The sequence below is a fragment of the Amblyomma mixtum genome, chromosome 8, assembly GCF_055824585.1.
Source record: "Amblyomma mixtum isolate Tamu chromosome 8, ASM5582458v1, whole genome shotgun sequence".
NCBI classification, from domain to species: domain Eukaryota; kingdom Metazoa; phylum Arthropoda; class Arachnida; order Ixodida; family Ixodidae; genus Amblyomma; species Amblyomma mixtum.
Genome location: NC_143019.1, coordinates 28,129,383 through 28,273,561, shown reverse-complemented (window position 1 = coordinate 28,273,561; position 144,179 = coordinate 28,129,383). Strand labels below are relative to the sequence as shown.

General features: G+C 48.2%; 1 protein-coding gene across 1 annotated transcript; it reads left to right on the top strand.

Annotated features, from left to right (window-relative positions):
- Positions 1–22,842: 22,842 nt before the first annotated feature.
- On the top strand, positions 22,843–92,920 carry LOC149331824 (uncharacterized). The gene is made up of 3 exons (XM_089557415.1): positions 22,843–22,930; positions 23,735–23,847; positions 92,739–92,920. Exons 1-3 carry the CDS (start codon positions 22,843–22,845, stop codon positions 92,877–92,879), a joined length of 342 nt encoding a protein of 113 aa, XP_089413541.1. The 3' UTR covers positions 92,880–92,920.
- The last annotated feature ends 51,259 nt before the right edge of the window (positions 92,921–144,179 follow it).

Here is a 144,179-nt window from a genome sequence, read left to right as displayed (position 1 = left end):
AGCAGCCTGAAAAAAGTCAGTCGAGCGCGGTAGGGCGAGAGCCTAAAACTTAGGTGAAACAATGCGATCGCCGCCTAAAAAAAAAAGAAACAAAGGTTTTTGCTGTAGCCTCAGATGGAACACGTGCGAGGTAAGGCAAAAGATAAGGTCACACCCGCTTGTTCTCGGCACGGCGGGCGAGAATTCGCGAGATTAGGCCTAAGTCTACCGGGCAGTAGCGATGCGGCGGCAGCATGGCCGCGCCCTTTCAGTGGTGCTCGGGTGTAATTATCTTAATTATTGGTGACGTTGTTGGAAACTGACCTTGACTGAGTGAACTAATGAAACCCTTCCTGCCTCGCTCGTCGAACTGTGATGTCTCCTGAAGCCCTGCATTAATTGGGGCCTTGAAACTATTGTCAAGTTAGAGTCGGACCAGAATTGAAGAACCCAGCTATTACCGCGGCGCCTGACAACGTCGTGTTTGTGCCACCTGTTCGCCTCTCCATCGCTAAACACGGCGGATAACCTCTTCAATCACGAAACAACGAACTTGCAAAGGTGCCACTGCTGCCAGCCAGTCAACGAAGTGCGGTGTTTTCGGCGTCGCCCCTTCAAAGGGGAACTCGGCTTGCATGGAAGATGCCTTCCCAAAGCTTCATCCGCGGCAGCAAGAACGGTAAGTGCGATTACAATCGGTCCGTTCTGCTACTCGCACTGCTGGATTCGCGAGTTTTGCAATACTCGAGCTTCTGTTAGCGTAGAAAATGCGCTGAACGCACTTACGAAGATAGTGTAACAACTTTTATCCGGAGTGATTTCTGGCGCCAGTCGCAGAAGCACAGCTAGCTGTATGCAGGGATAGGCAACATGCGATCATGTGTAGCTGAGGGGTGATCGCGTGTCTGTTGTTGGTCTAGAAGTTAGGGCACAGCTGCAAGCAACGATAGGCAGCACGCAGTGATGTGTAGCTGAGAGGTGATCGCTGATCTAGAAGTCAAAGGCACGCCCTGAGACGAGCGTCTCTTCTAGAAAGCAGGGAGGGAAGTAAGCACCGAAGTTGTCGCTCAGCGATTACTGCAGATTAAGGAATTAGAAGCACTGTTTTTCCCGGTACCACAGGGATGGAACTTTCGTACCAGTGGGTTTAAGCATTATCCTTTAGGAGAGAAAAGGAAATGTGGGGAGGTTAGCTGGAAGAGGACACCGGATGGATACCCTGCACTGGGGGAAATGGATGAGAGGATGTCAAGGTGCACGAGAAACGGTAAAGCGCTGTTCTCTAAAGAATGAAAGAGCCGTTCCACTTCGTAACACCTTAGAAGCCTTCATTTTTTAGGTGATAGAAAGGCACGAGATTGGCTAGCATCGGCCCGAATGCTCCGTCTTTTGCATCGATTGCACTGGCACGCATATATTGACGAGGGGTCCCGAAGTTTCGCCGAGACTTCAGCCCGCACAAGTTGCGCTACTATGAACTATGTCGAGGGCATTTTGTTGGCACTGTGTGGAGGGGGGTGGGCATTTTGCTGAACTGCGTGGAGGGCATTGTGCTGCCGGCTGCCTGCCTCAGCTTGATGTGCCGCCCTGCGTTCGCACAACAGAGTACGCGGCCCTGTAATTAGCCACAATGTGTACGCAGAAGCAGAAAACTTTCGCAACGTTGTCGCAAAAAAGCCCTTGGCGTGAAATTCCCAACTATTCGGCTCCGGCATACATGATCGTATCGCACAGATCTTCATTAACTCGTCGCGTTCTTTTATTTTTGATACCTTTTGATCGGCCACAACAAGAAGTAGGACCAGATTCATGCCAAGCTGTCGCAGACACGATGCGCTGACAAGTTCCAATGCTATCGGGATTTGTTCGCCTATCTACGTAGCGGTTTGTTGCGATTATCTTTACAGTCACCATTCAGGTTCATCACCGCCGACGCGCGGCCTTAGCAATCGTCTTTCGCCAGGACTCGCGTATGCGCGCCAGACGTGATTAGAAGGCTGGCGAAATATCGCAGTTTTGAAGCGAAAAGCTTCACTACCCGCACTACAGCCGCGCTTAGCGTGAGCCGTCGGAGCCAAGATTTGCCGCAGCTGCGCATGCGCGAAACCGAGCGACGTCACGCGCGGCGCAGGTGGCCGCAGCCGCCGCCGCGCCGACTCCGCCGCCTGACCGTTCGGCGCAGCCGCGCGCTACTGCGCATGTGCGCCGCCTCCTCACCGCCGCTACTACTGCGCGCTCGCCTCCTCGACACCGTTTGACCTTTCGCTGCAGCCGCGTGTTTACCACAGTTACTACGTATGCGCAAGGAGGGCTATATAACGCGCTTGCCTACACCGTTATCGTGGTGCTCCCAGTGCATTGTGCGCGAACTGCGACAGCCATGACGTCAAGCAAAGCATAACTGCAGCTTTTCGCTTGTATATCCAGGCTTAACCAGAGCTTAGCCACTGCCATTTTTTTTTACTTATGATTTCGCAATGTTAGAAACTGTTCGCAGAGAAGAATGTATACGGGCTTTGCCAAAAACACCATATATGTTTCACCTAAGATGTTCAGCAATTTTTTAATATGGGCTTTTTCAGTTAGAAGAGTGCTTTATCTGCATAGCATTGTCAGCGCTATAGCTCATCAGAGTACTGCTAAAACATGCTAACTTGTAGGCTGGTTAACTAAACTTTGCAGTTGTTGCTCAGTTTTATTTAGTGAGATGCGTGAAATCCTTCGTGAGTAATATCCATGCCAGTTTTTAGAATTTCGAAAACGCATTTACTTTCGCCCCGCCACGGTGGCTCAGTGGTTACGGCGCTCTGCTGCTGACCCGAAAGACGCGGGTTCGATCCCGGCCGCGGAGGCCGAATTTCAATGAAGGCGAAATTCTAGAGGTCCGTGTGCTGTGCGATGTCAGTGCACGTTAAAGAACCCCAGGTGGTCGAAATTTCCGGAGCCCTTGACTAAGGCGTCCCTCATAGCCTAAGTTTCTTCGGGACGTTAAACCCCAATAAACCAAACCAAAAGCATTTACTTTCGGTGCTGTGAGCCAACAATTTTGCCTACGTCGCGTCAAAATACACGCGCTCTCGAAAAGCTTGCAGGCGAAGCAACCCCTGCAGTGCGCGTCCAAATAGCCAAAATATGTTGGGCCATAGCGCGGAGAGCAGCTGCGTTTCAATTCTAAAAACTGATATTCATATTATTTGCGCTGGGCCACATGCCTATCAGTAAATAAGGAGACTAACAGTAATAATTAAAAGTTCACTGTTTTATATCAGTTACCATCCTACTAGTTAGTAGTTCTTCACTGTATTCTGATGCGCTACACTGCGGACAATGCTGTGCTGAAAAAGCGCTCGTGTAGCTCAAAAAGCCCATTTTCAAAACTCGCAGGTCTTCTTAAGTGAAAAACTCGGTATGTAGTACAGCCTACCTAGTTCGAATCCGGGCCATGAACTGTGGCTCGCTTTGGCGGTCCAAATCTGTCGGCTGTGAGGCGAACTGTTGCTCACCTGTCCGGGACTTCCCAGAGTGCTATAGACAGCCCCAGTACACGACATATCAACAAACTTTTTTTGGCTGTTTTCCTACAGCGGTTGCATAGTCCAGCGCAACATGAAGGTTCACTGTCGCTTAGGCTGAAAGGCACCAACAACTTTTTACTGGTGTCAGGTTCGTTTACTCGCCAGGCAATAATAAAAATGGCGGTACAGTGTTGAGAAACCTAATGACTAGCTGTGCTGATGTGTGCTGTACTCAGCCTTCTTGAGGTATTGCACAGCGTTAGGGTACTTTATTTTAGGTGAATTAGGCCCGAAGTGATCGCCTGCAAATCGCCAGACTACGTATTATCGTGCTCAGCATGCAGTTCAGCGCCTGCATTCGACGTCGACCATGCAGCGGTATGCGCTACGCGGTCGCAAGGTTGGTTGGTGGAGCGTTGTCTAAGAAAAAGTAAATATAGCTGTAATTTAAACGTACACTGAATAGTAATCTGAACTCGTCTTTTTACCGCGGGAACTCGATCTACACGTTCTAGGAATTCTTAGAAATTTCGAATTATAGTCCTGTGCGACCGATTTCCTCAATTTAAATCGAATTAAACTTCCGTCTCCCGCCTTTTTTTTGAACTCGCCGCAGACGGTAGGAGGAGTCAACCGATATTTCAACCAGTTCCGTGGCGGCTTGCCGCTCTGCCATCGGCGGAATGATACGTACCGGTCGGCGAAAGCAAAGAGTCCGCGCGTATTTTTATTTCTGTGGGCCTAATTTGCGGCTATGTAGCCTCTGGCTGGAGTAATGTATTCACGGCAACCTAAAAAACAAAATACAAGCGAAAGCGAAGCCGCCACACGACCGCCTGAAAGGCACTTCACGCGTTAGTTGACTCCTCCTACCGTCTGCGGCGAGTTCAAAAAAAGGTGGGAGCCGGGATGTTTAATCCGATTTAAATTACGGAAATCGGTCGCACAGGACAATAATTCGAAGTTTCTATGAATGCTCGGAACGTGTAGATCGAGTTCCCGCGCTAAAAAGACTAGCTTCGATTACTCTTCGGTGCACCTTTAACACACACCACACAGAAAGACTGACGGGACGGGACGGGCTCCCAACGACAGCGCCCGTCCTGTCCGCCTTTCTGTGTGCTGTGTGTTAAATTAGCCCTGTTTTTACCTTTCGTTAGATAGACACCGCTTGAATGTGTCGTGATGGACACTGCAGAAGACCATGCACTTTCTAGTACCAGCTGCGTGTATAACTTTCCGACACCGCCGGGCGATCGCTGCTTTGTGATTGGAGCTCCGCCTATAACTTGAGTATTTCAAGACATAGTGAGCGCCATGGTGTCCGTTCATGGCGTCTGTGGCAACAGTGTTCAGAGTTTCGCTTGAACAGCGTGGGATCCCCACGACTGTATGGTACACGAGTCATTGTCGCTGCTATGTCGACTTTCTTTCGATTATCCCAGGCAAAAGTTAATTCACCCAAGAAATGGTTTGCTTTGGAAGTCACATTTACAGACCTGCCTGCATTTTGTAACCGTTACGTAACTCTATGCTGAGCCACGTTGCAAACTTTACTACGTTTTCTGGCGTGCAGGGGCTGGTCAGTTCTGGTGAATGACCGTGACGTTTTCTCCTTACCGCAAAGTCAGTTTTTTTTAGTGCTTCGGCAGTAGACGGATCAGTACCGAGGCACTTGATCGTCATTACCTATGGCGTCTTAAAAATCACCCTCAGTTCCCTCTGCCTGCCAGGTAGCACCGAAGCATTAGACCAATGTGACATTGTTCTTTTGGTCAAACGTTAATTAAGCTGTCTTAATGACCTTTTTTAATAATTTCTTTACGTTACAGATGAACATCCTAGTAAACTTTTTCTAACATTAATTAAACATTATAACAACGTAAATGTAATATTGTCGAAAATAATGAAGCAACCCTGCACTAGTATGCAGGCCCACCATTGTGACAATTTAATCAACGCTTTGCAAGGACCAGCAACGAAGGCGACACTTCGTCTCCACAGTAGAGCACAACATGCGACTAGAATGTACTTACCTCCGAAAGCATGCAGTTGAGTCAAGCTTACACGCCCATTACTGAGAGGTGTCCCATGAGTGGTAGTAGCGAAAGGATAATAAGCAGTTTAACAAAATAATCTGCTTGAGCATGTTACCTATGGCGGGCACAATCTAAGAGATTTAGTTGCGCGAAGCACTGCTAGTTGAAAAACATGTTTACTGTAAAATTAGTGGAGAGTGTTCTGGGACTCGGTGCTAGAAATATATCTGCAGTGTTTTATAGTTATGATTCAAATATAATAATGTTTAATAAACAATAAGGAGACATTGCTGACTTGGAACGTTAAATATATGTTTATGCTGCAGCGTTTACCATCATTTGTTCATTTTTAACATTATAACAAGAGTTGAAAGCCAGGATTGGAATAATATTTATGTTCAGTGTTAAACTAATTTTTATGTGTAACATATAAACTTAAATATTAATTTCTAACAGTTAATGCAACGTTTCAATGTAACAATGTTACTGAACTTGCATAAATTTTTCATAAGATTGTTCTAATTTTCCGTGCTACCTGGGCGTGGCCAGCATATCGCCTTTGACACGTGTGGGGATGTGGGAGGGACAGCTTTATTTTAACAAAAAGGATCCTTTGTTCTTGACCAAGAGTCCAGGCGTCTGTGCTTCACTGAGAACTCTGTACACTTACCATGATTGGCTAGCTGGTTGAGCAACTAGCAGAATGTCATTCCATGAGGAGGCCGACCGGTTGGGTATGGGGGACCTGTCATCGGTTGGGGGCATTCCCACACCGTGTACTGTGCGATGTCAGTGCGCGTTAAAGAACCCCAGGTGGTCGAAATTTCCGGAGCCCTTCACTACGGCGTCCCTCATAGCCTGAGGCGCTTTGGGACGTTAAACCCCCATAAAACGTCCCACAGGTTGTGTATGAGGGTGCCTTGGCCGCCCCACATGTTGAGCAGAGGAGGAAGGTCAAGGTGGGGTGTTGGCGATGAAGGAGGTGCGATGAATGTCTGCAGTTGCCACCAGACTGCACTGTATTTTGAATTTCGTGTACGGTGAGGTGGTAGGAGGGTAAGCGCCTGTTTTTGTAATAAGTGGTTTTTTGATGGTATGTGAGAAGAGCCCGAGAGGATTCCTGCGTGGGTTTGGGTGTCCCATCTTCTTGGGGCCTGAAGGATAGTTCTCGAGTCAGCGTATGAACACGCTGGTTACCGGGGATCGAGACTTACCCAGGAACCCACGTGAGGGTTATCTCTTGGGTAAGCGTATGTCCTGATGCGAGAATGCGTCGGGCGATTGACGTGATAACGCTTTGCTGAGTGACGGTACACAGCTTTGGAGACGGTGGAGATATCCGTGATGTTGGGATCTTGTGCATAGTGTATAAGCACCAAGCCCATGGCCGCGCCTTCAGCCTCCGTGGGGAAGGTGGCTGCGGCCCCGATGGTGCCATCCGCGATAGTAGGCGGGGACAGCGACATAATAGCCCGGTAGGGTGCGTTGTGCCGCGTTTACATACATGTCGGGTCTGCCTCTGTAGTGCTTGTTGTAATACTAGGCTCGTGCCTGGCGTCTGGCCCCATGTAGCTCGGGGCTCATATTTCTGGGTAGAGGTTTGATGCACATTGGACCCTGGATGTCAGGTGCAATGATTTGATAGTTGGGGGCAGGTGAGCAGGTAGATTGGAGCCTGGCGAAGATGCCGTAAGAGATGTTGGCCGGTTTCTGTGCGGGTTAGTTGAAGTATCTGGTTGTCTCGTTTGGCTTCGAGGAGTTCCGAGATAGTTTTGTAGGTGCCCGTTGAGAGTAGTGATTTGTGCTAAGCGACTGTGGTAGGCGGAGCGTTGAGATTATTGCCTTTCTAATAAAAGCATCAGCTTTGTCTTGTGAGAAAGCGATAAGGAACGTGAAAAATCGTGTCTGGTGATGAGGGCGTCTGTCATATTAAAGGTTTCCCTCTCCGACAGTCCATGGTTGCATGTGGCTACACTGCGGACAAGACCCTCGATTTGTTTGGTTCGCTTCTCTAGGAGTTGTACAGTGAAGGTTGCATCCAAAGCGTCCTGTATGTGCAGTCCAAGGACCTATGGAGTCAAGGACGTTGGAGTCCAAGGAGTCTATTGACCAACTCCAGGGGACCAGCGGTACGTGGTCGTCGTACATTCGGAGGTGCATGCGTGGATCCCGGGGAAGTGGTCTGATCATCAGCAGTTCCGATTTGAGCGGGGAGCACATAAGGCCCATATTGGTCAGGTTCGAGGGGATGATATCAACTGCCAATTGTAAGGTGTCTTGCGCCTCTCCTGTGGAGCCTTCAGTCGTTGATGTCGGCGTATATTGCCGAGTGGAGGTCAGGTATGTTGGTCAGTTGTTTGGCCAGCGGGGCTAGAGTTACATTAAATAAGAGGGGTGAGAGAAGAGCTCCTTGTGGAGTGCCCCGGTTGGGGAGGGAGAACGGAGGTGACGGTATAGTGCCGAGTTGGATCTGGGCCGTTGATTGTGTCTTATTAAGAAGGCTTGGATGTAGCGCCACATTTGCGAAGGTTATGTTCGTGGCTAGTATTGTTTCTGGCTACTTTAACTATGTTATCCATATTTTTATTTATTTTATTTACATGATACTGGAGACCTTTTTGGTCCAAGCAGGGAGGCAAAAGCAAATTGTACAAGAAATTGTTACAGAGCATTGAACAAATGCAGCTTACGTACATACATATGTTTAAAATTCATGCATGCAGCTATAAAAGCACTCCGAGATACATCTTCGTCAGATCTAAAATAGTCACAAATGCAAGTTTCAGAAGGGCATTTTGAGTGGTTAAAAGATATATATTGCTAATGACATTTCCCTCTTTGTCTCTGAGCGCATACACCTAGTATCTACCTATGAGTAGTTTTTTCTTCACTGCTTTTAGGCTACCTCCGTTCCACTCCTACCTCTATCCCTTCCTTTGCGGCGCTTTTCGGGTTGTCCACCGAGATGTGTGATGCAGTTACTGCATCATTTCCTTTCCTTAGAACCAATTCTCAAACTAATTTTGTTTTCTTCAGGGCTCGGCTTAAAACCTCGAAGTCTGTCTGAAATACAGGAAGCATCCAGTAGCAGCCGGCCTCAACACGATTGATTCCTTGTTGCGTGCTGCCCCTTTCCATGTTGATCGTATTATTAACTCTTCCTCAAAACACATTAAAAAAAGTATTCAAATCAGTTCCAAAATACGATGCACAGAGCGATCTCCACAAAAGCGATTGGCTCTCCGAAGCGCGCGTCCCGCCCTACAACTTTGATAGGGCACACTACACTCTCTCTTAAAATTAAAAAGAAAACAAACTAAACTGACCCCGGAGTTGAGTTCTACACGCGTCTATCCGGCGCCTTCCTAGAACACATTCAATTATGACCTCCCGAGCGTTTCCCACGCTTAAGACGTTGCCGTAAACCGGAAGGGTCACTGTCGTGCGATCTCCCCTTCGGAGTGGGGGGGGGGGGGGGGGCGATTTGTAGTTGGCCGTTTGCGATCTGCTGTCGCTTGCCGTTCTGATCTTCTTTCTTAGCACTGTCCTATCTCCTACTCTCTTCTTGGTTTTTCCTTTTTTCCTGGCGGCGAGGGCTAACATTGTGTGGCTGACGACCCTGTTTCGCGCCATATTAGGTTACAGTGGTGGTGCGCAGTTGGCGTGCGTAGGGCTTTTTAAGGGCTCCTGTCCAGTCCCCATGTTGGGCTCCGCGGTGGGCGGCTGGCGCCTTTGTTGAACACCAAAACTTTTTTATGGCTTCTCATTTTTTAACGCCGATCTCCGCTGCAAAAGAGGGCGCACCGAGACAGCAAATTTCTTCCCAAATAACCAAAACAGCTTAGAACGGTTCCACGAAGTGCACTCTGAACACGCAGAGAAGAACGGCATTACACCATTTCTTGTCACCAGAACTTTCACAGATAGCATAGGCCAGGGCTATAAGATAAAAAAACCAGCAAACGGTGACCTCCTACTAGTAATCCTGTACAACATTCAGCACGAAAAGTAAGCAGAAGTCACCTCTTTTGGAGACACACCTGTGACACTCAACCCACCCCGATCCTTGAACACAGTGCGAGGAGTTAACGCAGACGACGGCCTTAGGCATGTAACAGAAGTACTTCTTGAAGGACTAGAGGAACAAAACGTGACTAACGTGTAGAGAATAAAAATGAGGAGCGGCGACCAAGAAATAGCCACGAAACACATCATCCTGACTTTCGCATCAAGCATATACTCCCAGAATCCGTAGAAATCGGCTGTATGAAACTTCACTTCGGGCAGTACATACCAAACCCACGACGTTGCTTTCAGTGCCAACGGTATGGCGACAGCTCTCAGAGCTGCCGAAGCCAACTGACTTGCGCAAAGCATGCTTCACACGAACATGATTCTGATAACTGTACACTTGAACCACATCTTTGCGTAAATCGTGAGGGCAGCCATCCGGCGTACTCATGTGCATGCCTAATAGCGATATGCGAAATACGCAGCGCCAACTCTCGCCGCTCCGAGAACCATGTCCTCCGTGTTGGTTCCGTACAGAAAACGAAACCGCGGCCCAGCGTTTCGTTAAAACGGCTGCGCTTCGTTTGAAAAGTGAAATGCCGATGGGCTTTTACGCTACGGTGTCCACTATACAAAGAAACTACGATGCGTGCCAGAACCTGGTGCGTTCTAGCTTGTCGCTTTTCTATTTCTTTTACTCTGTCCCAACGTTCTCCAAATGCCATGCGATCGAGGTACAAACTTAGGCTCTAAGCACGAAAACATTCTAAAAAAAACTATAATATATTCCGCCGCAACCGAGAGCAGGTTAGCAGACGTTCGGATGGCGTTCCCATCATCGTTAAAAATGGAGTTGCATTTCGCGAACACAAGCTTAAAACTAGATTAGGAACTGTGGCAGCCATCCTACAAACATTTAAAACATTTACGGTATGCTGCGTGTACCTGGAGCGACATGTTAATCTAAGCAATCATGAATTAAAAGACCTTTTGGAGCAGTACCCAGAGCCATATCTAATATCTGCAGATTTTAACGCGCACTCCAGCTTTCAGGGTACTGACAAAACTGACACTAGAGGACAACTCATTGAGGATGTTATACTGTGTAATGACCTCTATCTATTAAACACTGGAAAACCAACCTGTTGTTCTCCTAGCTCAGGACAAATGAGCTGTATAGATTTATCTTTTAGTTCGCCATCTATTTTTAGATACAAAATGGGATGACCTAGATAACCCACATGGAAGTGATCATCTGCCTATACTAATCAACATCTTCACTAGAAGTCACTCCATCAAAATCATGGCGTTGGAAGCTGCATCTCGTCTACAGGGCACTGTTCCGAGAAAAGGCCAGCCTAGAAAAAAATAGTTACCGACAACCTCAGTTTTAGACAACCTTAACGAACTTTTCACGACGTGTACTATTACCGCTGCGCGCCTAGTCATCCCTCAGTCCTCTGGAGTAGTAAAACAGAGTAAAAAAGTATTGCATACAAGAACGTAGGGAAGCTAAAAAGATAGAAAAAAATTCTTGGGGATTTTCCCGTAGGTATGCAACGCAGGATAATTGAACAAACTTTGGTTTGGTTTGGTTTATGGGGTTTAACGTCCCAAAGCGACTGAGGCTATGAAAGACGCCGTAGTGGAGGACTCCGGAAATTGGGACCACCTGGGGTTCTTTAACGTGCACTGACATCGCACAGTACACGGGTCTGTTAAGAAGGCGAGAGCGAAAGACCGATGTATCCGTCACAGTGCCGCAAAAACTTCTCGGCAAAATTATGTGTCGTCATAAACAGCTCAACAACATTAAAACACATATGGGAGAAAGCTCTAAAGATAAATGGCAGCTATTCCCCATTCACAGTTCGCCTTCTGACAGCCCCTGCTGTACAGACAGATATAGAACAGGGAAGCATTTCGGGTGAATACTTTTCTGCAGTTTCCAGTTCGTCACAGTACACAGAAACAGTCCTAAAATACAAAAACACAGCTGAAAAACACACTGACAACAAGTGGCAGCACAAATGAACCTTGCAATAGTTCAATCACGCTTCAAGAAATCCATGAACTAATTTCCACTGATAAAAAGGCTGCACCCGACCCATATGAAGTACCGTCTTTGTCAAAAGTAACCAGGCTGGATGGTTTGCTTCTAGCTCGTGCAGTGGAGCCCTTACGGCTTCCTTGAAGCTGTAATGGTCGTTAAAGGTAAGGACTGGGTGTCTTCTTACCTTCCAACATCTTTTGATCTTTAGGAAAGCCCCATGGGCTCCACTATACAAGCTAGAAGCAAACCATGCAGCCTGGTTACTTTTGACAAAGACGGTACATTATCAAATGCTAGCCTATCTCTCCAGATATGTCGTAGATACACTTTGAAGACTTTTTTGTAACAAATTTTGGGCATTGGGGAAAGTACCCGAAGCCTGGAGAAAAACTATTATTGTGCAGTTTCTTAAACCAGGAAAGCCACCAACCTCTCCTAACAATTATAGACCCATAGCCCTTACCGGTTGCCTGTCAAAATACTTTGAAAGTGTCCTGAATATGAGATAAACTTTTGTCCTTCTATCCTCCGAACTTCTTGACATCCGTCAGTGTGGTTTTAAAAAGGGATGCTCCACTCCAGATCACCTAGTTCGTCTTGAAATGCTGTCCGGGAAGCTCTTGTACACAAACAACACTGCAGTCTCTTTTGATTTAGAGAAGGCATACGACACAACCTAGAGGTTCGGAATTATTCAAGACCTTGTCAAGCTTGGCTGCCGAGGCATAATGTTGACCTGCCTAAAAGACTTCTTATCTAACCGTTCATTCCATGTACGCCTAGGCTCAACCCTTTCGAGGAATTTCATTAAGTAAAATGGATTACCACAGGGGCGTATTTTAAGCGTAACACTTTTTGTTGTAAAGGAGAACTCTGTTATTAAAATAATTGCAAGGTGCGTTATGTATTCACTCTATGTAGGCGTTCTTCAGATGGGCTGCACATCGTCCAATGTGCCAACAAGTAAAATAAACTGAGAACATGGACAGACAGAAATGGTTTCCGCTTTTCTTTAAAGAAAACAGTGCCCATTTTTTTTTCTCTCTGAAACGAGGCTTAAAGGCAGATTCCACCCTACACCTGAACGAAACTGAGCTACCCGTAAAAGATCAACATAAATTTCTAGGCATAACGTATGACATAAAGCTCCCTTGCCAGCCTCTCATAAACGCGCTGAATAAGAAAGCCTTCCGATCCTTGAGCATACACAAAGTACCTTCACGAAAACACTGGGGGGCAGATAGGACATGTCTTTTAGCAATATACCACTCTGTGGAACGCTCTGTCCTGATTTATGGATGTATATTGCATGGTCAGCGAGACCATCGTATCATAAACGAGTGGATCCATTACATAACTTTCCACTGGTGCCTACAGGTAGTTGCCCATGAATAGTCTTGATGTAGGAAGTAACCAACCATCATTTACAGACAGAAGAACCATGCTTACGTGTTCATATATTCTAGAAATTCGTTCACAACCTAAACACGTCTGTCACCAAATAGTTACAATGTGCCCTTCTAGAATACTTTTTAACAATAAACCGCAAACTACCAGGCCACATGCTTTTGCATTTTGAAGAGATGTGCCAAAACACCTTCGTAGAAGACACATTACCTGGCATTGATCGAAGACGAGATCCACTGCGGCCCTTGGTACAATTTTCCTGCAATCTGTGATTTCACTCTTGCAGAGTTCTGTAAAAAAACAAACCACAAAGCAACATGTAATAGAAGAACTTCTTGCGCTCGGGGAAAAGTACAGTACTTTCAGAGCTTTTTGTACAGATGGTTCAGAAACAGATGTTTACGTTGGAAGCACAGTGGCACAAGGGAATTTGAATGAAATAGTAAGGCTTCCGCAATGTGCTTCCATCTTCACTGCCGAATGTTACGCCATCTGTGCAGCCACTGAAAGAATACTAAACAAGAACCTCACAAATAGCATTATTTACACAGACTACATTAGCAGGGGGACGTAATTACGGCAGCTTTTAACACATACAGCCGTTCATTTAACAAAAAAAAAAGAACGAAAAAGCAAGAGAATCGCAGGTTTTCAGGTATAATCGGAGTGCTTCCCTTCGAGTCGTGAACAATATTTCCGTGTATTCTCGTTCCATACATATAAATAGTAAATATAAATATAATGAACTCTTATCTCCACCCGCATAACCTAGTAGTAGTAGTAGTAGTACAAGACCTTTATTCGGCCATAATTTACAGGCCGAGCATGTCGACCGCCTGGGCGACCAGGAGTCGCTGTTCTGCCTCCCCTTCAGCGCCAAGCCAGTCGAGCCAGGTGGTGATGGATAAAGAAGGTGGGGGGGTAGGAACCCGACTGCTGAGCAGCCGGGCAATAGAAGGGCAATGAGCCAGGTCCACATAGATACAGGGGCAGTTGGGACAGGAAGGGTCTGATCGATAGCGATAGAGAAAGAGGCGAGACGGGGTGATAGCTGCATTCATTTGGATGTGCCGAAGAAGGCCAGCCTCCGGCACCGTGAGCGATGGATGAGGGGCCTCTCCCTTGTTCTGGCTTGTAATTCCGGGAAGCTATCTCATGAGACTAAAGATCTGATTAAGAAACGGCAAAGCATGAGGACGTCTAACTCCATAGATAGAATAGAACTAATAGAGCTGTCGAAGTTAATAAATAAGCGCAAGGTAGCCGACATCAGGAAGTTTAACATGGAGAAAATCGAGCATGCTCTGAAGAGCGGAGGTAGCCTAAAAGCAGTGAAGAGAAATTCTAGGCATAGGTAAAAACCAGATTTATGCGATAAGAGACAAAGAGGGCAATGTCATTAGCAATATGGATAAGATAGTTAAAGTAGCCAAACAGTTCTTCACAAATCTATACAGTAGCGATTGCAATCAGAATGTTACTGAGAGAGGCAGTAGAGCACACCAATGGGACATCCCATCAGTAACAAAGGAGGACGTAGAAAGCCTTAGGAGCAATGCCAAGAGGAAAAGCAGCTGGTGAGGATCCGATAACAGCAGATTTGTTGAAGGATGGAGGAGAGATTGTGCTCGAAAAACTAGCCACCCAGTATACGCAATGCCTTGTGACTTCGAGCGTACCTAGAGCTTGGAAAAACGCTAACATTATCTTAATTAATAAGAAAGGAGACGTCAGGGACTTAAAGAATTACAGACCGATCTGCTTATTGTCGGTTGCCTGCAAGGTATTTACTAAGGTAATCGCTAATAGGGTCAGGACAACCTTAGTCTTCAATCAACCAAATGATCAGGCAGGCTTTCGTAAAGGATACTCGACAATAGACCATATTCACGCAATCAGTCAGGTGATAGATAAATGCGCAGAATATAATCAACCCTATATATAGCCTTCATTGATTAGGAGAAAGTATTCGACTCAGTAGAAACCTCAGTAATCATGCAGGCATTGCAGAATCAGGGTGTAGAAAAGTGTTGTGTGAAAATATTGGAAGATATTTATAACGATTGCACACCTACCATAGTTCTCCATAAGGTCAGCAATGAAATTCTATTAAGGAAAGGTGTCAGGCAGGGAGATACGATCTCGCCAATGCTCTTCACTGCCTGCTTACAGGAGGTATTCCGGGGACTGGAATGAGAACAGTTGGGGAGAAGAGTTAATGGAGAATACCTGAGTAATCTGCGATTCACTGATGACATTGCCTTGCTAAGTCTCTCAAGAGATGAGCTGCAAAGCAGAACGGTAGGTCTTAAAATTAACATGCAGAAAACCAAAGTAATGTTCAACAGTCTGGCAAGGGAACAGCAGTTCGCAATCGGTAGGGAGGTGCTGGAAGTGGTAAGAGAATGGCTCTACTTAGGGCAGGTAGTGGCCGCTGATCCAGATCATGAGAGGGAAATAACTAGAAGAATAAGAATGGGGTGGAGCGCATATGGCACGTTCTCTCAGATCATGAATGGCAGTTTGCCGTTATCCCTCAAGAGAAATGTATATAACAGGTGTATCTTACCGGTACTCACCTATGGGGCAGAAACGTGGAGGCTAACAAAGAGAGTTCAGCTTAAGTTAAGGACAACGCAGCGAGCTAGGGAAAGAGAAATGATAGGTGTGACGTTAAGAGATTGGAAGCGGGCGGAGTGGGTGAGAGAAAAAACGGACGTTAATGATATCCTAGTTGCAATGAAGAGGAAGAAGTGGGCTTGGGAGGGCATGTAATGCGAAGGCAAGATAACCGCTGGTCCTTAAGGGTAACGGAGTGTATTCCAGGAGAAGACAAACGTAGCAGGGGGCGGCATAAAGTTAGGTGGGCGGGCATACGATGGCTGCAGCGGGCAAAGTACAGGGTTAATTGGAGAGACATGGGAGAGGCCTTTTCCCTGCAGTGGGCGCAGTCAGGCTGATGCTGATAGTGATGATAATGTCCCCGTGAATGTGTCCATAAAGTTGATTGTTCATAGAAACGAATATCCGGGAAAAACAAGCCGATTTATTACGAAAAGAAGTTGGTGACGAGAGTTTGCCTCTGTGCATACCGAGGAGAGCATTATTATTCAATGCAGACAAAGCTGAGCTACGTGAAGGGCGTTCTCTCGGTCACCATTGTCCCAAAGATACTGAAGCGTTTTCTGTGGAGACCCAAGCCATGGCAGCACTCTTCGATGGCTAGATTTAATCCAAGTGTTTTTTGTTTTCTTCATAAGCGCACTAAATTCGCACGTGTACTCGCCACTCTTGCTCTTCATAGAAGCATTCAGTTCCATTCTTGATGAAGACGATGAATTCTTATGGCGCAAGGCCATAAGAGGTCAAAGAGCGACACGGCACAAGGTTTTTTCGTTGCACAAGGTGGGGTCAAAGAGCCATTTCCCAAGTATTTCACCTTAAAGAAGCCGAGCACCAGGCCAGGGGAATCTTGTGCCCATTGTATCGCCGGTGGGCATCCGGCGGCACTGGGGACATTCAGTTCCATTCTTCCAAACTTCATGCTGGCCATTGTAAGGCTTTCGACTGGGTTCGCATCGCCTTCACTAGACAGCTTCCAAAGAATTTTCTACATATTCATGAACAGCTTGCTTGGTTGAGATGTAGGATGTTCTGGCTGTTCAGAAAGAGTGGTAGCTAGTGTACTGACACCGTCGATGTGCATCAGTGGGTCGAAGTGCAACATCGCAAGGTAAGCTTACAATATTGTAAATAAACAAAAAAAAACGAAGTTGTGCAGCTTGGTCTAGGCGAGTGGTTGCGTTCCTTTTTCCTCCGAGGAATGCCGCAGGTTGTTTTTAGCGTTGGTGGCGTCAGAGTTCAACTCCCTGGACGAGTGTTCGCGCCCTGCTCGTTTCCGGTGTCCCCGTATACCTCCCTATACTAGATGTGACCGTGGCCGGGGCACAAACAGGTGCTGAGTTTACGTAGCCACGAGCTCAGTGCCACGAGATCATCGCTGCGCGCATTCGTACCGCCTTGTTGACTTCAAAAGTGTGCCATCGGCATTCTCAGTTGACCCAAGTAACGAGCCCATCAGCCTGTATTCTGAGGTTTGTTCACCATTGCTGTAAATTTTCTGCGTGGACACGTCGACCTACGGAATGCGCTGTACGCCGCTTTAGCAGGCCACGAGACGACGTAACAGCTTGCTGCCTTTGAATACCCGCGCCTTGTGCATTCTTGCCTGCCCTCCGCTTGTTAGGGCGGTGACTGGAGAACAGAACAGTGGAGGGGCAACCCACAAGTAGGCGCTGAAGTTATCAGCAGATCAGCTCAGGTCTCCTTGACGAGCCGTTAAAGGTTTCAGAGCCGCGGCCGGGCTGCAGCGGGGTGCTTTGAGGGCTCCGGATCCGTGGACCGTGCGAGTAACCCGAGAGACGCTTAGACAGCCATGCTGCTCTGTTGATACTTATGACTTGGAGGCAAGTGCTGTCTCGCTTTTCGAAGAAATTACTGAGCGCTCCTCCCGAGTTCTGCATGTAGTAGAGGGCAAAGGCGCGGTCGTAGTTTCCTGCCTAGCCGAAGGCAAGGAAGCTGTAGGCGTTCATTCTCTCCCTTTTGCTTTTGGAAGAACCGCCGCACGGGAGACAGCAGCGAACGGATTGCTCATTTGGTCCAACCACGTGAGAGCTATTGTTTTTTTTTTCGAATATTTTATATTGGTTGTACGCAAACTTAAGTTCTTGGTCTCCAATACCGTTCTGCCTCTATCTAGCAAGCTCCCTCCCTGGTGAGGAAATTCATCGGCCACAAATCACGTCAGCCTCCGGAAAATTAAGAGTAGGGGATCGAGAGAAAAAAAAATTTACTCGTGCGCTGCGACAAAGACGAGGTTACTGCTTTGCATTCGTCGAAATGCTTACTGAAACGCAGGAGAGAGAGAGAGAGAGAGAGAGAAACAACTTTATTGCCATAGCTTGAGTGGATGCTTGTAGCGCGACAAAAACAGACAAGGGACAGAAGACGAACGGGACAAGCGCTCCCGTTCTTGTCCCGTTAGCGCTTGTCCCGTTCGTCTTCTGTCCCTTGTCTGTTTTTGTCACGCTACAAGCATCCACTCAAGCAAAATGAACCAACTCGCCCAGCAAAAAGTGTTATTGAACTTTATTGCCATAGAGTGGCGGGATTTAGGGCAGGTGGGCTTGGTGTGGCCCCCAGGTGGGGGCGACTTCCTGGGCCCACGAAATGAGTGCCAGTTGGATGCTCTTGTCTGGCCTTCTGAGGAGTTGGTTCCATCCTTCCTCGGAGGGAGCTGGCAGTAATGTTCTAGGGGGCGGATTTCGAGCGCAACCCCAGAGGACGTGCGCCTGGGTGGCGATTTCTCCTTGGTAACAATTTTGGCAGACGGGGTCGTATTCCCCGTCTGTGATGAGTGAAAGCCTAGAATGGCTAAGGATGGAGTGTGTCTGCAACCTGCGGAGCAAGGTGGCTTGCGCTCGATTCAAGTCGGGGTGTGGAGGCGGGAACTGGCGTCTCATCTCTCTGTGGAGGTTGGTAATTTCGGCAAAGGTCTGGGGAGCCTCGGCAAGAGCGTCTGGGTCCGTGGGGCCGGCCGCCCGGTTGGTTAGTCCTCGGGCTAGTCGGTCGACCCCTTCGTTTCCAGAGTTTCCCGCGTGGGCGGGTGCCCAGACCAGGTTGGTCTTATGGTCGGGAGTGCAGCCGCGAAGGATGCGTGCAGCGGGGTGGCAGATAACACCTGCCGAGTAATTTTGTATTGCTCTTTTGGAGTCGCTGAGGACTGTGCGGGTACGTGGGTCAGCGATGGCCAGCGCGATGGCGGTTTCTTCTGCCGCTGTCGGAGAGTGAGCTACTACTGTGGCGGCGGTGACGAGAGAAGACTGCGGCGTGGTTGCACATGCCACGTATGTGTTTGCACTTTGCCGTGCAGCCTCTACGTATATTGCGTGTTCGTCGGCAAGGTATGTGGCATCTAGTGCTTGGGCTTTCAGCTGACGGCGCGTATCATGGCGGCCAGGTAGCATGTTTTTGGGGATTGGCTTTATAACTAGGCGGCTATAGACCCCTATCGGAATGGGCGTCGTGGGGTGGACGTCGCCTATGGGGTTGATGTTGAGACGGTCAAGTATGAGCCGCCCGTGTTTAGTGCGGGAGAGGCGGTGGATTTGGGCGGTCTTGTGTGCCTCTATGAGTTCTGTGAGCGTGTTGTAGATGCCGAGTTGGAGGAGGTGCTGTGTGCTGGCGTACTGAGGTAGCCCCAGTGCCGCTTTGTACGCTGAACGTATAATGCTGTTCACAGCTTCCTCGTCCTTCAGGCGGAGGTGATAGTAGGGGTAGGAGTAGACTATCCTGCTAATGAGGAAAGCTTGCGTGAGCCGACAGAGGTCATCCTCCTTCATACCTCTGCGGCGGGTGCTGATGCGGCGGATAAGTACAGCGTTATGAACGCCGCTGTGAGCTTTGTTATTCCATTGCCCAAAGTTTGTTTTCATGCAAAGAAGACGTAAACACACTGAGAAAGTTAGGTCCTTGCGAAAATTCTCCACGTATACATAACGAAGTCCGTACTAGCGAGGTACGACTATATATAATTCCGAACCACGATGAGGGTGAAACGCCGTGCCATGTTTGATGAATACATAGTATAGCGTTGTGCTAAAATAGGCTAGTGGGAAAACAACTGAAATGAATAAAGAAGGAATGAAGGGACGGTCTAGCCAATACCATGCGACTGACATACACGTCGAATGCATAAGCTTTGACTGATTCGGTTGCTTCGTAAGCAGCGTCACTTTTTCCAGGACCATTTGCGTTGGGAACTATTATTTAGACGCTGAACAAATATATTCCAGATGCTACATCACGAATAGTTTACCTACCACGTGTTTTTTTCGCCACATTTTGCATTGGGCTGATCATGGTGAAAAATTCGTGGTCGGTGTCGCACAAATCTATTCACTAAATTTATTCTTTTCATTCACAGTTAGTGAATCGAATTGATTACAAAGAGGCGTTATGGAGTGCATAGGCGCGCAGTTGTCCTCTCCTTTTTAATTTCTCCGGCACCAGTCCTGTTTTTAGTTTGCGATTCTCGTGGGCATGGCTTCGTCATCATTCTTTTCTTTCCCTTTCCTTCTATCATAGGACATAAGTTAGGTTGGCGAGCTGTTTTCGTAAGGATCGGCAGCACACTACACTTTTCTTCAGGCGTTTTGCAGGGGCTTCAGATGCCTTGCAGAGAAGCGAGAGGTTTCGCTCAGGTGAACTTTGACGGGCGAGCCGATGTAAAAAACACGCATTCCAACCTATGCGCCGTTGTGGCCTACCTGTTTTCACGAGTGTAATTTAAAGAAAGTGGACATTTGTGATAAATAATAAAAAATAACAGCCAAATATACAACGAAGCCGCTTACAAATACATATAAATGAATACAACTTGGTTCTGTCGTGCATCAATGAGCGTTATTCCTGTCGCGTGTGTCCTGCAAAATTTGTATGTTTGCTCATGATTGTGTTTTTTATCAAACCGGTAATATAACACGTATCATCAAATATCCCTCAAAAGCGACCTTAAAAAGCGGTATTAGTTGCTGTCGACATAGAAGCCATACATAAACGCTCCGAGCTCTCATGCCAGAATACCGGCTTTTCTTCTTGCGTATACTTTGAATAGTGTATGCAATGTCGGGTGCAAAAAGTGGTACGCAACATTAGAGGTTGTATGGCTTGCTGCTTTGGCGGCCATTTTCGGCATTTAGGCCAAGCTGGAGCGCCACTCATCGAAACGAGCAAAATGACTTGCCTCTGGATCAAAACGGTCTCCTTCGATCACAGTACACCACATATCTAAGGTGCCGTAACTAGTTGTTACCAAGCTTCTCACATGATTCTCGGTCGATAGATTTTTATTTGCCTACTCAAATTTGTTCTATTTATTTTTGATTTTTTTGAAGCCGGTATCCGACCTTGAGGTCGCTAATGGAAACCTCAACCTCAGATGCTTACAAACACTTCTAGAAAAGCTACCAGAGCCATATCTGTTAGTCGGACAACTCCTCTTTCTGGGGAAGTGGAGAAACTAATCCCAGAGGTCGCATTTTAGAAGATTTTATTCTGTGCAGTAATGTGTGCCTACTGAATTCAGGAAAGCCCATGTACTGCTCCCTAAAAACTGCAAAAATTAGCAGTTTAGATTTATCGTTTAGTTCACCATCACCTTTTAATGATGTTAAATGAGATCTTCTGGACAACCCACGCGGAATGGATCATTTTCCACCCATTATTATACCTGAAGAGATAACTGTACAGCAGCTGTATCCCACCAGTAGTCACATACGAGGCAGAAACGAGGAGGCTAACGAAAAGGGTTCTGCTTATGTTAAGGACGACACAGCGAGCACTCAGGACCAATGCCACTCCGCTAGCCCCGATTACACTGTGGAGGTCGACAGGACCAACACACCGAGGTATAGCCCGCAGGAAAATCGTTTATTTGGGGTGATTCCAAAATACGATAACCGCCCTCGGTAGCGCAGGCAGCAGGAAACGGGCACGGGGAAAGCTCGATGTCACCTGGAAAAGCCGCGTTTGTCTCATGGCTCCGTCCATCCCGTCACGCGTTGTCTCATGGCTCCTTCAACTCTCTCCCCGTGGTGGGCTGCCCGTGCGGCCACCGAATACACGAGGGGGAAAGGAGGGTCAACCACGTGACGATGTGGATGCTGCTTTCCAGCTTTCTTCTCTGCCAACCCCGAGAGAGCCGGGAGGGTAAGGGTCGCTGTAGGCCACTTGAGAGAGTTCGGCAGGATATGCGCCGCCTAGGACGGTCGAAGGGTAGACTGGATGCTCGCAACTGTTATCCCCAACCGTTCCCTATCTAGGTCTCCGAATACCTCCAGCAACTAGGCGGTGAATAGCATTGGAAATATAGTGCCTCTCTGTCTGACATCCTTCCGTACTGCAATTTTATTGCGGTGGTTATGGAGGACACCTGCGATCCTCTAGTCAAGTGCACCCTCGGAGGGCGAAGCCCTCCTCTAAAATAAGCAAATCACGGAACATGTGCTACTCTCGCTTGCACACATTTCCTTCTCTCGACCTCATCCCCTCCGTTACTCGCATCCCCATCCCCCGAAAAATTAATTTGGGCCCACTGCTCTCTGGAGTCCCGTTGTAGTTTTTTCGGGCGCGTTCCGACTCGTCCTATAGAAACTGCCCCCTTCCATACGCCGACCTAGGACAATGCCACTTCCATTGTCTTATCGCCCTCCCAATACCTATACTTCTCTCAAAATCCACCTAGCGTGCCTGGCTGGGATCGGCACAGCTGGCCGACTAAGTAGCCCTGGGCGCACTCCCAAGGTCGTGCTGCTCTACCCTCCACCATGCTTTTCCATCCGCCACCATGATTTTCATTACAATAATTCAGCAATATGATGGCTTCCAATATTCCCTTCATAAGCTGTTATAGTGTGAAGACAGTGGCATTCTTCGGCATTGAACCCCAGTCCTCCGGCTCAGTAGCCGAACACCCTTACCACAGGGCTAAGGCAAAATGCAACAGCAGCCATGGGCTGTGCACTGTCCGGGCGCGTTAAAACGTCGGGTGGTCCAGATTATTGTGAAGATCTTCACTGCGGTGTCATTCATAGCTCATGAGCAGTTTGGGGACGTTAAACTGAACACAGCATGTAGCACTGTCACCTTATAAAAGCTGAAGCTGATCCAGGGGTTGCCTGGATCTTTTCTTATCTTGCCCTTAATTCCCTTACTCCCCCCCCCCCCCCCCTGGTAACAAATTTGTGCAGGTCCGTGCTGTACCCGAGCGCGTTGCTGGATGACCGGAGGAACAGGAGAAGTTGTCCACGCCGCTGCGCCTGAAGCCTTGGGCGGCAGAGCTCACCGTCTCCGAGAACCTGCACACGGTGAGCACATCGCGCAATTCAGCCAAAGCTAAAATGCTGCGGAACCACCTAAATGCATAGTCCGCAGGAGCAGGACTAAGGAAAGCGAACTTTTTTTGGATGTCTAGAGTATATGAACTCCCCTTACTGTCACAGTTGTATTGTGGCCATGATGTTCATGAATTATAAAAGATCAGTTGCGTTTGGTATATTTGAAGGACCGGTCATGCTTGCAGTCTTGCTTTACATGTTGTTTGGCACCTGTGCACTGCTGCAAGCGCGCTATAGTAGAAGATATACGCGCAGTGCAAAAGCAAGGAGGTGACACATCAGGGAAAAAAAAGGCGAGGATCCGTGTGCGAAACTACATATACATGAACTACGCGGACGACTGGGTGCTGTGTGAGTATTTGGAACCCCGGGGCCTGCTGAACTAGTTGCAAGTGAAATTAGTGATGACACATTGGAATGATGCGTGAGTCACGGATACGCTGCGAAAATGCTGAGAATGATTGAGTAATTGGGTGCGATGTCAGGCGTCACTGCAATTCAGCAGTGACGCCGTATGGCTGCTATTTAGTAATTACTTCCTTATTATAAATCTACTTCACCGTGGGGGATTTCCCTAAACATCGCACTACTCCTCACTTCTAAGGTCCCTATAGTGGCATGCTAATTGATCGCATGTATAAAAAGAGAAAAAAATTCCAGAAACAGAAAAGAACAAAGAAAATACCTGAAGAGAACCGTAGCAGGCACCGGGCTAACCGTGACGAAAGTTGACAATGGGCTACAGTTTCAAACCCCCATAACGAATTTGCGCAGGTCACGACTGTAGGCAGACACGAGGTTGGATGACAGGAGGTGCAGGACACGTTTTCTACGTACACGAGAATCTTTGGACGGCAGAGCTCACCGTCTCCGAGGACCGGCACACGGTGAGCACGTCACTTACTGCATTCCGTGCGACAATGCCGCAGCGTCAACGAGATGGTCTGTAGAAGCAGCAGGATTGTGGAAATTGCAAACTTGACTTGGCTGCACAAAGTACCTGCGCTCCCCACACTCCCACAGTTGTGTTGTAGCCAGGGTGTTTATAATATATCTCAAGGCAATGATGTTCGGTATATGAACGGACCAATCATGCTCGTCAGTGGGAATTTCAAACTGCATTTTCTATGACTGCTCAACTGTGAGCATTATGGAGTAGTAGTATGAACTTCATTCCGCAAAATGGGACGGGGTTTAGGGGTTGGGGTCTTGAGCAGCAGGTGGTGTTCCTAGGTACAGGGTCCCATTGGTTCTTGCTGCCTCCTCGGCCCGCTCAACCAGCGCAAGCTGATCTTGCGGGTCGGAGCTGGACAGAAGCTCCTCCCGCTGCTCGACTGACGGGTTTGTAATTTTGGGCTCTATCTGGCTCGCCCGACAGCCCCATGTGGAATGGTAGAGGGTGGCTATCTCTCCGCACCACACGCATTCTGGAGTGTATTGCGAAACACAAGGCGCCATGATGTGAGGAGAAAGAGGCCTAGCTTCTCTTTCGAGGGTGACAGCGCCCGAGCAGTTACTTTTGTGAGACAGGATGAACATCATAATCAGAGAGGGGGGGGGGTGGAAAGGAACGCGGATTTCGCGCTGACTGTTGACGACGCGCAGAGACATTGAAGAATCGTTTGGAGATAGCGACGGCCCCACGGAAACGTTTTCCCTTACAATCAGGCTCATCCTTGCATTGATTCCGCGGAACAAGAATTCCTTGCTGCTGGAGGCTAAAAAAAAATAATGTGGCTTGTAACCGCTTATGAAGTGAATGAACGTAATGGCCTCATTATACGCGGAAAGCTTACAAGAAGGTTAGGCCCTAGCGTCCAATGGTGGCCATCAGGGTGGTTCCTGGTATCGTGTTCTGCCCGCCTTTTTGGTCGGGTTTTGCACGTTGTTCGGCGGCTGCCGGCATGGTTCACTGGAACAAATTATTCGCTTTGTCGCTTTGGGGACCATAGACGAAGACACGTACAAACTGCGAAAACGAAGTGCCCACAGTAATGGTTAACTGGCTAGCGAAGCAGCACTTACCACCAATTCGTTCTGCACTGTTTAGTTCACACGCTTCTACTGCAAAATTACAAGACATCAACATGACGAAAGCCGGCGCTGTGGCCGCTGGGCCCAAAAAACGCTGGTTCGATCCCGCGGCGATCACGTTTCCACGGAGGCGACATGCTAGAGGCCCATGTGCTGTGCGATGTCAGTGCATGTTAAAGAACGTCAGGCGATTAAAACCTTCGGAGACATTAACTAAGGCATAGCCCATATCGTGAACATGAAGACAGGAGGTACTCCGACTTATAACTTTGTTTAATGAAGGTACAGTCGGGGACAAAAGTCTCCGGACCACGTGTTCCTCTAACGAAGCCGATAGCTTTGCTAATAGTCGGTGGCTGGGGACCACCCTTGTGGAGGCAAAAGTTAAATTTTTGTTCTTTCATCTCCACAAGTGCGGTCTCGAGCTGCTGTCTGATAGTAGAGCTATAAGCTTTGTTTGAGGAACACGTGATCCGGAGACTTTTGTCCCCGACTGTACCTTTATATTTGTATATCGATCGGCACACTGCTGTAGGTACCGAGGAAGGCCACAGCAAGGACACGTGGACAAGACATCCGAAAGATACCACGCACGCTTTCTTTTTTACTGGACGTTTTGGTTCATAAACGTTCATGAAACAAAACGTCCAGTATAAAAAAAAAGTCTGTGTGGTTGCTGCGGGCTTCTGCGGTACCTGCAGCAGCGTGCACCCTCCTCTTGCGCTTCGCTTTTTTTGTTACCCAAACAACTTATATGGTTCCAAAATTTCCTTGGCCCACCTTTAGCTGCGCGATCAGGGGATTACTTTATTTTACTCTGGACGAGGACCTATACAAGCAGTTTCTATCATCGATAAGATTCCCATTTTCGGTCTATTCCTTCCTCTCTGTTTCCCTGAAGCCACCCGTAGTTGTTCAATGACCTCCTTAAATTCCTTATTGCGTCAGCCTCGTGGTTTCCTCTTTCCTTCCCAGCGGTTTGTAACTTTGCTTGTTCCATTTCCATACTGCTGAGTAGTTCTAATTACAATCCCACTTTTCCATGGGGCGTTAATCTTATGCTTTCTCAACGCCTGCTGCTATTAGCGCTATTTGTTGGACGTTGAATTTTGCTTTCGTTTTTTTGTTTTATACAATTCTCTTTTGATCAGGGCACGCATATGCAGAATAATACATCTATAGGATCACATCCTAGGCCATACTCTCCCTCCTCGTCTATTTACATTTTGGCAAGCTTGCTGTACAGGGTGTTTCACGTAACTTGAACCAGTGATTAAAAAAAGTGGTGAATCGGATCTGGGTGCAACCAAAGACATATTGTTTCCCGTCGTGTGGCGCTCCTCAGTGTATCTTTAAAATTCTGTTTAATTAGTTAAGCATCAAATTAAGCAAGTTTCCTAATACTCACTTTAGAGGCACGTGCGTTCTGTTAAGTGTGTAGAGGGGGTTTAGAACGAATCGATTCAGTTTTTTGTAGCAACGTACTTCCTCCTGATCATCATCAGCCTGACTACGCCAACTGCTGGGCAAAGACCTCTCCCGTGTCTCTCTATCTAATAACCCTTTCTTTTTGCCAGCTGCGGCACCCGTATCCCCGCAATCTTCTTAATCTCATCCTCTCACCCAACTTTATGCCCCCCCCTCCCCCCCTGCTGTGTTTGGTTTCCTTTGGAATCCGCTCCGTTACCATGAAAGATCAGTGGTTATCTTGCCTTCGCATTACATTCCCTGAAAATGAAAATTGGTTTTGAGGAAAGGAAATGAATGCAGTAATTGTCGCACATATCTCGGTGGACACCCTAACCGCGCCGTAGGGAAAGGGATAAAGGAGGGAGTGAAAAAAGAAAGGGGGTGGTGGTCGTGAAAAGCATTTATTCGGCTATATTGTAAGCAATTTATTCGCCTTCGTCGTCGTCGCCTCTCTGGCTGCGACTTCATTCTCTTTCACCTGAAGATTCCCATCGTCATCGCTTGAGGCTGTTCGCTTGGAAGACGTCTCTGGCGAAAGGGCTAGAATAAACGTCTTACGTGAAGTCTTCCCTTACAATATTTACAGAGAGGTGCTTGCCCCTGAGAGGCTCCTAGTGGGTCTCGCCCCTTGCAATACTTGGCGGACTCCCTCATTCCGGGATCTCGTTGGTCATGACCACTGCGCACGTCCTCCGAACCAGGCCCTGTTGGGCGGACGGATAGTTCCTGGCAGCCGGGCAGGGCCGCCCCCCAGTCCTCGCGGGTAGGGGAAGGGGTGATGGGGGGGAGAGAAGGATTTTTCATGCATGCCCAAACCATGTGGAAGGTGTCGGCCACCTCCTCACAAAATGAGCAGCGGCCTTCCAAAAAGGATTAAAGTGCTTGAGAACCGCCGGACACAGCAGGGTGTTTTTAATGTTTGTAAAGAGCCTGAGGAGAGTTCGTTCGCCAGCTTTACCCAGTCCCTTCATAGGAACCGGGTAGCGCCGGCGTGCGGCACGTTAGTGCTCAGCAAAGTCTTGAGAAGAAATAAGAGGGCTGTGATCTGGGTTAAGGTCCTCCCAAGGAATGCCTGGTGCCCGGTGAGTGAGTGCGCGGGCTACCTCATGGGCGGCTTCGTTACATGGCATGCCTTGGTGGCCGGGGACCCATATGATTGAGCGATGAGTTGGATCGCCGTCGCGAGTACTATGGTGAAGAATTTGGTAGAAGAAAGGAAGAGGGGCCGTCGTGGCGGTGGCGAAAAACATTAATCAACAATTAAACAATTACAGAGATGTGATTGGGGTAGGGCCCTATTGGCACCTTCCCCTCACAATACTAGGTGAAGCCCCTATTCCGTAATCGCATTGGCAAGCAACGCCATCCTCGTCCGTTGAACCGAGACCTTTTTTGGGTCTTGAGGTCTTGACAGCCGAACAGGACCGCCTCCCAGTCCTCTCTGGTGGGGTTGAGGCGGGGGGGGGGGGGGGATAGATGGGCACTCCCAAACCATGCGGGAGGTGTCAACCACCTCCCCACAGAGCTGGCACGCGCCGTCAAAGGATGTGTTGAAATACTTAAGCCCCGCCGGGCACAGTACAGTGTTTGATGAGTTTTGATGAGGAGGCGCTCGTCAGCGCGTCCAGTCTCTTATAAGGGGTCGGGTAGTGCCGGTGCTCCTCCTTGTAGTAATTGGTGATTTGTTTGAATGTAAGGGCCAGATTGTCTGATTCGGAGTAGGACAGGGAGATAGCCCGAGGAGAGAGTGCGCGAGCGGCCTGATCGGCCTGTTCGTTTCCCTGGAGTCCCTGGTGACCGTATGCCCAAATCAGGTTGCGTGAAGCTGGATCTTCGCACCGGCAGCTAAATTGCAGTATGCGCCAGGCAAGGGAGGGCCACTGAGCCACCGCGGCTCCGCTTAGGCCCCATTTATTCCTCTTGATTTCATCTACGATGTCCTTTGCCAGTTGCGGCCACCGTATCCCCGCAAGCTTCTTAATCTCATCCGCCCACCTAACTTTCTGCCGCCCCCTGCTACGTTTGCCTTCTCTTGGAATCCACTCCGTTACCCTTAAAGGGCAGCCCGCAAGGGCACCTTGTGTAACGAGGTGTTGGTGCTTGGCGCCACCACGGACCCTTAGTGCCCATACCGAAGCTGTCATCCGTACCGTGGCGATAGGTTGAAAGGTGGAGGGAAGAAACCTCGAACGGTGGCGGTCGAGGAAGTGGTCAATCCTCGGCCGATGGGCTCCTCGTCTGTCTACCAGGCGGGGAGTCCCGGGACCTTCCTCTGTGTATAAGGGTGAATCAGAGGCGACAAAGTATCAGGAACCCTTAGTTTATACATGCCGTATGGAAAAAGCTGCAAAAAAAATCTGATCGACCCCCGAAAAGGGGTCGCACCGATGTGAAGAAACTGAGTCCACAGAAGCCAGAAACGTTTGCGAAGTTTTTTATGCTTCACTCAAACACTAATGTACCGGTAGCCAACCTATCTGCATTTGTCATCGCCAACACCCTAAAAAGTTGTGTAGGCAAAGACTACAAAGCAAAAAAGCAACGAACCGGAGACCTCCTTGTAGAAATAAACACAAAAGAACAGAGCACCAAACTGATGTCATTACAGAATCTTGGAGAAATGAGCATACAGGTAACCCCGCACCGCACCCTGAACCACTCAAAGGGCGTCATATCTGAATATGAACTCCTACAGAGTACCGATGCGGAAATGGAAGAAGAACTAGCCGAACAGGGAGTAATAGCAGCCCGACGAATAACCATCCAGAGAAACAATGCTGAAATCAAGACCAAACATATTGTACTAACTTTCAATAGCACAACTCTGCCTGACTCCATCCATGCCGCATAGAGAGAGAGAGAGAGAGAAAAGGACGGAAAGGCAGGGAGGTTAACCAGGCGATGCCCAGTTGGCTACCCTACACTTGGGGAGGGGAACAAAGGGGAAAAAAGGAAAAAGAGCGGCAAAGAAATGAGTCTGTCAAGTGTCCATCGACCACTATGTCACAGGGACAGAGGGCGCGCACTGAAAACATAAAGATTATAGGCGGGAATGCAACCCCGAGTCCCTTAGGAAATTCAGGAGCGCTTTCACCGCTTTCCGTTGTCTGGAAGGTTGTGTCCAAGGCCCCAGAACGTTAGACTCTGTTAAAGGACGCGAGTCCAAGCGGAGCAGAGAAGCAACTAGGCAACCGCGCTCTCGCTCAAAACGAGGGCAGTCACAGAGGAGGTGGCTGATCGTCTCGTCACAACCACACTGGCCACACGCAGGAGAGTCAGCCATTGAGATGAGATGGGAATAGGCGTTTGTGAACGCCGAGCCGATCGAGCAGCATCGTCAGCTAAGGCGTTACCAACAATGCCGCTATGGCCTGGTACCCACTGGAAGATGATTTCATGGTCTTGTTCGATTGCCTGGTGATGCAGATATCGTATCTCCGCTATAAGTTGCTCATGGTCGCTATGTCTCAAGGCAGATTGAAGACATTGTAGGGCAGCTTTTGAATCACAGAAAACAGCCCATTTTTGAGGTGATTGTTGTGAGATATACTGTACCGCCGCAAGAAGCGCGGCCAACTCTGCTCCAGTAGAGGTAGTCCGATGCGAAATTTGTTGGTGAATTTGAGTCTGTCGCGCAGGAACGACCACAGCGCAAGCAGAACTAGTAGAGGTTACTGATCCATCCGTATAGACGTGAGTACGGTCAAAATATTCGAAGTGGAGCATGGACAGTGTCAGTTGCTTAATGGCTGGCGTCGATAAATTTGACTTCTTCGCTATCCCCGGAATAGCAAGGCGCACACATGGGAGCCGCGTACACCACAGAGGAGAGGGAGGTAGTGCTGCCGGGGTGAACTGTGGGATCGACGACTGTTGCGTCGTTATCACCTTCGCAAATGCAGAATGTGGTCTCTGCAGTGGCAAAGGCGCAAGGTGATGCTGTGGAATCCTTGAGATATGACGTATGTGCATTCGCAAGCAGTCTAGGACAATATAAGTAGAGATCGGGTGGTCTTTGGCGAGTGCAATGCTACCCAGTGTTGATGCGCTCCGAGGGAGACCTAGGCTTGTGTGAAGGGCCTGACCCTGCACTGACTGGAGGGCACGCATGTTAGTTTTGCACGTGTTTGAGAGTACAGGTGTACTGTACCGCAAGCATCCCACAAATAGAGCTCTGTACAACTCCAGCATTGACTGGACCGACGAGCCCCATGATTTTCCTCCCAGAAATCGAAGTAAATGAGCGATAGATGTTAGCTTTTTTTTTAGTAGAGTGCAATGCGGGCTCCATGATAAATTGCGGTCGATCAGGATCCCTAGGAAACGATGAGATTTGCTGTAAGAAATGACTTGACCGTCGATGCGTACCGGATATGGAGTCATACATTTACGTGTAAATGCCACTAGCGCGCACTTTTCCGGTGAAACGCTGAGACCTTTCTTCTGGAGATAGGAAGAAGTGATCGATGCTGCCCGCTGAAGTCTTGCCCGCACCTGGGGACGCGTCACAGAGGAGGCCCAAATGCAGATATCATCGGCGTACATGCACACCTGGACGGTGTTGGGGAGGTTCTCAGGGAGGGCGATGAGAGTCAGATTAAACAATGTAGGGCTAAGGACACCGCCCTGGGGCACGCCACGGTAGGTGTAATGCGCAGGCGTCGGGCCATCATCACATTGGATAAAAAATGATCTTTTGGACAGATAGCTCTCTATCCACGCAAACATCCGACCACCGATGCCCACAGTTTCCAGCGCATCAAGGAGGGCCTCATGGGTCACGTTGTCGTAGGCACCTTTTACATCCAGAAAGAGTGCCACTGACAAACGTTTCAAGTGCTTCTGTTGTTGAACCGTGGATACGAGGTCAACGACGTTGTCAATAGAGGAGCAACCCCGCCTGAAGCCGGCTATAGCGTCGGGGTATATTTTGTAGTGTTCGAGGTACCACTCAAGGCGCGACAAAATCATTTTCTCCATGACCTTTCCTACGCAACTGGCCAAAGCTATTGGCCTATACGATGAGAGCTCGAGTGGAGATTTCCCTGGTTTTAGTAGGGGTATCAATCGACTCGATCTCCATTCTTGAGGAACAGCACCGTCGAGCCAAGAGTCGTTGTAACGTTTGAGGAGCTCTTCTCGCGCGTCGTGGCCAAGGTGGGACAGCGCAGCATATGTGATTCCATCTGGCCCTGGTGAAGACGAACGCCGACATCCTGCAAGAGCAGCGTCGAGTTCCTCGCGAGAAAAAAGGACATCCATGGCTGAGACCCGTGAGGCAGGAGGAACACGCCAGGAACTCGAAGCAGTTGGTACACCAGCAATTTTTCTGCAGTAGTCCGTTGCTACTTCAGACTGCTGTCGATCTTGATAGACAGCCAACGCATAGAATGGTTGTCTTTGTTGCGGAAGCGTACGGAGGCCCCGCACAGTACGCCATATGAGGGACATGGGCTTGCGGGGATCCAAGTGCTGACAAAAGGACCTCCAGCGCTGGTTCGCCAGCTGATCCAATCTTCGTTTGATTTTTTTCTGCGTACGTCTCGCCTCCCGTAGATCATTTAAGCACTTGGTTCGTCTGTGTCGCTTTTCTGCTCTCCGCCGAAGAGCACGCAGGCGTTCTAGTTCAATATCGAAATCACTGCGTATTCTTGAGGACGTGATGTGACATCTCGCAACGTTCATAGCATTAGCTATAGTGTGCTCCAGCCTGCCAGTGAGGGCTTCTTTGCTCGTCTCCTCCATATGTTTTCGAAATACTGCCCAGTCGATTCGCGCGAGTTGGGCTGGGGTGGACGCAACAAGGCCGTTTATTTTGAGGTAGGTAGGAATGTGGTCACTTCCATGGGTCTCGACATCACAAAACCAGCGAACACTCCGGTGCAACGACCTTGAAACTAATGTCAGGTCCAGGCAGCTGCTGTAGTGACAGCCGCGCAGGTATGTCGGACTGCCGTCATTCATAACATACAGATCATTGTCGGAAGCAAATAACGCCAGACGCCTTCCTTTGGCGTTAATTCTGGTGCTTCCCCGTAGCAAATGGTGGGCGTTAAAATCGCCAGTAATGATCCAAGGAGCACGGGTTTCTTCCATGATGGCCTTCAGCCTTTCGCAGTCTAATTGAGAGGAGGGTGACACATATGCTGCAATCAGTGTGAATTCTAGCGTTTTCGTCTTGATTAAGAAACACGCGTATTGATTGTCATTGTGAGGTGGAACTGGGCAGCAAACATACGTCATGTCAGTGCGGAGGTATACCAAGACTTGGCTGCGCTCCCCGCATGTAGGGGCGAAGAAAGATTCGTACCCGGAGAGCCTGATTGCTCCTGATAATTTGGGCTCGCAGATTACCAATATCGGGAAGTAGTTAGTGAATACGTAAGGACGAAAACTTGACATTCGCGACCTCAGACCTCTTGCGTTCCATTGGAAGATCGTGGCGCCTCTGACTTCCTCACGAAAGGTGGGAAGGTGGCCAGCCATTATGGATTAAAGTCCTTGAAGTGCTGAACCCAGGGAGTCCAGCACTAGTAAAACGCTTCGAGCAGTTGGAGATTGCAGAGCCTGTAGGAGAGGCCGAATTGCGTTGACCACGGTCTTTAAAATCACAAGGGTTTGGCGGTCTTGCTCCGGGAGCCCGTCTGCAGCGGCCGACGTGCTCAGCGATGGGAGCTTACGTGGAGGGGCCTCAGGAGGACATAATGGCGGAAGCGCTGGCCAAGGATCGGAACCTGATGACATCTGGCCACCCTTGTCCACAGAGGGCGGACGGAGCACACTGGGGCGAGGAGGAACAGGAGGTGGAGGAGGGTGAGCAGGAGGCGCCAACAGCGCGTCGTTGCGGCTGTCATTGGCAGCAGCCTGTCTGGATTTCCTCTTGCGTCGGGCACGTCTCTTGCGAACGATCGCGGCGGCTTCGCGGTGCGTCGAGTTGTCTCGGACCAGTTGTCTTAGGACAGCACGCTCTGCTTTTAGCCGCGGTCAGTCTCTAGATGAGGCGTCATGGGGACCGTTGCAGTTTGAACACCTCAGAATTTGTGCTGTGCATGTCTCAGAATCATGAGGCTCGGCACACCGGGAACACACACTCGCGTTGCCGCAGAGTCCGCTAACATGGCCCAGTTTCATACAATTGGTGCATTGTAGGGGCTTTGGTATGAATGGCCGTACTGCGTGACGAAAAAGGCCTACCTTCACATGTGACGGAAGGCTGTCGCCTTTGAAGACAATCTTGACACAGCGAGCTTTCCCAAGACGTGAAACTCGGAGAATCACGGTGCCTTCGTTTCCTGGCTTCACAAGTATGGGCAGATCTTCTTGCGTGATCGTCTCATCGACGTCATAGATGACGCCAGAAGAAACGTCCTCGCCGAGCGGGATAACTGTACGGACCGACGTGCCTCCGAGTTCAGTGATGACCCGCAGTGATTCGAGTGCTGGCGCATGATGGACGTCAACAGCAACAACGTTTTTGCGCGAGTTAACGCGAACGTCTTTAATACCTCCATTGTAAAGTCCGCCCATACATACCGAATCCGAGACGATGTTTCAAGTGCCAGCGCTTTGGACACAGCATGTTGGCCTGCCGAAGAAAACCCACTTGTGTCACATGCGCAGAAGACGCACATACAGAAGAAAGATGCGAACGCACACCAAAGTGCATCAACTGCAATGGCGCACATGGCGCGTACTCCAGGTCATGCCCAGTCTGGTAAACAGAAAAACAAATCATAACTTTGAAGACCACAGAAAACCTGTCCTACCTTGAAGCAAAAAAACGCGTCTCTTTCCAACAGAAAGGGACATACTCTGAAGCGGTGACGCGGGGACCGCCGCCGCCTTCAGTTTCTGTCGGCACACAGGTCGATCCGAAGGACCTGGGGTCGACAACCAAGTCCCCACCACAGAAGTCGGTGACACAGTCCACAGGGCTGAAAATGTCGCGGGAAGACCACGCGATCCTCGCCGGAGGCCCTCAGGCCCCACTTTCAGCAGCGGCATCCTCGGCGACAGACACCCAGAACACCTCTGCTGAACTGGACCTGTTGCCCCACCCCTCTAAGAAGGCAACTGCTGACCCAAGAGACTCTGCCCCTGGAGCAGAGCATGGTTCACTGGTGCCAACAAAAAAGACGAATGCGAAGGCCACGGGCCATCGCAAACAAGAAACATCCTCCACGTCCACCGTGGAGGAGACGGATGTCAGCGAAAGCCCGTTGACATCTAAAACACAAGTATCCGCGGATTCTCCGCGGAAATCCGGCGCCACGAAAGTGGCGATGGATACAACTCTTGGTTCGCCACCGCTGCAGCGGCGGCGAGACTCCCTAGAGAAAAACGGGAAACCACGAATCACTGCCCCTGAGAATAAGTAACTTTCCCCAATCCCCAACTTATCACAATGGCGTATCTAATACAATTGAACTGTAGAGGTCTACACAGAAACTACACAGACATAACCGATGTGCTCAAAACAATGGCACCTACAGCTGTGTGCCTGCAAGAAACGAACCTTGGGCCACAGCACACAAACATCTTAAAAAAATATAATATTTTCCGGAAAGACCGAGTACAAGCTAGCCGACCCTCAGGAGGCGTCGCTATCATAACGCAAAGCGATGTCCCTGCAAGAGACGTATCATTAAAGACGAACTTAGAAGCGGTCGCAGTAAACATCATTAGCCATAAAACAATAACAATATGCTCTGTGTACATACCACCACACAACACAATAGCCATGCATGACCTAGAAGAACTTCTGGAACAGTTGCCAGAGCCATATGTAATAATACGGTATTTTAACGCACACTCCTCATTCTGGGGAAGTGAGCATACTGATTGCAGGGGTCAGCTCATCGAGGATTTTATTCTTTCGAATAACATATGTTTAATGAATACGGGAAAAGTCACGTACTGCTGCCCCAGCTCTGGAAAAATGACCTGCCTCGATTTAGCATTTACATCACCATCTGTTTTTAATGATTTTATTTGGGATGTTTTAGATGTCCCCTGGGGAAGTGATCACTTACCTACGGTTTTAAAACTAACATCAGCTACATTCATCCTCCCTACGAAGCCACGGCGATGGAAAATTCACCTCGCCGATTGGGCACTTTTCAGAACGAAGGCCACACTAGAAAAAGAATATGCCGAAACCCTTACTATAGAAGAACTAAATGAAAAATTTGTCACATGCTTAATATCTGAAGCAATAGAAGCCATCCCACAAACGTCTGAAATTTCACGAAAAACACAAAGTTTGGTGGTCAAATGAATGCTCAATGGCTAAAACGCAGCAAAACAAGGCTTGGGGCAACCTTCGCAGATATCCCACTGCAGGAAACTTGCTCATCTTCAAAAGGGCTAGAGCCAAAGCACGATACATTAGACGCAGCGCAGAAAGGGCATCATGGCAAGAGTACATATCCTCCATAAACAGCTCAATATCATCAAAGAAAATGTGGGAGCAGGTGCGGAAATTCACAGGAAATTTCACTCCATTCACATTTCCAATGCTAACAACACCCGGTACTCAAACAACATTAGAAGAGCAGGCCAACATATTGGGTGAGCATTTTTCCACAGTTTCAAGCGCATCCAACTACACACACAGACATTTCAAAAGCACAAAGCAATAGTAGAAAAACAAAGCCTGCCCTTTGGAACATGCATACATGAAGACTACAATCAGCTTATTACCATGCAGGAACTAAACACAGTACTAACATCCGGTAAAATGACAGCACCAGGCCCAGACAATATACATTATGCCATGCTTGCTCACCTCCCTGAGGCTGCCATAGAGGCTCTCCTAAAATTTTTCAATAAAATATGGATAAGTGGAGAAATCCCCCAAGCATGGAAAGAAGCAATCATAGTACCCTTTCTAAAACCTGGCAAACCACAAACTAGTCCCACCAGTTACAGGCCAATAGCACTAACTAGCTGTATAGCAAAATCATTCGAAAGCATTCTAAACATCAGACTAACCTTCATACTTCAGTCCCAGCAACTTTTAGATATACACCAGTGCGGTTTTGAAAAGACATGTTCCACAACCGATCACCTTGTACGCTTTGAGAACACAGTCCGGGAAGCGTTCATCCACAGCCAACACTGTATCGGAGTCTTCTTTGATCTGGAGAAGGCTTACGATACCACGTGGAGGTTCGGTATTCTCCGTGGCCTAGCGGACCTAGGTATCCGCGGCAGGATGCTGAGCTGTTTGAGCGACTTCCTGACCAATCGAACGTTCAGAGTCCGCCTAGGCGCAACCTTCTCCAAGACTTTTATCCAAGAAACTGGAGTGCCCCAAGGGTGCATCCTCAGCACGACCTTATTTGTCATCAAAATGAACTCCATAGGAAAAGTAATCCCAAAATCGATAATGTACTCAGTTTACGTAGACGACCTCCAAATAGTATGCACGTCTTCCAGCATACCTACCTGTGAGCGGCAAATACAAATAACAATAAATAAACTGGCTACCTGGGCAGATAGAAACGGATTTAGATTTTCCCTTCAGAAAACAGTAGCGGTTCTGTTCTCTTTGAGACGAGGCCTACAGGCCGACCCCACACTATATTTAAACCAAACCCCACTACCTGTCAAACAAGAGCATAAATTCCTAGGGATAACTTTCGATAAAAAGCTCACTTTCTTGCCACATATAAACAGCTTATAGGAAAGGCCGATCCCTAAACATCTTAACAGACTCGAAAGACACGTGTAAAAACTATACGAAGGGCAGAATTAGCGGCATGGCCCTCAGGATAATCAGTGGGGCAGCAGCCTCTGCTGAGAAGACACCCATACAACACATAATCTGGGTCCCAGGCCACGCAGGCGTAGCGGGGAACGAAACAGCAGACAGCCTAGCTCGAGGGCTTACATACCGAGCAGGCATGTCAGATGTTCTGGAGCTTCAGCTACTAGCATGCGAGGGGGGATACACAGAGACATTACAACTATACAGAGGGACTAGATTCAAGTACCCACCACCACACAAAGCCCTCACGAGGGAGGAAGCAGTCGGCTGGCGTAGGCTACAAACAAACTCCTTCCCCAACTTGTACATCTATAACAAGATGTCACCAACACAATACAGAGCAAACTGCCCCTGGTGCGGCGACACACCCACACTATACCACATCACATGGGAGTGCGAACGAAATAAAGCATTCCACCAACACGAATTCCCGAGTGCGGAGCAATGGGAGAGCCGGCTCACCAGCAGCGAGCTCGCGGCCCAAAGGGCCTTAGTGCGGCACGCTACTGATGCAGCGCGACTCAGTGGAGCCCTGGACTAGGGGCCCAACCTTGCTGAAGAGAAGCCTCAAGTCGCCGGCGCCACGAAAGACGACGGAGGCTTCGAATCCGCGAATCTCTCAAAAGATCTAAATAAAAGTTTTCTACTACTACTACTACTGGGGGTCTGATAGAGCTTCCCTGTTACATATATATCGTTCTCTGGTTCGCTCTAAGTTAGACTATGGGTCCATAGTATATGGCTCAGCAAGACCGTCCTACATAAAACGATTGGATCCTGTCCACAATCTTGGTTTAAGGTTGTCTTCCGGTGCTTACAGAACTTCACCAATAGCAAGTCTGTATGTGGAAACTAATGAACCTTCCTTAGAAGATCGAAGAACAGCACTAACTTGTACATACATCCTCAAAATCCTTTCTCAGCCCAAACATCTCTGTTACCCAATTGTCACGAAATGCCCATCCCGAATACTCAACAACAAGCCCCATGCGATTAAGCCGTTGCTCTTGCGCTTCGAAGAAAAATGTCAAACTCTGAACATACTAAACGAAATCAAAAATATTGCCCCAAGACACGAAGCGCTACCACCGTGGTACACTCTCCCCACAGTGTGTGACGTCACACTAACACGCCTCAGGAAAACCTGTACACCACACGACCATATAATACAAGAATATCTAGCACTACAAGAAAAATACAGAAATTACTCGTCATTTTGTACTGACGGGTCAAAAACTCATGCTCATGTAGGAAGCGCAGTAATACAAGCAGAAAATAAAAATGCAGTACGACTGCCGTCTTGTGCTACAGTTTTCACCGCTGAGTGTTATGCCATTTGTGTTGCGGTACAGAAAATAACAAATGAAAACATCAAAAACAGCATCATTTATACAGATTCACTGAGCGTTCTTACAGCATTAAAATCCAAAAATGCCACGGAGCCACTGATAGGAAGCATCATACACAACATAGTAAAGATCACAACACAAAAACATGTTATAAAATTCTGCTGGGTTCCCAGTCAGGTTGGCATTAGGGATAATGAGAGAGCCGACATGTGTGCTGCACAAGCCGGAACCATGGAAATAAAACATGTGAATTTGCCTCCTAGGGATTACATGAAGTTAGTACGTAGCCAACTAAGAGCCAAATGGCAAGCCTCTTGGGAAAATGAAGGAAACAACAAGCTGCATACTGTAAAGCCCATTTTAAAAGAATGGAAATCATGCCGCCATAAAGAGCGTTTTATCGAAGTAATTTTATGTCGTTTACGCATAGGTCACACACACATCACCCATAACTTCTTATTAACAAAAAAAGAAAGACCTCTGTGTGAAATGTGTGGTGAGGAGCTCACAGTAAATCACATCTTAATTGCTTGTTCGCATCTCGAAGTACTTAGAAAAAAGTTTTTTACGGCATTTTACAATGAACACATTCCATTTCATCCCACATTGCTTTTAGGCGAGCAAACCCTTGTCGAGTTTTCACTTGTTTGTAAGTTTCTAAAGAAAGCCAATGTTTTAAATCTATTATAATGTAACCTCTGTACACTTGACTTAACATCATCTAACCTTGTGTTTGGCGCATGATAGCCATAGTTGCTTATGCGCCATAAAACCCCATATAACGTAACGTAAGTTTAAAGGGCAGCTGCACCACTTTTTGAGAATTTCGCGATGTTCAAGGATTCAAATCTATATAGGCTGTAGGTAAAGCATGCCAAGTTTTTTTGCACTAGCATTTAAAATGATCACGTAATCGACGATTGAATTTTGCGCTTCTCCTCAAAGCACCAAAGGAGTGCGGGGAAGTTTAGCGTGACGTCACAGAAGGTATGATTTCAAGTTACCGCTGCCGTCAGCCACACACTAGCGTTCCTTGTTGAATGCTGCCTAACAACGTTCGGAGGGCATTGCCTTTGGCGACGTTGGTTTTTTCCTTCAAATTGGGCGTGTATGCATTGAAAATGTACCGATACCTTCGATGACGTCATCATGCCCCCCCCCCCCCCCCCCCTTGGCGTTGTGCTCTGCGGAGAAGCCCGAAGGCCGTCGCGATTTGAATCGGCGATTACTTCACCATTTCAAATGCTAGCCCAAAAGGACTACGCATGCTTTACCTGCAAGTTTCACACATCCGACCCATTTAAGCTCATCGATTTCTGAAACCAATGCAGTTGCCCTTTAACGACAACCGGTTATTTTGCTTTCGTATTACATACCGTGCCGAAGGCCATTTTCTCCTCTTGATTTCGACTGGGATGTCCTTAACCAGCGTTTGTTCTTTCACTCACTCCGCCCGCTTCCGATCTCTTAACGTTACACCTATGATTTTTCTTTCCATAGCTCGATTCGTCGTCCTTAGCTTAAGCTGAACCCTTTTCGTTAGCCTCCATGTTTCTGCCTCATAGGTGAGTACCTGTAATATACATCCGTTGTATACTTTTCCCTTGAGGGATATTGGTAAACTACCATTCATGATATCTGAGAGAGCCTGTCATATGCGGTCCACCCCATTCTTATTCTTTCAGTTAATTCATTTCATTGTTTTCTTAAACGCCTGAAGGCATTACATAAGGGGGGACGTATTGTTGAAACGGCGTAAGGCGATGTGAACATGCATAACAAACAGGAAATCAAACGTGCACACTCACATGGCAAGGGCTCCAACCATGACAGGATTCGACAACAGGTGATACACCACTCTTGAAAGACAGATTAAACAATATTTGCTGCAAAGTGCGCTTATGCGACCAGGATCTGTATGAGATGAATTTTTATTTTCTCCCGGAATGTTTTGTGATCAGTGCATGAAACGATGTCGTTAGACTGTGAATTCGAGTGTTCTCGCGTTGGCAAAGAATGGGTTGTTGTAAGCATTCGTGCGGGCACCCTATGCGTGCTATCGGGTTTCCGTGACTGAGCCGTAAGGACGTTCGTAGTGGCGTGGTTAATAGAGTGTGTCGTGTTCTCGTGCTATGACAAATGTATTGAGTAATCATAGGCGGGAAACGACAGGGCGTGACTCGGAGGGACTGCTTGAGGGCGGTGATGCCGGTTTCTCTTGAGTAACATGAAGTAATGAACCGAGCTGCACGATTTTGGATCGATTCCAAATCGACGGTGAGATATGATTGCCATGGGTGCCAGATGGATGATGCACACTATAATTTTGGCCGTACAAATGTTTCGTACGCCAGCTGTTTTATGTTAGGGGATGCAGATTTCAGATTACTTCTCTGGCAGCCAAGTGTGAGTGAAGTATCGGAGCAAATAGTTGTAATGTGGGTGAACCATGAAAATGATGGTGCGAGATGTACACCTAGGTGATTATAAGATATTGCAGCGGTGATCGGCACTGATGAGATACTGTTAGTGTGCACATGCGATATGGTGGGTTTGTGAGTGAAGGAAAATGATGTGCATTCAGATAGATGTAATGGCGCTCGCCATTTTTCGCACCATGATGCAATAACGTCAAGGTCCTGTTGCAAAACAAGGTTATCAGTCGGGATATTTATTGCATTATAAATGGCGAATCATGCGCGAAGACTCGTAATTTGCATTGAATGTTAGAGGGTAGGTCGTTAATGTATATTAAGAAAAGTAATGGTGATAGGCCGGCCCCTTGAGGGACACGTGATGTTACATCTCGTAAGGGTGACTACGTAGATGTCATTTGCGGATTTGAACTTCGAGCGCTCTTTTAAAAAAATGTTCAAGCCAGCATAATTAGATTGGTAGGAATCCCGAGGCACGAAAGTTTCGCAAACAGACGATGATGAGATACGCATTCGAATGTCTTTGAAAAAGTCTAAAAAGATTGCATCTGTCTGGAGGTTATGGTCCATGTCCTTAAGTATGTGTTGGGTGAACACGGCCAGCTGTGTTTCACGTGAAAGCGATTTCCTGAAGCTATACTGATGCGGATAAAAGAGGTTAATTGAATCTAGGTGGGACATTGAGTTTGATGCTATAATGTTCCCTAGAAGTTTAGAATTTATGCTAGTAGGGGATATTATATGATAGCTGGGCATGCGCAATCACCTGTTTTGAAGATGGGAACAATTTGGGCTATCGTACGATCATCAGGAATACTTCCCGTGTGCAATGATGGGGTAGATATTAAACGTCTAATCTAATCTAATAAATCTAATCGAGCCGATTAGATTTATGTCTATAGGGTAGAGGATACACCAGAATTTGATGGGATTTGTTCTGAGAATAGATATAACAAGCCAGGAGATAAAAATTTGTCTTCCCTTTCATCCGCTAATGCCAATCAGCTTTCGCAGATTAATGCGCTAAGCCGGCAAGCTTAACGCGAGGAACCTTTCAATCGAAAGCCTTACTAGCTCAATTACGATAAAAACGGGCGGCGTATATTTTTTTATTCAGTTCCGATACTCCCATGGCCCACAGGGCATTATTGATTTGAGCGATACATAGAAACAAAAAATTCATTGGTTACAGGAGGGCATAACGCATACAGCAAAAAAAAAACCACTACTGTGACACAATGAAAGATAATCAAGAGGAAGAAATGGGCTTGGGCAGGGCATGTAATGCGAAGGCAAGATAACCGCTGGTTCTTAAGGGTAACGGAGTGGATTCCAACAGAAAGCAAACGTAGCAGGGGACGGCAGAAAGTTAGGTGGGCGGATGAGATTAAGAAGTTTGCGGGGATACAGTGGCGCCAACTGACAAACGACAGGGTTAATTGGAGAGACATGGCAGAGGCCTTTGTCCTGCAGTGGGTGTAGTCAGGCTGATGATGAACTGGCGGAAATATGTCAGTCGATAAACCGAAGCACGAGAATGAATACACATGCCAAGAGGAAAAAATTCACACAAGGAGGCAAATTGATATGAGAAATATAATAACGCCATTTGTGCAAATGTTGAACACTCAGATGGGCACGTTATAGAAGGCTATAATGTAACAGAATGCATGGGTACAACCAAATGAAACGCAGAATAGAAAAATTCAAAAATGACTATGGTAAGCAATCATATACTGACATCTTCCTCTTGAACTCTTCAATCTCATTTCCGAGTACAACTTGTGGTGGAAGGTGGTTCCACGCCGACGATGCATTTGGAATGAAAGAATTAATGCATATTGTTGTACAGCACCGGGGAACGCCAACTTTGCATGATCGATCAATGTGGGATGAACCATATGTGCGTCGTCAGTGCATCTCGAAGAATTCAATTCATCCTGTAAATTTTGAAGAAACAGACACATGAGTGATACTGCCCTGCTAAGGAAAAGAGGGGTTAGGGACAATTATTTTTTTTTTATTTCATTGACCCTCGACAGCCCGTCATAGTTACGGGTGATAAGACGGGCAGCTCGGCTCTGTACTGCTTCCAGGTCATCAATAACATCATCAGCCTGACTATGACCACTGCAAGGAAAAGGCCTCTCCCATGTCTCTCCAATTAATTCAAATAATCATAAATTACTTAGGTATTCTCCATTAACTCTTATCCCCAACTGCTCCCACTTCAGGCCCCAGAATACCTCCTGTAAACAGGCAGTGAATAGCATAGGCGAGATCATGTCTCCCTGACGGACACCCTTCCGTATTGGAATTTTATTGCTGACTTTATGGAGGACTATGGTAGATGTGCAATCGTTATAATTATCTTCCAATGTTTTCACATAAAACTCTTCTACACCCTTAATCCGCAATGCCTGAATGACAGCTGAGTTTTCTACCGAGTCGAATGCTTTCTCGTAATCGATGAACGCTATATATAGGGGCTGGTTATATTCTGCGCATTTCTCTATCACCTGATTGGGAGCGTGAATATGGTCTACCGTCCAGTATCCTTTACGGAAGCCTGCCTGATCATTTGGTTCATTGGCCCCGCCGCGGTGGCTCAGTGGTTACGGCGCTCGACTGCTGACCCGAAAGACGCGGGTTCGAATTTCGATGAAGGAGAAATTCTAGAGGCGCGTGTACCGTGCGATGTCACAGCACATTAAAGAACCCCAGGTGATCGAGATCTCCGGAGCCCTTCACTACGGCGTCGCTCATAGCCTGAGTCACTTTGGGACGTCAAACCCCAATAAACCAAACCAACAATTTGGTTGATGTAAGTCTATGGTTGTCCTGGCCCTATTAGCATAACAGAGTTAGCATATTCGAATTTAGCATGGACACGTGACTTGTACACAAGAAGCTTGACAGGTGCCGGTGCTAAATAAAAATTAAATTTCAGATGTCCAAGCATGCGGTTAGAATGACGCCGAGATGTTTGTAAGATGTTAGGGGTGTCATTATAGAAAAATAAATAAAATAGGAAACGTAGCATGAATTGCTGCGACGCAAATGTGCATTACATTACACATAGCCGCGTTAAGCGTCATTTGCCATTGCGAACACCAATTAGAGATAGGTATTAGCTTTGCCTGGAGTGATGGAACGTCATTAGTATTGTTTAATTCACTGTAGACCACACAGTCGTCTGCAAAGAGTCCTATTGAAGATGTTACATTTTTAGGGAAGTCGGTAATGTATAGAAATGCATTAGTGTGTGTGCAGTGGCACATGGTACGAAAACTCCCAACAATGGCAAGAAGAATAGGGTAGCGTCAAAACAGAAGCTTGAAAGAACGCGAACATTAATTCATAGAAAAGGAGACGTCAAGGACTTGAAAAATTACAGGCTGGTCAGTTTACTGTCCGTTGCCTATAAGGTATTTACTGAAGTAATCGCTAATAGTAGGTATAACCTTAGATTTCAGTCAACTGAATGATCAAGCAGGCTTTTGAAAAGAACACTTCACACAGACCATATTCATACTATTGATCAGGTGATAGAGAAATGAGCAGAATATAACCAAACCCTATATATACCGGGTGTCCCAGCTAAATGTAACCAAACTTTTAAAAAAGGCGAAGTGTCATAGCCTAGTGAAACCAACTGAGAGTTGTTCATAAGTCGCGTGGCCTAGTCATGAGTATTTCTTCGCCCTTCAAAGTTAATTAATTAGATAAGTTTAATTAGCTAACTTTTTAATTATTGACTTCATGAAGAAAGTGTCAATACAAAAGTTTTAGATCACCTCGAAAAACCGCTAGTAGTGCTGTTTCTGTCAAGTTACGATTTACGTAGATTCATTTATTGGCATTAAAAGAAAGTTGTCACGTGACCAGCTGCTCGCTCACTTCTCTGCCCCAATGTGCACCCAAAGTCTCATCGAGGAGAGGACTTCAGAAAAAATGGATTTTATTCTTTAAGGCGCGTCTTGGGACGTTGAAGTGGCACAGTTGTCATGTGGAAGCTTTTCCTTATTGTGCGGGTTATGGTTGAAGGCTGGTAAAAAAACTGCTTTACGTAAATATTACTTTGCTGCAAATGTCTCAGTAAGCTGTTTCTCAAAGCGATCTACAACTTCTCCATTGACACCATGTTCCTCAAGTCAATAATTAAAAAGTTAGTTAATTAAGCTTAACTAATTCGTCAACCTTGAAGAACGAAAAAATACTGCAGACTAGGTCACGTGACTATAAACAGCCCTCATTTGGTTTCAGACGGCTAGGCCACCGTGTGTTTTTTAAAAGCTTGGTTACATTTAGCTGGGACATCTGGTATATCGCGTTAATTGATTACGAGAAAGCGTTTGACTGAGTGGAAATCTCAGCTGTCGTGCAGCAATTGTGGATTAAGGGTGTAGAAGAGTGTTATGTGAAAATATTGGAAGATATCTATAACAACTGCACAGCTACCGCATTCCTCTATAAGGTCAGCAATAAAATTCCAATAAGGAAGTGTGTGAGGCAGGGAGACACGATTCCGCAAATGCTATTCACCGCCTGTTTGCACGAGGTATTCCGATGCCTGATTTGGGAACAGTTGGGGATAAGACAGGGTTAATTTGAGGGACATGGCAGAGGCCTTTGCCTTGCAGTAGGCGTAGTCAGGTTGATGATGAGGATGTATGAGACCAAAAATGGTTCAGAATACGGTTCTGTGAGCAGGACGTTAAAATTCGAGAATCGTAAGTGATTAGCATACATAAATCAGGTGGTCATTCTAGGCGAACTCAGTGTCAAGTAAGGCATCCGAACATTTAACAGATGAGCCATACGGAACCAGCGAGCGAGTGCAACAGTAGTGGAAGAGTTAAACTTTCTTCAAATGATTGTGGAAAGAGATAAGCTGTTTTAGAGACGTTTACACTAACTGCATTTTGCATTTGGGAGCTTGCGTCTGAGAAGCGGTAACCTCGAGACAAGACAATCGTATCGTCTGCGTAAAACCAAAGTAGTGTTGAACAGTCTAGCAAGCGAACAGCAGTTCACAATTTGTAGCGGTGTGCTGTAAGTGGTAATTGAGTACGTGCACTTAGGGCAGGTAGTAGCTGCTGATGAAAGGGAAAGGAAAATAACTCGAAGAATAAGAATGGGGTGGAGCGCATATGGCAGGTCCTCTGAGATCATCAACGGCAATTCACCATTTGATACCGCAACAAAAAACCGTTCAGCTTAAGTTAAGGACAACGCGGCGAGCCATGGAAAGAAAAATGATAGGTGTGAAGTTAAGACCCTTGAAGCAGGAAGAGTGGGTGAGGGAACAAATGCGGGTTAATAACATCCTAGTTGGAATCACAAGGAACAAATGGGCTTGAGGAGAGCATGTAATTCGAAGGCAGGATAACCGCTGGTCCTTAAGGGTAATGGAATGGATTTCAAGAGGAGGCAAGCGTAGCAGTGGGCGGTGGTCGCAAATGGCAAAGGACAGGGTTAATTGGAGCGACATGAGAAATGCATTTGCCCTGCAGGGGGCGCAGTCAGACTGGTGATGATGATCAAGCGCCCTTACGACGCACACAGCAAGCCAAGCACCGCGCCTTGATACAATAATATATGTGTCGTAAAGACTGCAAGACGTCTATAGCAGCTGCACAGCTACCATAGTCCTCCATAAAGTCAGCAATAAAATTCTAATAAAGAAGGGCGTCAGGTAGGCAGACATGATTTCGCCAATGCTATTCACGGCCTGTTTACGGGAGGTATTCCCAGACCTGGTTTGGGAACAGTTGGGGATAACTGTAAATGGAGTGTATGCAAGTAGTATCCGATCCACAGATGTCACTGCCTTCCTAAGTCACCCAGGAGATGAAGTGAAAAGCATGATCAATGAGTTAGACAGTCAGTGTAGAACGGGTCATGAGTGGATAATAACTAGAAGAATAAGAATGGGGTGGAGCGCTTATGGCAGGTTTTCTCAGATTATGAATGGCGGTTTACGAATATCCCAATTGGTACAAGGCGCAAGGGTGGACAGGACGAACGAAGAACGAACACGGACAAGGGGGGGGGGGGGGGATAAATGAAAAAAGAAAAAAAACTTTATTATACGAGAAATTCGGGGCACGCCCCAGGGTCCCCTCACGACACCACTGCACTCAAGTGTTATGATCCTAAGGTCGATAACACTGGCAGCCCAGCCGGGTCTCCCAGTCCTCCCATGTCTTGAGGTTCTCTAGGTCCCACGGGGGAGGGTCCGCCGGGCAGAGGCGAAGGGAGAGAGTGTGTAGTCTGTACCAGAGTGTTGCTTGTTTGTTATCTAGGGAGGGGTGGGGAGGGGGCAGAACTGGCGTGAGGCCCTGTAGGCCTACGTCAGCACGCTGAACGAGTGCATGCGCTTCTCCGTGAATCCCCGATCCGAGACCACCTGAACCCGGTCTAAAGAACCTCGGGCTAAATGGTTGGCGGCCTCGTATCCGGGATTCCCGGAGTACGCAGGCACCCATATCAGCTCCATTTAGCGGGGTGGGGGTGCATCGGGCGAGTCCAGTATGCCAAAAGCAGGGACTTAGACTCGGTATCGAGCAAAATTTAGAATCGCAGTTTTAGAGTCACTTAAAATGTACCGGGCTTCCGTGCGGGTGATATCAAGCGCAGTGGCTGCTTCCTCTGCAGCCTCTGGGGAAGTGTCTGGAGGGAGAGGTAGTGTGAGGAGGCCACCACACCCGCTGTCGCTTCATCATCCGTGCAGGCAGCGTCCACCCATACGGCGTCTGGCTCGGAGCCGTACGCTCGATGGAGTGCCATCGCACGTGTTCTGCGGCGCTGGTCATAGTGGGACGAGTGCATATTCCTCGGAGCTTCTTTCGCTGTTACTTGAGACAATGGGACGGTCGGGACGGTTTGGTTTGTGAATTTTCGAGAGGAGGTAGAACCGTGCGGGGACTGGTCTGGCCGGTGTCATTGCTGTAAACATATCCTGGGATATATTTTGTTTTTGAAGGAGAGATGTTATCTGATTGTTAACTTCGACTTCGAAGTTTCCTATGGGGTCGCCAGTGAGTTCAGTGTAAAAGTGTTTATTTTGGAATTGTCAGAAACCTTCCTTTAAGTAATCGGTCTTGTCCTTAACAACGATAGCGTCGCCTTGGTCCACAGGCTTGAAGACTTGAGGGGTTGTTGTGGGCTGCTTTTGGTTTAGATTTTGAATATGATGATAGGAAATGCTATTGAATACCAGTGATGTATACATATGTAAATGTTTACCTCTGTGTTTGGCTGGAATCCATGATTTGCCGGGTGTCCCTGGTGCGTTCATTTCACGGTCTGTTTCGCGGTTTTGGAAACACTCACGCAGGCGTAAGTTCCATGCGAACTTATCTGGATCCTGGTATAATTGGAACTGACTAAATTTCTCCCGTCATGGGGTAGAAGGTTAGACACGTAGAGAGGAACTCATTCCAATGATTTGAGTGCCAGGCTGGATACGTTCACCATGTTATCAGATCTAATGGAAGACTCGCTATTAATAGTCGCGCAGTTCTTCTCAGGGCTGACGTGTTTCTAGTAGGAGGCAGGGAACGGGGAACTGTTGTGACACCAGCCTGCCTGGGTTTCCTAAGTACTTTCGGTCTTCGAATTTCTTTTCCTTAATTATTTCTGTCGCCGTGAGATCCGGTTAGCGACGGGTATGCTCCAATTCGATTGTTTTTCGTTGACTGTGCCGTATAAGTAGGTCAGCAATGCATACTGAACGGTTGCGTAGAATACCTCTCCACTCAGGCTTCTCGTCGGCATTAAGAGCGGGGTTAGTTGCAACCGCAAACCGTTTGGTACGTTTCCCTCTCATCATCATCATCGCTCATTCTTGTCTTCGGAGGCGTGGCCGCCATTCTTGCAGAGTGTGGATAAGGGTATTTCACCTAAGACTCTGCATAGTTTTTAAGAATATGCTCTAAGCTAGAGGAGGGCTTCTACCCGACAGCACCTCGTGCCGGCAATAATTGGGGGTTGCATAAAAAAAAAAGAAATCGTGTCATGCCAGCCGTTTGCCGCGGAATGTTCAGGGTGGTGTCATAGGATTCAGCGCGTCGTGCAGCATAAACTCACTATTATTACTATTAGTATTGATCGATTAAGTAGTTGAAACAATTTTTAAAAAATGCAAAATCTGTTCAAAGGTGCCAAACTGACCAGAATGGAAAGCCTAACCAACTATACCGGGTGTTTTTTTTTTAGAAGGCCCAAAATTTAAAAAAAAGGTAAATTGCTTTAGATTTATTTTAGCGCTGGGGCTATACTGGAGGCTACGGCGGGCGCCAGGCAAGAGGAAAACTGCTTTAATTAGTTCGCTGATTAACTAAATATGTTAACATTTCTAATTTTTGTTTTAGGGGCTATGTTGTATTCGCAGAATTGGAGATCGTCCTCTAAACAGTCAACCGAGAAAAAACAATTTCAATTAAAAATTTTACACGCACGTTAAGAGGCGCGAAAAATTCAGCCTGGTAGGCATCTTCACACCGTAACGCAGCGGCGGGAGCGCCTCTGACGTAGTTCACTGCGCCCTGCGCTATCGCTGCTTATCTCGCTTCGCTCCGCGGCCTCTCGGAATGCCGCGCTGGAACAAAAACATTGGGCGCATTTGTTTTTCAGTCCCGGACTGTCCGGGACTACTTGCGGACTCGAGTCCGGTATTTGTTTTTCTCGGGCAGCCCGAAAGCTCCACCCACCTGCTTGCATCGCCATAGCAACGCGTTCGTTTTTAGCCTATGGCAGTCCGCGGGCTGCTTGGGGCTGCTGAGAAGGCAGCAGACGATAGCTGCGCGCCGCGCTGGCAGCCATATTAAGTTAGACTCCGTGTGCATTTTGAGTGCTTTTCGTGTTCCTGGAGGTCGATATCATGCGTTAAACCTTCACATGAGCTCCGTAGCTCCTCTCTGAGCCATCGCAATACTTTTTGTTCTTGCATCTTCGTTTATTTTCTTGAAATCCACCGCACACGGACGCGCGTTCGGAGCTGCGAGCGCGTATTGTTAGCTCGTGTCGTCAAGAGGTTCTTGTTCGCTTGTTTTGCCACATGCTGTCTGTACGCTTACCTGAAAGCATCGCAGGTGAACCACTCGTATACTGGAGCAGCTATAGAGCTTGTTGTCAACATTTTTGCGGAGGCTTTCGTCTATCCGCCTTTCCGCAACGAGTTGGGCTACTTTGTGCGAACTTCGGCGCAAGCAGTAGCGGCGAGCATACCTCCGAAGCTGAGTTCTGTAATGCACCTACGCTAAGCTGACAGTACAGTCTTTAAATCGACTCAGTATCATGATCGAGCGCACGGCGTTGCTTCGGCGTCGTAGTGGCCGTGGCTTGCATCGTCTGCTAGCAGATGACAGCGTCCTTGTACGGTAACCGAGGGGGAGCCCGGCTCTGGCGCCGTGTTCGAAAGCAGCCTATGGCAAGTAGGTCATGTGACCATGACGCTTTTCCTGTCCGAGCGGAAGCCCAGACCTGCCAGCAAGTAGTCCGGGACTGGAAAAACAAATGCGGCCATTGACACAAAGTGCAGGGCGGAGCGAGCTACGTCACAGGCGCTCACAGACGCTGTGTTACAGTGTGAAGCTGCCTACCAGGGTGACTTTTTCTCGCTTCGTTACGCGCGCAAAAAATTTTTGCATGAAAATCTTTTTAGAGCGCAGCTCTTTGGCGTCCGTTCCTGGGTTCGCGTCGTCGTCGTCGTCGGCGTCGGCCTCGTAACCAGCTCCGCCCCCCTTTCATCCGCAGCTGGGGTTGACTCACTATCGGCGTCAGCGGCATCAGTCAGTCGCTGCTATCTCTTCCCTCCTCCCTTTATCGTGTTGTCCGCTTGCTGCGCGCGCTTCTGCCCCCATCGTTTGTCGCTGGGTGTACACGCCGCCCCCCTCCCCCCTCTTCCTGCGAGTCTCCGGTTGTCAAAGCGCCGGCTCGAACTTAATTCCTTTCTTCGCTCCTCCTCCAATGCAACCCCAGCGCGGTGGCAATCAGAGAGCCAGATCGGTGGCGGCGGATCTGTATATGTGCACCGCCCGAGCCGAAATTGCCGCTGCCGTTCGCCCTGTGCGGTGGCAATCAGAGAGCCAGATCGGTGGCGGCGGATCTGTATATGTGCACCGCCCGAGCCGAAATTGCCGCTGCCGTTCGCCACTGCGAAATTATCTGCCAGTTCTTTCTGAGCCATGAGCGAGACGACCGATGGAAGTCCTCCGTCTGCTAAAAAAAAATTCTGTGATAGCGCATACATGTGTTGCTCGATTTCTTTGCCTCAATCTATCGAAAAGGTGAAACAGCTTATTTGCTGCGCTCAAATTTCGCATCAGGAAGTAACGTAATCGTCGGTAATATTTTTTTGGCTGGACTGTTTGGAAGACGATCTCCAATTCTGCTAATACAACATATCCCCTAAAATAAAAGTTAATTAGCGTATTCAGTTAATCAGCGAACTTATTAAAGTAGCTTGCCTCTTACCTGCTGTCCGCCGTAGCCCTCGGTATAGCCCCAGGGTTAAAATAAATCTAAAAAAATTTTGAACCTCAAAAAAAAAAACACCCGGTATGCTATCGCGCCACCTTCAAGGTGGAGCTCAAGTGTCCTCTGCAATATTTTATTCGGCATCGGAGTGTTAGCTTTCAGTATCAACCAGCATGCTGCTGCAGGTACCGTAGAAGTCCGCAATAGCAACCAAACACTGACAAGAAATCCGAAAGGCACCACGAACACTTTTTTTTTATTGGACGTTTTGTTTATCATGAACGTTCATGGAACGAAACGTCCAGTAAAAAAAAAAGAGCGTGTGTACGTGGTGTCCCTCGGACATCTCATCAGTGTGTGGTTGCTGTGGACTTCTGCGGTGCCTGCAGCAGCGTGCGCACTCCTCCCGCGAATGCGGAATGATGAGAGGAAAAAAAAAAAAAAAGAACCGTCCTCCCACGGGAACACCTCCGCTGGAGCAACGGGCATCCGCCCTCTGGATACCCGGGGGACAGCGAGAAGAAGAGCTGTGCTTTTAAGCACAGATCCTCCCCTTGTCCTCCACACACGGCGGCCGAGCTGTGACGCTGGTGGGACCACCAGGCACCGTTTTTTTTCTACAGCGATCCGCTGTGCCGGCGCTGGGAATCGAACCAACGTCGGTGGGGATAGTCGCCCAAGCATTGCCAACTGGCGCGCTAACCACTCGGCTACCGTGCGGCTCTGGCTTTTGACGGCGTCGGCGAGTGCTGATTGAAGGGAAGCGAAGCAGGCCGAAACTGAGCATGCGCGGGGGACGCGGTTATCTCGAGATCGGGCGTGCCAGCAGAAACATGCTACGCGTCGAACGTGGAGCGGCCGCACTAGTGTGGAAGTGCGATACCGCGTGGGGCACCAGCCCCGTCATGGTATTTCGTCCGTGCAGATGAAAGAGAGTTGGGAATGCGAAAGCCGCAACCTGAAACTCGATTGGTGCCATGTAAGCGTTGATGGGACCAACATGGCACGGAGTACATCGCTGTACACATTCAGCCAAAGCGTTGAAGCACTGTGTACTGTTTATTAAATATAGTACAGATTTCTGGCCCTTGCAGCCGGACCGAAGCGGAAAAAATATCGCGAGAAGTGAACGCTCACACGTAATCGTGTTGCACTAACCCAAAGAGGCAACAAAACAGGAGAAGGGCAAATTGGTCGAAAGAGACCAGTTACACTGTCCAGTGTCTGAAATGGAAAGTGAACAGTGTGTACTGAATATATGGGACACATCACATCGTCTAGTAACTGAAATGAAAAATGAACAACGTATACTGATTGAAAGAGACCAGTTACACTGTCCAGTGTCTGAAATGGAAAGTGAACAGTGTGTACTGAATATATGGGACACATCACATCGTCTAGTATCTGAAATGAAAAATGAACAACGTATACTGATTGAAAGAGACCAGTTACACTGTCTAGTGTCTAAAATGGAAAATGAACAGTGTATACTGAACGAAAGAGACCAGTCACACTGTCTAGTGTCTGAAATGGAAAATGAACAGTGTATACTGAACGAAAGAGACCAGTCACACTGTCTAGTGTCTGAAATGGAAAATGAACAGTGTATACTGAACGAAAGAGACCAGTCACACTGTCTAGTGTCTGAAATGGAAAATGAACAGTGTATACTGAACGAAAGAGACCAGTCACACTGTCTAGTGTCTGAAATGGAAAATGAACAGTGTATACTGAACGAAAGAGACCAGTCACACTGTCTAGTGTCTGAAATGGAAAATGAACAGTGTATACTGAACGAAAGAGACCAGTCACACTGTCTAGTGTCTGAAATGGAAAATGAACAGTGTATACTGAACGAAAGAGACCAGTCACACTGTCTAGTGTCTGAAATGGAAAATGAACAGTGTATACTGAACGAAAGAGACCAGTCACACTGTCTAGTGTCTGAAATGGAAAATGAACAGTGTATACTGAACGAAAGAGACCAGTCACACTGTCTAGTGTCTGAAACGGAAAATGAACAGTGTATACTGAACGAAAGAGACCAGTCACACAGTCTAGTGTCTGAAACGGAAAATGAACAGTGTATACTGAACGAAAGAGACCAGTCACACAGTCTAGTGTCTGAAACGGAAAATGAACAGTGTATACTGAACGAAAGAGACCAGTCACACAGTCTAGTGTCTGAAACGGAAAATGAACAGTGTATACTGAACGAAAGAGACCAGTCACACAGTCTAGTGTCTGAAACGGAAAATGAACAGTGTATACTGAACGAAAGAGACCAGTCACACAGTCTAGTGTCTGAAATGGAAAATGAACCGTGTATACTGAACGAAAGAGACCAGTTACACAGTCTAGTGTCTGAAATGGAAAATGAACAGTGTATACTGAACGAAAGAGACCAGTTACACAGTCTAGTGTCTGAAATGGAAAATGAACAGTGTATACTGAACGAAAGAGACCAGTTACACAGTCTAGTGTCTGAAATGGAAAATGAACAGTGTATACTGAACGAAAGAGACCAGTTACACAGTCTAGTGTCTGAAATGGAAAATGAACAGTGTATACTGAACGAAAGAGACCAGTTACACAGTCTAGTGTCTGAAATGGAAAATGAACAGTGTATACTGAACGAAAGAGACCAGTTACACAGTCTAGTGTCTGAAATGGAAAATGAACAGTGTATACTGAACGAAAGAGACCAGTTACACAGTCTAGTGTCTGAAATGGAAAATGAACAGTGTATACTGAACGAAAGAGACCAGTTACACAGTCTAGTGTCTGAAATGGAAAATGAACAGTGTATACTGAACGAAAGAGACCAGTTACACAGTCTAGTGTCTGAAATGGAAAATGAACAGTGTATACTGAACGAAAGAGACCAGTTACACAGTCTAGTGTCTGAAATGGAAAATGAACAGTGTATACTGAACGAAAGAGACCAGTTACACAGTCTAGTGTCTGAAATGGAAAATGAACAGTGTATACTGAACGAAAGAGACCAGTTACACAGTCTAGTGTCTGAAATGGAAAATGAACAGTGTATACTGAACGAAAGAGACCAGTTACACAGTCTAGTGTCTGAAATGGAAAATTAAGAGGGTATACCGAATACATGATATCCATTACACTGTCTAGTACCTGAAATGGAAAATGAAGAGGGTATACCGAATACATGATATCCATTACACTGTCTAGTACCTGAAATGGAAACTGAAGAGTGTATACCGAATACATGATATCCATTACACTGTCTAGTACCTGAAATGGAAAATGAAGAGTGTATACTGAATAAATGAAGCCCATCACACTCTGTCTAGCACCTGATAATCCTACGAACTCCTGCGAATTTGAAGCGGTCTCTCGCGATGGCACTGCCGTTGCAACCTTGTGTTTCTTGAAGTAACTTATATCCTGCTGTCCCTTCGTGCAGGTGTGAAAGAGCACTCCACGCTGGGTAGTGGCCCCACCACGACCAATGTCCACGCACCTCCTTGTCCTCGGCCTGGGACTGAAATCTCCGCTCCTCCCATCCGTGCCACTGCCTGCGAGGGTGGAGATTACATATGGTCGTTACAACTCCGATGACACATTCCTCATTCAATGCACGTGACACTGCCATTATTAGTACGGCAGCATCTCTGTGCGGTAGGCCACGCATATGCCAGAAAATCTCTGCCATTCGCGAATCATTAATTGCCAGGAGGTTACATACGTTTCGCTCACAGAAACAACGCTCCTTTGCGCGCGCCATTACCGACAGGTCCCTTCCCGACCTGTCAATCTCACCGATACGGGGCACCAGGAATCCCAAATGTAACAACCCTCCAACGCTTTTGCGTGCTACTGTATACGTACGCTAAAGCATCCCACAAGTTTTTGGCTTGCGCTTCTACACCTACAACAAAGCCATTCCCGTTCAAAAGGTTCCCGGCCATTTTGCCTCGCCGCGCTGCCACCTTTTTCACCGCCGAACAATCGCACCGATCGTGTTTCAAGTTGCGGCTTTGGCATTCCGACCTTTCTTTTATCTGCACGGACGAACCACCATGACGGGGCTGGTGCCCCACGCGCTATCGCACTTCCGCCCTAGTGCGGCCGCTCCACGCCCGATGGCGAGATAACCGCATCCCCCGCGCATGCTCGCTTTCAGTCTTCTTCGCTTCCCTTCTATCAGCACTCGCGGACGCCGACAAGAACCAGAGCCGCACGGTAGCCGAGTGGTCAGCGCGCCAGTTGGCAATGCTTGGGCGAATATCCCCACCGACCTTGGTTCGATTCCCAGCGCAGGCACAGCGGATCGCTGTCGAAAAAACTGCGCCTGGTGATCCCACCAACGTCACAACTCGGCCGCCGTGCGTGGAGGACAAGGGGAGGATCTGTGCTTTTTCGCACAGCTCTTCTTCTCGCTGTCCCCCGGGTATCCAGAGGGCGGATGCCCGTTGCTCCTGCGGAGGTTTCCTCGGGGGAGGACGTTTCTTTTCTTACCCATCGTTCCGCATTCGAGGGAGGAGTGCGCACGCTGCTGCAGGCACCGCAGAAGTCCGCAGCAACCACACACTGACGAGACGTCCGAGAAACACCACGTACACACGCTTTTTTTTTTTTTTTACTGGACGTTTTGTTCCATGAACGTTCATGAAAAACAAAACGTCCTGCAAACAAAAAAAAGAAGGGTACATGATGCCTTTCGGATGTCTGGCCGGTGTTTGGTTGCTATTGCGGACTTCTACGGTACCTGCAGCAGCGTGCCCTTTCGTATCATAATATCTAGCACATTCATGAAAGTACGCACAATACAGCGGCTGCACTCCTCATTGTCTCTCTCTGCACTGTCAACATCTTCGTGTCTTGTATTGTTGCTGTATTAGCGCGCGCACTGCACAACGTAAAATTCACTAGCTCTAGTTATTGCTTTGCCAGCTGGTCCATATCGCCTTGCTACAACTGAGCAACGTAAGGTGCAGGCTGCAGACAATCATTGGAATTTACTCTCCTTGTGCGAATGGCTCACCACTTCCGATTATCACAGTCCGTTGCAACTGCCGAATTGATGGCCACTTGCCACAAAAGTCTGCGAGAATCCGGTAAGTGGAAGCGTTAACACTTAGCGAGTCTTCTCTAATTACTGGCCTCCGTCTTGAATGCGCTACGTAGTTCTACATTGTGCAGTTCACGCGGTGCTACAGCAATATTGCATGTCACAAACATGGGGAAAGTGCAGAGAGAGTCGATGAGGGCCGCAGCCACTGTAAACAATTTCCTTTTATGATGATCATTTTATATCGTTATACTAATAGGCATGCCGCTGCAAATACCATAATAGACCGCAGCGAGCACACACCAGGAAGACACTAGGCAGAACTTTTTTTGTTTTTACGGGACATCAGGATATGAGAGGATGCTAAAACAATTATCCAGGAACAAAAAACCCGACGCGTACGTCGCGTTTCCGGATGTCCGGTCGATGTACGCTCGCAGCTGTCCTCCACGGCACCTCCAGCACCGTGCCAATCAACGTCCTGCGGTCGCAATCAGTAGTTCCCCGCTGAATTTACTCATGCAGCGCAGTCGTCTCGCGTACACCGTATCTTTGGTTTGGCCCGTGGAAACCCGTTTTTCTCGCGCCGACATTCCGCCGCTTCGATTTTGCAGTTTCTGCATGTTTTAACCTCCATAGCAACCACTTCGCTCTAGAGAAGCCTGCAGGCAGTGGTGCGCAGCTGCCAGGAAACTAGCAAAACGCGACCGCGAAGGATGTATATAGTGAGTGTTCAACTTCAGACTTTACACATCTTTTTTTCTTCTAAAATAGGCTTTCTGTGTTCGAAAAGCACTTTTTTCGCACTGTCGGTGGTGTAGTACATCAGAATGCAGCTACTACGTGCTATCTAGCAAGACGATAAACCAATATTCAATAGCTATCTTCTAAACTGTTACTGTTACCTTGATTATTAAAGGTGCAGTGAAGAAAAATCTGAACACGTTCCGAGCATTGTTAGAAACTGCGACTTATTGTCTTGTGTGGCCGATTTCTCTAATTCAATCGAATTAACGTCCGGCTCCCGCCATTTTTTTTTGACTTCTCCCCCGTACGGTGGGCGTAGTCGACCAATGCGTGGAGTGCCTTCAGCCAGTCCCGTGGAAGCTTTGCTTTCGCTTTATTTTGTCTTTTTGGTTTCCGCGAATAAATAGTTTCATTCGCAGATAATATAGTCGCAAAATAGGCCCGCAGAAATAAAAATACGCGCGGACTATTTGCTACTATACTCCGTCTCACTACATGTTTGCAGCACTACGAAAGGTGGAGCTCTCTCGTCCAATCAGGATGGCGCGCACTACATTAGTGTGTTCCTACGCGCCTGTTGCTCGATCCACCTGGCTGGACATCAGGTGGCTCGTTCCATATAAAAGAAGGCGTACTGCTAATTAGCTTCTTTGTACATCTAGCAAGGGGCGCTTGATGTCTGTTTATTTTTGTACAGGCAGACGCCCCACTTTTTCTTTTTTTTCTGTCGCCACCTGTTTGTATCATTTCCTCTGTTGTCACGTCACAGTTATTTTCAATGTTCCTGCTATGTGTAAATGAATTTATTTATTCCAGCATGGCCACTACACTATTAAGCAAATGCAAGGGTCAAATGCAGGCCGGGGCAGCCGAATGTCGATGTTGGCGAAATGCAAAACCCCATGCGCTGCGTTAAAGTCAACGCACCAGCGGTCAAAATTAATCCGGAGCCGTCTGCTACGGTGTCTGCAATATCTCATGAGAGACGCTGCGAGGGTACTCCGACTTTCGCGCGTACGTTAGCACATTAATGGGGCTCATCACAACTCCACTCAACTCTGCTGGTTTGTGTCGTCGTCCAGGTTGACAACAACAGATGGTCCTTGGTCAACAGCATCGTCAATGAAATGGTCCAGTTTCCTCATCCCATCTTACTCACTAATAGCATGCTGCACGTAATTCTTCCATTTCTCAGTAGTCACTTGCATGATGCCTTGCCAAACCAGAGGCTCCACGTCTTAGAGCTTAAGCGTCTTGTTTTGACTGGCGACGAAGCCCTTGACATCGCTCCAAACAAACTCTATCGGGTTCGATTGTCAGTGGTAGGGTGGCAAGCGCACATCGAGACGGCCAGAAGCTTCGGCGCTGCAGTCCACACGGTATCGGTCCCCACCTGCGTTCACGTTGTTGCCAAGCTTCATGAGCTCGGCCTTCACCATGTCGCTACTCCACGCGACCCATTTTCCAGGCAGCCCAGTCTATGTCTTTTTTTGAGGCTAGTCATCCGCCGCACTTTATCCTGCTTCACAGAATGATATGGCGCGTTGTCCATCGCTGTAACGCAGCCGGCTTCTTCAAGGACAACATTCGGCCCGCCTTCAACGTCTGCGTTGTCCACTGGTAAAGCGTTCGCTCGCTCACCTGAGTGAGTTTTGCCCTCCTCTTGGTGAGCGCATTCGTACTTTAACTGCCCCCGTTCTCGACACGAAGCACTTCAAGAAGCCAACTGCGATGGTCTGCTTAGAAAAACAGCGCACTGTCGGTGTAGGGCACACTGACGACACAACCGACTCGGCCGGCGCCATGTTGGAAAATGGCGATGCATCACTACCTCGCAGCAAGCCTCCGCAGAGCTGTGTTCGTACGAGCTTTGTCTGTTAATTTCACCAGTGATTGAAGCACTCTATACCACCTAAATCTACCAGTCCACATTATGGTTTGGTTTGGTTTATGGGGTTTAACGTCCCAAAGCGACTAAGGCTATGAGAGACGCCGTAGTGGAGGTTTCCGGAAATTTCGACCACCTGGGGTTCTTTAACGTGCACTGACATCGCACAGTACACGGGCCTCGAATTTCTCCTCCAAAGAAATTCAGCCGCCGCGGCCGGGATCGAACCCACGTCTTTCGGGCCAGCAGCCGAGCACCATAGCCACTGAGCCACCGCGGCGGCTTAGTCCACATTATGCTTTCAATTGCTGTGCTCATTGTTTGATTAATAGTCCTACACTGCTCAAATATTCGAGGGACTATTTTTTGTGTTCCTGCAGCCCTGATTGGATGAGAGTGCTCTGCCTTCCGTAGTGCTGCAAACATCTTGTGAGACGAAGCATACGTATTACTCCGCCGATGGCACAGCGGCAAGCCGCCACGGCACTGGGTGGCGCGTTGGTCGACTCCGCCCACCGTACGGGGAGAATTCAAAAAAAAAAAAGGTGGGAGCCGGACGTTAATTTGATTTAATTAGGGAAATCGACCACACAGGGCAATAAATCGCAGTTTCTAAGAATGCGAGAAACGTGTAGATTGAGTTCCCGCGGCAAAAAGATGAGTTCAGATTTCGCTTCACTGCACCTTTAAGAGGCCTGCAGCCCACAGTAGCATCCAAAGTTTTTACAATAATAACGGCTACCCTCAGCGCTGTGGCACAACAAACGTTGTCTGTTTCGACGTCTTACATGCACTAGAGAGTTTGCTGTGTCTCCAAGCTTCTTGAAAGAGCGTGCATTTTGCCTCGATGTAGCCACGTAACTCGTCGAAATAGCCAAGATTTGTTGGCCCACACCGTCGAGGGTAAGCGTATTTTCAAAATTATAAAAACTGATGTAGAAATTACGATAGGCTACAGGGGTCTCAATAACTAAGCAGCCTACTAGTAATAGTTAAAAAGACAGCTAATGAGTATTTGTTAATCAGCCTGCTATTTAGAATGTGTTAGCTGTATTCTGATGTAATACTCGGCTGACAATTCTAAGCCGAAAAAAAGTGTTCCAACTCATTACTTTTATTTTTAAGAAATCGTGTACTGTCTTCGGGGACACACCCTAATGGCCTAGCCTTCTAAAACATTTTCTGCGTACGGTCGTCCACACACCTGCTGAGAGCACTTGCATCATTTAGCTCGGGCCTAGGACCGGAACCAGACCGGGGGAGGTTTCGCAATACATTCCGGCCTGTATGTCTCCGCAGCAGTCAATGCAAAAACTGTGCTCATTTCTTTTTCTTTTTTTATTACAATTATAACGTTCATCCTGCCTTCAACTTCGAATTACTCACGCAAGGCAACCCTCTGAATATAACATCAGTCTCTCGTACTTTTCATAACACTCACTCTTCACCGAAAGCACACTTGTGCAGTTTTCGAGAATTCAGTTCGGAGCTGACACTTACACTCACCCGATTATTCGGGCCAGTTGCTATAGCATTTTCGAAATGTAAACGTTACCTTTGACAGAACGAGCACTCGGTTTCCATTACTTATTCTTCAGGCGGGAAAATCATTTGTAGCATGGTGTTAGTAACAACTTTACTTTCAAGCAAAAAATGAAGTGAATTCAGCTCTTTCCCGGTTGTTGGTTGGGTGGACGATTAGGTTTTCCGTGATTTGCTGAGGGTGTTGTCCAGAGGGGGGGGGGGGGGGGGGCTTGGGATGTATCTGCCTGTGTTTGTGGAGGATAGCCAGCAGTACAACGGGCTTCAGACAGTTCTTGTAGAGTGTTACGGACCCACATGCGGAGGAGCCTGTTGGTTGAAGTCCCTTGAGGCGGATTTAGGACCGATTTGTCATCAGCATCAGCCTGACTACGCCCACTGCAGGACAAAGGCCGCTCCCATGTCTCTCCAATTTACCCTGTCCTTTCCCAGCTGCGGCCACTGTATTACTACACATTTCTTGATCTCATCCTCCCACTTAACTTTCTGCAACCCCCTGCTGAGCTTGCCTTCTCTTATAATCCGCTCCGTTACCCATCAGGGCCAGCGGTTATCTTGCCTTCGCATTACATGCCCACTTCTGCCGCTTGATTTCGACTAGAATGTCATTAACCCGCGTTTGTTCCCTCGCCCGCTTCCGATTTGTTAACGTGACGCCTATTATTTTTCTTTGCATAGCTCGCTGCGTTGTCTTTAAGCTGAACCCTCTTTGTTAGCCGCCGCGGTGGCTCAGTGGCTATGGTGCTCAGCTGCTAGCCCGAAAGACGCGGGTTCGATCCCGGCCGCGGTGGTTGAATTTCTTTGGAGGAGAAATTTGAGGCCCGTGTACTGTGCGATGTCAGTGCACGTTAAAGAACCCCAGGTGGTCGAAATTTCCGGAGCCCTCCACTACGGCGTCTCTCATAGCCTTAGTCGCTTTGGGACGTTAAACACCATAAACAAAACCAAACCTCTTTGTTACCCTCCACGCTTCTGCCCCATAGGTGAGTACCGGTAAGATACATTGGTTGTAGACTTCTCTCTTGAGGGGTATTGGTAAACTGCCATATGCGCTTCACCTCATTCTTATTCTTCTAGTTAGTTCCCTCTCATGATCATGATCGGCTGTCACTACCTGCCCTAAACAGCCATATTTTCTTCCTAGACGGTTGAGTATAACTCATTGATCATACTTTGCAGTTCATACCCTGATCGACTTAGCAAGGCAATATCATCAGCGAATCGCAGATTACTAAGGTATTCTCCGCTAAATCTTATCCCCATCTGTTCACATTCCGGGCCCCGGAATACCTCCTGTAAACATGCGGTTAATAGCATAGGCGAGATCGTCTCTCCCTGTCTTATTAGCACGTTTACTCTTTCCTCTTCTATCTTTGTGAGGTGGAATATAGGGCAGTGAGTATACCATTCTGCTAATCACGAATGCTTGTTTGGCATTTTTTTTATTAGCCTGATGCTTTGATGTGTCATGACCGTGTGTTTGGACAAACGTTCCCAGATGCGGAGTTTCTGTACCTCCGATACTGGGAGGCCGTCGACCGTCACTTGTATAGAGGGTTTTCCCTTTTTGTGACGGCCCGCAGTCGGGTGGAGCAGCAGGATTCGGTCAGCGAGTGTGCAAGGCCTATACAGGCCACGCAGTCCGTACCGCTTCCGCTTGGAGGCTTTCCTCCATTTCGCCGGCATTTTGCCGTGGTCGTCTGCGTAGGAGTGGGATCCGCTCTAATTTTCGGCCCATGGGTATGGGAGTGGTGTCGAAGAGTAGTGGAGATAAAACTCAGCCTTGAGATGTGCCCCTGCTTTCTAGAGCTAACGAGGGGGATTGTGTGGACCCAAACTATATCTGCGCCGTCCTGTTACTCATAAAGACGGTTAAATACGCGTGTGTTCTAGCCCCAACACCTCAGTAAGATAGTGCGTTTAGTTTGGTTTCGTGCGTCTGCCGTGTCTCAGGTGTAGAATTTCTTCTGAGTAGGGGTGTGCGAATATTCGAAATTTTCGAATATAATTCAAATATTATTTTTTATTAATCGTGTTCGATTCGAAATCCACATATTCATGTTGTTTCGATTATTCGACACGACGTGAATATTCGTGTCTAGCCGAATATTCTACTGCGAGCACCGGCGTTCATTTCGGTCCGCAAGTCCTATCGACAGAGACATAACAACATGGCGGCGCCCAGAGCAATGCGTAACGTTGGGTTCTAGGCACTACAGTTGGGCCATGCAGTAGCTGACTGCACTGGTGAACTTTTTTGTGGCTATACCTGCGAAGCTGGTATAGTCAGAGCAGTGCACGAAATACCTCGCATTACGAGCCAGTTCAGTGCCAATTGAGAGGGCATTTTCTGTAGCTGGAGAAGTTGTTTCAGCTAGAAGGGAACTACTTCTGCCTGACCAAGTAGAGCAGCCGACAACCTTTTATGTTCATCCCAGCAACGCGCTTTTGTGCTTATGGCAAGCTAGCCTTGATCAATGCTGTGTCCTAGCCACCTTCTCTGATATTTTCACTCTTCTAAGAACAGTGCTCGAGACTGATACTTTTTGTGCAGCCACACGCACCTTTCGTGCTCATTTCATCACTGATAGTTGAACTGTGATGTTCTTGGGTGCTCAAATAAATGTTTTGTAGTGGTTAAATGTGTCTGTCCTTGATTATTCGTATTCGATTCGTATTCGAAAAATTTGATATTCGCACACCCCTACTTCTGAGATTTGAAGCGTCGTGTACAGTTTGCTTCTAAATCCCAGCCTCGCATGGGGGAAGAGGCTGTATTTTTGCATGTGGGTTTGGAAACGGCCGAGGATAGCGTGTTCGTACAGTTTTCCTAGGCACGAGGTTACCGACATGGAACGGAGGCTTGCCAATTGAACTGGTTTACCTGGTTTTAGAATAAAGGTGACCTTAGCGTAGGTCCATTCCGGGAGGGGTTGCCCCTCTCCAGTGTTCATCGAAAAGCTTGGTTACGGCTTGAACCAAATTTTCGTCCAGGTTCAGTAATGTTTTGTTGGTGATTTTATCCGCGCCCTGCGCCGACATGGTGCGCGGCTTGTGCATACCTACTCTCACTTCCCTTGTCGATATGTCTTCGTCAAACACGGGGTTCAGAGGGCTTGAGTATTTGAGGGGTAGGCTTCTAGCTGTGGTTGTGAGATACCCGTCTTTTAAGTTTTGGATCAAAGCGCTGTCTTCCACATTTAATTTCTTGGCGCTGCGATTTACGTTACGTTGTTGGGAGTCTTTAGTGTTTTATGCTTCTAAGAGGCAACGTAGAAGCTTCCACGTGTTTTTCAGTCCCAGATTTGCAACCGCATGGAAGCAAATCCAGATTTGCTTCCATGCAGTTGCAAATCTGGTCCCACTGTTGACGGGTTAGGTGTAACGCGTGTGCTTCAATCTTTTTCCTAAGGCTGCTATCCTTAGTTTAAGAGGCCGTGTTTGTTTTTCAGCCATCTTTTCTGCGTACTGGAGTGTGTTTCCCACATGTGGACAAGTCTGCTGTCCACGATTTTCGTTTCCCGATTACTCGGGATGTGGCACTTCCGACGTCCTATGTGAGTGCATTCACCCAGTTTGCAAGGTTCTCTATCTCAGTAGTGGATTTCTTCCGCAGATTGCTGAATTTATCCCAGTCTCTGATTTTTAGTGTCTCTTTTACAGAGAGAGAGATTGACTTCAGTGCGGAAGTTGTTTGAATGTTGTAGTCGTCGCTGCCTATGGAGGTCTGCGTGTTGGTTCACAAACACTGTGCGATGTTTTTGGTGATCGTGGGATTGGGTTGGTGTTTAGCTGCGCGCTGTTGTGTATCGTTAACGGGTTAGGGCCTCATTTTGCATTAATGTCCAGTGTTGCGATTCTCTTCTGCACTTTTGCTTGTAACCCCAGCTTACGTTTCTTGCGTTAAAATCTCCTCGGGTTCTTCGCGCGGTTGTTTAGCACTTTTGTAATAACCGCAAGCGGAGGGGGCGAAGGGGGGGGGGGGGGGCTCCGCTGCTTTTTGGCGCGCTGTACGTGTTGAGGATGAACAAGCTGGGGCTTCTTCTGCTTTGGGACGGAGGGGGAGATGCAACAGTTTGTCTGATGTTGCCATCAGACCTCGGGATGCATCGGGCGGTTGGTGTGTGTGTAGTGTTTTATGGCGCACAGGCAACTAAGGCCATCATGCGCCAAGCATACGGTGTTACGAAAATTTTTCCGCTGAATTTTATAGAAAAGTGAAGAATCATCGGTGGTGTAGGGGGCCTAAAACGTTAGTGCGACCTAGTGATCACATAGGAAAGAATTTCTAGAAATGGCTAATAGTAAAACCTTTAAAGGGGGTTGGAAACCTCAGCAGCTATCCTTGTTGTCTTGTTTTGTTAGCAGGAATTGGTCCGTAAGGTGTGTGTGGCCTATTCGGAGATGACAGAGAACCACTTGCTTGAAACGTTCCTGCTGCACACATGACTTCCATTCACCCTAAAGCTATCTTTACCAAGCGCAGTTTGCTATTTACTTCGTTTTTCCAAGGCGAATGCCCTTTTTTTTGTTAATTTACGTTGTACTAAATTCGTGCAATCCTTAAATGGTATACATTGTTTATTTTGTCTTCCCACAAGCTTCAGCAGCGCACAAATCTGCTCTGTCGTTGCCTTTCATTCTGACATGACTGGGGACCCAGCATAATTTTGTCTTTTGCCATGTTGTGAATGGTGTCACCCAGTGACGGAGTGATTGCACTTCTAGAGTGAAGAGATGTCAGTACCATTAGGGGGCCTGTGTAAATAATACTGTTCGTGAGATTCTCGTTTACTATTTTTCCTGCAGCTGCACAAATGTCAGGACAGCGCCTGTCCTGTGTTTTTCGTGTTCCTTCTGTCCTCGTTCCGTAGCGCTGTTGTGAATCTATTTGTCAGGTAATGTGTCCTGTATATTGAGATTCTGGCATATCTCTTCGAATCGCAATACCAGTGGCCAGGTAGCTTGCGGTTTGTGGGTAAATAATATTCAACAACGACATTTCGCCACAACTGGATAGTATATATGTTTTGGTAGCGATTCTTCTGTATTCAAGGGAGGTTTCATTTATTTCTGCACAGAGGTTGACTATGGGAGTTGTTCTGTATGCGCCACATGAGAGCGCTAGGCCTCAGTTTTGTACTCGATCCAATTTTTACGGCATGACAGACCTGCCCAACCGTACAGTGAACCCATCATCTAATAAGGAACGTACCAAACTGACAGTTGCAGGCGGAGTGCTCAGGCGGTCGCATTTATGATAAGGACATCAGCTTTATCTTGTTGTGTTTTGATGAGCAAGTGGTAGGAAAGGTGATAACACAATCGGCTGGTGATTCGGGCGTCTGTCATGTTAAGGGTTCCCCTCTTCGACAGGCCGTGATTGCATATAGCAAATCTGCGAATTAAGCCTGCCGTTAATTTCGGTTTCCTTGTCTAGGAGTTCTATATGAGGGTGGCACCCAAAGTGTCTTGTATATATAGAGGCCAAGGATTCCGAGTCTGTTGGCCAGGGGTGTGTCGCAGTGTATGCGTAGAACCCGAGGAAGTTGTCTGATCACGTGGAGTGATCATTTGAATGGAAAACATTTAAGGCCCATAAAGGTCACTTTCGAAGTGATAATATCAATTGTATATTGTAAAGTATTTTATGCCTCTCCTATGGAGCCTTTTGTCGTCCATGAAGTGGTGTCGTAGGTGTATAGTGCCGCGCGGAGGTCAGGTATGATAGTGGGCTAACGCTATTTTCAGTAGGAGGGAGCAGAGAACTGCACCTTGTGGAGTGTCACCTTTATTAACCCTCCCAATCCAGAACACTCCACAAGGTGCAGTTCCTGGCTAAACAACTCACCAACATACCTGAGCTGGATGGGGACGGATGGTATAGTGCTGGCTGGAAAACATGTTCAAACAGTTTTTTCACGCAACTGATGAGGAAGACAGGGCAAAGGTTTCGGAGGATGACTGCCTTGCTGGGTTTGGGAATAAAAGTGATGTGTGCATGTTTCCAGGTGGAGGGCAGCGCTCCATCAGTTCCTAAGTGAGGTGTCGTCAATGTTGCGGAGGACCCTGTGTGTCATGTGGTCTGGTCCGGGGGTTGTTGGGCGGCGTATGGTAATCAGTGATCGTTCGACTTCATCAAGGGTGTTGTCCTTGTCGAGGTTCGGATTAGGCCGAGGGGGCCCAGGACAAGTGATTCCGTCCCAATCGATAGAATTGTTTTCGCAGTGCATATGTCTTGTAGAGTTCGGTTGATGTCAGTGCCCTTTTTGTAGATCAAGGTAGCGAGACGGTTCTCGCAATCACAAAGAGAACAAGGAAGAGGAAAGCCTCAGGGTGCTTGCCAGCGTTTCAGCAAGAAGACTTCGTATGGCCCAGGTGAACAGAAGCCCCCTTCCCCTTCCTTGTTCACTTTGTGTCTTTTGTAGATCAAATTGAATAATCTTCTTGACTCGTTTGCTGGGGGTGTGTAAAGCTTGCTCAATCCTACTCGCCCAGGGAGCTGGTTCTGGCGCAAGATGAGAGCCAAGTTTGTCTCGCTCTCAGGGGAGTTGAGTGCTTTGGGTTATTTATTTATTTATTTATTTAGTAAGGAACCCACAGCGCCGTGGCATTACAGTGGGGGGGGGGGGGGGGAATGTACAACAAAGAAGCACACATGACACCTCCGCTCGCAGGCAGAGTTACAAGCACAAAACTTTCACCATGTACATCTCACTTCAAAAGAACACATCACAATCGCATCACATCATTAAAGAACGAAAGAACGCATCATTTGATGTCACACTCACAACATCGCTCGGTAGTCTGTTCCATTCTCTAATGGTTTTCGGAAAGAAAGACATTTTAAACAATTCAGTTTTTGCCGCAAATTCGCGGACTTTAAAAACATGGTCAACACGGTTGGATCTATAAAAAGGCTCCTGCACATACCTTTCGCGTTCAACCCGAACAGTTGAATAATAAACAGCATGAAACAGCTTCAGACGCAACTTCTTTCGGCGCGTGTCAAGCAATTCCCAGTTGAGTGCATCCTTCGTACGCGATGCACTGTAACGAGCCCCGCGTGTGCCAGACACGAAACGAGAGGCAATGTTCTGCACCCTCTCCAACTTATCTTTATCTCTAGCAGTAGGCGGGTCCCAGACAGTGCACGCGTAGTCCAGAACCGACCTGACATAAGTCTTGAATAAAATGTCACGACATGACAGTGGAAAAGTGCTTGCATTTCGGCGAAGAAATCCCAAGTTTCTGCATGCTTTAGCAGAGATATAATCGACGTGACGGCGCCAGCTCAAATCAGGAGTAAAATAAACGCCTAGGTATTTAAATTCGAATACCTGTTCTAACATTGTGTTCCTAATAACATATGAATACACATCAGGGTTTTTCTTTCTTGTAAACTTCATATGGACAGTCTTGGACAAATTCAAATTCATATTCCATTTAACGCACCACTCTGAGATTCTGTTCAAATCTTCTTGGAACATTTCCGCATCTCGATCACTAGTGACAACACTATAAAGAACGCAGTCATCCGCAAATAACCGCATTTGAGATACTATTCCGTCACCAATGTAATTCACGTAGAGCAGGAACAATAGTGGTCCTAACACGGAGCCCTGGGGAACACCAGACACAACCTGCACTCTTTGAGACTCGGCGCCATTCATAACCACAAACTGCTGCCGTAAACATAGGTAATCTTTTACCCATGATACCACTTGAGGGCTAATATTGTAAAAAGACATTTTTTGAATTAGTAAAGAGTGCGTCACGGTATCAAAGGCCTTTTTAAAGTCCAAAAACACGCAGTCCACGCTAAGTCGCCTGTCCAGTGCCTCAGCCAAATCGTGCGCAAATTCAGTCAGCTGCGTAGTACACGACAGGCCCCTTCGAAAACCATGCTGACGAGGATTAAACAATGAATGTGCGTCCATATGTGCTGCTATACTGGTGAACAAAATATGTTCGAGTGTCTTGCACGCAACTGAAGTTAGAGATACCGGTCTATAATTTGATACAGTGTTGCGAGGGCCAGATTTGTAGATTGGCACAACACTTGCAATTTTCCAGTCATCTGGAAGGCAGGATTCTTCAAGCTTAACGGATTCTTCAAGTTTAACGGATTCTTCAAGTTTAACGTGCCAAAGCGACTCAGGCTATGAGGGACGCCGTAGTGAAGGGCTCCGGAAATTTCGACCACCTGGGGTTCTTTAATGTGCACTGACATATCACGGAAGAGAAGAGTGGGGAAGAAATAGTTTGGTTTTGAATGTATGGGTAGTGATAAAGATGGGGAGGTTGCTGCCGAGATAATCTGCTAAGACACCCTGTGGCTTAATCAAGACGTGCGGGCTTGCATATGTAAGCAAGGTCACCGAGGGCCCGCATGTAACACGTGCCGATTCTTGCGGGTGTGTTTAGGTTTGTGTCGGTGTACTGTTGATAACTGGTAAGGTTTAAGGAGTGAGGATGGCTGTGTGATGTGTGGGTGCTGTCACCGAATAACATTTAAATGGGTTATGACTGCGTTTTTCAGACTCATTTTGTTCGCTATGACTCTCGGAACAACTGGGCATGAGGTCATTTGGTGCAACGAGTAATTTGTAATTGAATTTTTAAAACTTGTGCTGTACCGTGTGGTAGTCAGGTAAGACTAACGCGCTCGCGATTCATGACGCCGTGAACCAACGCTCACGTGCTTTCTCTCAACTGAACGAGTGAACTGCGCACTCCTCGTAACGAGCGTAGGGGAGTGGGTGGCTCGCTGTTCGGGATAGGAGTGCTGAGGGTAAAGGGGGGGGGGGGGGGGGGGGAGTGACGGCAGGGGGACAAAGGCAAAAGAGGTCCGTGTCCTTCCCTTTTCTGTCTACTGCCGATCTCGGCGGCTTAACTGTAATGTGTCAAGGTGATTTTGCATCGGTTTTTCACCAGACGGCGGCGCTGTCGGGGGAGGGGCTTAGAGTCAACTTCAAATTGCAATTTTTAGCTAAAATGCTCACGTAGAGCCCTGCTTCTTTTTTTAAGTATGCATAACAACGGTCGTGGCTAGAACGCCACGATTTGTTGGGAGATCATAAATGACCCCTTTAATGTACAGGTTGCTTGTTCCTGCGTAACTGCGTTTGGTGTGGAATTCTTCTGTCTGAATGTATTGTTCGACTCCTTGGTGAGTGGTATATGGTGTAAGTGACGGTGGAGATGAGCCTGTTGGTTGTGAATGGCCTCTTAGGGGGGGGGGGGGGGTACACTTTCTGGACGACGTATACCTTCGTGCGTGTCCTACTGACATGCACTGACGGATGACTATGTGAGCAGCCTATCCGTCAAGCTCACCAAGACGGCACAGGCATAGCTGTGTGTGCCCACCCTCCGCCATTCCTAGAAAAGCTTTTCCCGCCAAAAAAATAAAACGGTTGAAAGTAATCGCTCGTTCTGTTTGTCGTCTCTCTGCTTCAGGCCTTCCTGTCAAGGTTATCGCTTCACTTCAAGAATCACACACAAGCATGATTGCTCTCTCAGTATACCAAAAACAGGTTTCCTTGTGATACTTCATATATATCACGGTTGCAACACCGCTGTCGCTGTATGCATGAGGAGCACATACTATAGACATATTAAAAAACTGCGCTTTCCGCAGTCCTGTTGCTACTCGCCCCACTGTCAGAGTTTGTGCTTCGTCTACAGACCATTCAGTAAACTGTGCTGCATTCTTGCGCGGCCTGAAATGAATGATGGGCTCACCGTGTGCTTGTCTTCGGTGAGCTCTGCCATCCGAAGCTGCACTTCGAGCTACGTGGAGAACACGTCCAGCACCTCCAGGCATCCAACGCCGCGCTCGTAAACAGTCGTGTCCTGCGCAAATTCGTTACGGGGTCTTCAAACAGCAGCCCTGATGTCACACTTTTCCAGAGCACATGGTTAGCGCGGTGCGAGCAACGGCGAGCCCCTACTGCAGCTGCGTCGGTGCGTCTTTCCAGTAATGCAAGTTTGGATAGCTTCGTGGCTTGTATACTATAAGTAGCACTTGAGAGAAAACGCTCGTTCTGTCGTCGTCTCTCTGCCCCAGGTAGTTTTGTGAAAATTAGTCATTCCATTGCAAAAATCACACTGAAGAGCATGATTGGTCCATCATTAATACACCAAAAATGGTTGCCTTGTGAAAGTTCATAAACATATGGTTACAACACAAGTGTGACAGTACGGGGAGCGCATACTAAACGCATCCAAGAAAAGATGTCAGGGTTTTAACTTGGTTAAACCTACTGGTGCGAAAGCTCTAGTTTTTGCCTATACCAAGTATTCTTTGGTCCCAATAGGCTAAGGTCAAATTTCGGGTGTGGCCCGGGTCATACTTTGGAAATGCCTCAATTCAGATTTGGAGGTCGCCATCGTGTTTGGCTTGGTCAATTATGGTTGGACATAGATTTTGGTGCAAAGTTGAGTGAAACCGTGGGTAGGGTGTGTGCCTCATGTAGGGCATTTTTGGTCAAAGAGAAATACGCTCTGTTTAGCGTTTGACCTTTCGCCACATCCGTGCGCAGTGCGCATTTGAAAGGAGGGGTACATAAGGCGCGCTTCCCCATAGAACAGGCGCAGACACTCGCCATCGAAGGAGAAGAAAAAGCAACAGTCGGACGGCGCAGAAACACCCTGGCCAATCCCCCGCCATGGGTATGTGCCATTAAGCCTGAGGACATCGTCATCATCATCAACACCGATCCAGAAGTGGTAGCTTGGGAGTTGGCTGAAAAGCAGCGAGAGCTTTTCGCTTTGAGATATCCAGGCTTAACCTTAGCTAAGCCACAGCCAAATTTTTTAGTCGGTGTTTCGCACTAAAATTTCACTCTACGCTGTCCTGCTTTTACTCGTCCGACTGTACGTGCTCGTGCTTCGTCTACAGACCGTATAGCTGTGGGTGCGGCATTCTCGCGCGGGCTGAAATGAGTGAGCTGCTCACCGTGTGCCTGTCCTCGGCGACGGTGAGCTCTGTGCCGTCCGAAGCCGCACTTGGAGAACGCGTCCAGCACCTTCAGTCATCCAACGCCGCTTTTGCATACAGTCGTGACCTGCGCAAGTTCATTAGGGGGGCTTGACACAGCAGCCTCTTGGCAGCCATGACGTCACACTTTTTCACAGCACGCGGTTAGCCCGGTGTCACCTACGGCGCGCCCCTGCTGCAGCTGCATCGATGCGTCCTTCAAATAGCGGAAGCACGGATAGCACAGTCACCTGGTGTACTACAGTCTAGCCCGTTTATAACGAAGCCACTTATAGCGAAATAGCGGTTATAACGAAGGGATTTCAATTTCCCATTCCCATTTTTGCATTTTCTATACATTTTGGGTCCGGTTTTAACGAAGTAAATAAGAGCGCGTCAGCGGATATAACGAAGAGATTTAATACCAACCGAAAAAGAATCTGCCAATCAACACATTTTTGCGTCCTTGAGGCGATTTTTTCCGCGAAAATAAGAGCAAAATTCGGTTGACGGCGTCCTTTCGTGGCGTCGTCTGCTCTCCTGCGGAGCGAAAGGTTGCTTCACTGCATCGCATGGCACGCCGGTCTCGTGTTACGCCGTCCTTGAACGGCGTCACGGCGTAGAGCGGTAGAGCACGCCGCGCAGGGGAAAAGGTAAAAAAGAACAGAGACGATTTTTTTTTTTCGATGACGTCGCAGAGAGCGGCCGTCTTGGCCAATCTCGGTTCTCTATTTCTCCCAGGCAGTCGGCGTCATGGCTGGACTGCAGTCTGCAGGAGGTGTGGTAGCGCGCGCTTTGTTTTATGTCGGTGCCGCGGTGCGCAAGGCAGGGAGAAAGCGCGGCAGCATTGTGCATGTTGGAAGCGTGGCTCATTTTTATCGGTATCGCGTTATCGCAGAGTTCGACCAGATCTTCGGTTTGCAGTTGGATGGTATGGAAGCCGCAATCCTGAAGTCCGCACTCGCGAAACGTGTTCAGGGGACGCTGAACGACTTCTTTCAGCGGGAATAAATCGGCATGCCGATGTTTGCATTTTTTTTCTTAGTCCACATATAACGAAATAGCGGATATAGCGAAGTGATTTCCGATTCCCGCCGACTTCGTTATAACCGGGCTAGACTGTATATGGTAGCTGGCCACTTCAATCTGCTGCATTGCAATATGTAGTTTTGTGACCGGAGAAACAGGACGCAGGGGGTATTTGCTCGGATAAAAATTGTTGCAAAAGTTAGAGTGTGCTTCCACCGTGTAACACATCGTGTGTGGCGCTGACGAGCTGTGATACCCTTTCGAAAGGATAGCAATCTCTAGAGGGCATGGGTCAGTGCGGCACAGCTATCTCGATCGACATAAGACACTTTCCGAAAACGACTTTCTTTGCTAGGACCATTTCGTCAACGTCGGCTGCAGGACAAGACTCACACTGTTGAGGACCCTCGGAAAACATCATTGAAACGAGAGCACCTCAAACCTGATGCTGGGCCTTCCAATTTCTCAAGAATATTCGACTAGTTGTACGCTTCGGAAGAATAGATGGAAAGAAGTACATGCTATTTCATCCATTAGTGGGGTACAAGCGAAAGCCCTGTGAACCAGCGTTGATTCCTCTCCCGCAGGAAGCGCAGGGGACACTGCAGTGGCCGATGATTTATCATTGGACACGTCTCGGAATCCTCTCAATGTCCATCACACTTGGCTAGCAGCCTACTTCCTTAATAGGAAATGGTTTGCATACCATGCTAATGAAACTAAATAGGACGACCATTGGTCAGATGACTTCGCAACTCTTTGGCCACCGTGCACGATCACATATGTTCCATTCGCTAAATACGCAACATACCCCGGCTAAATATACATGTATGCTGTGAGGGCCTACTTTTGCGACAGTTTTGCGTTGGATGCAGTGCTTTAAATGCCCACAACGTGCTTTCGACGATTGACGCCTCTCGCGGCGATTGTTTTTAGCAGGGTCACCACCTCGAAAAAGCGTTGGCGTATTCTGCTCGAGCTGAGAAAGGTAAATCCCAAATTTTTCTCCGTGTAAGCATGCCATGTGCAAATTCTATTTATTTTAAGCTGGAAGACAGGTTTGGAAGCGGCACCCGGCTTATTTCTCCTGGGCTGGCGGGGTTTGTAATCGCCTCTATGCAGGTGGCGGGAATGAATCGCCATTCGATGTCGCAAGCGTTCTTGAAAGGAAAAAAAAAATCACAAGTCACAAAATCACAAATCAATCTAGCGCTTGCGGGTCGATGGTCATGTCATTATGTATTGAAAAAAAAAAAAACAACAGATAGCCCTAGAAAAAATTACTGGCTGTGCTCCAGGAAGAAGGGTGGCAAAGCGCTGAGGGGAAGTCGTGTTAGTTAACTCCTGCGATGCTTGCTCAAAACGAGGCTCAACAAGCGTTGAAAATCAGTGACGGCGTCAAGGGTACGCGACGGGCAGCGGCAAAAATAGTCACGCAGGCACCATGTCTACGTAAAAATTAATTCTCCGCTCCTCCACAGTAAAAAATTTTCTGCCCGCGTTCCCAGTTAAGTATTATTAAGGAGAATATTTTTTACCTATTTGAGGACTTAAAAGCGTCGCAGTCCTGCTATCACGGAAATAGTTAGATAACGTGATCACATCAACGGAGCAGGACGCTGCTGATTGGTTTATGATTTGGTTTTATGGGGTTCAACGTCCCAAAGCGACTCAGGCTATGGGGGATGCCGTAGTGAAGGGCTCCGGAAATTGCGACCACCTGGGGTTCTTTAGCGTGCACTGACATCGCACAGCACACAGGCCTCTAGAATTTCGCCTCCATCGAAATTCAGCCGCCGCGGCCGGGATCGAACCCGCGTCATTCGGGCCAGCAGCTGAGCGCCGTAACCACTGAGCCACCGCGGCGGGGCAGGACGCTGCTGAGTACGCTCAGCATTTTGTGTGCAGTAAAATTTGTTCAAAGTGCTTACATTATACTGGTACTATAATTTGGAGAACACTATTGAGTACGCGCTGTATTTGGTCTGCATAGTAATATTTGTTTATTGTGTCTAGAATACATTGCCACTATAATTTGGCTACTACACTCTAATCCCAGTAACCCATAAAGCTACCTATATAGGAGTTACACACAATAAATGCGTCTAAAATAAGCGTTACAGGTCGAGTGTTCTTGATGTTTTGATTATTCTTGACCGATGCATAGGTTACAACGACTCAAGAGGTGCGTTTTATAAGTTACTGCTGAAGGAGCTGCCTTGTAACCAGGGTGTCGAACCGGAATTTTTTCGGGTTCGGTTCAGGTTCGGGTTCACGCCTTTCGGGTTCAGTTCCGGGTTCGGCTCCGGGTTCGGCTCCGGAGCGACATTCCGTTCCGGTTCGAACCGCTCCGGATAGCGCCGAACCGGCTCAAACGGGTTCAGACTATAAAAAATTCTGAATGTAGGTTTTTATTCAACCTTGTTTTGCTGTTTACTTTTCTTTCTGATATCAGCGTATAAAACAGCACTGCAAAATTTGATCAATGCGAGATGTTTAGTGTCTGCGGCAAAAAGATTTAAACTTACGCAAGAGCCGCGAAATCAAGTTAACTCAGAATTAGTGTACACCAGCTATGTAGACTAGACTGTATCTGATGAGATACATAAAAGGAAAAGCTGATGGATTTTTCATCTACAAAACCTTTCAGCTTCAGCAGTTTAGGAGTCGCCGCCAGGCGAGTAATAGGTCTCTCTTGAAGCTCGTGTAAATCGGGAATTTCTCCGGCGCAAAATGCTTACGGGGGCGCCGTCTGGACCGCTGCATGCGCCCACTATGAGCGGAAGTTGCCTTGTATATGCAGGTATATACAGCCAAGACATCTTTCTGTCACCCCAAAAGCGGCTTGCCAGTCACCCCCCCCCCCCCCCCCCCACTCTGGCACACCTCCAGCACACATCTAGAGAGTTTACCAAAAATATTTTATTTTCATCACCTGCTCTACATCGCCTTTGTAACTCGCACTATATATCTCGACCACCTATAGCTCAGTTTCTTCAAAAACACAGCTAATCATGGCTTGTCGCTAGTAGAGTGTAAAAATAAGATTTTGGCCTATGCTGGTGTCGTCTCCGTCTCTTGCCCTGATGAAAAGAATATAATAAAAAAGTAGGCTTGCATTGGTTGGGGGCACTTCGTGTCTGTACGGACACAAACGTGCGACGTCTTCGATGCGACGTGGCGTTGTGAAAATGTTGCAAATGGTGCATTGCTAGAGCAGGACCGTAAATTCGTTAAATAGAATTTTTTACTTTTCTGGGGCGCTTTCAAAAGGAGCCCATGCGTGGACAGAATTTCATGCTACATTGATACAGTTGAGTCTTTCGTGCAGTTTTTGTCCACTAGCCTGTTTCATGATTTTTCTTTTTCGAAACCGAAAACCACCGCTTCCTGGCAGCTGTGCTTATTAGGTGACTAAATGCTTATCTTGTATTTTATGTACATAGTCGAGAGGGAATTTTGTGCTGACACATTCGATTTCCTAAATATTCGCTTTTCCTTAGAATACCTGTACGGCTTCTCCAGAAGGCAACTGACAAAGATTCTGATCGGTCATTACTTCCTCTACGTGCAGCCTTACCTAGCCCTTCTTGACAGCCTTATATTAAGGCGAGTTCAGAGGATGTACATTCAATGGGCCCCAAAAACCTTTCTTAAAGTTTCAACGTCGACCTTACGTGTTAGGACATGCCATCGAGCCAAGCGGACGTTTGTGCCGTGATCAGTGAATTGCTACATCTGCAAGCAAGGAGGAACTATTGAACAACGAAATTATTTGTGACGCTATGTTCGTTTGAGCCATAGCTCACTTCAGCAGTCTCTTAAAAAGGACATTGAGGTCATGCCTTACACTATAAGATTTGTGCCACTAATGAAGGACGCCGGAATTCCGTGTCAACTTTTCCTGTTCTGCTTAGAGTGTGAAGAAGCGAAGCTGTATGCTTGATAAACACGCACAATCACCACTTTCAGCGGGTTCACTGTTCAGAGAACAGTTCATTTTATCTCAGAACGTATATACTGCGAAAGTTCAACCTGCTTACTGATCGCCCTTTCTTGACGTGTGCGCCTTCAGGAATTTTTATGTGCGGGCAGAGCAAGGGAGTGATAGTGGCATGAGGCTGTGTGCCGAGGTCGCGGAATGCGACCCATTCAAGTAAGGCAAGACGAGGTCCGGGAGGTTCCTGATATTCCATGCGGCAACAATAAAAAGAATCTTCGAAGATAGCCGAGTAGCCTAAGGCATCAGTAAACAAAGCTTCTCTGTTGCGCCCGCCGCCACTGGCTCAATTCCACTCAGGGTTAGAGTATGATTGGTTTATTTACTGCGTTAGCAGTTTAGTCTCCTTTCTCAAAATGAAATTTGTGGGCGGGAACAAAGAAAACACAGAGAATAAACCACAGGACAAGCGCCTTTTCACACCTAGTGTAATGAGAAGGCAACAAACACTTAAATATGAAAAGATATCACAGGTAGGTACAGATAAAAACAGTTAAGATTTCATGTTGTGACTAAACAAACTCAAAATTTACGTAGATAAGCTATTTCCTTCTTCGTAAGCGATACTGACGGCTTACTCACGCAATTACCGTGCGAGGCAATGTACAAAGCTTCCATCACCTCCCTGGTTCTTTGTTCAGGGTGACGGAATAGCACCTGTGTTGCCACAAAGATAGGCCGGCAATTACTACATTCTTGGAGGTGTTCCCTCACCCCTGGGGCACTGCCATTGTTGTGCTCTTTAAGGAGAATGTTCAAACAACGCCCAGTCTGCCCTATGTACACCAGACCACAGAGAAAAGGGATCTTGAACACCACTCCTGTTTCACAGCGCACAAACGTAGCCCGGCGTTTGACTGTGCATGCGCGGGAAATACGGTCAACTTTTTCCGCCTTTTCTTGCACAAGGGGGCATAGTCTACCTAATTTCAAAGGGGCGTATAAGGCTACTTTGACATCAAATCTTTTTGCCACGTGTCTTAGGCCATGTGATAAGCGGTGGATGTAGGGAATGACCGCATGCTTCTTCAATTTCCCTTCAGCGAGGGGTGAACTGCCTTTGACCCGTTTCATTAACTTTATGCATGGCTGAACAATGACATTATCAGGGTAGCCGGCGCTTACTAATCTGGAACTTGGGCTTTGAAACTCTCATTGAGAACATGTAGACACGATTTCGCCAGGCTGGATCTGAGACATGAAATAGCTATTCCATTCTTCACCAGTTTCGAATGTTCAGAGCTATAACTGAGTAGGGGTTTTTTTGACCTAGGGCAATATTGCCAGCAGATATGTTCGAGGATTTAAATGCAAATTGAGGTCTACGAACTGCAATGAATTATCTTTGGGAACCTCTAGAGTGAATTTAAGGCCTGATCCACACTCTTGAAGGTTTTCAAAATATTCACCATACGATTATTAAAATCCCCCTTGTCAACTACGACCAAAAAATCGTCTACATACATAAAGATCCAAGAATGTAATAATTGCCAGCCTATCTTTGTGGCAACACAGGTTCTATTCCGTCACCCTGAACAAAGAACAAGGAAGGTGATGGAAGCTTTGTACATTGCTTCGCACGGTAATTGCGTGAGTAAGACGTCAGTATCGCTTACGAAGAAGGAAATGGGTTATCTGCGTAAATTTTGAGTTTGTTTAGTCACAACATGAAAAAAATCTGAACTGTTTTTATCTGTACCTACCTGTGATATCTTTTCATATTTAAGTGTTTGTTGCCTTCTCATTACACTAGGTGTGAAAAGGCGCTTGTCCTGTGGTTTCTTCTCTGTCTTTTGTTTGTTCGCGCCCACAAATTTCATCATGAACAACCTACAACTAGCCCAGCTTTCCATTCTGTTGAGCTTTCTCAAAAATTCAAAAATTTCCGTGGTGTGCGTGCGCGTGTGTGTGTATGTGCGTGTGCGTGTGCGCGTGCGTGTGCGTGTGTGCGTGTGTGCGCGTGCGTGCGCGTGCGTGCGTGCGCGTGCGTGCGCGTGCGTGTGTCCATGCATGCGTGCGCTTAAGCATTTGTATGCACACGCGTGCACAATTCGGTCGGCGCACATCCGGGCACTCACTGGCAAAAAAAAATTCAGGGGGGCACTTTGTTGACCTAAAGTGCGGTGAGGCGAAAGCCTTAAGCGCAGTGTTGCTGCTTGCGTCACTGATGTGTTGTTAAGATGTTAAAACGAAAAGCAACAGCGTCTTGCAACGCTGCAGGGAGTCCACAGAACGCCATCACCCGTTCGGTTCTACGCCTTGCTCGCCGGTAAATTGGTTTTTGAGGAAAGGAAATGTATCTGTCTCGCATACCTCGGTGGACACCTCAACCTCGCCGTAACGGGAAGGGAGGAAGATGGGAGTGAACGAAGACACCGTATTCACTAGACGCTCCTTTGTTCATTCCAAACCATCGAGCTGTCATGGCGGAGTGGTTAGCATGCTCGCCTCGCACTCCGGAGACTCTGGTTCGATTCCCGAACTCGACCAATTTCGTACTCGGTTTAATTAGTTTTTCTGGTCTTACTAGAAAGGTTAATTAGGCCAATTAGTTAATTAACTAACTCAGTAAACTCAATCCCACTCACTTGGAGCATCACTATAACATTCCTTTAATTAGTTGCATGGTTACTAGCCATAGTACAATTGGCCCTGTTTGAATTCCGCGCACCGTGACGTCACGACTATTCCGATCAATTGAAAAGCGTGACATTTATGCCGACAACTCCTGCTTACAACGATGAGGCATTAAAGGCTTCCGCCTTAAAAATTGACTGACGGTTGCAATTGTCGGTAAGGCGAAGTTTAAGCGCAACTCATCACACGCTACCTGGAATGTGGCGTATTATGCTGTTAGCCACTCTTGGGGTCTTCCCATGGCAGCCACCTTCCAGGTGGCGTTTAATTCGATCTGCTAATTGGACAACCGGTTACGCCGACTACGCCGACTACGACGTGGAACGCGGGAACGGGCGCATAATAGCTGCAGTCTAAAATGCCCCATCTACCTGCAGCCGATCTACCTGAGGTGGAATGCTGTGAATGCTGCACGTGTGCCGTCGCAATGCGTTCCACAAATGAACGCGAAAACGCTAGCGAATCCTGACGCCGCGATGCAAAAACTTGTTTTTGAGTCGTCGTGGTGGTGAGCGGCGAGATTCCAAGAAGTTGGAAATTTTCGCTAGGACGCGCCGCTCAGTCGCCCATTCGCTTGCATGTGAACCAACCTTAAGCCTCTCGCCTCAGACACAAACAACCTGAAGCGAGGGTTCTTGCACAGCTTCCGCCCTCACCGTTCGACTACGTTTTTTATGTGGCACTCTCGGTAAAAGAAGACGCATTACGTTCACTACTATTGACGAGGGTGGCGCTGGTGAACACTCTCATGGTTCGGTTGCACTACACATATATGCCCCGAAAGCCAAAAAGATAGACAGTCGTCGCCGCAGCGCGGAAGTAGCGGTCACTTTAAATTTCCTCACTGCGCGCTTTTCTTTAGACTACCTGTATAGCCTCTCCAGAAGGCAGACGACTCATGTACAGGGTATTTGTTTCCTGTACTGTTTTATCGGCAACCTCTTCTGGAGTTCCTTAACACCAGTGCTTTGAAACGTGTTAAGCGAATGTACATTTATTTCTTCTGCTGCAAAACCGTTCTTCTTTAAACGTCACACAGCGATGCTGCCTGTCGCGGCATTACTTCATGCTGAGATGTTTGTATCATGAACGGTAATTTGCCACCGACGCAATGCGCCAGAGACCATTGACCATTGTTTTATTCTGTGCAAAGATGCTACGTTCTTCTGCAACATAATTACGGCAAACGTACACTTGAGAAGGACATTGAAATCACACGGATTAGTACCCGTTTTTTGCCACTGGAGAAAAACTGTGTTGTGTCGTGTGACTGTGTTGTGTGTTGTGTCGTGTGATGTTGCTGTGACTATTTAGTCTCAACAACCGTATGATGGACCACTGCCGAATCAGAACATAGTCACTGTTGGAATCCGAGACGCAGCGCTTATTCGGCAAGTCCTCGCGGTGGAGAGTCTACGGATTGGCGGCCAGTTACAAACGGTGCAGGTCTACCTCAAGATGCCCGAAAATACGTGCCGTGGAGTAATTCAAGTGGCTTCCAAAGTGTCCGAAGCAGATATTGCTCAAGCTATTTACTCGCCAGGCACTCCCGTGGTGGGTGTGAGGAAATTGGGAGAGTCGAACGCGGCGGTGATTACATTCGAGGGCCGTAAAGTGCCGTTCAACGTGTTTTACTGGGGAGAGGCTGTGCCCGTCCGTCTCTACCGGAAGACCACACCAGCTTGCACCCGCTGCGGAACAGTGGGACATAGAGCGGACGTTTGCCCTAATCCACGAGATAAGCTCTGCCGGGCGTGTGGAACTATCATCCAAGAAGAGGGGCACGACTGCCAGCCCCGATGCCTAGTCTGTGGAGGCGGACATCTCACGAACTCCGCGGACTGCACCTGGAAATACAGGAATGGTGCCGGAGCCGGGCGGAAGCCTGGCGGAAGAAAATCCAGCAACCAACGGAAATCCAGAGAGGACCGGAAGAATTCAGGGCCTGGGCCGCAATCACAGAAGCAGCGGATGGGGACTCCGTCACCGGGTCCCGCAGCGAGGACCGCAACGGGGGCGTCCCGGCAGGGGCCTGAAGGAAGCAGTCGTCCAGGTGACAAGAAATCGGGAAAAGCCGGATCGGAGGAGACCACGGGCAGCAAGGTGAGCTGGGCACAAGTTGCCGCTTCCCCGCCTCCCACGTTGGCTGTTGAGAAACTTAAGGAGGAAAATAGCAGATTGAAAGAGGAACTAGCGAAGTATAAAAGTCAGGAACTGGGAACATCGGCAGGGGGAGTAAATATGCCAGAAACGCCTGGGGTATCTGCAATGGAGGAGGATGCCTCCCTCCCTCCTACTCAACAGGCACTAACTCCTGACCCCCAGGGTGAGAAAAAGGAGGAGGGGGAGAAAAACAGTAACGTAGTGGCAACGGAGACCGATAGGGGGGCCGGTGTCAGTGAGAAAGAAGCCAGGATTGAGGCTATTGTGGAGCGATGTTTGCTGAACGACCTTCCGCGTTTGGAAGCTCGCATAACGCAAAATATACAGGCGAGCCTCGAAGGAACTTTACAAATTATTATTGAAAAAAAACGTTCAGGCAGCTATTGAGAGGGGCATTCAGGCAGCGGTAGAGCGGGTCTTACAGGGCATCTTAGAGCCCCGTCTGATTAAGCTGCAAGCCTTTGAAATCAGAATCGATCGGAAACTTCAGGAGCTTGCGGAGTGTACGCGGACGAAGGTTCCAAAATTAACTGGCCGCGTGACTAATAGGCAGCTTGCAGCTGATGATTCGCCCAACACCGGGGCGGACGCGCCAAGCGCGATTTCCTTTAGTGTTGAACATGGCACGCCCTCCTAAATTGCAGATTTTGCAGTGGAACTGCCGGGGGTTCAGAAAGAAGAGGGATTCGCTACAGCAATACGTAGATTCGTTGGATAAATTACCAGATATTATTGCACTGCAGGACGTCAATACGGAAGCCAAACTCAGACCATACAGCACGCATCAAAACAGCTCATCCACTTGCATTCTCGTGCATAAGGATTGCACGGCTATGACAATTGAGCTGGATTTAGTCACTGAGGTGGAACATACATTTATTCAGCTTTTACCGAACGTACGCACTAGCAGAAGTGCGTATGTGTTGAACATATATAGTCGACCGAAGAACAGGGGTGCGTCTTTCGATGAGATTTTCCAAAAGGCCGCGCAATTGGCAAAAAGTGCACCTCTCATCATTGTGGGGGATTTTAACGCATATAGCTTCTTGTGGGGATATAGTAAGGAGGATATTAAGGGCAGGAGACTCGCTGCGGCCATATCGGACCTAGCACTGACGATTCTTACTGACCCGCAGCATCCCACGAGGATTGGCAACAGTGTCTCGAGAGATACATGTCCAGATCTCTCGTTGGTTAAAGGAGCGAGAAACTATGATTGGCACAACACGCAGGAGACCTTAGGGAGTGACCACTGCATTCTCAAGATCTGCCTCGACTACAATAAGCATCGCAGACCGAGAGGGAAAGCACGGCTCACGGACTGGTCGTTGTTCCGACAGGCGGAAGACTCTACGCTCAACGCGCCCATTGAAAAGTACGAGGAGTGGGTTGAGTCGCTGCTGAGAGTCAGGGACCGCTTCACACGTACGCTTCAGACATCAGAAGAAGTTCCGGCTATTGACAACCACCTACTACATCTATGGGAGGCCAGAAGAAGTCTCACACGGCGGTGGAAAAGGCAAAAACATAACCGCAAGCTCAAGATCAAGATCGCAAAATTAAGCTTGCAAGCAGAAGAGTATGCACGATCCCTGGCCAAAAACAACTGGTTGGCCAAATGCGACTCCATGAAAGGCACCCTCAGCACCAAGGCGGCGTGGAGTCTTCTTAGATGTTTGATAGAGCCCTCTAAGTCTCGCGGGGATCAGCAACGTAATCTCAAGAGAGCCCTACACGGCTTCGCGGGCACGGACAAGCAGCTAGTTGCAGCCCTCGTGAGCAAGTACCTCTGTACAGTGAAAGACAACGAGCCAGTACGGGATTATGAGGGTATGGACAATCCGGACCTGGACAGAGAGTTCGAAGTCGAGGAAATACAGGCGGCGCTTATGGCCATGAGGCGGGGCACGGCTCCAGGGAACGACAGGGTGACGGTGGGATTGCTTGTCAATCTCAATCAGCAAGCGCTTGAACATCTCACGCAGTACATCAACGAATGCTGGAAAAGTGGACAGTTACCCAAGGCATGGAAGACGGCTGATGTCAGCTTTATTCCCAAGCCTGGAAAGGAGGTGAACATCAATAACCTCAGGCCCATCTCGCTTACGTCGTGCGCCGGGAAACTGATGGAGAAGGCGGTACACATGCGACTTTCTACGTATATAGAAGACCACAATATTATACCTCACACAATTTTTGGGTTTAGGGCACACTTGTCAACCCAGGACGTGTTACTGCAGCTGAAGATGGAGGTTATCGATCCCCCGCGCAAACGAAACAGTAGGGCCATACTAGCATTAGATCTGAAGGGGGCTTTCGACAACGTGAAGCATTCCAAGATTCTGGACAATCTACAGGGTACTCACTGCGGAAAGCGTACCTTTGATTACATCAAGGCTTTCTTGCAAGATAGGCAAGCGCACATCAGGATTGGCGACACGAGGTCCGAGGCGATACCCATGGGCACCAGGGGGACGCCTCAGGGAGCAGTCCTTTCTCCACTGCTCTTCAACGTTGCCCTCATGCATCTGCCGGAACAACTTAATGCCATAAGGGGAATCCGCCACGCCCTATACGCGGATGACATAACCATATGGACAACGGAGGGAAACATGGGACAGATGGAGGAGGCCCTCCAAGAGGCTGCCAGTACGGTTGAAAAGTATGCTGAAGAATGCGGACTGCGCTGTTCCCCGGACAAGTCGGAGCTCCTCGTCCTGCGAGGGAAGGGGGATACTGCATCGCTGGAAATCTCGGTCCATGATACACCTATTCCCGAGGTGGAAACAATACGGATTTTGGGGCTGCTCATTAACAACAAGGGTGTGAACGCAGCAGCTATCACCAAGCTCCGAACGGTGTGCGAACAAGTCATCCGTATGATATCTCGGATCACAAGCAAGAAAAACGGCATGCAAGAACAGGATACCCTTCGACTAATACAGGCCTTTGTCATCTGCAGGATAGTGTACGTGGCCCCGTACCTTCGTTTGAGGAAGACCGATCTAAACCACCTGGACGTTATCATTCGAACGGCTTATAAGAAGGCACTCGGCCTACCCATGAAAGCATCTACGGAGCGTCTACTAAAACTAGGGGTACACAACACGGCTGATGAATTGATTAGCGCCCATCTTACAAGCCAGGTAGTGCGACTGGCCACAACTACGACCGGCCGCAGGGTCTTAGAAGATTTAAATATTAGCTTTCCGCAGCAAGTGGCTGGGAGACAAGATATACCTAAAGAGTGGAAGAGCAAATTCCTTACGCTTCCGCTTCCCAAAAACATGCACCCGGAGCATCATCATGCTAGACGAGTGGCGAGGAGCAAGAAGATGAACGAGTGCTATTCAACAAAAGAAGGAGCCTGCTTCGTGGACGCTGCGGGTCCTGTACAAGGAATATCAACAATCTCAGTGGTGCACCAAATGCAAGTCGTGGACGGGCTTTCAGTTCGTAACGGGGATACACAGGCTATGGAGGAAGTAGCGATAGCCCTTGCCGCAACGCACTCAGAATCTAAATACATAGTTACAGATTCCCAGGCGGCTTATAGAAACTATATGCGTGGCAGAATCACGCCGCTAGCCTGCAAAATTCTTAGTCAATGTAGGACTTCAGCTGAACAGAAGGAATTAATATGGGTACCAGGTCACCAGGGAGTTGAAGGAAACCAGCGCGCACACGCTTCGGCCCGAGCTTTTCTTCCCCGGCATCCTTCTACGTCCTCCCTTCCTGATTCTGGCTCCCCCTCTCCGCTAACGACATATTCAGAAATATTGCAACATTTGCGCCTTGAAAGGCAGACACTCCCGAGGCCCGCTAAGGGTCTCAGTAAATCAGAGGAATGTCACCTTCGCAGGCTACAAGCTATGTCTTTCAATAACCCAGCTACGCTTCACGCCATTGAGCCCGAGTCCTTTTCGGCACAGTGCAAATTTTGTGGCCAGAAGGCAAACTTGTACCACATGGTATGGGCTTGTCAGAAAAATGACAGCATTGAGATCATAAATCAGCCAACGCGGGAGGGCTGGGAGGCGGCCCTGTCCAGCTCGGACCTCGAGGAACAACGAGCCCTCGTCGCCGGAGCACGGGTAGCGGCTTTCACCAACGGCGTCCCGGACTAGGGACCCGATCAGCCTTCCCTTCAACTAAGGCTTTAATAAACGTTTTCATCATCATCATCATGTACCTACCTGTGATATCTTTTCATATTTAAGTGTTTGTTTCCTTCTCATTACACTAGGTGTGAAAAGGCGCTTGTCCTGTGGTTTCTTCTCTGTCTTTTGTTTGTTCGCGCCCACAAATTTCATCATGAACAACCTACAACTAGCCCAGCTTTCCATTCTGTTGAGCTTTCTCAAAAATTCAAAAATTTCCGTGGTGTGCGTGCGCGTGTGTGTGTATGTGCGTGTGCGTGTGCGCGTGCGTGTGCGCGTGCGTGTGCGTGTGTGCGTGTATGCGCGTGCGTGCGTGCGCGTGCGTGCGCGTGCGTGCGTGCGCGTGCGTGCGCGTGCGTGTGTCCATGCATGCGTGCGCTTAAGCATTTGTATGCACACGCGTGCACAATTCGGTCGGCGCACATCCGGGCACTCACTGGCAAAAAAAATTCAGGGGGGCACTTTGTTGACCTAAAGTGCGGTGAGGCGAAAGCCTTACGCGCAGTGTTGCTGCTTGCGTCACTGATGTGTTGTTAAGATGTTAAAACGAAAAGCAACAGCGTCTTGCAACGCTGCAGGGAGTCCACAGAACGCCATCACCCGTTCGGTTCTACGCCTTGCTCGCCGGTAAATTGGTTTTTGAGGAAAGGAAATGTATCTGTCTCGCATACCTCGGTGGACACCTCAACCTCGCCGTAACGGGAAGGGAGGAAGATGGGAGTGAACGAAGACACCGTATTCACTAGACGCTCCTTTGTTCATTCCAAACCATCGAGCTGGCATGGCGGAGTGGTTAGCATGCTCGCCTCGCACTCCGGAGACTCTGGTTCGATTCCCGAACTCGACCAATTTCGTACTCGGTTTAATTAGTTTTTCTGGTCTTACTAGAAAGGTTAATTAGGCCAATTAGTTAATTAACTAACTCAGTAAACTCAATCCCACTCACTTGGAGCATCACTATAACATTCCTTTAATTAGTTGCATGGTTACTAGCCATAGTACAATTGGCCCTGTTTGAATTCCGCGCACCGTGACGTCACGACTATTCCGATCAATTGAAAAGCGTGACATTTATGCCGACAACTCCTGCTTACAACGATGAGGCATTAAAGGCTTCCGCCTTAAAAATTGACTGACGGTTGCAATTGTCGGTAATGCGAAGTTTAAGCGCAACTCATCACACGCTACCTGGAATGTGGCGTATTATGCTGTTAGCCACTCTTGGGGTCTTCCCATGGCAGCCACCTTCCAGGTGGCGTTTAATTCGATCTGCTAATTGGACAACCGGTTACGCCGACTACGCCGACTACGACGTGGAACGCGGGAACGGGCGCATAATAGCTGCAGTCTAAAATGCCCCATCTACCTGCAGCCGATCTACCTGAGGTGGAATGCTGTGAATGCTGCACGTGTGCCGTCGCAAAGCGTTCCACAAATGAACGCGAAAACGCTAGCGAATCCTGACGCCGCGATGCAAAAACTTGTTTTTGAGTCGTCGTGGTGGTCAGCGGCGAGATTCCAAGAAGTTGGAAATTTTCGCTAGGACGCGCCGCTCAGTCGCCCATTCGCTTGCATGTGAACCAACCTTAAGCCTCTCGCCTCAGACACAAACAACCTGAAGCGAGGGTTCTCGCACAGCTTCCGCCCTCACCGTTCGACTACGTTTTTTATGTGGCACTCTCGGTAAAAGAAGACGCATTACGTTCACTACTATTGACGAGGGTGGCGCTGGTGAACACTCTCATGGTTCGGTTGCACTACACATATATGCCCCGAAAGCCAAAAAGATAGACAGTCGTCGCCGCAGCGCGGAAGTAGCGGTCACTTTAAATTTCCTCACTGCGCGCTTTTCTTTAGACTACCTGTATAGCCTCTCCAGAAGGCAGACGACTCATGTACAGGGTATTTGTTTCCTGTAATGTTTTATCGGCAACCTCTTCTGGAGTTCCTTAACACCAGTGCTTTGAAACGTGTTAAGCGAATGTACATTTATTTCTTCTGCTGCAAAACCGTTCTTCTTTAAACGTCACACAGCGACGCTGCCTGTCGCGGCATTACTTCATGCTGAGATGTTTGTATCATGAACGGTAATTTGCCACCGACGCAATGCGCCAGAGACCATTGACCATTGTTTTATTCTGTGCAAAGATGCTACGTTCTTCTGCAACATAATTACGGCAAACGTACACTTGAGAAGGACATTGAAATCACACGGATTAGTACCCGTTTTTTGCCACTGGAGAAAAACTGCGTTGTGTCGTGTGACTGTGTTGTGTGTTGTGTCGTGTGATGTTGCTGTGACTATTTAGTCTCAACAACCGTATGATGGACCACTGCCGAATCACTGCGGTCATCGAAATAGTTGTTCCATGAACAGTGCGCTTTGGTAAGGGGGGTATATGTTACCCTGGAAGGGCCGCCTTGTTGGCTCCCCTATCTAGATGCATGGGCGTGCCTCCCAGACTCCTTATGTTTAGGGAGGTGGGGATTTGCAAGGGTATGGTGGGCTGGTATTACACAGCCTGGTGTTTTGTGGCATGGACTTCCTCCGATTTTCCTTTTCGGCACTATATCCGTGGAATAAAGAAAAAAATCGTCGCCGTAGCTCAGTTGGTAGAGCACCGGACTCAAAATTCCGAGGTCAAGGGTTCGGATCTTACTGACGGCATGTGTTTTTTCGTCAGTTTAATCAATTATCGTTAAAAATAATTACTCTTTAAGCTCCTGTTGATGAACACCACAAATTACTTATAAAAAAGTACATCCCCTATGCTCCTTGGTTTCGGTTATTATTGGCTTCCCTCATGTGCGGCAGAGGCAGATATAAGCCGCCCGTCAGAGAATTCAAGATACAGCAATTTGAGAAGAGCGTGACGAAGCTGCCCGCTAGCGATTGGCATTATTTTTATATAAGCAGAACAATTTCAATGCATCGACATAACAGAAAATCCCTTCATCGCAATAACATTTCATTTCAGTAGCACCTTTCTAGGTGTTTTCACATCTCAGCGAGCGCATGTATTTCCGCATTGCCTCTTTGTGTAATCACTATATTTTTTTCTAAGTATCGTACCGCTGCTACATTCCTGCCTTTCATTGCTTATTTCCGTCGTGTGCAACAAAGAATGTTCGGATTCTTTACAAAGAAAACACATATGTATATTTCTTTGTTTTGTAATAATAGTATTATGTGTGTTCTAACGCGTCGAAGCAGCGCGGAGTCTATCAGGAACGCTGTAGTGGAGGACTCCAGATTAGCGTAGACCAGCTGGGGTTACTCAGAGTGCGCTCACATCGCACAGCGCACACGCATTTTTGCCTTTCGTCGCTATCAAAATGCGACCTCGCCACCGGTATCAAGCCTGCAACCTTGGCATTAGCAGCCGAGCACCACAGCCACTGAGCCATCGTGAGGGGTCTTATTCGTTATCTGCTATCTGAGACAAGGAATGCCTCAGAAAGTAAATATAGGACAACAGGATTGGGTCATTGCGCCTATGCTTAACATATTTATGGTACTCGGCACACACAAAAAAGGAAACCATTCTCACTCAGTGCTTTACGAGTTAACGCAGTGCTAACAATTCGATTAAAGCTGTGTGTAAGCATGTGAAAGGGGGATACTATAAAATCCAGCATTTCACGTCAATGTGGCGTAAAATACTTCAGAATTACCAAAAGCACATTGCGGAAACGCCAATTAGCTTCCTTCCTAGACACGAGACTTCTTTCAGTTTTGTTGTTGACCTGAATGCCATTTCGACTGGATGCCATTTTCGTACTCCATAGCGCCGACAGCTTTCGCTGTGTAAATCTACGCGCTGGCATATGCCATTTGGGCTGCAAAAAAAAAAGAAAAAAAAAGTATGCCATGTTGCACAAAATGTGCGGCTGAACCGAGTCCCGAACCGGTTCGGAACGGTTCCTTTGAAACGCTCCGGTTCGGGTTCAGTTCCAAGATGGCGAAAAAAATGTGGGTTCGGTTCGGTTCCAGTTCCGGGCAAAAATTCGGGTTCGGTTCCGGTTTCGGGTTTAGGTTCGGTTCCGGTTCGATACCCTGCTTGTAACCCATAGAAAAAAATGCCCAAAACCAGTTTTTTTTTTTGGTTTTGTAACCGATAAAACGCACCTCTCAGATTACGGTAACCTATAATCGGCGCGGCGATCCCGTTGAAACGAAAAAAAAAAATTGATTCTTTTTCAAGGCCACTGCGTGCTTTTCCCGCCATGCGACGCCTCCCGACAAGACGGAAAGCGGGGCAGCCGGGTCGGCTGTTTTCTCGCTGCCGCCATCTTTTACCACTTGCATTTGCATTGCGGAGCCCGCGAAACGAGTATTCTTTTTTGCGCACCGCTGCAAAGCAAAAAGCGTGTTAGCATGTGCATCGTATATGCGGAATGAAGTAGAAGCTTATCCTGCGCGTCGTGTTATGGCACGTTTTAAATGATAATTCCCGCGACATAAGCTCGGTGCATGATTTTTAGCAAGGAAGCATAAAGTAGTTGTGTTATTCTAAGGTTAAATATCGTCCAATTAGGCCCTTTAACAAGGATTGGAAATGTTGGATTGGACTTCTTGCATGTTACGTCCATAGAATGCGGAGAGGATTGGATCTCAGCTTCTTAAAGAAAGGCCCGAGGTAGCGAAAAGATGCCAGCGGCACGGATGACATCAATTTCGACACCATGCGGGCATTGGAGCTGTCAAGCGCGGGGCTATACCGAGCAGGCACGCGCGCACTCAAGAGTCCACGTGACGGCGCAAGAGTTCGTTCTCACTTCTGTGCGTAGCCTCTTCGTGGGAGCTGCGCTACTCTGTCCGCCTTTCGCTTGCGGCAGCACGGTTGGCGCGGGCCGCGTGCGCAGCTCTCAGAGAGAGGAGGAGAATGAGGAGGAGAATAACTGCGAAGGCGCTCGCCAAAGATGCGTCATCTCGTTTCGCGAGTGGATGGTGGGATAGAAGTCAAGATGGCGGCCAGCAGCACGGACGTGTTTGGCGGGCGGTGCAGTGAAGATAACTGCGAGTGCCCGCAGTGCATGGTTTTGCCGGAATCGAAACTGAAGTGCGAGTACTGCGGACACTGCCCGGCAGCGCACGGGAAGATGAACGAGATCGCTGAGTACCTTTACGTGGATTTTTACCTGGTGGTTATTTATGTTGTTGTAGCAAGCTTGTTTGCACATGAACAAAGGCGGAAATTGAGCCCCTTAGTAGAACTGTGTGTAGCGCATCTCTTGCTTTGCTTGCGTGCATTATTGTGCGCTAAGTGCGACTTCGTGAGTAATCCTTTCGGATGAAAGGGAGCTCAGCAGCTCGACAGGGAACGCATGTGCAGGATTCCTGTTGTTCTGTTTTCACACTTGGCATAGTGACTGCGCCGCCTTTGACAGCGAGTATCGTGTATGTTACGAATGGCGCAATGCTGCCAGCCCAATGTCGACTTAATTGAGCCGCATGTTTCGGTAGCAGAACCTTCTTCTGCAGGTGTCTTTATGATAGGCTGCACTATGGAGCACTAATTTGTGTTGTAGGAACAGTCGGTGAAGGAATATCCGATCCCGTAGGCAATGTAATGTCGGGCGAAAACATGGCGCGAGGCGCCGTTACTACGCATTACTTGGTCCAGCGCTTTCCATCCATCATGCCGGCCGGCGTACAATGCGTGTTTCCCGTGTCTATTCGCTGGTTCGAAGTCGCCGCCGTGATTTCCATTGCCTCAAGGCGTGAGGGTGCGTCAACAGCCTTGCTAAAGTTTAGATTGCTGAATGAGATTTAAAGAAGAATTGTGCAATTGATGTGCACCTTGTGCTTCCAATCTCCTTTAAAAATCTGCATAACAGCAGAGATGAAGCAGTGAAACGAGTGTACGATAAATCTTTCTCGCCTGTATGTCGCAACCATGACTCTTAGAGCACCATTAAACTGCTTCGTATGGGAGCCGGTAACTCTCTTCTGTGTTAAGTACATCTTACTTTTTTTTTAGGCGGCACTGCCGGCAGGTGAAGTGCAAGTGACGGCGCCTCACATCTACACTTGCACGGACGGAACGTTTGTTTTTGCTGGCAGCCTAAACGAAGTCATCAGAGTCTGCTCAGGTGGCCTGCAGCGTGCATTAATTATTTGTCTTCTCATCTATTACGTGAAGAACTTGGAGTATCCCTCTTCTTTTTCACAAATTCATTTTCTGGTGCAAAAAATAGTGCTGCCGGGGGAAATTATTCCTAGGGGCCTTGTTTCAGCGCACCTGAGGAAGTTCCTGACTGTTTTGAATAAGATATTGTAAAGCTGTGGAGCTTGCCGCGACGGTTTGTTAGTAATCTTTACAGAGCCAAAGTCTGGCCCGTTCTCACTATGTATATTATTTTCAAGCAGTGTGGTTCAATAAAACAAATTGTGCCTCATACCATTTATTCCTTTTTGCATGTGCACAACAGCGGCTTAACATTGAAGCGCGCATTTTACTACTGCGCCGTACAGTTATCTTCAACTTGGACGGGTCGAAGACTTATTTGTTGAAACATTAACCCGCCATAGTGGTTCGAACCTCCATGCGACCTCGGCTACTGAGCCAGAGGTCTTATGTTCAAACCGAGCCGCGTTTCGGAGGAGAAACGCAAGGGCGGCAGTGTGCATGAATGCATAAATTGAAAGAAGAAAATGAGAGTTGACATGTAACCTGTGAAGTACTAAGATAGGATGAAGGTTGCGACGTAACTTGCAAATATTCACAGCTGACGGTAAGATTGAGGGTTACCGCTTAACCTTTAAATTTCTCAAAAATGAGAGCAACGCTGAGGGTTACAGCGTAACCTGCATCCAGTTCATGGCCGACACCAAATTCAAAGGCACAGTGTAACTGGTAAAACGTATGCGGTACGCTGTAACTCTGAAAATTATCGGTGCACAAATTTGTGAAAGTGTGCACCTATATTAAGGGTTACCGGGATTAGAGTGTAAGATGTGTCGCCATAAAGGCTGCGACAGCAGTTCCAAGAATGTGGAGCTCTCGATCTAGAGTCGGCATATTTACTCTACGCAGGAGTACACTGGCTTCAGGACCCCTACCCCGCCTGCTGCCTGGATCCCGGACAACACGACTGCTGACTATGATCCTCAGTGGAACATGGTTGACGAAGAGAAAGTGGAAAACCTGCTGGAGCATCTGGCGTTGCTGGTCTGAAAGCCCTCGTGGCTGGACGGTTCCGGAGGCTATTCCCTACATCGCGGAAATTCCAAGCTTCACAGGATGCGTCGAAGAATTCACTGCACAGCTAACTGTACAGCTCAGAAGAATTCACTGCACAGCTAACTGTACATTGCACAGCAAGGTATGCAATGTGGTGAGGTCACTGATAGAAAACCCGGCATAGGTTTCGCGACTAGTTTAACATCATCTGCATGAAGACATAACCACCGACCTTATGGAGCAGGACACCAGCAATACTTCATGTGTGACCCATGGAGACTGGGATGCAGCGGACATCAGCATGCCTTCATGTCTAATCTCGGAGATTGGAGGGCTACAAAATTCTCACCATTTGCACTGTGTCAGCGTTGCGCCTTGAGTGAATGTGTCTCATGCAGCGGGTCAGCTCTCGCTCCACCATTTTCGCCAAAATGAACAGGTTTGTTTTGCATTTGTCTCCTTTCTGGCACTGCTCGTCGATATTGGCTAGAATACCCATTCCCAGAGCAACTGGAACTCAGTCACCAGCTGCCATATCTGATAACGAAGCAGTGTTGGGAATAACGCAGGGTTACTGGCAATGGGTGCTTGGTACTAGGTCGCTGGATACTGGGAGGTAAGTGCAGCATTTATGAAACATCGAGGTCTGTGCTCATTAAAGAGACAGTATATTAATTACTGACTGAAACACGTGTCATGAGATTATCGAAAAAAAAGTACCATGATGTAAGAGTGGAGCAGTGCCATATCGGAGGAAACAAAAATATATAATTTTAATTTGGCATTGAAAAACGCCTAAGAGCGATGAAGCCTTTCCATTATTGGTGTACCCACCACGTGACCGTATCTCCGAGATGTGCACTGTTTGGAGCGGTAACCACGGTCTTCTAGAACATCAGTGTCCACACGACGGACCGGAGCACGGGAGAAAAGGCCACGTGAGTGATGTGCCGAGTGCGACAACACACCGAGGGAAGGAAAATTCTAGGAACTGCTGTCCTCTTCGCTCATCTCGCGCTGCCCTCTATTCGCGAGCAAACTCAGCGTAAGGGGGCACTGTGATGTCTGGCGGCTCACAACAACGTGACAGCCCGTTGAAAAGGGGTGTGAACGTGGACGTGATCATCGTCATCATAAATATATTGCTACACAGGGCAAGATGATGTATTTGCAAAGGTCCGTACGTGGTCTGTGGATGTGTCCATGCATATAACTGGTCGCTTTGAAAATGTATTGCTGTTCCTGGCTTGCGATGAAATTCGCGCTGGTTTGTGGAAAGCGGTCACGTTTTTGACGGTGAGCGCTTAATTCTGACGTGCTCTAGAATCCCCATGGGCACTGAAGCCGAAGTTGTGACATTATTTGCGTGACAGATCCGCATATGACATAGCGGTCTAACTGAGAGATGCATTTACGGAGTCAACAGTAGAGTAACCAAGGTGTTCCAGCTGTGTCCCCAAGAGATGGAAGTACGTCAGGACGGTGTTCATTCATTCCCACAGATAAGGACCTCGGTGATTTTGCCATCAATGAGCATGAAAGCCAAGGCGCCGCGCTCGCCAGATGTTCTTTCACTCTTCGCGCTCTCTTATGTGCCGCGTTGTTGCCGCTAAATTTTTCGTTGCAATTAGCAGTAGAAAAAATTCTTCGAGTCGAATGCTAATTATGCTCTCAGTAGCGAATATGAAGCTACCTTTGGCGAAAAGGACAGCAAATAATTCAGGGGCACTTTGACTGTCTAAAGCATAGTGTCGAACCGGAACCGAACCTGAACCCGAAACAGGAACAGAACCCGAATTTTCACCCGAAACCGTAGCTGAACCGAACCCAAATCCTTGCCATTACTGGTGTACCCACCACGTGATCGTATCTCCATGAAGGTGGGCCCAGACGTGCGGACCGAATCGCGGATGGTACGCGCGCGTCAGCGCGGTTATCGTGACACGTGCATCCGGGAGTCGGTCTGAACGTCGGGCATTCACACGAACGCAGCGGACAATCCGCGCATACTCTCGCCCACAGCGGGCTTGCGCTGTTAGCGTGGCTTCGAAAACTCAGCTGCCGAGAGTTTAAACATGAACGCCGAACGAAAACGTCGTCTCGCCGCACTGGTTGTCGCCATTAAAGCGTCTGAGGGCGAGAAGGAAGCTTTCGCGTCTAAAACGGTTATGTTGGACAAAGTCAAGGTTGGAAAAACAGTGTTTGGCCATGCAGGACCTGCTGTACGAGGACCTACTTGAATGCGACCCGGAGAGTACAAAACGCTTGCTGCGGCTTAGTCCAGAGCAGTTTTACCAGATACTGGCTCACAGAGCTCCTCCTCTCCATATTCACTCAAATAAGCAGAAACAACAAAGCTAAGCGGGTATTTACGCACACGCTCAAATACACAGTACGACGCAGTGAGAGAAATACGAAAAGGAGGACACACAATGCTGCACTCGAGCTGCAAATGCGGCGAAAAGCGCGCCAAAACGAAAGGCGCCAGCACGGAGCAAAGCCGACTTCATTCAGGATAGCTAGCCAGACGAGCGCACCTAGAAGCAAAAACAATCCCGGTCCGCCGACAAGCCCTCGGACTGAAAAAGGCGCTGGCCTTTTTCATTCGGTCCGCGGTCCGCGCCCAGAAAAGTGCACGCCGCCGGCTCAAGGTCGCTCAGAGCAGGGACGTTCACGTTACGTGGCACGCGGACAGCGCTGACGCGCCCGGACCATCCGCGATCCGGTCCGCTCGTGTGCGGATGCTGCGGATGCAGAGGGAGTTGGAACTGGTCCAGAACGTCAGGGCGATGCAGGAGCAATACGTCTACGCCGATCCCGGAGCTTCGAATGCGGAGCGAGTGGAAAGGATTGTCCGACAGAGCCACCCCACGTTTGCTCTCTATTTGCGGAAGAAGTCACTGCGGCGACTTGAACGAGCTAGCTGTGGCAGCGCGTCGGGTAGAAGCCGAAATCTCGGCAGCCTGCGCCGCCGCTCTACGCGCTCTATCACACCAAAAGAGTCCTAGATTTTTCGTGCAGGACTAACGCATTTAAAAATTCCTTTCCTTGCGCACTATTTGCGATTGGAATTGTTATCCGCCGATACGGTCAACTGTACAACGGTTTCGTGATTCCTCTGCGCCCTTGTTCCTCCCCCCATCAAAATGCATTCATGTTGTAAACAGAATCTTGTGTCTTTGTTCTGATTTATCATTCAACGTCCTGTATCTAATTGTTTGCTGTTTCTGAATTTGTTGATTTGTATTGTCCACTCCTGCCTAAGTCCTGTATCTTAGGCCTGTAAAATAAGTAAAAACATTTTTACCAGCACTTCTGACAGATACTCTCGGCTTGTATGCTGACACGCGAGTTTACGGCTACTTTTTCGGTTTGTCAAGCAAGAGAAGCGGTATTTTCCGTAAAATAATATTTATATTGCATTTGAACGACATTTCCGAGATAACTCATTAGCAGTGTTTATACTCGGGTAAGATTTTTGAATGCCTTGGTAGCGTTACCGTCATCGTGGCTTTTGTGAAATTAAGTGATTTAACTAAGTGATCTAACAGTCCTTGAATTTACGGTGCCTCACCATAATTGAAATGTGCTGTAAATGCGAAGCAAAAAAAAAAGACATGCGTGTAGCCTTTGGCAAATTTACAAATATGTGTAATTCTTTAGGTGCTTGGCTCAAATAGTACTTTGCACCTTTCTTTACAGAAGTCTTTTTGCAGCAATGCTGTCAGCTGCTTACTGCTGCATTTCACACCATCCGGTCATGTGGTGATATTGGTGTTTTTTGAGACTGAGATCTTCTAGAAGGGATTGTATATATTTGAGGTGTTTGGCAAGTGGTGGCCCCAAAATTAATGTGTACAGTTAATAAATCTCACAGAAGGGTCCAGGCATCTAGAAGCAGCTGCAGTTAGTGAAAAAAAAATGGTTCTAGGAAAAAGCTAAAATACTAATTGACCAAGATGATTGGCCTACAATCAAAGGAACTGCTTGGATTTAACGTGGTGTTAGAGTGAAGGCCTTATGATGGTCAAGGCATTTCCAATTGTTGCCCATGCTTGGCCTTCCTTAGAATGGCCAATGGTTGGCCTGTCACCACATCTAAACACAAACTTTGATTGGTGTCCAGCATATCGCCAATTATGGAAGCGTTGGCCACTGATGATTTGCCCTGCTGAAAAAAGTTGTACGATGCAATAAACTCATAGAGTTCGTCACACAAATATCATAGAATTATCATACAAATCATAGAAAATTATCATACAAATTTCATACATTTCTGTAAAGTCGTGCAGTCATCAAAAAGATGTCACAGAATATTATACGAATTGTGTAATATTTTATGAGGAAGCCTCTATGAGCTTATTACATCATAGATTTTTTTCAGCAGGGTGAAAGCGCAGTTTCCAGCGCGGTGCACACAGCTACCGTTGCAACATTCCGAGCTGCTTTTCTTCTCTTTTGTCGATTTTCTGACGGGGATCCTGTCTGATGCTGAATTCCAATGGCAGATCGAGACCGCTCCGTGGGATCGCGTACGGAGCGCGTCGGAGCGCGTAGCTTCGCCACCTCCCATTTTACGATTGGAATACGAGTGCGCCCTCGGGAGCGCAACGCCAGCGCCGCAGCGGCGAGCCGCGAAACTAGGCGCGCCGCCGGAGCGGACGCCGAGCTAGCATCGTTGGCTTCGTGTTAAAGTGCGATAGGAGTTGCGCGAGGCGCTATCTCCGCGTTGACAGACGCCGTCTCGGCGAAACAAAAAGGAGGTAGTACGAAGGCCGTAATGTAAAACCAAAACCAAAGCGTATGTACAGGATGGACCACTCTCCGTGAACACGCGAGTATGCGGCCGCGGTCTTCGGAGAGCCGGTGAGCCTGTCCCTACCGTTCACGAAAGAAGTGGCGGACGACGCGCAGGCAAGTCGCTCGCTGCTCGATTTTCCAGCCTTGCGACTGCGAAACGCAAGCCGCTGAGCCAATCAGCGAGACAGTCGAGCTTTCGGCAACGACGCCGCCCGCGGACACGCCGAGCGACGAACTGCGCTGCCCCCCGGCCGTTTTTCCCTGGCTGCCGTAGACGTCGCTAAGCCTAACTGTTTTTCATCGATGCCGCAGCTGAGGGCGCTTCGGAACTGGCCAGCGCTGTAGTAAAGGTGCTACCAGCGTCACCGTTTTACTGTGTTCCTCGTCTCATAATAAAATAAAGACATGATCGATTTCTGCGACGCCTCCAACAGCGGAGCTAGCAAACAGCAGGCCTGCCGCACTGGCCATCGGGAAGAAATTTGCTTGTATCGCAGTTATCACTTCTACCAGCAACTCGGTATTGGCCAACGATCCTCAAAAATGATTAATTTTTTACATTCATCTACTCCAGGGCTTGTTATGAACGCGAACAAAGAATATTAGCGCATTTTTCTGACGCCGGCGGCAGGCATACAGGTCGGCAGCTTCACACTCGCTGTCCGTTTCAGACGAATCTTCACTGCTGGACTCTGAGCTTTCAGTGCCCGAGTCGGAACTGTCACTTCCATGAGGCAAAATTAGTGCCGCACGGCTCGAAGCAAGATCATTGCCGTCCACTGTTGACTGGAAAGTGCCCGGCTGTCCTGGCTCGCCACGTAGCGACGACAGGAACGAAGCGGCTGCTGCTGGTCGCGACAGGAAGCAGACGCGGGGGAAAAGAAAACGTCACGCGAGGTTCCGGTCAAATCCGCCGATTTCGGCGGATCAAGTTTTGCTGCTCCACGGAGCGATCCGGGATTTACGCCTGATCCCGATCTGCCATTGGAATATACAACTCGCGCTCCCATTTTACCATTGGAATACGACTGATCCAAAACGAGCAGAAAAACTTGATCCCGATCTGCCATTGGAATTCAGCATGAGGCAAAGTGTTCGAAGGACTGAAGGGGCAATAAATGAAACGTGCTTTGTCTTGCTGCAACCTATACTTTCATATCAGTGTCAGAGTTAGGTTTGGGGTTTGGAATAACGGAATAAAGTTTTTTCTTTACAAATTAGGACTTTTTCAAATGTTTATAGTTTCCCTCTTTGCGCGCAATCTGGCGGTCCATTCTTTTTGGTATGCAAGCCCTCGAGCAGCTGCTGGAAGACCCTATGAACCCAGCAACGGAAGAAGCAACAGTGCCTGCATTCGTGTAATAGTGTTTCCCTCTTGGCATGTGCACAAATAAATAGAAGTATGCGCTGCATATTGTCGTTGTCTTGATTAGTATACCAAAGCATTTCCCGCTGCCCAAGGCTGCAGGGCAGTAATACGTCAACTGTAAGTATTCAAGTTCCACTATTTCTCGATTCAGACAGTACAGCTGTAACGGAGGGTGCTTTGTTAAGCACGCATAGCTCGTAGTGACGCTTTGTACTTTCAGTTACTCTTTGTAGCAGGCAACGTCTTTTTCTGCGAGAATGTCTCCGAACCTAGCACCACACTGACACCTGATGATGAAATAAAACTCATTGGTTAATAGACTGCAAACAACAGAAAGTGAAAAATGAGAAAAGAACTTCCTACTGCTGGCTGGAGACTGAGAAAGAAACTTCAGTAGCGTTTGTAATTTACTAAGACGACCATGTTCAGGAAATTAATAGAAAATGCCATTCATAGAATTCCTCATCAACGCATGTTGCGCTTACCAATAACAGAGCTCCTGTTGCGCATAAAACGTAGCATATTTTGCATTACGTCCGTGGACATCAGCTGGCTAGTTTCTGACTCCGTGCACTAGTATACGTTGTTTGTGCTTTCTACGTGACGTAGGGTGCCTATTTATATTCCTTTTCGTCGCGATTTAAACATCCACGGTTGTTCTCTGTGCGAACGGAGCGACCAACGAATGCCATGACGCCAATGCCGGAACTTGCTTTCAATTTCCCAATACAAGTTTTAGCGCTCGGTAAGTCCTTTTAATGCGTTATGCTCGCTTCAGCAGTTTTGGTCCAGCATGTCTACGTTGACGCACCTGTAGGGCATCTAGGGTTTTTTTTTCCAGAAACCCATAGCGCCAAAGGCATTATAGTGGGGTTACAGGAAACAAACAAAAAAAAGAGTGCAGCTTCACAAGAGTGACAAGAAAGCATTATTTCATGTAACCCACAAAACATCTTGAACGCACCTCTGCCATACAAGTTTCTATGCTTTCTGTAACATTGAAAGCCATCTGACTATACTTAATCAGCAACTTCACTACCTAACCATTATCCCGTGACCAGATTAACGGACGGCCTAACCATATCAACGAATACACCAATTTCATAAACCTTTTCTTTTAATGCATCGGAAATTAATTTCGAGAAAAGAAATCACCGCTTCATTATGCTGACTTTCACATGACAGGTGCGACCTGGCTTTTATTACCGTGGTACACGTATTTCTTGCCGTTTATGAAGCATCGTGCGTGAGATTGACTTCTTCGACACTGATTTTCGCGAAACTTCCTACACTTTATTTTTCCTTGCGTACCCCTTCCCAAAAATCCTCTTAAATGCTAACTTTGCTTTCTTTTTGTTTTTGTTTTTTTTAGAAAAAATTTATTTACATATGTACACATGCCAAGGTTACAAGATACAATCACATTAACAAAAACACATGACATTAAGCATGTAAGGTGAGCCAATTAAACAGGTACCGTAAACATTTCTAAGTAACTAACAGGAATGGGCAATGTAAAATAAGAATGCACATATACCGATTGACAGAAGAGCGAAAAGTCGATAATTAGTCATTGAAACATTGAAAAGGAGACCTTAGCGCCAGTTTGGCCTAAAAAAAAATAGCAATCCTTAAAATCTGCTTTTCAGCGTAGGAAGCGAAAATATTAATCGAAGGACGATCTCTGCAAGATCTGGACTTGTCCAACCTACGAGCACTTTCATTTTTACCGATTCAACACACGTTTGATTTACACGTATAACTGCGACAGATATAACGAACGCTCGGCTATTAAGGCGAAAGCCTTTAATGCCCCATACTGTTGTTAGCAGACGCGTCGGCAGCCGTGTCGACAGACGCGTCGGCAGGAATGTCGACAGACGCGTCGGCAGATTCGTCCGCCTTTCGGCGTCACTGCTTAATAGGCTCAAGGTTCCAGCATTAATAAAGGCGCATCTAGTGAATGCATGGGCTTTATAAATAAAATAAAAGGAGTAAAGTCAAGAAAAGGAAAATAAAAACTAAAAATAAGATGTGAAAATAAAAATAAAAACAATAAAGTTAAGAATAGGAGCAAAAATAAATAAAAACAAGATATGAAAAATAAAAAAGTAAATAAAAACAAACAGTGGCCAGGAAACGCTTTCGCCTTGCAGCACTTTAGTGAGCCAAAGTGCCCCCTGATTTTTTCTGCTTAATGCACTGAGCTAGAAGTGTTTGCCTAGAGCATCTGCTTGGTGCCGAAATGTACCGCCAGCAGTGATAACAAGAGGTAATGTACGTGCACTATGCCCTCGAAGTGCTTTTAGTGTACAGTACACTTTATGCGTATCTGCGTAAGAATTTACACAGGAGAGAAACGACTGCTAACTTTCCCGCTTGGATACATCGAGTACGCTTGCATTTGCTTTAGCTCGCTTAAAGTTCAAGTTGCCAACCGTAGAATTATAGCGAAACTTTTACAACGAATTATTTTCGTTCTCACGAGCTCTTCTGCAGTGTGCATCCTGCCCTGCTCTACGTTTGCTTTGTATTTCAACTGGTGTCTTTAAGCTGGATTTCTGTGCAGCGCCTATAATACGCAGTGCGACCAAGAATTGAAATTCATCTATACCTAGTTATGAAATTGATGAAGATGACAATGGAGCATCTTTCGATCAGCAATCCGTTCTTTAAACATACTAGGATTATTTACCTTCGGGTTTATATTTTATGCGCATTTTAGAGATATGGGAAAGAGGTCACTTCTATAGAGATTATCTACAACAGCCCTCACAGTAGCTGCCAATAGCAAGGTCTATCGCAGCGCGTTAGCTGTGTGCTGCATTAAAGCATGTTGGTTCTCTTCTATAGAATATGCATGACCCAGATAACAATATGAATTTTTCGACTAGCGCAACTCGAGAATCGGTTCTAATACCTCCCCACAGTGGGTGGTGTGCGTGAATATCGCCGACCAACAGGAACGGCTCCGGAAGCTGGTAAATGAGTTTTTCAAGTTAGTCAATGGAAAGTTGATGATGTGGTGGTATGTATAGGCAACATACGGTTATTACTCTACTACATGTTAGTGCTCGTATTGCCACTGCCTCTAAATCTGAGAGGCAATTGAATTCTGAAAAACAACAGCAACGACACCTGATGAGGAGGTACTTCCTTGCCAGTCCTTCCGGTACACTACATATTTTTCCAGAAAGTTTCGTTGAGTTTACCGTAGGCAAACTATGTTTGGTTGATACTGCGCGAGTATTTCGATGCCAACCAGCTTCTTTGTAGCCCTCGGCAGTTCCAGTGCATAATGCTTTCGACAGCCATAGTTGTAAGCGAGGACGCGAAAACTAGCCGCAGTTATTCACATATAGCCGCATTTATTATCCTGCTAAATTGACAGATGTCTTCGGTTTGAGACGGCCTTGGAAAATCCGCCTCTATTTGGGGGACTCCATCAGCGTCTCCGACGCTGAGAAGCCTGGTATTACCTCCACTGGAGACGCGGAAGCAGATGTGGATTCGTCAAGAGGGAGAGACTCTTTCTCGCGTGCCTGTATTTTCTCAGAGCTCTGTGAAAAGTTGACCTCTGGGACAGGGAATGTTGGCGATGGTGTATTGCGTGCCCAGACGGCGCCCGCCTCTGCACGCTGCGTCAGCGTAGGATCTTCCGGAGAGAAGCTAGAGCTTCGTCCGGGCTTCAGAAAACGTTCTTTTCTGTAACCTTTATCTGGATTACTTTTTTTTTCTCTTTCTGGAACGCCTGACGTGTTCGTGAATGCGCAGCGTGTGTCCTGTGACAGTTGGGACATTCTGCTTGACCGGCACTGCAGTTATCAGTCAGGCGCTCATGGGCACCGCTCTTCGCATTGATGAGATTTCCACGGCATGTTTTGGATCCGTGTCCGTACTCTTCGTAGTTGAAAAATCTTCTCGGGTTTGGGATATAGGGACAGATTTTACAGTGGATGATTCCGATTTCACAGTATCTGGTAGACGGCACCGTTCAAATGTTAAGGCGATATCGGACGCCTCTGCCTCGTTTCGCCTCATAGTGATGCGGCGAAGGGCAATCGCACCTTGAAGCATTTCAGGAGATCAGACCGCATTCTGATATACCACCTTGTACAGTGTTTAGATTCCGTTTGAGGGGTGACTGTCACCAGAAGGTGAGCAAACTGCTTTTGCTTGAGAGGATGTCATAGTGATCTTCCTGCGAAACTTTAACCAGAAGGTCATCGGATGAAAGTGTTTTTGCTTTGTAATTTTTTCCTATCATTCTCTCAAGGGTTCTAGCAATAACAAAAACAGACACTGCAGGAACTTTGTCGTTATCTACTAGGGAGTGAGAATAACCGCATTTACAATGATTGCACTGGTATTGATAAAAACACTTATCTAAAGCAGCCGTATTACATTTCGGAGAGACTAGACAACACGAAAAAGATGAAGAGTTATCAATGCCGCATTAATGTATTTAAGTATTCGTTTTTCCTACCACAATTCTGGACTGGAATAAGCTTCCGATTGATGTGGTTTGTGCACCTGGTTTCCAAAGTGCTGTTGAAATGATAACCTGATGTATTTCTTCCAGGTCTCGTGCGTTTACCAGCGCTTTGCCGATGTGTTACCATTCATACTACTTGTGAACTTAGTCTTCTCTTAGTATGCTGTGTTATCCTTGCTGACATGTTTCCCAATATATTCTGTGGATGTGTTATTGTATGTAGTAATATCCCCCCATAATGCCTCATGGGCGCTGTAGGTACTTGCAATAAATAATTAAAAAATATCAGGAAACGAGGAAAGTAGTCACAGTGCGCTCGATTTCTGGTGGAGCCTTCTACGGTGCAGTTCCTTTTCAGGAATTCATCAGGCTTTTTGGAGGAAGAGGTACTCATGCGATATAGGTATGCTGACGGTTCCTGAAATGTCGCCTGTGTTGCCCATTCTTATTTACAGAAAGGTCCCGGAGCCCCTGACTCGTAAACAGACGGGGAGCCCGTCGGCGGGAACTTGACCATGGCTCCGACCGCCGCCGTTCATGGTTTCTAACATTCACCTTAAAAACTATCGCCACGGTGCGGATGACAGCTTCCGTATAAGGGGGCTAAGGGTCCGTGGTGGCACCAAGCACCATCACCTTGAGACTCAAGGTGCCGTTGCGGTGATGGGAGCGAGATGCTAAAGCCCCGTGCACGTTAAAGAACAACAAACAAACAAAATAATGTATGAATGAGGCAAGATGAACAACTAGATGGGAACTTTCACTCGTAAAAGCGATTGGAAGCGGCAGCATAAAATACCGAGGAAGTAATTTGTGAGGGTAATGAAACAGAACGAAGTTACTCAAATTTAACTTGATTATGACCAAATGTTTCGGAGAATCCCCCAAGGTGGAGTAGATTTGTAATAAGGGAGTAATTACTCATTGAGGTCCAAGCTTGCCGTCCTGGTTAGCTCAATTGGTAGAGCGACTGCTCCGGTGTAGCGGTGGTCCTTTGTTCGTACCCCGGACCAGGACGAATTTTTCTTTGACTACGTAGTTTCTGAGAAAGCTGTATAGCTTTCCTTTGTAGCCGTACGGCTGCGCTCGGGTGGACGTCAATGAGTAATTACTCCCTTATTAACTTGATTATGTTAGCTTATGTCGATTATATAAGCTGGATGATTGTCCTCTGCCGTTGGCGCATCTTCCTGACTGCCTTCAGGCTCGCCTAGCTCATTTCTGTCTCAAAACCTGCTTTGTACGAACTATTCAAAGCTATCCTCAACTTCCGATTGGGAAGATATAGATTTGGGCACCTCTCTTTTTTTTCCACATCCATGCCGGTATTCCGAATTGGGTCTAAAAAGTACAACGAGAAAACCAAAGGAATGTTCAACACTCTAGCAAGGGAACAGCGGTTTCAAATTGGTGGCGAGGTGCTGGAAGTAGTAAGGGAATACGTCTACTTAGGGCAGGTAGTAACCGCAGATCGGGATCGTGAGAGGGAAATAACTCGAAGAATAAGAATGGGACAGAGCGCATATGGCAGGTTCCGTGTGGTCATGAATGGCAGTTTACAAATATCCCTCAAAAGAAAAGTATACAACACTTGTATCTTACCGGCACTCACCTACGGGGCAGAAACGCGGAGGCTAGCGAAAAGGGTTCAGTTCAAGTTAATGACAACGCAGTGAGCTACGGAAAGAATAATTATAGTGTAACGTTAAGAGGCCGGAGGTGGGCAGAGAGGGTGAGGGGATAAATGCGGGTTAATAACATCCTAGTCGAAATCGAGAGGAAGAAATGGGCTTGGGCAGGGCATGTTACGCAAATGGAAGATAATCGCTGGTCCTTAAAGGTAACGGAGCGGATTCTAAGAGACGGCAAGCGTAGCAGTGGACGCAGTAAGTTAGGTGGGCGGATCAGATAAATAAGTTAGCGGGGATACGGTGGCCGCAGCTGGCAAAGGACAGGGTTAACTGTAGAGACATAGCAGAGGCATTTGTCCTGAAGTGGGCGTAGTCAGGCTGATGATGATGATGATGCCGGTAGCACGCCTGAACGATATTCTTTCTCGTGACGTCTCACTTATCTAACTCGGCCACTCTGAAGACCCAGTGCTTTCTCCTCTGCCTGCACTGCCCCGGAGATCATAGAGCCAACGATCCATAAAAACCATAAGCAGACTGAATGAATCTATATACAACGCATCAAAATGCGCAACCAGCACCAGACTCCACTTTATTGCAGCACACCCAGCAACGCAACGCCACCCGATTACCATCTAGAATAGCCATCGCAAACAGCGAAGACGCCGCCGTCTCAGAAGCACAGGACAAGCAGCCTAACGCACCACTGTCATAGCCAATGGCATCGGCAAATGCTGCTGACATCCTGCAACGATGTGCCTCGAGCAAAGGCCCTGTGCGCAGCCTAGCATCTAGAAAAACTGACACAGCTACGCCGACTGGTAAGCCAAGCACTCCTTCTTCCATGTTACAACCACACACTACTACTACCATTTACGCAGCTCCACAATATCAACAACATATCCAACACATACTGTCAATGCTAGAATCTGATATGAACAAAACAGAGATCCCGTTAACGTGCTTTGAAAAGACTGAACAGACTTCACCGCCTGACTGACACTGCAAAGAAACTTGACTCAGCCAACGAACGCGACGAAACACGCCAGAGCATGCTTGAACGCCTTCTCCCAAATGAAAACTTTAGCTGCGAAAACATGGCGTACATTTCTCAGTCGCAAAAGAGGCAAGGAGAACACCTAGGAAACACGAAACATTTTCCGCACAAGCTCATACCGCTATAATGCTGGCACGCAGGACGTATTTCTCATACTACAAAGCACGCTTCTGCAGCCAAAGACAGCACAGACACAGGCACTTTTCGCAACAGACATAAAAAAGACCCTCGATAATGTTACACATGATCTCATACTCAAGTCCGTTCAAGACACACGATGCGGCCCCAACATGTACAATTACATGCGCAGTTTTCTCAAAGGTAGGGTAGCCCTTTTTAAGGCAGCGCCGTCTCTCTCTCCTCCCCAGTCAACATTAGCCGTGGACCACCTCAAGGATCCATTATATCTCCAACCCTCATTAATATATGCCTGAGAGCTCTATCCACGATCTGAAACCGTCATCCCACATTCTACGCCGTTACCTTGTGGAACGAATCCGGATGTCCAGGGGACGTTGAAAGGACCCTCCAGGAAAGCATACACACCATAGTGGATCACTTCCACGTAACCGGATTCAAACCGTCAGCAGAATAGTCGGAATTCCTCCTGATGAATCGAATGCAATACCAAAACAAAACCACCGCCCTGTTACAACTCACCCTACTCGGCAGACAGGTACCAAAGGTGACAGCGTGTAGAATACTCGGACTCCTAATACACGATTACGACAATACAAACTGCAACCTTGTACAATTTCAAAAAAGTTTTCCTATTCGTACCGCACAGTGCGTGAGCCACATGACTGAAGGAGCACGAAACATTAACAACAACGGTTTATGGGGTTTGAGGTCCCAAAGCGACTAAGGCTATGAGAGACGCCGTAGTGGAGGGCTCCGGAAATTTCGACCACCTGGGGTCACGGGAAACAAACCATACGGTGCGGTTGATGCAGCGCCCAAACGCACTTCTTCGAACTACTTCTTATGAAACGATACTCGAGCAATGAACTTCACAGGATGAGAACGCAAGACAGTTGAAGCCAGGGCTACTGCGCTGCGAACGGAAATTCAGTGACCGCGAGTGGCATCATGCCTATGCAGCTCCAGGCTAATGACTGGTTATCAGGAAGTGAAAGCCGCGGTCATTGTCTCACGCCTCGATGGACGCCTCAACCACGCCGTAGGGGAAGGTGGGAGTGAACAAAGTAAATTAGCTGTGGTTTAACTACTGCTCAACCTAGTTAGAGAGTGAAAGCTCTAGTGTATCGAGTAACTAGAAGCGGCTTGGCGTCAGTAACGCTGAGAACGTTCCGGACAACTACCAGCACGGGAGCTCGTCGAAGAGGCTGCGTCTTCGTTCCCGTCCACGTCAGCGCCGTCTGCGGCGAGATCAGTCCCGGTAGGCACCTTTTCAACGCGCAGAGTGACGTTATGCTAGGTCACGTGACTTGCACTCTGTTATAGGGTATATGACGTCATCCATTCACCCATTGTTATTCTTACATTTTGCAAAATTTTTCAAAGTCAAGCAGAAGGTCACATCGTGTTTAGCACTTGTAGTAATCCACTGCTATAGAAACATATCAACTCATTAATTGTTGCAATTAAATTGTATAATTAATGTTAATTAGGCAAAACTTCATCTTTACAATGATGCATTACATGTGGACATTGTTTACTCCAATGTATTGTCATTACTATACTATGACGTCATCATGGTCAACCACAGTAACTAGTACACGCCTAGATGAAATCAGACTAGCGATCCTGCGGCGCTACTCCGCGGCCAAGCGCGGAGCTCGGCGCTGCGACCACCTGTTTCCAGACGCATATCCGTTGTTTAGGCAGAGAGAGAAACAACTTTATTGCCATAGATTGGCGGGATTTAGGGCAGGTGGGCTTGGTGTGGCCCCCAGGTGGGGGCGACTTCCTGGGCCCACAAAATGAGTGTCAGTTGGATGCTCTTGTCTGGCCTTCTGAGGAGTTGGTTCCATCCGTCTTCGGAGGGAGCTGGCAGTAAGGTTCGAGGGGGCGGATTTCCCGCGCAACCCCAGAGGATCTGAGCCTGGGTGGCGATTTCTCCCTGGTAACAATTTTGGCAGACGGGGTCATATTCCCCGTCTGTGATGAGTGAAAGTCTAGAATGGCTAAGGATGGAGTGCGTCTGCAACCTGCGGAGCAAGCTGGCTTGCGCACGCCGTTGCTAACCGCCTGCTACTCCTCTCGAGGCTCCGGCGCCGTTAAGCTTTTGTTATAAAAGACTGCCGAGATCTCACACACCTTATCCGACGGATCCTTAGCAAAAAAGTGTACGACGCCATAGCGTAGTGTGTTAGGCTTTCCACTCTGAGCAGTTTGACACGTTTAAACGCAGGGCAGTCTCCCATGCCTCTCAGGTGGGTGTGGTGGAAGGTGAGGATTCTGAGCACATGGCCACACCATGTCAGAGCTATCGTATATCTCCCCACAGTGCGGGCAGCGCCCATCTATGTACGGATCAAAGTGTTTGGCGATGGCAGAACAGAGAAGAGTTCCTGTCTGCACTGCAGGTGCCGTGGAGTTTGCTCCTCCGCTTTGCTCAGCCCCTTGGCAGGTGTTGGGTAGAGACGGTGGCTGTCGCAGTAATGAATTAAGATTTCGCGGGACCGCAGAAGCGGTTTATGAGCTACTCAGCCAGGAGAGCTAGAATGAGGAGCCCGGTGTGTGATCGCTCGGGCGGCCGCATCAGCGGCCTCAATGCCTCGCAGACCCTGGTGGCCAGGAGCCCAGATTACATTTGAACGATCGAGTTGGATCGGCGAGAGCCCGTCTTACAATTCGGGAGGCAAGAGGTGATATTTCCACTGCAAGATAGCGTTCACAGGCCCGGCGAATGTCTGTGCTAACCGTTCTCGATTTTGGATCGGTGGCAGCGAGAGCTATTGCTATTTCCTCCGCTCGCGTTGAATTCGGGGCCCTAAACGATAGGCCATCGACATTCACTCCCCGGGGGACTACGACAGCCGTGCAGAATCCCGCGGCCGACGGCCCTGTGATGTCTGCGTAGTAGACGCCCTGTTTAGATCCATATTGCCTCTCAAGCGTGTGAACCCGGGCTTGTAGTCTGCCTTTATGTGAAGTCATGTCCATGTTACGCGGGAGCGGAGCGACACAGAGCATATGGCGCCACAGCATCGGCCTCTTTTGATGACGTCGACAATGCTGTCTCATGCCTTTAGTGCCAACTTCAATGTACACACTGTCGAGGCACAAGTGGATACTGTCCTCATTAGGGTCCACGGTAACGTGAAAGTTATCACCCTTAACATTAACCGCTAAGTCGGAATCGCGTAAAGGCCACGGCCACGAGATGCGAGGTGATGAACGCGTCCCTGTTAGCGAGGTAATGGACGTTAAATTTTTCCTTTCCGTTCTTTTGAAAAACAAAAAAGTGTATAAACGTAGACGAGCCATGTGAATGAGCCCGGAATGCAAAAATGAGAAGGTAATGAAATAGCGCTCCGATGATCTGTGCTGCAGCGGCTACGTGGATGTTCACGGCCGCTAGAAATCATTACAGCGCCGGGCAGCATCGCCCTGGCCACTGTGTTCACTCGCGCAAAGCACCGTAGCGCGGCGGCCGCAAGACATGGACGCAGCGGGCAAAGCGAACGTCGCACTAGGTGTTCACCAGAGTTGTAGGCGTTACCGAAAAAAAGTAACTAAATACGTTACTCGTTACACTAACAAAAAAAGAACGCGTTACCGCCCTACGTTACCTACAAAAAAAGGTAACGCATTTCCGTTACCGTTACCGAAAAAAAGTATCGCACGTTACTTTGCCGTTACTCCATGGCCATAAATTTTAATCAGTGGTTTCTCGCTGTAAGAACTCAAGATAACAATTTTATAAAGTTCATACTTCACATAATTCCAACTTCACAAAGAAAACATAGCTGAACTGAACAAATTTACAGTAATTCTGGTGTGCTTCTGCTTACGAAATTACGTGGAAATTGTGTAGCAATAACGAAATGCTTTAATGTCATAGTTCAGAAAAATATATTTGCGCACATAAACAATTTTTTTTTACTTGAACCTGCATAATTATTGCAAAAATGCTGAGTGTTTGCGTCAAGGTGTTCAAGGTCAGCTTCGCTCGCAAAACTTAGCCGCAGTTGCAGATAGAAACAACTGGTTGACTGCAATCCCTTTTTCTGTGCTGTATCATTGTGCTCTTTCTATGGCTCTCTTGGGGCCAACTTGAAGTGAACTGGCGACATTCATGAGTTTGCTCACATGAGGGAACTGCTTCCACCAAGAATGCGAGAGTGTCGCCTGGGAACGATACATTTTGGTTGAAAAACAAGCTTACGCAGAAACTCACTTAAAGATTTCTCCAAATGGTTCATTGGTGGCTTGGCATGCGACCACTCTTTAGAGAGTTGTGTGTGTGGGTGGTTTGGGTGTGAATTCAAGTGGGTGACTGCGTGTTCGTGCTTTCTTTTTTAGTTGAGTGCGTCGTCAAGGGCAGGTGTTTTCTGGCATGCATGCGTGCCGCAACAAGGGTCGTCGAGAGCACCGGTAGATTTTGTTTATTTGCACCATCATTTTCGGCGTTTTTTTTTTTTTGAAAAAGAGGCGGAGGGGAACAATTGAAATAAAAAGTAACTAGTAACGTGACACGTCACGTTGCCGAAAAATGTTAACGTAAGTACGTTGCCCGTTACAGGTCCGAAATGGTAACGAGTACGTTACTAAGTTACCGAAAAAAAGTAACGCGTTACCGGTAACGCCGTTACTTGTAACGCGTTACCGACAACACTGGTGTTCACTGGTTACCGCTGACCACCCGAGGGCGAGCGGCATCGATTTCTCGCCCTCTATCCTCGGCGCAAGCGAGCGGCAGTATCCTCCGGAGCTGCTTGTGGCCCATTCAGAGCGGCCTGAAGCATCCTTAAGTCCGTTCACTTGACTGCATACGACCCGCATACCTTACGGCACGGTTCGGGTGTCCACCGAGATGTGAGAAAAGCACTGCGCCATTTCCTTTCCCGAAAAGCGAACCAACCAAGCGCATGCCACTGCATGGTCGCGACGCCGAATGCACGCGCCGAACACGATGTTGTACACAGTCCGAAGATGATTGCTCGAGGCCTAATCTAAAATACTCTAACGCGGTTCAATATCGCAGGAAGACTGACCAATACGCGGGAGCTTAGCTAGACGCTGGACCATCACCCCACGGTCCGCACTATCCTGCAGCGCCATTTTTACTGAAGAGCTTAAGTGAACACGAAAGCAGAAAAAATTTGGTGCAGTTTGGCCTAAACGACAGCGAACCCTCATGTTTCGTTATACTGTACAGCCGACGCCGATGAATATCCAGCAGGAAAGGTGCGCTTCTAAGCCGAGTAGTGGACCCCCTGGCATTCCAGGAAAACCAGAAATTCGGGTAGACGAAGGCGAGATTCCTCCTTGCCCAAGAAAGATTTGGATTGCACGAGCGATCCATACTGCGTGGCAAGGAAGCAAACCCGTTGGGGTGCGCATTTTCGACAAAGGCTCTACACCTTCGCGAACAGTCCCGAAAAAAGCGTAATCACCTGCGAAGAACTGCGATACCTTGCCAGCCTCCTGGTTTCTTCTGGCGGGTGCATGAAAGGCGTGGCAGAATGACAACGCAAAGGCCGCACGTTGGCAGCGATGAATAGGAATGCCGAGGGTGAAGATAAACGCCACTAAGCTTCTCTGTAATCTTATGATTCCCAACAGCGTTGGCAGTCCATCGCATCTACGATAACATGCATGAATGCAGTTCTGCTTCTTGAGGCGACCGAACTCAAAAGGAATAAAAAAAAATTACCAGTCCAAAAATCTTTTCTAGCGCGACATAGGATACGGTCATGTGTGCAACCGCCAAACTCTTGGAAATTTCACGACAAGGACTTCACTGGGACAACGTCGCGAAGGCTCTCTGCGTGCGCATACTAATTATTGGATGATAATTGCGATGCGTGCTCAGTGGCGTGCACTTAGAATGAAACATCAGATTTAGGCAGGTAGTCAGCAGTAACATCAGTACGCTCAAGTCTCGGCGAAACAAAGACCCTGCTTCTCAACATATGCGCACTATTGCGAGCGATATGCAAGAGTGGTTTGGTTTGGTTTATGGGGTTTAACGTCCCAAAGCGACTAAGGCTATCAGAGACGCCGTAGTGGAGGGCACCGGAAATTTCGACCACCTGGGGTTCTTTAACGTGCACTGACATCGCACAGTACACGGGCCTCTAGAAATTCTCCTCCAAAGAAATTCCAGCCGCCGCGGCCGGGATCGAACCCGCGTCTTTTGGGTCAGCAGCCGAGCACCATAGCCACTGAGCCACCGCGGCGGCGATATGCAAGAGTGAGTAACAGAACGCATGCAGATGCGACTCAAGCGAGCGACGGTGGTTGAACTTAAAATTGAAGGCTTCTTCGATGTGGATGAAAATGGCTTTCGAAAACACAATCTTTTCTCCCTCAGTACCGGATAACAAAATGACTTCTTCACACAGTTAAAGCCTGTTTCACATGCATGCAAGCGAAAACGCTTGCGATTTCTGTCCCCGAAGCAGAAAAACGTGTTTCGAGCGGCCGCGACAGCTACAGGGGCCAATGTGACGATGTTCCGAGAAGTACGAAAGTTTTCGCGGCGTCGCGCCGCTCATTCGCTTGAAACATCCTTAACCTTCCCGGTGTTAACACCGGCAAGAACAACAGTGCTTCTAAATTGAAAACCTGCAGTACTCGCTGAGTGAAGAACTACGGCGCTTACTTCCATCCGTGCTTTCTAGAAGAGGCGAGCCGTGATCGCGTCAAGGCCTGAGTGTCACTTCTACATCGGCCACAGCCACGCGACCACCCTCAGCGGCATATGACTGTATCTGTCACTTTCTTTCACCAGTGCTTCTGCGATTTGGGCAACAAATCTCACGGAGTAAATATAGGTCGTTACGGGTTCTTCGCGTGAGCACTAAAAGCACTTTCTACGCTAATAAAATTCTCGATTGTTGCAAGACTCGCGTATTCAGCAATGCCAATTACAGAACTGACCAGATGCCATCGCACTTACCGCTCTTGCTGCTGAGGTTGAATCTTTGGGGAAGGCTTAGTTCACGCAAACCGATCGTGTTCACACATTGAAGATATCACGCCAACAACACCGCACTTCGAAGACAAGCCGGCACTGGCACGTTGGCAAGAGTTCTTTCTTCCGCCGCAGAACAGAATATCCACCGTGAATGGCGACGGTCAGGCGAACAGCTCACACGAACACGACGTTGTCAGGCGCCGGTGGTAGCTGGAGCTTCAGAATTTTTCAAGCCATAACTTGACAGAAATGACAAACAGGGGCTGGGGTCACATTACGACGAGATGCATAAAGGGCGCATTAGTCCAATAATTAATGCCAGTTTCGAACTACGTCACAAGTAATTAACGAAATGACATCCGTACACCGCTGTAACGGCGAACCGCCGCCTTGTCTCGGCCAGGTAGGCTTAGGCCTAGTTTCGCTAATTCTCGTCCGCCGGGCGGGAACAAGCGGCAGGCCTGATAGCAGAGTTGATAGCGCGTGCTGCAGCTGAGGCCGCAGCGACTCTTTTGTTTTTGTGTTTTTTAGGTTTCAGACTGCACTGTTTTATCTCGGTTTGAAGCTCACGTTCAGTCGCGCTCGACTGCTTTGCTTTTTAGCAGACGGGAGCATACCAGTGCCACGTAACCTTTCCGCCGCGATTGGAAAGACGGCAACAGAGCATGCTTGGCTGTCGCCGAAACTGCCAGTCCGCTTGACTGGGGATTCCGTAGCGTTACCATACTATCACGAGAACAGTGGCAGGAAGGTTGAAAAATATCCATTTCGACCTGTGGCAGACCTATAGCTGTCGAACTACTATTTTCTAGAGTGAAGATCACTTTCCTTAAACAGTGCAACGAAGGTTAGGGGCCAGCTATGCGCATATATTTTTCCGCTCTTCTTGCGGAAATGAATTGCGGCAGAGCATTTGAATATGTTAACCCCCCCCCCCCCAAAAAAAAAAAAAAAGAGAAAGAACATTACTGCCAGCAGCACCAAACCTTGAGTAAAGCGTGTGTAGACACGTGCGTGGCGGCCGCACTTTTTTTTTTTCGGGATTTTGACGGGGTGCTGTTCTTTCAAGAAAGCGTAATTTTTCTACTCATTTTTAGCGATTACAGTGTAGGCGAGATTATGCATGTGTATACTGTTTGTGCGGCCACCCTTGTTTTAAAACGATTCAGCGTGGGTCTGGGGGACCCTTTACGGAGAGAGCCCATTGAAATTATGGATTATGTGCGACGTCCAGCCAGAACTGCTTCCAATAAATTTAAAAGACTGGTAGATCCCTTTATTGCCGAAGGTCGCGTCACCTCAAGTTGTTCTCACTTAGAATTAAAGCGAAGGCATATGCGTATAGTGGTGGGATTTGTCGTTGGGCCATAATCACGGTTTGGCTGACGGTTCGAATCGGTGCTTCGCTCGTTGGACCCACGGCCGTAGGTGAGAGGAGGCTCTCATCTGGCCCTGTTTTCCGCTCGCTGATGAAGGAACTCAGGAAATATGGCATCTTCATCATATTATGAAGAGTGCGTTGTTTGTTGCTCCATGCGGAATGTGCTTGACGAGGAAAATCATACACAATGTCAGCGCAGTATGCCTGCTTTCTTTCAGTTGCCCGGGTGCCATTTTGGGGGGAACAGCATTTACACACACGGCCCAAACGCGGCTGTATACCGTATTCTGCGCAATAGACACGAAGCTGTAAACTTATAATCATCGTCTCTTGTTATCGGCGCTGTTCTGCATGCAGAGGCGACAATACTGCGTGCGCACTCTGAGCGCATTCCCGCTTTCCACAACGTTCGTTGGGCAGATAGGTCCTGTATTCGCAAATATCTCATTAGCGTGAATTACGCGCCCCGAGATTCTAAGTAAGCAGCCTCCAAATGCAAAAACTACATTAAGAGAGAGACGGAGAAGAAAACTCGCACGATGGTATATTTTACGATATGTTGAGGTAGAGAATACGAGAGTGACTTCATATATCTGTATTGCTCCAGAGCGCTCTTTTATGTTTATTACGCATACTCCCTGTTCGACTAGCGGTCCTGTCCAGTCCGCCGCTATATAGGCGCTCGGCGTCACCGGTGACCTTCTCCTCAGGCGGCGCGTTTAGCCAACACCCTCTGAAGAATTTTGACAAGAGGGTGTTGGTTTAGCAGCAGGACCGTGCTACATTCATCCCCTCTCGCCACACTACCCTCTCTCCTTCTACGGTAACCATCCTTCTCCCCCTTCTTCCGGAGTAACTGCCTTCCAGGCGGTTCCCGTGGCAACCAGTCTCCGCTTGTGCCTTACGCCCACGCTTTTCCTTCCAAGGTTCTCATTCATCTTCGCGGCAAAAATGGCACGAGAGTTCCCATCTACGTTAACGGAGTGTGGCCACTGTTTATTCGATATGTGAAAATAAGGAGTTTCGCACTCATTGGTTTCAGCGGGCTGCCGGCAGTAACTGATTGTATTGCGTGCAGTGCACATGGGCATGCACCAGAGTAAGTTGGAAAGGATTACTGCGGGAAGTTAAGATATGAAAAGTTCACGACAACTGACGCAAACCACAGAAAAGGAGCCTGAAAGAAATCGAGTGCAGCGCATGGACGGCTGACATTTGCTAAGTGGGCTTGAACCCTGGTTCGTTTTTTTCGCTGGCGAAGCACACGTGGAATATTCTCGATCTTCGTAGTTTCTTCAGGCATAGTCGGCACTAGCACGAGGTCGAAGCCACGGCTTATCTTTGAGCGCCCGGAACAGATTCGCCACTCGCACCGCGCGCGCCCGCTTGGAAGAGCGGCCCGAAGGTGAGTCTCCACTGTGCACCAATGCAAGCGCCCCCGCACAGGCGCTGCGAACGAAGTAATAACGCGAACGCCGCACTTACTGTCGTCCAGCCAGCGCGACTCAGACTTCCTCGCCCGCCCAAGAGCGCGGAAGTCTTTCACCCTCACGCTCCATACCCAGGTGCCAAGTGCGCGTGGGAGACGGGCGCCACCATCGGCTCAAGCAGCCGCTTCGCGGTGATGGGCTGCATATTTTTGAGAAATACTGTATGTATGTTGTCCATGAAGACGTTTATGAAGAACTCTTCGGCCGGAAGGGACGCCACTGCTTTGCGACATTCCCTGCGAAACGGTGGTGGGCTGAAGCCTCGGGGTGAGAAATCGTCCCCTTCCAGAAGCGCCACCCACCCACCCAACGGCGTGGGCCTGGGCGAAAAAGTGGTGCCGACGAGGACACCAACGACGAAGCTGGATTTTCTACAAAACGGGAGCGTTAGCGTTAAAAGTAAATGGAGCACACCAACATCTGCCGGTGGGTGAGCGGTCAGAAAAACCTTCACCCACCAGAAGCTCACGCAGAAGCGGAACGAAAACGGAGGCGAAGTCAAGTTCAGAGACACAATGTGAAGGCGGCAATGTAAAAATGAAATCTACAAACAATACTGCGAACGCCCATTTTCAGCGTCACATCATATGATCGCCCGCGAGTTTTAAAATGCTTCGCTGGTAAAAAAATTCTCCTATTTTGAGATCGAAGTGAAATCACCTGACCGGAACATTGCTATTGGCTGGAAGGAGGTGACGTCACAAGACGGGATCATGCCCATTGGCTGGAGGTAAGTGAAGTCGTCAGAAGGGAGCATTTCCATTGGCTACAGGGAACCGACGTGACAAGACGGGAGCATTTCCACTGACATTGGAGAGGCCTTTGCCCTGCAGTAGGCGTATTAAGGTTGATGATGATGAAGATTCTCACTGGCTGCAGAGAAGTGACTTCACAAGACCAGAGCGTTTCCATTGGCTGGAGGGAATTGGCGTCACCAGACGGGAGCATTCCCATTGGCTGGAGGGAACCGACTTCACCAGACGGCAGCATTCCAATTGGCTGGAAGGAACTGACGTCACCATAGGGGAGAGTCGCGTCAACAAGTATGAGGCCGTGATGAGGAAAACATGGACTGATTTAGTGGCAGTAGTGTCGCGGTTCAATGCGCTGCCTTGAGCCAGCAGGAACATACGCGAGGGTCCAGCGCGAGGAGGGAGCCCAGGCAGGATGCTGCTAGGTGTTGTCTTCATGGACGGCCGCTGCCACCGGTGCTGCGCGAGACCAGTGCTGCTTCTACAGCAGCATTCCTATTGGCTGGAGGAAACTGACTTCACAAGACAGGAACATTTCCACTGGACAGAAGTGACGTCCCCAGCCAGAAGTTACGTCACTTTCAGTAAACACGTCACCAGCTTTTAATGCTATTGCATTGCTAACCATGTAAATTGGTTAATAATAATAGGTAAATGTAACAGGTAAATAGGTCCACGGGCATTTTTTTTTTCACCCTGGCTCCAGCAAGACCGCTTCCGGCGGTGACGCAGCCCTCGTCGACTTGATATAGTCGGACTGACACCGTCAGAAAGATCACATTACACGAAAAGCCGTTACATTGAGATTACCCACTATGGACTTAATTTAGCTTACCGTCACAGCACCAGCTGGAGCACTCCTTGTATCATATCAGATCGTAAATCGTGGCCTGCAAATCATCTGGGTGTCATGCATTGCCACGTGCTTTTCCCATGCCATCTGCGTGCACTGACCCCTTTCCACCTTCGGGTATAAATAACTCCGATCAATAGATCAGGGCGTTCACTGTTTCTTGACAACCTGGCTGTTCACTTTTGTCGTCCCACTCAAGGACGATACATGGCGCCAGAAGTGGGATGCAATGGAGCAACTAAGGCAGTCGGAACCCCTGCGTTTGACAACGGACGGAGGACGGAATTGGAAGCTATTTCGTCGGAAGTACGAATTTTTTATTCGAGCCATGGCATGCGATGACAAACCAAGATCAGAGGCGTCAAAGGCGTCAGAGGCGTTCCCTCTAGGTAATAGTAAGAAACTCTATGGTTTTAACTGATCTAGTGTACTGACTACCAGGGCGTCCTGTCGTATGCAAAACTTGTCATGCGGCTGACGCGTTCGCCGGGTGCCTCTGCAAGTTTCTAAACATGCACATGGAGGGGGGGGGGGGGGGGGGGGTGCAACAGCCGTACAAACTTGACACACTGCTACTTCAGCCAGTTGCTTTCTCACATTCGCGTAGCAGCGCCATGAACAGAAGCACGCGTGAGTGCCCCGGCCATGTTTTAATTTTTATTTCCACTGCTCATCTGCATCCTTGCGGCCCAGGCTACACTCCACGCTCACGTGTGATGCCTCACGACTCGCATACCTCACTCTATGGCTAAGGTTAAAAAACAAAACAAAACATAAGCTAGTCTCACCTGTAGCTCTCTGCCTCTCCCGTAACCGAGAGTAGAGTAAACATGAAATGTTTACGGGCATATCACGAAGCGTACACGGACACGACGAGACGCAGGCCTGACAAGAATGTATGTGCAGCGCGTTCGAAACTAAGGTTGGTCGGTTTATGTAGTTTAACGTCCCAAAGCGACTAAGGCTATGAGAGACGCCGTAGTGGAGAGCTCCGGAAATTTCGACCACCTGGGGTTCTTTGACGTGCACTAACATCGCACAGTACACGGGCCTCGAATTTCTCCAAAGAAATTCAACCGCCGCGGCCGGGTTCGAACCCGCGTCTTTCGGGCCAGCAGCCGAGCACCATAGCCACTGAGCCACCGCTTTCTTTTTTTTTCTTTGACTGAGCCACCGCTTTCGTGCGTAGAGGCGAAAGCGTATTCCACACCACTTTGCCTATGTGACACTGGTGACGTCACCACAGGATTACATCACACATCACTGATGACGAAGTAATGACGAATTACTGATTGGTGACTAATTACTGATTAATGACTAAAAATTCGCTGTGGCTTAGCTTGGTTAAGCTCGGTAATTGCGAAAGCAATATCCGTACCTACGCCATGGTACAGCTGGTAGTGTAGCTGGTGGTGATGCTTGTGGTTAGACTTGTGTTGATGCATCGGTTATACAATCTAATCCAATCCAAACCAATCCAATCTCATCCAATCCAATCCGTTCCATTCCAATCCAATTCAATCCACTGCACTCCAATCCAGTGCAATCCAATCCACTCCTATCCAATCTAATCTAATCCAATCCAATCCAATTCAGTCCAGTCCAGTCCAGTTCAATCCAATCTAATCTAATCCAATCTAATGCAATCAAGGTCAAATGAAAGTCTATGGTGGTCACCGCCGCGGCACGATGGTGGTCACCGCTGCGATTGCTCTCGCGGCCTCACATTCCAATTCAAAATACATAATTACCGACTCGCGAGGGGCCTGTCGGAACGTCGAACAAGGCAGCACTCCCTTCCTAGCCTATCGAATATACCAAAATTGCATACGGGATACGGACCCCGCACACCGTCACCTCATATGAGCCCCTGCTCATCAGGGGTTGGCAGGAAACGAGGCAGCAGACGCAGCCGCCCGCGCGCTCTCTCACCGGGCTGTTTTCTCCTTCCCACCTGATCAGGAACCCGATTTTAATCCGGTTTATACGTTCAAAAATATCGCAACCTACTTTCAAGATAGCCATCGCCTTTACCCTAGCCCATGTAAAGGCCTCAAGAAGGCGGATGAGCGGCTTCTTCTCCGCCTCTTCACCAATACATTGCTGTGCCCGGCAGCAGTAAAACATTTTGACCCCTCCTTTAGCGGCAACTGCCCGCACTGTGGTGCGGTGTCTTCGGACACCTATCACATGGTGTGGGCCTGCCCCTCCAACCCGGCCATTCCCCCTATCCCCAACCCAACCCGGGAGGACTGGGAGGCGACCCTGCTCGGCTGCCACGACTTACAGGCCCAACAAGCCTTAGTCGGGCGCGCCCGGGCGGCGGCTACCGCCACTGGGGTCCCAAACTAGGGACCTCCACCTAGTGTTTGTAAGGATCGGTCCCTTACGGGCCGATCCAAACACCTCCTGTTCTGAATAAATGTTTTCACCACCACCACCCGGCATAGCAAAGGCATGAAAGTGCAAGTAGTACTAAGGCGGAAGCCTCATCGTCATGTCTCATCGTTGTAAGCAGCAGTTGTCGACAGAAAATGTCACGCTTTTCAATTGGTGGAAACGTTCGTGACGTCACAGTGCGCGAATTTCAAACGGGGCCAATTGTACTTTGGCTAGTAACCATGCAACCAATTGAAGGGATCGTATAGTGATGCTGCAAGTAAGTGGGACTGAGCTTAGTTAATTGCTTAATTACCCAATTAGCCTAATTAGCTTTACTAGTCAGGCCATATAAATAAATAAAACCGATTAAGAAATTGGTCGAGCTCAGGAATCGAACCCCGGTCTTCGGCGTGAGAGACGAGCATTCTACCCACTCTGCCATGCCAGCTCGATGGTTTGGAATGAACAAAGGCGCGTCTAGTGAATACGGTGTCTTCACTCACTCTCATCCTCCTCCATTCCCTTCCGGCGAGGTTTAGGTGTGCACCGACAAATGAGAGACAGATACATTTCCTTTCCTCAAAAACCAATTTACCGACGAGCGAGGTGGTGGTGGTGAAAAACATTTATGATGCAATAAATATTTACAGAGAGGTGATTGGGGTAGGCCCTATTGGCCCTTTCCCCTAACAATACTAGGTGGAGCCCCTATTCCGGGGCCCCATTGGCAAGCAACGCCGCCCGCGTCCGGTGAACCAAGGCGTTTTGGGTCTTTAGGTCCTGACAGCCGAGCAGGGCCGCCTCCCAGTCCTCTCTGGTGGGGTTGGGGTTGGGGGGGATAGATGGGTTTGACTGACACGCCCAAACCATGTGGAAGGTGTCAGCCACCTCCCCACAGAACTGGCACGCGCCATCAAAGGATGGATTGAAATGTTTAAGCACCGCCGGGCACAGTACAGTGTTGGTAAGAATTTTGATGAGGAGGCGCTCGTCAGCGCGATCCAGACCCTTACAAGGGGCCGGGTAGCGCCGGTGCTCCTCCTTGTAGTAATCGGTGATTTGTTTGAATGTAATGGCCAGATTGTCTGATTGGGAGTACCCTTCCAAGGACAGGGAGATAGCCCGGGGAGAGAGTGCGCGGGCGGCCTGATCGGCCTGTTCGTTTCCCTGGAGTCCCTGGTGACCGGGGGCCCAAATCAGGTTGCGTGGAGTTGGATCTTCAGATCGACAGCTATATTCCAGTATGCGCCAGGCAAGCGGGGGAGCCCAGCCCAACTCGTAGTTCCGACAGGCCCCTCGCGAGTCGGTGATGATGTGTTTCGACTTGGGAGTAGTGAGAGCAAGAGCAATGGCAATCTCCTCCGCGTGTGTTGCGCTGTAGGCTTTGAAAGTGAGCCCGTTGACTGTGTTTGTGTTGTGACGAGCGAGGCGCAGAACCGAATGGGCGATGGCGTTCTATGGACTCCTTGGCAGCGTTTCAAGACGCTGTCGCGTTCCACTCTTAGGGGACGAAGCTTAACATCTTAATCACACATCAGTGACCACACTTTAGGTCAAAAAAGTGGCCCCCTGAATTTTGTGACACAGTTACTGCGTAATTTCCTTTCCTCAAAAAGCGTTGCGTTCAAAGGGCAAGGCATCGCGCCGAACGGGTGGTGGCGTTCCGTGGTCTCCCTGGCGGCGCTACAACGCGCTGTCGCGTTCCACTCCTAAAGGCGAAGCTTAAGCGTCATTAATTAGCAGTTAATTAGTATTCAGGCATTAATCAGTAATAACCATTAATTAGTGATTTGTCATCACTTAGTAATTAGTACTCAATTACATGTGACGCCACCAGTGCCACAGAAACAGCGAAGGTGGTGCGGAAAACGCTTCCGCCTCTACCCACTTTAGACAGTCAAAGTTCCCCCTGAATTTTTGCTTTCGCAATAATACAACTGCTAATTAATGACGCTTAAGCTTCGCCTTTAGGAGTGGAACGCGACAGCGTGTTGTAGCGCTGGCAGGCAGTCCACGGAACGCCACCACCCGTTCGGCGTGATGATTTGCCCTTTGAACGCAACACTTTTTGAGGAAAGGAAATGGTAAATTGTTAAGAAATTTATGTCCCTGCTTTTGGCATACTGGACTCGCCCGATGCCCCCCCGCCCCGCCAAGTGGAGCTGATATGGGTGCCCGCGCACTCCGAGAATCCCGGAAACGAGGCCGCCAACCTTTTAGCCCGAGGTTCTTTAAACCGGGCTCAAGTGGCCTCTGATAGGGGATTCACGAAGGAGCGCATGCAGTCATTCAGTTAGCTGACCCAGGCGCACAGAGCCTTACACCAGCTCTACCCCCGCCCCACCCCTCCCTAGATAACAAACACGCAACACTCGGGCGCAGACTACAGACACACACACTCCCTTCACCCCTTACCCTAGCCCATTATCATCCCTCCTTCCCCACTCCTGCTTGCGCCCTATGCCCAGAACCCTTCGCTTCTTCCCTCCACATCCTTTCCCTCTGCCCGGCGGGCCCTCCCCCGCCACGACTTAAAGGCCCAACAAGCCTTAGTCGGTCGCGCCCGGGTGGCGGCCACCGCCACTGGGGTCCCATACTAGGGACCTCCACCTACACTGTTATCAAAAAAACACCCAAAAGGGAGGAAATGGCTTGTCCTCTAACGCACACCCAAAAATGGCTGTGGCTGAACTTCGTTAAGCCGGGAAATCGCGAAAGTAATACCCATGGCTACGCCCTCGCTCACATGATAGTCGTGCTGTTGTGGTGCTTGTGTGAAACTTGGTGCTGCTGTGATGATCACTTGGCTAATCTATGTAGCTCACACGTTCTCGCCCAGCCGCATACTGGGCACGTCGCTTAGCGAGTCTTGTTTCACGCTCTTCCTCTGTCGCTGTAGCTCGCCGCTCTATTGTACGCGCATTACGACGAGCCTCCCTAGTGGTAGGCGGCATCGCCGCGAAGCAATGTTAAGGCGCTGGTGGTTGGCACAGCTACTGCTTTCTAGCGACGTGAGCCGAGCCTAAATCTCTTCAGCGTAACGCCACAATCGCGCTCCTAGCGGAGAGCGCAGGAGTTAGGCGCCCGTGGTCGTGGCCGCCACGATCGTCTCCGGCGGCCACGCAGACGGAGTATCTGTTCTCGCTTCGGCGAGCGCGGCTTCGGCCGCTTCTTTTTGAGCAGCGTCCGCTCCGGTGGACGCAGTTGTTGCTGCGACGCGCGTCTTTTCTTTCCTTTTTCTCTTTCCTGTGATCTTTCAGCTCTCCTCTATCTGCACGTGGCAGCGGTGGTGGCTTGGCTCGAGCCAGTAGCAGGCCCGTGCAATTTCCTCTTCATCCTTCTCTCAGTCACAACAACAACAACACGGCCACGCTCAAAAGCGCGCTTCGATTGCGGAGGCCACGCCGTGGTGGCACCGCCGCGGCTTGCGACGGCGCGAGTCGGTCGCCCTTGATTGATTGATTGATTGATAACTTTTATTTCCACCGATTTAGGAGGTCCCCTACTCCCCGTCCCTGGCACGCAGGCCTAGGGGACGGGGGACGGGACCTCCGCGACTAAAGACTGGCGAAGATACATTGTCTCTTCGCGGCTTCAGCCGCCAGGCGGACAGCTCGTTTCTGGTCGGCGGGGACCTCGCTTCGCAGAAGGGCCTCCCAGGCTTCTCTACTTTTAATGTTGTCCTCAGCACCCGGGGATCCAGGGCATTGCCAAATTATATGATCGAGGGTCCCTCTCGCTCCGCAGGTCTTACATTTGTCACCTTTTTTATCGTCTAACGTGGTTTGAAATAACCAGACAGGGTTAACGAAATTTCCGGCCTGTAATCGTCGCCAGGCGATGGCCTCTGTATTGGTTAAGTTTGGATCTGGTGGTGGCATTAGACGCCTGCCTAACCTGTAGTGCACGGCGATTTCCGCGTACGTTTGCAAACGTTCGTCCATCCCCTGGCGGTCGGGCGGCTCTACAGTTACCCGGAAGTAGAGATCTCGGGCTAACATGTGGGCCGCCTCGTTACCGGGGACGGATGTGTGTGCTGGGACCCAAATTAAGGTGATCTTGCGATCAATTTTAGCTGCGGACAGAATTCGAGCCGTTTCTGGCGAGACCCTGCCCTTTCCGATGTTGCAGATTGCTGTTTTGCTGTCACTAAGAATCAAACTAGCCTTGGTTCCGGCGCAAGCAAGCGCTATTGCGACCTCCTCGGCCGTATCTATGTTTCTACTCCTAATGGAGGCGGCAGCGACTGGTGCACCTCGGCCGTCGACTACTGAGGCGACCGCCGCCCCCGACCTGCCACTCGCTGCGTCCACGTAGGCAACCTTCTCTTCGGCATGACGTCACAAAGCACCTGTTGCGCTCCTAGCGGAGAGCGCAGGTGTTAGGCGCCGGTGGTGGTGGCACCGCCACGCCACGGCAAAGGCTGAAAGTGCAAGTAGTAAAGCTTTCGCTTTAAAAGGAGGTTCTTTTTTTACTCCATATGTATGGTGTTTTTTATTTACTTCCTTATATAAGGGAGTTGTTTTGGAGTATAAAGGGAGTTATTTTGGAGTGAAAAGGGAGTAAATTTTTTACTACCCACAGAAATGGAGCCCAAAAATGGCGTCATGTTTATTTATCCTCATTTATGCTCATTCTTACAGCAGTGACAGAAGCGGCGGAAACGAGCAGTAGCTCTGCGAGCCGCCGGCAACCCCACTTGGGAAACTGCGCTGCCTTAATGTGACCGCGCGACACGCATTCTTTCCGCCGTCTGCTAGCCCAGCGGCGGCGTACGCGGCAGGAGTCGTCTTCTTGTCGTCTCCTTTTGCTGTACGAACTCGTTTGGTTGGCTATGTTCCTAGATAAAGGGATGTAACATTATAATCAATATTTGAAAACTGAAAAGGAGACTCTGGGTAGTTTTCACCGTCATGCACCACGCTATATTTGACCCAAAACCAGAGCAGAAAAGATGAAAATACACCTGATGGTAGTTTGGAATGGCAGTGTTTGCTTTCATATTCACTTCACTAATGCTTGGATTTTAAACATGGCTGAGGAAAAATGTGGACTCATGAGCTCAATCAAGAGCTCTGTGTTGACACTATGTTCTACCACAGTTCAATGTTCATGCAACACATAATATGCTGCAACACATTGCGAGAACCACACTGAAAAAAAGCTTGTGAGAATTAGGCCTAAGCTGGAGCTGTAACGGGGTGGCGCCACAAACAAAGGAAAGTCAGGTATCGTTATAGCATTGGAGGCTTCACAGGAGCAATTCAATTATGTAACGTACTGTAGCGGAAAACGGCGACAAGTCGATATCTTGTACCGCGGCAGGCGCCCGTGAAGGAGCAGAAGTCAGCAGAGATCCAGGGACGATGGTAACCAAGTGGTCGTCACTCACCGCCATTATCCGACAACTGACCACAAGCAGACGAGACGCTAGGCGGCGGGGCGGATTGCACAAAATGGTGTTTTTTTTTACTCCATTCCGGCACTGGTGGAGTATTTGGCACAACTAACTCCCTTTTCAGACTGGAGTAAATACTGGTAAATCCTCATTTTAACTCCATTATTCCCTCATGGGAGTAAAATGGAGGACAGTCCACCTTTTTACTCCCCACTCATGGAGTAAATGTTTTCACAAATGGAGTAAAAAGGGTGGCCGCCACCATTTTTACTTCCTTTTGGGTATATTTTTGTTTACAGTGTAGTGTTTGTAAGGATCGGTCCCTTACGGGCTGATCCAAACATACCTCTTGTTCATTCTTAAATGTTTTCACCACCACCACCGCCTTACCACTGAGCCACCGCGGCGGGTAGAAGGAAATGGCGCAGTAATTCTCTGCCATCTCGGTGGACACCCGAACCGCAACGTACAGGAAGGGAGGAAGTGGTAGTGAAAGAAGACGGGCCGTAATGAAGAAACTGAAAATTGTATTTGAGGAAAAGAAATTACGCAGAAACTGTCTTGCATATCTCGGTGTACACCCTTTAAAAGGCGGACACATCAGCCGACAGGGCTGTCGACACGGCTGCCGAAACGGCTGCTAACGACAGTATGAGGCATTAAAGGCTTTCACCTTAATAAAGAAATGAAATCGAGTAGGAAATTGGTCGAGTTGAGGAATCAAACCAGGGTCTCCGGAGTGTGAGACGAGCACGGTAACCACTTCCCGTTATTGTGAGGTTCAGGTGTCCACCGAGATGTTAGAGACAGATACATTTCCTTTCCTGAAAAACCAATTTACTGACGAGCAAGGCGTACAACCAAAGGGGCGTTGGCGTTCTGTGGACTCCATGACAGCGTTGCAAGATGCTGTCGCGTGCCACTCTTAGAGGCGAAGCTTAACATCTTAACCACACATCTGTGACACAAGCAGCAACACCGCTGTTAAGGCTTCCCCCCCCCCCCCCTGAATTTTTTTATTTATCTGACCACAAAGCTTCCTTCATGACCAGCGTAGCGTTAGCGGAGCGTTTCATGAGGAATGAATATACGTGAAAAATAACAAGTTGTCTGTAAATATACACACGTCTTGCTCGACTTGTTTGTCAATCTAATAGCTGATGTTTGGTTTGGTTTAGTTTATGGGGTTTAGCGTCCCAAAGCGACTAAGGCAATGAGAGACGCCGTAGTGGAGGGCTCCGGAAATTTCTGCTGCGCTCAAATTTCGCATTAGGAAGTAACGTAGTCTGCAATTTTTGACTCCAAAATGTTTTTTTTATTTTTTATTTATGAATACTGCGATCTTGTACACAAGATCATAGCAGGTGGGAAACAATGTATTGGGATACAAAAATACAGACACATACGAAGAAAACAGAATTGCACATAGAAAAATCAGAATTGCACATAGAATTGCACATTGAAGAATCAGGAAGAAAATACCGCGGCAAGGTCATAAACAACAATTATTTCAAGAATGCAATGATCTCTGCCTAACAGAGGAAGTCCAGAGAAAGCTGGCATGAACACCTTGACATTATTTTCCTCAGAAGCATTAATATCCAGTATTCTTGTATATGACCGGCGTACACACAATAAGCGTACTATGAGAGACAGCAACGTCAAATCACGTTAGCGCGGCTGCCACAAATACGCCCAGACAAGTTCGGGGAAAACTTCCTTGAAGCAGAAGCTGACGTTTTGTGGGGTTTAGCGTCCCAAAGCGGCTAAGGCTATGAGGGACGCCGTAGTGAAGGGCTCCGTAAATTTCAACCACCTGGGGTTCTTTAACGTGCACTGACGCCGCACAGTACACGAGCCTCTACAATTTCGCCTCAATCAATATTCCACCCATAATGAGTAAGCTGAACAAAATATCAGCAAGTGCAGACAAATTTCGACCACCAGGGGTTCCTTGACGTGCACTAACAGCGAAGAAAGAAACCAAAATTTAACGGAGGATAATGTTCAACAAAGTATCACCAAGCGCGTAGTAATTATTGCTTCCTAAAACAGGCGCACCTGCATTAGGAAATTGAGGTTTGTATCAGTAAATATGCGCATTGCATTTAGCAAATAAAGCCTGAATCGGAAAGCAAGTCTTCTTTCCTCTGACTACACAAATCTGTAAACCTTGCTTTCCGAGCAATGCTCGCACACGGCAGGCTTTCTAAATGCGCTCTCCTAACAAAGACTGTCTTGCATCTCCACGCCGCCGAATTTGTCATCCCTGATCGCTTTCGAGCACAAGCATTCCAAGATTTTAAGGCGGAAGCCTTTAATGTCTCATCGTTGTAAGCAGCAGTAGTCGACAGAAAATGTCACGCTTTTCAATTGGTGGAAACGGTCGTGACGTCACAGTGCGCGAATTTCAAACGGGGCCAATTGTACTTTGGCTAGTAACCATGCAACTGATTGAAGGGATCGTATAGTGATGCTCCAATTAAGTGGGACTGAGCTTAGTTAATTGTTTAATTACCCAATTAGCCTAATTAGCTTGACTAGTCAGGCCATATAAATAAATAAAACCAATTAAGAAATTGGTCGAGCTCAGGAATCGAACCCCGGTCTTCGGCGTGAGAGACGAGCATGCTATCAACTCCGCCATGCCAGCTCGATGGTTTGGAATGAACAAAGGCGCGTCTAGTGAATACGGTGTCTTCACTCACTCTCATCCTCCTCCATTCCCTTCCCGCGAGGTTTAGGTGTCCACCGACAAATGAGAGACAGATACATTTCCTTTCCTCAAAAACCAATTTACTGACGAGCGAGGCGTAGAACCTTATGGGCGATGGCGTTCTATGGACTCCTTGGCAGCGTTGCAAGACGCTGTCGCGTTCCACCCTTAGGGGCATCAGTGACCACACTTTAGGTCAAAAAAGTGCCCCCCTGAATTTTGTGAGACAGTTACTGCGTAATTTTCTTTCCTCAAATACAATTTTCATTTTCTTCATTACGGCTCCTCTTTATCTATCTTCTTTCACTCCCACTTCCTCCCTTCCTCTACGGTGCGGTTCAGGTGTCCACGGAGATGACAGAGAATTACTGCGCCATTTCCTTTCCTCAAAAAGCGTTGCGTTCAAAGGGCAAGGCATCGCGCTGAACGGGTTGTGTTCCGTGGACTCCCTGGCATCGCTACAACGCGCTGTCGCGTTCCACTCCTAAAGGCGAAGTTTAAGCGTAATTAATTAGCAGTTAATTAGTATTCAGACATTAATTAGTAATTAACCATTAATTAGTAATTTATCATCACTTAGTAATTAGTAGTCCATTATATGTGACGCCACCGGTGCCACAGAAACAGCGAAGATGGTGCGGAAAACGCTTCCGCCTCTACCCACTTTAGACAAAGTGCTCCCTGAATTTTTTCAACCCTCCTTTGCAGCTGCTCACTGACTGGGATAAATTGCGCTCATACTTGGCAGCTAATTCTACCGAACCCCGTACTATCACCGACTGGACAGATCGTCTGGTGGAGGCCATCCAGGCGAACAGGAAACGCATTAATAATACCCCTACGGCACCGCAGGTTGATCCACAGGCCCGACAGGGACTTCTCAAGCCCTGGCGGCACCAGCGACAAAATCGTAAATTGAGACTCCGCATAGCCGCTCTCACTCGCCAGGCAGAAAATTACGCGAACACGCTAGCCCGCGCAAACTGGGCAACCTTTTGTAATGACCTCAAGGGTACATCAAGCACTCTACGCACGTGGTCCTTCCTACGCGCTCTCTTGGATCCAACAACAACTAACACAAGTAAACACACAACGTCTAATACAACTAGAGCTCCAAAAGGGTACCGACGTAATTGGCCAACAACGGGACACTTATATACCCACATCTCTTCAGTCAGCAGATTCACCCAATCTACCTCCACCTAACCCAGAACTTGATGCCGACCTCACCTTAAACGAAGTCCGCCGAGCACTCTTTAGTATTCGCCGCTCTACAGCGCCGGGGCCGGATGGCATAACGTACAATGCACTACTCAATCTGGACGAAGTCTCCCTCCAGGAACTCACGGAGCTCTTTAATAACCACTGGCAAGATGGGACGCTCCCAATATCCTGGACCCATGCCAGCATGCGATTTATAACCAAACCGGGCAAACCCGTCACTCTTCACAATTTGCGCCCTATCTCCTTAACGAGCTGTGTCGGCTAACTCTTCGAGCACGTCATTCTCAATCGCCTGCAACCGTTCCTAGAAACAACAGGCTTTCTCTCCAACATCCAATTTGGCTTCCGGCCAAACATCTCGGCGCAAGACGTACTTCTCGCACTTAAAGAGACCCTCTTTTGCACTAAGCGCCGTACAGCTGCTACGCGAGCCATACTGGCCCTGAATATTCATAAGGCTTTTGGACACAATAAGCCATGACCATATCCTCACGACATTAGCCACCACGGGATGCGGCACCCGCATATGGCAATATATTCGGGCCTTCCTTCAGGGACGCACGGCAGAACTCCACCTTGGGGATATTGCATCCCAGCCTTTCCCCCTGCCTAACCGGGGTACCCCGCAAGGGGCGGTTCTATCACCTTTACTTTTCAACATTGGCCCAGCGCCACTGGCAAAGGCCCTTGCTGCAATCCCAGGGCTTCACACAGCCATATACACAGATGATATAACCCTCTGGACAACGGCAGCATCCATTGGAATAGCCCAGGATATCCTGCAATCTTCCATAGACATCACCACCACTCATTTAGCAAACAAAGGCCTCCATTGCTCTGCAAGTAAATCGGAACTCCTGCAGCTGAGACCCCTCCCCAGTGAACCCCCGATTGAACTGCACATGTACGGGAATCCAGTGCCCATTGTGCCTCAGGTGAAGATTCTCGGTCTTCTCATTAACAACACACTCGATGCAACCGCCACCCTTCAGCTCTTCCAAAGACAGACCAAACAGGTCGCTGCACTTATCAGGCGGGTGGCAGCACGCAATCATGGGCTGTCTGAACGCGAGACCACCAATATCACAAATGCACTAATCATTAGCCGCATTCCATACCACCTGTATTCAAGAAAAAACTAACGATTCTTTGCCCCCCCCGGTTAAATTTCAGCTAATTCTGTATACTTAGTTGTTTTTTTTTTTGAGTGTGTGTTTGTGTTCTGCTTTTTTTTTTTGAATGTGCATATTATGAAATGTTTTGTTTATTGTTAATTGATATTTATTATTGTCTATCATTAACTATTTTCTATTGTGATCATGTTTGCTCATTGTTTTTTTATCTTTTGTCCATTCGGCCCCCGTTTCCATGATGTGTGATCGGGGTGTAGGCCTTGTCAGGAGGCAAGCTTGGTCTACCTCCTTTAGCCTCACCTCGAGGGCATATTGTATATAATATGGCCAAATAAACCTACTACTACTACTACTACCTTCCATACCACATACTCACTCAGCGGCAAAGACAACAGGCAGACATCATAATACGCACGGCTGTCACCTCCGCCCTACGTCTTTCACGGACGGTTAGCACGAAACGTCTCCTGGCCACTGGTACCCACAATACAGTGATCGAATCAATAGAGGCTCAACGCACCAACCAAGTAGTCAGCCTGAGTCGCACGGAAACAGGACAATGGCTACTGCGACAGGTACGTCTTAATCCACCAATTCCCACCCCAACAAGTCCTGCACGTTGCATGATTTATCTCCGCACGCAGGATCACATATATCAGAAGCCCCTACCACGCAGTATGAGTGCTAGTCTCCATTAGGGTAAGTGGTGGGGATGAAAAACATTTATTCAGAAGGGACAGGAGGTGATTGGCTCAGCCCGTAAGGGACCGATCCTTACAAACACATATTTGGTTTGGTTGGTTTCGTTTATGGGGTTTAACGTCCCAAAGCGACTAAGGCTATGAGAGACGCCGTAGCGGAGGGCTCCGGAAATTTCGACCACCTGGGGTTCTTTAACGTGCACTGACATCGCACAGTAGACGGGCCTCGAATTTCTCCTCCAAAGAAATTCAACCGCCGCGGCCGGGATCGAGCCCGCGTCTTTCGGGACAGCAGCCGAGCACCATAGCCACTGAGCCACCACGGCGGCTCAAACACTAGGTGGAGGTCCCTAGTTTGGGACCCCAGTGGCGGTAGCCGCCGCCCGGGCGCGCCCGACTAAGCCTTGTTGGGCCTGTAAATCGTGGCAGCCGAGCAAGGTCGGCTCCCAGTCCTCCCGGGTTGGGTTGGGGATGGGGCGAGTGGCCGGGTTGGAGGGTCAGGCCCACACCATATGATAGGTGTCCGAAGACACCGCACTACAGTGCGGGCAGTTGCCGCTAAAGGAGGGGTAGAAATGTTTTAGGGCAGCCGGGAACAGCAATGTATTGGTGAGGAGGCGAAGAAGGAGCCGCTCATCCGCCTTCTTGAGGCGTTTACATGGGCTTGGGTAAAGGCGATGGCTATCTTGATAGTAGGTTGTGATATCTTTGAACGTATAGAACGGATTAAAATCGGGTTCCTGATCAGGTGGGGAGGATAAAACGCCCGGTGAGAGAGCGCGCGGGCGGCTGCGTCTGCTGCCTTGTTTCCTGCCAACCCCTGATGAGCAGGGGCCCATATAAAGTAACGGTGTGCGGGGTCCGTATCCCGTATGCAACTTCGGTATATTCGATAGGCTAGGAAGTGAGTTCAGCCTTGTTCGACGTTCCGACAGGCCCCTCGCGAGTCGGTGATTATGTATTTTGAATTGGAATTTGAGGCCGCGAGAGTAATCGCGATCTCTTTTGCTTGTGTTGCACTGCGGTCTCTGAAAGTGAGGCCGTTAACTGTGTTACTGTTGTAAACTATCGCGGCCGTGTACCATCCCCCGTGGTGAGGGCCGGAGGCGTCGACGTAGTATACACCTGTTTTGGTGCCATAATGTCGGGCTAGCGTTTCCGCTCGTACCAGGCGCCGACCATTATGGTCTTCATGTGACATGTTTGCTGCAAGAGGCCGCACGTGAAGGGCACGTCTCCACAGTTCTGGGATGTGAAACCTGTCTTCCATTGGAGGGGTGTGTTGGATATGGAGTCGAGCAAGAAGGTGGCGACCCGACTCCGTTAGCGACAAGCGCGTGTGCTAGTTTGTAAGGTGCGACTCCCGGAGCTCCCGGAAAGTATTCACCACCCCAAGGGCCATAAGCCGGCTGTTTCAAGTAGTGATGGGGAGGTTAAGGGCAAGTTTAACAATTTTGCGAAGGATGACCTCAAGGGCGTCCTCTTCTTGTTTCCGTAGGTGGAGATAAGGAGTCGAATAGAGAATTCGACTAGTTACGAAGGCGCCTTTGCCAGCCGCAAGGCATCCTTACTTCGTAACCCTCCACGTTTGTTGGAAAACCGGCGGACCATGCGGCCCACCTGGTCCCCCACCTTACGGAGTTTGGCCAATCTAGTGTCTGGCCGCCTGTGTTTGTGGATGTAGAGTCCGAGTACCCGTATCTCATCACTTTCGCGTATGGGACCACTCTCAAGAGAAAGAGATATTTTAGTTGTGGACTTCTTTGAGGGGCGGAGGTGCACAAATTCCGATTTTTTAGGGGTACATTGAAGACCGCAGCGGCGGGCGTAGCGGTCTACTATCGTCGCCGCTGTTTGCAGGCTGGTTTCAATGTCCGCTGCGCAGCCCTGCGTGGCCCACAGAGGGATGTCATCAGCGTACAGGGCGTGCTGCACGCGGGCGCCACCACTCAGCTCAGCCGGCAGGTGCATCATGGCCTGATTGAAGAGCAGCGAGGAAAGTACTGCGCCTTGGGGGTTCCCCGCGTGCCTAGTAGGTAATGACCATGCTCTCTATCTTGAATTCGAATGTAGGATTGACGATCCATTAAAAATTGGCTTATGTATCGGAATGTGTTGAGGCCACAGTCGGTGTGGCTTAGGTTAGTGAGTATGATCTCATGTGTTACATTGTCAAATGCCCCTTTAAGATCCCAGGCGAGTACTACCCGGTCATTCGAGGGGGTCAAGGACTTCCCGATTGAGTTGCAGGAGGACATCCTGTGCGGATCTGTGTGGGCGGAATCCGAACATGGTGCTCGCACAGACATGTTTGTGTTCAAGATATGTAGATCACCGATCCCGCACCATCGTCTCCATTAGTTTGCCCACACAGGAGGTGAGAGAGATGGGGCGGAGGTTATCTGTGTCAATTGATTTGCCAGCTTTAGGAATAAAAGTGACCAAAGCCGTTTTCCATTCTATTGGCAGGGGGGTGTCCCCACGCCAAATCGCATTGACGTGTTCCAGGAGGGACTGGTATGCCAAGCAGGGCAGGTTCGTCAAAAGCTTGACGGTGATCTTATCTCGTCCTGGCGCAGTGCCCCGTTTCATTTTCGCGAGAGCCGCCCGCAGATCATGGAGCTGGAAAGCTTGATCCAGCTCCGTGTTCTCTCTGCCTGCATAAGAGTACGCAGATCCACGGGGGTCTTGAGCTTTACACAGATACTGGTCCCGAAGTTTCTGTGCCAGTTGAGTCGTGTTGCCAGGAAAAGCGTGCATGGCTAGCTGCAAATGTTTTTCTGTTTCGGTTCGTGTTTGGGTTGGGTCGATTAGGGCTCGAAAGAGACGCCACGTGTTTCGGCAGGGCATTTGTTGCGCGGCCGTGTTGCATCTATCCACCCAGTTGGAGTCGGCGAGTTGGGCCGCGTACTCTGCCGCTTTCTGGGTAAGCTCGGCAATTCGAGCTTTAAGCTTTCTATTGTGTTTCTGGCGTCGCCAACGGCGGACGAGGCTGCGACGGGCTTCCTAGAAGTGTAGATGATGGTTATCCACGTCTGTGACCACCTCTGAGAGCTGGATGTTTTTTTCATGCGAGGAAAGGTGAGTCAGCAGCTGTTGGGACCATGCTCGGTAGCCTTGCACGGAAATGGGTGTATTATCAAGTGAGTTAAAATTTTGCCTGAATTTCCACGAGCGAGCTATTACACCGAAACGTACAGCAACTGCTCCGATATCCTTTATGTCGACGGGGCACAAAATTCTCAAGCAGGACATTTCACGGCAGTCGCAGCTATAAAGACGGCACAGTGGGGGCCGCCGCCACTATCTAAACTAATTCGCCTGCAGAGGCGGAAGGTGGTGGTGGTGAAAAGCATTGATTACAGGTTACTACACATAGAGAGGTAGTTTGGGAGGTAGCCCCTAGTGCGCCACCCCCTCACAATACTAGGTGGGGTCCCTATTCCGGGACCCCATTTGACTCTACCGCCGCTCGGGTACGCCGGACCATGGCCTGTTGGGCCGGAAGGTCGTGGCAGCCGAGCAGGGCCGCCTCCCAGTCCTCTCGGGTTGCGTTGGGGTGGGGGATGAGGGAAGGATTTTTCTGGCATGCCCACACCAAATGGTAGGTGTCAGCCACCTCCGTACAGTATGGGCAGAGGCCACAAAAGGAGGGGTCGAAGTGTTTCATGACTGCCGGGCACAGCAATGTATTCGTAAAAAGTCTTATCAGAAGACGCTGACCTCCTTTTCCCAGGCCCTTGAGGGGAGTCGGGTACTTGCGGTGAGAGTCTTGATAGTGATTGACTATATCTTTAAATTTTAAAAGGCGTTCGTTGTCCAGGTCCGAATCGGTAAGGTCATCGCCAGGGGCCCGGGAAGTGAGTGCGCGGGCGGCTGCGTCTGCAGCCTCGTTACCTGGTAGGCCTTGGTGGCCCGGAGTCCAGACTAAGTAGCGGAGCGTAGGATCTCGGTCCCGTACCGCGTTCCGAAGTATTCGATAAGCTGTGAGGGAGACCCAACCCAGCTCGTAATTTCGACAAGCTCCTTGCGAGTCTGAGAGGATATATTGCGCCTGAGGGTGAGAGGCCGCCAGGGCGATGGCTACCTCCTCAGCGTGAGTTGCGCTGGGAGGTTTGAAAGTGAGCCCGTCCACCTGTATTTGTTGGTGTATGATTGTATTTTTACAAATACAGGTGTATGACACCTCTATTTGTTGGTGTATGGCGTGCTTGTTGAGTCAGTTCTGAGAGCGTGTATGCCCGCTCCCTCGAGAAATCCCTGCTGGGGTCGCCATTTGCCCGGCAAATAAGTCCTCGGGCTATGTTATCGGCGGCCTCACTTCCAGGATTGCCAGAGTGAGCCGGCACCCACACGAGCTCAACACGCCTATCGGAATTTAGGGTGCACATTCTCAATATCTGCCACGCGGGGAAATGGACGCGTCCGCGGGCGAAGTTAAGAATGGCTGTTTTTGAATCGCTAACTATATACGAGGGGTACCCAGAAGAATCCGAACTAATTTTTTTGGTCGGAAAAGCTTCTGTGGTATCGCGGTTTGCCACTAGAAACGTATAGAACGAACATTCCAGAGTCAGTAAGCCGAGTGCCGTCACTGAAGGAGGTCAGGCTAGTTTAGGCAGAGTTTTAGAGTGGCGACTGTTTTGTGTGAGTTTTGTTTTTGCAGTGGCTGATTTTCGTGGACGGCGTGCGCCGACGAAATTCCGATTTATTTCTCGGAAAAAATCGAACGTAAACTCTTGAAATATTCAAAAAGACATTCAAGCACGATGCTATGGGGACACCTCAAGTGTTCCTGAATCAAATCCTGAATCAAAGCAACAATCATGCCAATGGAAAACTTCAAACTCACCTCGCCTCAAGAAAGCTCGTCAGGTGAAACCAAACCTCAAAACAGTGCTGATTTGTTTTTTCGACATCAGAGGAGTCGTCCATTCAGAATAGTTCCGCATGGTCAGACAGGTAACCAGGCTTTCTACTTGGATGTTTTGAAAAGATTGGGCAACAGTGTGCGGTGGAAGCGGCCTGATTTGTGGCAGGCGGGTGACTGGTTTTTCCACCATGGCAATGCCCCTGCTCACACAACCTTGTCTCTACTACAATTTTGGACCAAAAATGGCATGGCCCCTGTTCCTCAACCCTCATACTCACCCGACCTTGCCCCGTGCTACTTTCTTTGTTTCCTAGAATGAAAAGACAGGTGAATGGAAAGCATTTCGCTGATGTTGCTGAGGTGAAGACAAAAATTACTGAGACACTGTGAAGCATCACAAAATATGAATTTAAACAATGTTTTGAAAAATGGAATGAAATATTCGATAAACGTATCACTGCAAGTAGTGGAGAGTACTTTGAAGGATATTGAAGGTCTGTGCTTAAAATGTGAAGAAATAAGTTTAAAAAAAAATAAGTCCGGTTTCTTTTGGGTACCCCGTCGTTAGCCGCATTGGTTTCGGCAATGGCTATTGCTATAGCTGCTTCCTCTGCTTCTTCCGGGGTGCAAGGGGGGTCTATGAAATGGGTAAGTGGGGGGGGGGGGGGGGGGGGGGCTGCTGGATGGTAAGGCACAGCTACTGAACGGTCTGGACCACACGTGGCCTCCACCCAGCGCATGTCCTCTGAAGTGCCATATTCTTTATGGAGAGCTTTGGCTCTCGCGACTCGGCGGGATTGATGGTATTCAGGGTGGACATTCTTAGGAAGGGGTTTGAGGATAAGCGCGGTGTGTATAGCTCGAGGGAGAGAGATGAAGTCTGTAGTGTGTGCAGGTATTCGAATTCCCAGAGAATCCAGTATATAGCGTCCGATTTCCGTGCCAGCCAGACGAAGGTACTGTGTGTAGCGATGTGCATCTATAAGTTCTTGTATAGTGTTGTGCATTCCTAATTTTGAGAACGTGTCCGTGCTAGTGCGCTTTGGTAGGTACAGCGCTGCTTTGTTACCCGCGCGGCTACCAAAGCAGATACACGGGCTACGGCCGCGTATCTGTTTTTTCAACCAGCGTCCGCGGTTGTTGCGACGCGTGTCTTTACTCTCTCTTTTTCTCTTTCCTCTTATCTTTCAACACTCTTCTATCTGCACGTGGCAGCGGTGGTGGCTCGGCTTGAGCCAGTTGGCAGGCCCGTGCACTTTCATTTTCATTCTTCTCTCAGTCGCAACCAATCGCAACCAAACCGTGCGGATTAGAGCATTGATCTTATCTGTGAAATTTCGCCTTCATCGAAAATCGACCGACACGGCCGGGATCGAACCCGCATCTTTCGGGTCAGCAGCCGAGCGCCCTAACCACTGAACCATCGCGGCGTTTAGAAATGAAGGGCTGAAAATGTAACGCCAATGTGTGGCTAAGGTCAGCTTTGTCTTAATATATTCTCAAAGTTCAACCGAAGCCTTTACCCATGGTTTAGCTATAGCAGATCTGCGAAATTTAGCTAAGCTAAAACAGCCTTACTGATTAAGTCGCGTCTGTCGTTCTAATTCTTTTGTTGCTCTATCCCAAATGGGAGAGTGTTCCTAACGAGTGTCTCCTTGGATGTTGCGGCTTCTGCCTTCTCCCGCAAGCATTTCTGACGTTCTCGTCGTTGTGCGTAATTTCAAGCGCGAGCTTCATCCTTTAGCTCTTTCGGGTGCATAAAGGATGACGGATCAGTGGCCGAGAGGTCTGAAGTCTGAAGTGGTAGCGGTGGCGCCTCCGCTCCTCAACGATGTGAAATCGTACCATTTACAACACGCGTCCGCACCTGTTTCTCCTCACGGTGACGTCCTGCCTGCTGGTGGCAACGTCATACAGGTGTGCGTCGTGGGTCGGCTTCGCCACGGACGTTCTGCGCCGGGAAAGCCCCCTTAAATATACAGTTGCCGCTTTAAAATCTGCCAAAGGTCATTCCTTGATGCAGTCAATATTAGCAGATTGTGTCGGGAAATATTTACCGCCTCTCATTAAATTGCTTTAACGGGTCCACACCTGAATGTCCTTGCCCACTCTACTTCGTTGCTGGACTTCGCGGGCGCGGCCATATTGCTCCAGGCCGGCCAAGCATTTCTATGCGGCATCGTTGATTCTACGAGGTGTATGTTGTCTGTCAAGGAAGAACGTAACGAAAAGAAGGCGGCTTCATCTCGACCCTTCTCTCCGAAATCAGCCGAAATCACGATTGTCACTGTAATGGGCCTTATTGTCACAGCTAAGGTTAATTGACCGGATAAAATACCACTGTTCTAAAAAGAGTACTTTCGCTGGGTACTACCTCTCCGCAGTCGTAAACAGCCCATAGATCTAGTAAAAAGTCTTCAGGCCTCTTTGTGTACGTTTTGACCCCGTATTATGTAGTTCAGGCACCCCAAAGCTTTAAATATTTTGCAGGGGAGCAGATCCGTCATACCACACGATTTTAAACGTTTAGGAAAAACTTAAGGGCTCCACTACAGGCTCAAAGAAAAAAAAGTGTTGCTCGAAGGATTTTATTATGGTAGTCCCTCCTAGGACAGTAGAACAAGAAAGCAAAGCGGGTCACTCCTGCTTCAAATACGAGGCGTAGCGCGGAAAATATGATGGAGACACACGGAACGAGCAGTACATGTAGAAAAATTCTGCATTTGGAGCTTCATTAACATTGGTTAGGTTTATGGGGTTTAACGTCTCAAAGCGACTCAGGCTACGATAGACGCCGTAGTGAACGGCTGCGGAAATTTCGACCCCCTGAGGTTCTTTAACGTGCACTGACATCGCACAGTACAGGGGACTCTAGATTTTCGCCTCCATCGAAATTCACCTTCATTAACATTGTTAAGCAGAACGGTAGGTCTTAAAATTAACGTGCAGAGAACCAAAGTAATGTTCAGCATTCTCGCAATGAAAACGCAGGTCACAATTGGTAGCAAGATGCTGGACGTGGTAAGCGATTACGACTAATTAGGGCAGGTAGTGACCTCTGATCCGGATCATGAGAGGGAAATAACTACAAGCATAAGAATGGGGTGGAGCGCTTATGGCAGGTTCGCTCAGATCATGAATGACAGTTTACCAATATCCCTCAAGTGAAAAGTATACAACAGCTGTATTTTACCGGCACTCACCTATGGGGAAGAAACGAGGCGGCTAACAAAAAGGGTTATGGAAATAAAAGTGATCGGTGTAACGTTAAGAGATCGTGAGGGAACAAACGCGTGTTCATGACATCCGCATCTAAATATAGAGGAAGAAATGGGCTTGGGCAGAGCAAGTAATGCGAAGGCAAGATAACCGCTGGTCCTTAAGGGTAACGGAGTGGACTCTAAGAGAAGGCAAGCGTAGCAGGGAGCCGCAGACAGTTCGGTGGGTGGATGAGATTGAGAAGTTTGCGGGGATACGGTGGCCGCAGCATGAAAGTGGCCGCAATGCGAAGGTGTATATCCCCGCCCCGGGTGTCCAGTCTGCAAGAACCGAAATCTTGAGGCCGACATTCCCCTCCTGCTGAGAGTTTTCCCGGCATTGAAGCCGACAAGAATTCGGCGCCTGACGGCAGCGTGTCCTTCGCCCGGCAATAGTGCTTCATACACCGCTTGGACACAAGGACCTCATCATCGTTCACTGCTCGATTTCATAAGATCAGCGAACCTTTACTCATTTATTTAGGCATCCTCATCTATCATTACATGCCGTTTTATGCTCTGAGGCAATGAACATCGCATTAAAAAAAATTGGAAAGACATATGGGAGAGGCCTTTGCCCTGCAGTGGGCCTAGTCAGGCTGATGCTGATGATAACGTAGACGGATGCCAAGGCTTAATCAAGACGAAATGCAGTGACAATAACGCAGAGAAAATACAAGGATTTTCCAAATTTCTTTAGGGAACGAGTGCCCGATTTCTTGCTTTTTTTTTCTCTCTGCGAGTATGGGAGTTTCCGGGTAGGCTATAAAACAACGCCGCGCTTTTCTCGTACCGCTTACTAGAAGTCTGTTGATTTTAAGATCCAAGGCTTCCTACATCGCTCCGAGAGAATAAGGGTTAGTAACAGCTTTACATTATCCTTGGCTTCTTAGAGACGCACTCTTTTCAGGAACGTCAGGACATATTATGCAGTATACACTACTCTGACCACGTGTTCCTTGCAAGTTAAGCCTACCTGGGCTAACATTTCCTTCGATTCCAGGGCAGAAAGTTGCAAGTTTCACTCGGATTCGTCATAATTTTAGGTGACGCCGATGACGAAGGCACTGTACGGTATAACCTTTTTTAGCTTTGCAGCCAAAGCTACAGAACCGGAATACGCCACCTCTTGGAAGGCAGCGAAATATAGTCCTCAACTGCATTTCATGATGTCGCCTCAAAACAGGGTATAGTGGGGCTATTCTTAATTTAATGCACATTTCTAGGATAACTACAAATTTGTAACGTGAGGGACACGCGGCAAAATGAGTTTTTTTTATTACTGAGAATTCTTTCGTAAAAGGCAGTTACAAGAATAACCCTGAATAGCGCGAACTACACCGGCAACGGCGGGAAGCAACTAGGCAGCTAGTAACGAGCCAAGCAGCCGTTCTGGGGCCCAACAAACACTGGCGGGCTAACCCTTTTACCCGACAGCATATCATTTACGGAGCTCGCAATGCAAACAATTTGTAGTTGAAATTAAATATCACCGCTTTCTTGCCCCGCAAGCAGCGTTAACTAGTAAATGTCCTGTAATTTTTCTGTTCCGCTTTATAGCTAAGATAGAAATCTATCGCATCACTTCACTTTGTGTTACACTGTTGTGTTACACTGTTTGTGTTACACAATTCTTGGTGGCCTATTATAAACTGGAGTGTTATATCGGCATATTCTTGTTCCCTCTAGAAAAATGAATAGAGATAAGAAAGTCCTTTTTTCAGCAAAACGACAAGAGGCTCGCTGGACGAATTCAAAACATCAATGTGATGACGCATACTATTTCAGGCAATGCATGACGTACAAATCATTTCCACAAAGCTAGCGACTGATCAAGCACCCCGGTTTCGTTTCTTCTCTTGGTGTTCGAACAACTGAAGAACGAGATTCACTACGCTTACAGTTATTTCTTTCAAGTTTGAGTGGATGTCAGAGTGACTTTCCTTGTTGCCGAGCGGAACACCTTGACGAGACATTCAGCTCCGCCTTAATGGTATCACACGATAGCGTTAATGGTGCACTGAAGAGAAATCTGAACTCGTCTTTTTGCCGCGTGAACTGAATCTACACGTTGTGAGCATTCTTAGAAACTTCGATTTATTGACCTGTGTGGCCGATTTCTCTAATTAAATCGAATTAATGTCCGGCTCGCGCCTTTTTTTTTGAATTCTCCCTCGTACGGTGGGCTGAGTCGACCAACGCGCGGAGTGCCTTTCACCCAGTCCCGTGGCGGCTTGCCGCTCTGCCATCGGCGGAGTAATACGTAGTAATCCGCAGAAGCAAATAGTCCGCGCGTATTTTAATTTCTGCGGGCTTATTTTGCGGCTATATTATCTGCGAATGAAACTATTTATTCACGGAAACCTAAAAAGCAACATAAAGCGAAAGCAAAGCCACCACGGAGCTGGCTGAAAAGCACTCCACGCGTTGGTCGACTCCGCCCACCGTACGAGGGAGAATTCAAAAATAAAGGCGGGAGCCGGACGTTAATTCGATTTAATTAGAGAAATCAGCCACACAGGGCAAGAAGTCGAAGCTTCTGAGAATGCTCGGAACGTGTAGATCGAGTTCCCGCGGCAAAAAGGCGAGTTAAGATTCCTCTTCAGTGCACCTTTAATGGTTTCCTTCAGCAGCCTGGTGTTCCCTTTGCATATCACTTCAAAGACACGAATAATGTTTTTTCTTTTAGCGACAGCATTAGAGATAGCTCCTGCCGACGTGCTCCTTCCTTGTCGTTTATGTTCTGCCTATATTCCTACATGTGCTAAATAGGTCATTTTCTGGCTTACATTTATAGATCAGGGGGGAGGGGGGGGGGAGTGTCTTCATACCAATTTTGGAGCAGTGGTGCATCTAGAGGTTAAACGATGCGCCAGTGCCCCGGCAGATGAATGTTTCAAACAGACGCATTGGTGGGGCTTGTGAGACCGAGGCTGCTTCTCCGGAGCTACCTCTCGTGACGAATCTGTAATTCATCTGCTACTTGCCATGGTGGCCAAGTTGTGATAAGGTCACAAGGTCACGTGGTCTAGGTGGCACCTGCGTTTCGGATCACAACGCCGACGACACCGGGGACACCAATTTTCTGAGGAATCAGAGCCTTAAAGGGAAACTGCATAGGTTTTAGAAATCAACGAGCTTAAGAGGGTCGAATGTGGGAAACTTGCAGGTAAAGCATGCGAAGTCTTTTTGGGCTAGCACTTGAAATAGTGAAGTAATCGCCGATTAAAATCCGGGCGCCCTTCAAGCTTCTCCGCAGCGCACAACGCCAAGTGGGGGGGCGCTTGCTGACGTCATCGAAAGTATCGGTACATTTCCAAAGCAAAAACGCCTGCTTTGAAGGAAAAAAACCAACGCCACCGAAGGCGAACCCTGCCGAGAGTTGTTTGGCAGCGTCTAACGCTTCAGGGCAGGGTGTAGCTGCCGACAGCGGTAATTTGAAATCATACCTTCCGTGACGTCACGCTGAGTTTTCCTGCACTCCTTCAGTGCATTGAGGAGAAGCGCAAATTTCTATCGTTGATTACGTCACTATTTTAAGTGCTAGTGCAAAAACACTTGGCATGCTTTACCTACAGCCTACATAGATTGGAATCCTTGAATATCGTGAAATTCTCAAAGAAGTGCTGCAGCTGCCCTTTAAGGCTGTCGCGTTAAGCCTTCTATCACGCGCAGCATATTCATTCACCTTGCTTATAAGTAAGGTCGCGCCATAGAATGCTTGCCCCCAAGGCCAGTGATGACAATAAACCATTGTACATCAGAGATGACAGCATATGTAGAAAGTGAATTATTGCTTTGGACAAGCGCCGAAGCGTGCTTTGCTTTGTCCGCATTCAGAGCCTTGTTTTCCTGCGAGGAAAACAACATGAAGCTACTTCATGAAGCTATTTCTTGCGTGTTTTCTTTGGCCGCATCAATAAAATAAACCACATAAATAAATCTAGGAAAATGACATAGACAGTGCAAATTCTCTTTTAAAGTGTCCGCTGGGCAGAGATAGCTGGCTCGAGGTGCTTGGACAAACAATGAAAAAAAAAAACAATGCACCTGGTGTTTTGTAATTTATCACGCTTACGCTACACAATGGCGCGGGGAAAATAAAGGACGCTTCCGTGGTGTGTTCAGCTGCAGCAGTTGTTGCCAATATACATCCTGTCTTTACTTCTTTTACCATGAGAATTGTTATTGTCAGGCACGAAACTTTGAGGCAGAAAACCTTGCTGTGCTAATGCTGCTGCTAGGCCACCTTTTACTCAAAACTGATTCACAAAACCTTTGTCTATTAAAACTACCACCACCACCATTACAACGAATATGCTACTAATATTTTGTATTTAGCAACAATTCTGTTCGAGCAAACAAAGAGACAATGGGCACGTGACTAAGACGTGTTCAAAAGTTGGCAATTGATTATATTTGTGCTTCTAGTTAACATAAAACAATGCAGGTAATTGCTTGTATAAACACTCAGAGAAGAATTGCGATACTCCGCGATGCGTTTTCAGGACACTAGTTCTGTGGGCGGTTTCTCATTTTGCGTGAAGTTTTGCTGCTATTTTTATCCTAATTGAAGTCATCCTCTAGGTCTAAAGGCAAGGCCTGGAGGCCTGGAGGTACGACGGCCTTCATGGGAATGGCAGGGGGAATTGATCATTGCAATTTAAGCAT

Excerpts from the sequence above, each read along its gene's own strand:
- LOC149331824 (XM_089557415.1), top strand. The coding sequence starts at position 22,843 with ATGACCGGAGGAACAGGAGAAGTTGTCCACGCCGCTGCGCCTGAAGCC. Across the intron at positions 22,931-23,734 it reads TCTCCGAGAACCTGCACACG|GTCACGACTGTAGGCAGACA; the intron begins GTGAGCACATCG and ends GAATTTGCGCAG. Across the intron at positions 23,848-92,738 it reads TCTCCGAGGACCGGCACACG|GAGTACACTGGCTTCAGGAC; the intron begins GTGAGCACGTCA and ends TACTCTACGCAG.